The sequence below is a fragment of the Aythya ferina genome (assembly GCF_964211825.1).
Source record: "Aythya ferina genome assembly, chromosome: 2".
In the NCBI taxonomy this organism is placed as follows: Eukaryota; Metazoa; Chordata; class Aves; order Anseriformes; family Anatidae; genus Aythya; species Aythya ferina.
In genome coordinates, this window is record NC_140297.1 from 30,932,597 (window position 1) to 31,050,305 (window position 117,709).

The 117,709-nt window shown below is 36.1% G+C and overlaps 1 protein-coding gene across 1 annotated transcript; it reads right to left on the minus strand.

The window, feature by feature from the left end:
• Positions 1 to 10,938: 10,938 nt before the first annotated feature.
• MEOX2 (mesenchyme homeobox 2) lies at positions 10,939 to 66,682 on the minus strand. The gene is made up of 3 exons (XM_084510975.1): positions 65,877 to 66,682; positions 24,331 to 24,503; positions 10,939 to 11,650 (listed from the first exon to the last, which is right to left on the minus strand). The coding sequence occupies exons 1-3, from the start codon at positions 66,385 to 66,387 to the stop codon at positions 11,426 to 11,428; spliced, it is 909 nt and encodes a 302-aa protein (XP_084367101.1). The 5' UTR covers positions 66,388 to 66,682; the 3' UTR covers positions 10,939 to 11,425.
• Between the last annotated feature and the right edge of the window lie 51,027 nt (positions 66,683 to 117,709).

Below are 117,709 nucleotides of genomic sequence, written 5' to 3' on the forward strand. Positions count from 1 at the left end.
TAGTTTTTAAGAGACTGATGAGCTACCTGGGGAATGCATGCTCATTCTTAAAAGATTACAAAATCTAGCACAATCTGCATAGATCATCTGAATACAGGAATATAAGTTATAAAATGCATCATTTTGTATTTATCAATTTAAAAAAAAAATGCACTGACTTCACAGCTCTCTGTATTGAGTTGTAAATTAGTGAAGTTTTTAGACCATGATTCTCAATCAGTAAAACTGCTGTTGACTTGTTTGAGCCATTTCTGTGACTAGCCTTTTGTTATGGACCAGAGAGAGGCAAAACTTTGGATTTGGAAAACAGTGACAGGAAGAGATGGGATGGGAAGTGGGTAAACCAAGAATAAACACCAACTTTCCTCTACCAACTTTTCAGAATTTAGAGAAGAATGTTAATATTAAAACCAGAATCTCTATTTCACAGAATATTGTACATCTTTGGAGTCCAGGTGTTGTCACAAAGCTGAAGGAATATGCAGTGTGTTGCTCTGTGTCTCAGTTCAGATCTCAGTATTTTTTAAGCTTTTTTACCTTTCAAACTGAGCAAACACAGACTCTTACCATAAAGTAGTGAGGAAGGAAAATTGGAAAATTGTAAATGAAATGCTTCTTAGAGGATTCAGATTCTTTCTTTTTTTTTTTTTTTTTTTTCCTCTGCTAGAAACTAGGTGTAGTGATTGCATACAGATCTGTATTTACTTCAGTGCTACATTACTGTAACTGAAATTAGAATCTGGACTGAGATATTTGGTCTGTAGTTCTGAACTAGTAGGTGTGCAAATAGGGTGTAAAATGTTGATATCTGTCATATCCAATAGTTCTGCTCCAGTGAAGCAAATTCCTACATTAATTCCCTCCACAGACATCTTGTGGTGCTGACATTATCCTACTAAAAATGTCTTGGACCTTATGCCAACTGGCATTAGAGAAGCTAACATTTTGTTTTCCCAGATGAAGAGGGGAGCACTCACTACATTATTTTCCTTGGCTATTTTGGGCAACAATTCTCTGAATTGTTCCATTGCTCATGTAAGTAATTGACCTAGTTTTGTTTTTCTGAATCACACCTATGTGAGATACCAAAGCTACTGCAACAGAGTGAAAGCAACACCAAATTTTATCAATTTCTTCATTTAAATAAGAAACAAAATGTGAAAGTGGCATCCTAATTTCAAACACTCTTAATATTGGTTCATACATTTCAATTTTGCTTATGTATGTCATAGTTGAAATAGATATGAGCTATGAAGAGTTTTGGTAAATCCGATTCATTAAATTCAGAAGAACAATTCGATTTATCTCAGATATATCACTAAGCCTTCACCTGATCTTTGTAACTCACAAACACACACACAAAATAATCTGTAATTTCCTTAAAAACAAGAATGCCATATTGTCTTGAGCATCGCAACCTCACTTGTAAAATGAAATATCATGTTTTATGCCAGATTAGGACTTGTACATGAACTGGAGAAGATCAAGGTGGCAACTGAGGTGATTTTTTTTTTTTCATTGTCATCCTTTCTTTTAATTCAAGATAGTTATAATACACAAGCATGATTTTATTGATGATACTCTGGTTAGTTTGCCATTGCTCTGTTGATATATGAAAAATAATGTTTAAAATATATCACATAATATTTATTGTTAACAAAAATTACACAAGTATTTCATACAAGTAATTAATGCAATCATATTTGGCTTTCCCAAATATTTTGACTTTTAAAAAGAGGTCTACAACATAGATTTCTTTCAATATAGAAGAAACTAAAAAACTGGAGTGAAATCCAGTATCCTGATTAAAATTCTGTTTGTGTAACTGCAGTAATAAAAGCGGTAAGAAAATTATAGTTGTGCCTAGATTCATCATTATTCATGTCCACTTCTTCTCTTCTTCTGTTGTCATTCTCTGAATTGTTAAACAGCTGTAAATTTTCACCTCAGAGAGAGCAGCACAGCAGTGATAGGGAAAAAGTAGAGACAATGGGTTTTTATGGGTTGTGTAAAGCTGCTTATAATTTTCAGCATGATTAAGAAGCTGAATTAAATGTCTAGATGATACCATAACCTTTACACATCAAAATTTGTGAAAAAACTACTTCCACCTTGGCCCTCAGAACTCTGTCAGACTCATCAAAACATTCCCAAAGGACTGTTCAATGTGCAAAATTTTTGTTATACTGGTGGTGCTTGGAAGGTGCTTGTATGTCTTTGTTAGGAGACAATAGTCTCCAGATAGAATGGAAAGAAATCTCAGTATATCTCAATATCTGCATAGTATGTTGAGATAATAATCTCAATAGTATATTGAATGCTGTTTTCACAAAGTCATTCAAAAGACCAGTGTAGGATGGACTCAACCATAAACTCATAATAAACTCATGGCTTCATCCTCATTTAATCCATTATGTGGACAGGTATTGAATGGATTTTAGCCATTAACATGTTAAAATGGAGGAGAAATTTCAGTGTAGTTTTCAGCTTTGTTTTCCCTTTATTTATTTTTTTCCCTAACCAAAATGTGTTTAGTTAAGCCTCTGTTCTACAAATTTGGTGAAGAATTTATTCTAATGTGTAAATTCTGGGATTCTGATGGTATGCAACATGGGCCAAGTAGAGATCTATTTATTTATTTAGTTAGTTAGTTAGTTATTTTCCTCCTTTGGTTTGTTGTTTAATGAAATGTCATTGGTATATTTCAATAAATGTATTTGTACGAAATCTGCTTTTAGTTTCAGGAGATCCTAACTCCAGCTTCATCAGTCTTATCTTCGTGCTATTGCTGGATCTTTAATTCTTCTTTTGTTAGTCTCTTAAGAGTCTGTATAACTTTTAACAGGAATCTGGCTGAGCCAAAAAGGAAATCATCTCAATAATGCTGCATGCCAGTGCTTTGTGTACATCTCATTATCACAATATGCTAAGTCAGTCAGAGGCTATGCATGATATTGAAAACACAAGAGGAAGTCCTTATGAAAGTAAAACTGTTCTTCGTAGTAGAAGACTGGTAGTTCAAAATCCTCCAGATGTCTGAGGGTTGATCAAAAATACTACAGCACTAGATATGCAGTTACTTATGGGACTGCTCTTTATCTCAATGTAATATTGATTTATTCTAAATATTTTATCAAAAGTTCTGCATAAAATTGGGGAAAAAGTGGGATTGGGATTACTTTCATCACTGTTAGAGCAAACAATTCAAAGCCTTACTGTCAAAAAGAGTACATATACTTGTGTTTTCCTCATCTTCATTTTTTAAACTGCTAACACCGTCATTCATTCTGAACACGCAGATTAGAAAGAGTAAAAATACCATTTATTCAAAAGACCTTCTGAAAACTTCATAGAAAAAGAGGAAGCCTTGCATTTATACTCGTAATCCCTTACCTCCTAACAACACTCATCTGCTGGAGAGAGAGAAGTGTTATAACATCTGGTTCAGTGTGGTAAGTTTTCATCTTCTGTTGGGAGGGCTGATGTCATGTAAGGAAGTCAGGGGAGCAGACTAACTATTGTAAATGAGAGGCAGCAGCGGTACTTATCCTGGGAGCTGGGACTTGTGGATCAGTTGAATGACTGCCTGCAGCCCCCATGTGTTGATTCTGGCCCATTAACCATCCTATTAGTCTTCAAAAATCTTTAAAGTGTGAGTATTTGGGAGAGTGAATATAGGTGAGAATTTGCGGGTGTCATTCACATAGTACAGTCATCTTCCCCTGTATTTTCAAAAAACAGTTCTCTCGGTCTATTAAAAAACAGAAGGAAACTTTCTACCACCATTTACCCTGTCTGAAATTTCTGAGAGTATCAGGCTTTTTAATATTTTTCAAGACTGCAGTATAGGAACTGTTAAGGAACAGAAAATAAACTTATAAGAATCAGAAGAATATTTGTTTTGGAAAATTTATATGCTTCATTCAACCCACATCCTTTAAGTTTTTGAGTGTCACCACAATATATACTGCTGCATGAGTCATCTCAGTCCTGTATCAACCAACATTTCAATTCTCTGCAATATTCTATTCTTTTGGGAAAGAACAGAGCATGACAACTGGGCAATTTTAGGCAATTCAAAGGTTATACTATGCTTGACACCTGACTTCACTTTAGTAACACCTGCCTGAAGAATAATTAGCAGGCCACTTTTAAAGAAAGAACTTCCATACAGCACAGATGGCATTTTTCATACCAGACAGGCAACGATGTATGTTGGAAGTAAGCCAAACTGTCTGCAAAAACTGTGAGAAATTCAAGACAGACATCTGAGTGAAAGGAAAGTTTTACCTTCCTCAACACCCCTACACACACACCCCCCTCCAACATTCAAGAACATCTGTTCAAACCTACCTCCGTATAATGTGCTTTATTTTTCTTATCTACTAATGCTACAAATTATAGCAGAAGGAAAGCAGCATGGCAAGTTTCTTCTATATTGGTTATGAAACCGATGATTTAATAACATAATGTGATGACTTGCCAGCTATAGAAATCCAGCATTATATGACTCTTGTCAGAATCAAGAACAAAATTTTCTTAACTGGCTAGTAATATGGGGTCCTCAACTCACATTTCCATAAAGTGGTCCTAATTTCCAATGTGTACTCAAAACTTCATTGAAATCCGGATACTGTGTGTCATAACGGAGGCACAAAGTCAACAGTCACTTTGGAAATTATTGGCTAATGTCTTAATCCTGGACTGCCCACTGATTTGTATGAACTTTTGTGTATACTTTGGGTTAAATCCAAATTCCTGTGAAATCCATCGTAATCTTTCCATTGCCATCTATAGGCTTTAGATGAGGTCCTTTGCTTTATTGGAAGAGTTTTTACTTCTTTCTTGCAAAAATATTCTATATAAAAAGAATCCCGAGAACTCTTCATAATATTCAGTCTTCAGAATCAAATACCTTATACTAGTCTTAGAAAAGTAACAAATCTATGCTGCATTTATTATCAGTTATAAATTTAAAACCTGTGAATTTCTCTGCAATTCCAAATAGGTATATGCATGAGAATCATAGAAATACATATTCAAAATTATTTACAATAGGTCTTAATTACATTTTTTTTCTCTCCTGTTAGTTTTTACTCTCTTAAATGCATTTCTGTGATGGTTGCATAAAAATTTTCTAAGGTCACTTTTCAAGACAATTTTTTAATTTGAGAAAATGCCCATTTCAGTATTTTTTCAGCTGTGCATGTGACTTTCTTGCCAAATAATGCAGTAAGCATTCAGAATAAGCATATTTCTAAAAAAACTTCAGTCCATAAGCAAAAATAAGTAGCATATACAATGTCTCTATATTCAATATAGTGATACTACAGATAAGAATATGTCTCTAAATACTAAACCGCTTTCATTGATATTGGCAATGTTTGTTGCTTCATATGGTTTTGCAGTTGAGATAGGTCAAACACGCACACTCTTACAACATGAAAGATATAATATTTTCATGTGATTATAAGACAAGAAAATTCCTAATGAAATCAGTTGTTGTGAAGTTTACTTGATGGATGGGTGTATCTGAAATTTGTTGCTCATGAATGTAAAATAACTTTTTCCAAGGTTCCTCATAATGGATGTTAAATTTGCAAAATCTATAAACACAATACAAACAGCAGAAAGTATTTATGGTCACATTTTGTCTCTCTCTTGAGTGTAGACTAAAAATTACATTTTGTTAGACATCACAACTTAATATTTAAATTCAAGTACATAACCTTAATAGATTTAAACTTAGTAGGTAAAAAATGTGTATAGTAATGATATTTCTGCACAAAAAAAAAAAAAACATACAAAACCATTTATAGAAAGAACAGGGGTGTGCTTTACTTCAGGCAACAAGTCTTCTGAACAGAACTAATTCTGTCTTTATTATTATTTAATGTCCTGGATCATGTTTTTCTATCTTATTTCAACTATATTTTTCATGTGTGGTTTGAAGAACTGCGTATTTGCTCTTTTGTGTGAATTGTCTGTCAACAAAAGGATTCATGGTCTCAGGAGTCATCACAGAAATCCGTCAAGGACCAAATAAGCCAGGCAAAAAAAGAGAGAGACAGAGACAGACAGAGAGAGAAGAATTATGAAGTTCTCAGAGCACAATTTGTAGGACACTGAAACTAATCCCAAAAGGCTTGTTGAGACATAAGGTGACCAGTACAAATCATTTAAGTCTCTTATAATTTTCCCAGTAAAAATATTTTGAAATTTACCCTTCTTCTGTAGACAGACTCCTTGGAGACGCTCTCTTTGGAGAGTCTGTCTACAGAAAAGCACTGAAAACTAAAGGAACTATTATTACTTCCAACTATGACTATTATTTAATGAGTTCTTCATTTCCAACACTTCGCAGGGTCTTCTATAGTTGTTGATACTAACCAAGTTTAATGCCCAGATGATTTTTTTCCAACTGAATGGAAGCAATGTTTCATTAGATTTCCACAGATAGGACTAGTGACAGTTCAGATGCCAGGAAAACGACAATGTCTAACATGCATTGGACATGTCTTGCATGCAAAGTTTGGGCAGAAATAACGAATAACTGTGAATTCAGAAACTTCTAATACATTTGGAGTTTGTACAGATGACTGCGATAATGCATATAATGTGTCTGTGATAATATGTCAGATTATACCGTATGGAGGCCCTGACTAACTGCCAGAGGCCTTAAATTACATTGAAATTGACTCCTATACCGAAGCTTTCAGCTGTAACGTACATAAAAATCTATGGGTTTTAAATAAAAATTGATAGAAATACATAAAAGCAAATGAGCTCTAGTAAATTCTTATTAATCTGAGGCAATCATGTTCATCAGCCCTATGCCACCAGTTATTACAGGCTATCAGGTACATTATCTTTTTTGAGTCAATATAAACATCAGTTTGTGTACAGAATTCTTCCTTTCAATCCAAAAATGTTGCATAATAATATTAAATTACAGTACACCATTGATTAAATATTAATCTTTCAAATTTCTCGAGTCTTGCAGCTGATCCTAAATACTGCATGTAAGCTATTAAATACAAGTGACATAGACTTGAATACAAGAGACATAAACTGACTAAAGCCAGAAAATTCTAAGCGAAGGCTTAAGATGACTTTTTGTCCCTACCTTATATAACTGTTTCCTCATAGCTATTAAGAGTGCATGTCCTAACCTTGTTTCTTTCTTTATTTGTATAAATAATATTATTGCAACAGTCAGAGTCTTCATTTAAGAAAGCCAGATAAATAAACTACCTTGAAATGTGGTCTGTGGTGGAAGGACATAAGTATAGATTCACTCTTTAAGCTTTTGACTATTTTGGATCTGATGAAAATAAATAAATAAATAAATAAAGGTTTAGGAAAAGTATTTAATGAAAAAGTATTTAATTAAAATTTAATTAAGTATTTAACGGAAATCCCAAACTACTTCCATTATGTGATTAAATAAATCATACTAGCTCACAATGGTGTTATTTTAACCACACCTCTTGAAGAGCTATTGCCAAAATAAACCTGAGAACAATGAAGCCATAGTAAACAATAAGACAAAATGAAAAGTCAACAGACATAAAGGAAGAGAAGGAAACCCTACAAATACTGTATAGACTTGTATCTCCAAGGCGGGAGAAAAAAAAAAAAAAAAAAAAAAAAAGAATTCCAATCATCTAACATGTTGAAAATTAAACTGTTAAACATTACTCTCTTTTTGCAGTCAGATTTTCTGTGTTTGTATATAGTCTATCTCTGGCTTGGTGATATGCTGACAATAAAACATCAAAGAGCAGTGGGCTCCGGTAGACAAAATAATGAAGTTCATGAAGGATAAGACACAAATGTGATTAGCCACTCTGTACTATCAGAAACATGTATATTATCAGGAATATATATATATATATCTGTATTATCAGAAAAATATATAAATATATATCTATATCTATGTTATCAGGAAAAGATATAAAACAAATTAGGTTTCATACCACTTAGTTCTGCCACCAAGTGCCTGCACAACCTTGGGGAAATCACAATCTTAGTGTTTGACTGTGTCCATCTGTTAAATGGTATACTCTTAGCCATACTGTATGACTAGATTGGTAGAAGAACCCTCAGTTAGTCCGTAGGCAGACAAAAAACATTAAATATAAAACAAAACTTCAAGTTTTGTCTTTATCCATAATTTTTCTCAACAATAAAATTATGCTAAAATTTTGATACAAAATCATATGTTGCAACATCTGGTTGATCCCAGAGGCTTCCATAAGCTAGTTTTTGAGTAATTGGAGTGTTCAGAACAAGCCCGATCATCTGCACTGATGAGTCCTGAGCAGACCTGCTACCCACAAACCAGTGTTAAAGAGCAGAGGGTTCATTGCTGCTCTGTGTGGCTTGAACATGAGCTAGCTGAAATCTGGAAGAAGCATGTCTGGACTTCTGTGAGGCTGTGCTTGTAAGTAAATTCCTCCAAAACCATGGTAGAAAGCTCACTGTGCTTAGATTTTATAGCTTCAAGCTCTGTCAGTGTGCAATCTCTACACCATATTGCACTTTGCAATGGTGTGCCCACAAAACAGTTGTTTAAAGCCACAGTTGTTTTAAAGCCACTTTAAATAATCTACATCCAGTTAGCGCCTTACAGCCACATTCAAAGTCTTAACTGCTTTTAGAACATGGAACATGATCAGTTTTGTTAGTCTCCTTTTCCCCCCACTCCCTCCACCCCAAAATATAATGTCACATAATATTAGTGTTCTGTTTGAGATTTATCTAAAAAAAAATCTAATCAAAAATTCTCCTCACACTTTAAATTCATTTGCATATTTCTTTCCCTTCTCTTAGTTTTTTAAATCCTAACATATTCATCTAATCTAAGAAAATGGGGGGAAAAAAAAAATCCATACTTCTCAAATGGAAAAACTTCTTCCTGGTAATGAGATTATTATATTTCATGTTTGCCCTCATCACACATATTGGCTGCCTACCCATTGTGAGTATCCTGATCAAATCATGATGCCACTCACACCTTAGGCTAGGAAGACATTTTAGGTAATGTAAATAAAGCACGTCCATTTGTTCTGTGAAACGTCACCTCAAACTTGCCCAAACACTTTTCAAGTTCAGTCTTAAACTGCATATGAAAGACAACTGCAATTGATTCTGTAAGCCTGAAAAGGTACTTTTGGCAACTACAGTATATGAAAGCTAATAATATTCTTTTACCTCTTTACTAGCTAAATGAGTCACATAGAATTTGACTAAGTCTCTGTTGTCAAAATGGGTAGTATTTCAAAATTCAAGATGATTTTTTTTAACTTTTTGTTATATATATATATTTTTTTTTCATTTTGAAATTTAGCCATGTTTCACTTAGCAGTGAGAAAAACTAGTCAAGAATAAAAACTTTTAGTGTGGATCACTTTTTTTTTTTTTTCAACTTTGATAATCACCAGCACCACTCAAAAAAACTTTCCCATCCAGCCATCAAATTAAAAATACCAAATATTCACAAGCAATTGGCTTATTTCTCTATCCTGCTCACATTCTAAGCAATTTTGTATGAGAAAGACATTTGAAAAAGAACGGAAAAACAAAAGCAAAATTCTGTAACTGCTGGATTCAATAAAATGCTCTGAAGTCTTTAAAGAAATGAATTACCCATTGCTTGGATATTTTAAACTAAAATGATCATGACAACAGCTAATGTGCAAGAAAGATCAAGCCTACAGTAGAAAGGATTTGGAGAACAGACTCAGAGCTCCTGATCATGTTTAACTTTTATGATGTCCTATTGCTCCTCATTGCAGATCTTCAGTGAATGCTCACAATGACATGCACATTTCTTTCTTGCTCTTTCAACCTGCTCCTTCTACCACACAACCCAGTCCAATTCACCTCCTACTTTTAGTGTGTTTTTTTTGTTTTGTTTTGTTTTGTTTTATTTCAAACAACTTTACTAAACAAAGGTGTGATAATGTAAGTATGTAAGTTTCCTTATATTTATTCCTTTTTAATCAATTTCAACAAGATCCAACAAGTTAACCCTTTACATTTGTTTTAGATCTGGAAAAATATTTGAACAGAGTCTTATTGGTTTTGGCTGAAGATGTCATTAACTGCATAGATGCCTTTTTCCTGCTAAATGAAAGAGTTTTGCAAATGGATCATGGTGGAAGGTTTATACAAGATTAAAAACTTAAATTTGGAAATGTAACTTTGTGTTGTCCACAGATGAAACTCCAAAAGACCCAAGAAAGGCAGAACTCTGTAGGACTTTTGCAAAAACTGTTTTAAGTTTCCTATGAAATCATTGTAGAGAGTCAAGAATTATTTAAAAAGGATTATTTATTAAACATTTTTCTTTACAAAGTACAATCAATGGTTTGCATTAAATTTTGGGTTTTGGTGTTTGCCTGTATGTACACAAAAGCTTATAACAGAAAATATGTCTTGATTTAACATGTGGGACACAATGCTGAGTTACTTTCATATTTTGATTCCTACCAACATGAGCAGTTGATAATAACTTTCAGCTTATTTGCTTTTTTTTTTTTTTTTTTTTTTTTTTTTTTTTTTAACTGAAGATGAAGCAACAACATTTCTGCAGTGTCAGTACTTATCAATGTACTCAGTGATGACAAAGTAGAAATGAACAATCTTTTAGGGGTGTTCCACTGAGCATGAGTGGAACTTAAAAATTTTCTGGCAGGTTACTGGACTATTCTTATGATCCTAAAAGTCATTTTTGCAGTTATAAGATAAGAAGAATTGAGGAGCTAGGTAAGTTTAATAATACCCTATTAGCAGCAGTTGATAGTAAATGCAACATAACGTTTGTTTTGTCTGTCATACAAGGACGTGTACTAGCAGACACTATTGTATTGTTCTCTACTTGAACAAAAGTATCTGCATATGTTGTATGTCTTTGGAGAAACAAAACAAAAATAAAGAGACAAAAAGCCATTTATTGTCATGAGTGACTATTGCCATCAGCTAACATGAATGCATTGCTAAAATTAGTGAAGACAGGAAAATGCTGTAAGGTAAATATATACAGAGTTAAAATACATTTCTTATCCACTAGATAGTGATTTTGTGGCACTGTGGTTTTCAGAATATAACGTCTGTTGAGAGCAATGTAATTTTCAGTGCAAGCTAAAGCAAAAATACCTGCCCGCTGTCATGAACATGACAAACAAATCTGGAATGTTCAAAGTTCTTCTTCCACTTCTCCATACGTGAGGCACCTTTAAGACACGGCACTTACTGTAAACCATCTAAAAATTAAGAAAAGCAGACACAATAAGCCTGAATCTTCCATAACAACTCTAAAAATCACTGCCAGAGTCACTTGCATACGTAAACGATGCCTGTGTAAGGCTTGCCAGCAAAGCATCTTTCCTGAGAACGGAGCTGGGACACTCTCTGTATATCATAAGTGTGCATGCTCAGAGCTGTGATCGCTGTCGTGGCTGTCGTCGTTCGCTAGTGAGTCCCCTGTGTGCTGGAGACCAGCTGCCCCAATGCCAGAGAGCTCGGAGGGGAGCAGTGTGCCCTTTTTCACATTCACCAGTTCCTTTTCCCGGGCTGCTGCCCCTTGCTGGCCCCCTTTTACCCGCTTCCACTTCATCCGTCTGTTCTGGAACCAAACTTTTACCTTTGTGGAAGAAAAACAAAACAAGAAAATAGAAATGGGGTCACTGGTTGATAATGATCTTCCTAGATATAGTACAACACTGTCTGTTCGGTAAAAAACACAGCAAGAGCTCCTTGACGAGTGAAAGATCAAGTTTGGGATGTGATGTGAGTGCTAGGGATGTGAGGGTAATGACCACAGTGGATGGAAAAGGCTGCAGGACCAGCTGCAATATGCATCACTGCTGTTTTGCACTCCACAGAAAGACCTCAGAACCCTTTAGAAAACATTGGAGAGTTAACACGCTCTTGAAGAATGCATTAATTCTGCAGGTAGAGATGTGGAATAAATTCAGATGAGATTGGAAAAGAAATTATGAAAGATTAAAAATATATCTGCACATTTGAAGTCATATCATTTAACCCTGAGATTTTACTCCAGCTGAAACTCATTTGCCCTCCTCTCCTTCTCTGTATAGAAATATATGGGAAAATAATAATAATAATAAAAATTTGCACAGTTCCAAAGTACCAAAAGTACCAGCACTGCAAACCACAAGGACTTTTTGTCAATAGCCAAAAGAAAAAGAAAAAAAAAAAAAAAAGGATGTGCATAGCATCTGTCAAATATATTAGACCATATTAGATCAGACTAGATGCTGATTTCAAATCAGCTTAAAATGCTGTCACTGAAAGCACTATTTGTGAATGAGAAGAAAGTTGGGGGTTGATCCATTTAGAATTAATGTTAAAAAAAATAATGCATGTATGTCTGCAGCTCTTAAAAGGAAGGTTCCACAATAAAAAATAAACAATATCTGCAACTTTTCCCTTGGAAGGAAAGCAAGTAAGCTTGCAGTGTCGGTGTATCCTCTGCTGTGTATAGCAGAATGTGTTTCAGAGTTTTAAAAGAAACAGCAAGGATCAGTCACAGCAGGACATATTGTACAACATGAGTAATAGAGCCACAAAAATGCTGTTTTGCTGAATCTGTCTTATACATCCCGGAAACATCCCAGTGTTTAACCTTTAACATCACTTTGAATTTTACATTAAAACTTTATTACAATTGAATTGATAGTTGACTTCACTATTTATATGTACACATGTGGAAAGGAAGAGAGGTGATAGATAGATAGACTATATTTATTTATAGTCTATGTTCCTGTTAAAGCCAATGCAAGCTGTTAAAGCCAATCACTTGGGAACAGAGCAAAATGATTCCAGGTTAGTTAAGAGCCTTAATGCCTATCACATCATTTCCGTTAGTCATCTCAGTAGTACCAAAGCATCTGGTTTGTACAGTGAAATGAGTGTAAAGGGGAAGGTATTTGGTACTGGCTGCTGTGATGTTGGCAATTTTGGGTCTCTTGGGTCACATATCAGAGATGTCTGTTGAAACTGTTTTCAAAAGGGTGCAACATTAGTACAGAATTGGCAGCTCTCTGGGGGAATTTAAGATGTCAATTTGTTTATTTATTTATTAAGACAATGAAGTTTCTCTCGTAAAAGCCAAAACTACACTGTTGCAAGAAAAGGTAGTAAATGCAACTGCAGGCACAATGCAAACACAAAAAATCAATAGACTTTGAATTCAGCCTGGTACCACAGAATACTATCACTCTTCTTCTGACAAAAGGGCCTATAAACTTGTGTTCAATAAAAAGAAATTACAGGGTTGGAGAGATGTTTTAAAGATTTAAGCAATTCTCAGAATGTTTTTATGTCCTTAAACAAAAACAAAATGATGATACATACAAGGAATGTATCATTAAAAACAAACAAACAAACAAACAAAAACTTTCAATGCATAACCTGAATTCCACCCATTTTAACTTTAACTGCAATATCCACTATAAATAAGAGAGACCTGGGCATGCCACCATCCATATGCGTCTATTTCTTTTTTGGCTACTTAAGAAACTGAAGCTTATAATTTTAATAAATTATTTTTTTTTTCCTGTTATATATATATATATTTATAATGTGGACCACTTTACAAAATTGCAGCACAGAGAAGTCTCTCTCCTTCAACATTAAAATCAGGAGAACTGAGTGGCACCAGCTTCCAGGCAATGAGACAGGCAGGGGAGTACCTCTTATCACCTACCTAACTGGTGAAAAATTAAAAAAAAAAAAAAAAAAAAAAAGGCTTTAATTCTTTTTTGTTGTTAGTGACTTCAAATAATTTGCAACTGATTTACTTAAAGAATATCAAACAAACAAACAAAAAATCATTAATTGATATGCCAAAGATTATTTTCAAAGGATAGAAATTAATTATATTTAAGTTTCCTATTAATAATGTTGTGAGTTTATTTTTATGTAACTGAAGGGAATACTTTAGGTATTCTTTATATATATATATATTCCTTATGTCCTCCATTTTAAAATACTGAAATCCACTTTTGACCAGATCCAAAGTACATTAATGTCAGTGGGAGTTTTCCCATTGAGTTCAATGAACTCTAGATGAGGCCCTTAATGCCCAAGTGTTAATAATATGAGACAAGTCCTTCACTTGTTATTTCCTCTGAAGATCGAATTCAGATATAGGAATTCTGAACTTCCTTTGGAGCTGAAGAGTCAATTATGGTGGGTAGAGTAGTTACTGATATGTGATCCATCTATATTTTTGTAATGGAAAGGAAGTGAAGCAAATTGTGTGAATGAAGTGATAATTTATTTGAAGTAATGGAAAACTGTGTTTTTCAATTGCCCAGATCATTTGAAACTTACAGGTGTTGCACAAAACATGCATCAGAACAAAAAATCCTCAGAAAGAAAGGTTGTTGGGGGAGGGAGAAGGAAGAGAGAGAGAGAAAGAGAGGAGTGTTTGTGGGGAGAATGTGAATGAAAGAAAAATAATGAAATTCATATATGAGTGAGAAAGGAAAAGACTGGATAATGAAGTGAACTTCAAAAATTCTTGAACACTTTTTTCAGTGAAAAAAATAGTTTGTCCCATTTACAACTTTTGAGAAAAAAAAAAAAAAGTCCTTTTAAAGCAACTTATATATCTACTGTGACAAACATCACACTGTAGGAGCTGTTTTATTCTGTTTTAGTTAGCTCCAGCAGGAGCCCAAGGTGTCAGGATCTGATTGCCTATTATTTATTAAAATGCACTCCCTCTTCTCTACCCTCTTAGCACAGCTTAACTGTATAGAGCAAGCATATGTATAGATGTATACATGGAAAACAAAGGAAGTGAAGGGAAATGAATAAAGATGATGGTAGCATTAACAGCTGTTTCTAAATCAGCACTTATGAGCCAGTCTATTGAGCACATCTGCTTACTGGCACGAAAACACAGCTTTTTTTCCCTTAGTCAACAAGTTGTTTAGCATCTGCATCTCCACATCTGATGATTAGACTGTTATTTAAGATACAAGTAAAATTTCACATTATGGGTCTCCTGATGAACAAAAGAAATGTTTTTGCTGTGAACAATTTTTTTAAGGAATTTTTTAAGGTCTGAAGGAATCATGGTCCAAGATTCAAAAGAAGAGATCTGATATTGTTGATGTCTACATTACTAAAATTATCAATATATACTTAGGATATACAGGTCTTTAGTAGGCTTAAGAGCCACACTATATGCTGTCTTGCCCATGTACCTTCAATATAACTTCATGACATGGATGGACATCAGTATATCAATTTGGTTCCAAATGAGCATATCACCTCAAATTCTGATTTAATACTCCTTCTTTAGTGGAGCCCTTTAGTCACATTAAAATTAAGAATAGTTACCGTGCTCTTTAGAATATTTCCTCTTGATGTGGGATTTTAGCATTCTACACTTATAGAGAAAAGCTAAACAGATATTTTCTACCATTAAAGGTTATTTCTTAATAAAGACATTCTTGTCTGACAAATGAAAGAATGACTGAATTCAAACAACATAACTACCACAGTTGCAATATGTTTTCTTTTTTTCTTTCAATAAATATAAATTGCTCTTTCAAAATGCTCTTTTCTAAAATCTTATCTAAAATTAAGTTTTCTATTCCAGATTTTAGTGGTGTGAGTCCCAAACAGGATTAAAATTTAAGGCATTGATACCTCATAAACCTGAAAAATTAGAAACAAGAGGACTGCACCACTCAAGACTGTTATTTTGCTATAAGGGTTACATATTTCTAAGCATGAGCCTTTGAAGTCAGTATTACAAATTCCATCTGTTTTATTACACTTAAATGATGTTTCAAGAGGACCAAATCACTAAATCTTTTAAGTGTCCTGCCCCATGTCAGCCATTGTCCTTTTTCTTTTATTGTTATTTTTTTAATCTACCAATTGACTTTCTTCTAATACAGGTAAACATAACAAAAAATAATTCTGATTTTTAATAAATGAAAAGTTTACTTCTGAACTTCCTTTGGCTTTGAAAATGTTCCTTTTATTTTTAGATAGTACATTTATGCTGCCAAGTTTTAAAGAAAGTAAAATTCCTGAACTTTACAGAAATCACTGGTGCTATACAGCTGAAAATTACCTTCTTCATACATAGAGAGACAGCATTTTCATAACAATTTACTCAATACACTTATAAAATCAAGTAGGAATAGAAAAAAAAAAAAGGCAAGATTCTTTTCCCTATTTAGTCTATGAATAAAAAGAAGAGCATCACAGAATGACACAACAGTTTGAGTTTGAAGGGATACCTTCCACTAGATCAGTTGCAATTACCAAATCTATTCATTTAAAATTATTTTAAAAATTTAAGTTATTCATTTAAAATATTTCTAGAAACAGTAGCAAGAGTTATCAGTTTAATAACTAAAGATAACGTAAGATTTTAAATAGTTTGATACATGGGAGAGTAAGTTAAGGTAGTTAGTCTTAACAATTTTAAATATATTTTAAGTCTTAAAAAACTTAAATATATTCTAAGTTTCAAACCAGTTTAAATATATGTCTGAGTATTAAATGTCTTCTTATTTATTATAAAATAGTACAAAATATATAAATCGGAGAAAATTAACCTTTCTAAATTACTGAGTGGCACCAGAACCTTATGATTAAAATTGATTTAGTCACCTTCTCACTGCTACGTGTTATGTTACAGGACTTTGCACTGAATGCACACAAGTGCTTTGCAGCAGCTGCTGAGAAAAAGGGGGGTTTTGGCAGGTGCACAAAGGACAGCTGGAACTTTTGGCACCCAGGAAGGTGTAGGAGGGAGTTCTGGTTTTTTGTTACATAGAAGTCAGTTGAGGTTTGGGTACTGCTTAGGTGATACATTCTCCTTTTTACCTCCCACATTTAGACAGGGATGGAATAGACATTATATTTCAGAGGACAGCAGTGATGAAAGTATTTCATTCTATTTTCAGAAGTCTTTGACATCACTCAGTTTATTTTCCTCAATTCCATTCAAAGTAGTGTCGGCTTCTCTACCATTGATCTTCAAAATTCATTTCATGATCAGAGCTAACAGCTAACCTTCTTTATCAAAAAGGAAGGCACTACATTTCAGGGTTTTAAGGTTCTTTTAAGGTTCTACTGACTTGTTTTGCATAATCTAAGGGAGTATTTTTGACAAAATTAGTCTCTCTGCTTTATCCAGAGTCAAAGAGGCAATCTGTGGGGCTACTCCCTGTGCCTTATTCTCCTAAAACATGTCTTTTGGGGGTCTACTATTCCAATTCTTTGGAATATATATATATCTATTCCAATTCTTTGAATATACATTTAAATCTACAAAAGAAACACATGGTAGAAATCTAATTTGTGGGGAACATCATCTTGAGCTAAAGTTTGCCTTTTCTTTGCATAGACACTCGCATGAATTACTCAGATGAGTAAAATGCAGAGCATTTTATTTCATGAGATAAAAAAAAATCTAACTTTCATTATTCTGCACCCATCTTGCACAAGTAAACTGAGTGTGAAAGTTAAAAGGCAGTGTGTAATCAAGACTGGCTTTTAGCTGAGTATGCTGATGTTTTTCTCTGCTACCACTTTAGGATGAAGAAAGTCAAATGAAAAGTAAAGTTAAGAAGCTGACTCAGCACAAAACAATCTACTAGCCCATGACAGTTCTTTGCGACTTTCTGACTTTGGAAACCATCTCCCTGCCCAAGAGAGAAGCAGCCTCACTTGTATTTGTTTAAACACAGTTCATTACTTGAATTCTGGAGGTTGTTTGTTTGTTTGTTTGTTTGTTTTTTCTTTCCAAAACAACCCAATCCTGAGTCTTTTGATGATAAACTAAACCAAAATCAACAACCAGATTTAAAGCTATTAAACCTCAAGAAGCTGCAACAATTTCAGCAGGACATCCCTGAGGGGAAGGAACTAGTGAAACTAGAAAGAGATTCTACAGTTTTTCAATTTCCTGCATTAAAAATAAATAAATAAATAAATAAATAAATAAATAAATAAATAAAACAAATAAAAGCAACAAACCAAAACCAAAAAAAAAACCCTCCTGACTTCTTTTTCTTTTTCTTTCTTTTTTTTTTTTTTTTTGAAGTGACCATAAATGACAAACCTATCTCCATCTTGAATGGGTGAAAAAACAAGCTACATCTTCCTTAGACTTGTGTTTAAGAAAAGGTTGGCTTAGGGGACAGAAGTCTTACTTTGTAAAAATACCCAGATGAGCTGCTGATATTTCTGTCTATATCACATAGATATATTTTTTGGCAGAAACAGAGGTTTCTCCCCACCCAGAACCTCATGGGGTTTCTCTGCAGGTGTAGGATCCATTCACAAGTAACAGCTTGAGGCTCTTGGAACTTTGCACATGGAATTGCTTGTTTGAATTCGATCAATACTGTAAAAGTAAGTGTGTTGTTTGAAGTTTAGCCATGTACTTTTTTTTTTTTTTTTTTTTTAAGAATTACCATACAAATCAAAATTATGCACAAGATATAATTATGTTTGCTAGTAGCATTCTTTCCTAAGAAAGAACAAACTGAGTTAGCACAGTATCTTTTACTGCTGGTTTTTATATTGCTCAATTACTGAGTTTTATTTTATTAAGTGTTACTCTTAACAAAAAGTGTTATTCTTTGTTTAAACAAATGATCTTGAGGATTTCAAGCTATGCAGGCTCATTATTATAGTGTATATTGAGAGTGCTTAACAAGTGGAAGCTTGGAATGAGCAGCTGCCTTTCAGAGAGGATCACAGAATCACAGAATCATCTAGGTTGGAAGAGACCTCCAAGATCACCGAGTCCAACTTCTGACTTAACACTAACAAGTCCTCCCCTAAACCATATCACTAAGTTCAACATCTAAACGTCTTTTAAAGACCTCCAGGGATGGTGACTCCACCACTTCTCTGTGCAGCCTATTCCAATGCCTAACAACCCTTTCAGTAAAGATTTGACAGCACAATCAATCAGACAGATATAGTCAACTATGTTATATCAACCTACACTTTCATTTTGTTTGAAAATACACAGGGAATAATTTCACCACCTAACCTTAGAAATCCAACTTCCTAAATTGGGAAGTTAGGCATGCCATGGAGAGACATGTACTCCTCCAGAGGTGGTTCAGAACAAATGGCCAATTGAGGGGCAATGAACTCTCTGGTGGAGCCTATCTCACCCCAGTAACTATTATCTTACCACCCAAATTCAGTGCCTAAAAAATGCTATGATTGACCTCATCTCAGCTCTGCGATGCTGAAAAGGATTTCAATCAAGTCACTTGTGATCCAAGATAACCTTTGTATGGGAAAAGCCTTTCTAATGGAAAATTTCTCTTATTTTTATAATTGTAACTATTTAATGTTCCAATGTGTCTTATGGCTCCACTGCCCCAGGTAATCTATCAACATTGTCCAAAAGCATATAAATGATAATGATACTTGCTTCTTGTTCTCATAGAAAGGGACATTAAAAAGATTCTTCCTTTGTCACTCTATCCATGTTGGTATGACATATGTGGAAACCAAAAACAGATGCAAAACACTCTTCATTTTGACAAAATGTGTTCCTTGTCAATGCAAAATCAAAGGTTTCAGGAATTTTATGTATTATTTGTGTCTTTGGGGTGGATACTGGAAGTTAAAGCTAAGAAGAAACAAACCTTCTCATTGCCATCAGCAAAATTTAATCTGACTAGGTGGGATTTTCCATTTATGTTGGCAAACAGAAACGTTACGTATTTGGACTGTTTATTCCGGTAACCTGAGCTAGCCTGCAGAACTGCAACGTAGCTCTTTTGATTAGCTCCTTGCAAAAAGATCCTGTGAGGTGGAAAGATCTCCTACTCTTTCTATATTTGGCAGGATCAACTCCATAAAAATGTCCATTTTGCCACGCCTCTGATACCCCACAGCAGCTGCTTCCTCTCTTCATCCCACAGTGAGATATTAAAAAGTTTGGATGGAACCTTCTCCAAGTTTATCTGGATGTACAAAAAGCCAAGAATGCACTTGTCAAGGTTACAAATATCTAGGGAGCTAGCATAGTTTTTAGTCTAACTGTCTTTTCAAAATATAATTGAGGTCAGCTGAAAATTATTAACTGCTGGTTGAGCAGGGATTATGAGTGCATTCTATAGAAGATGGAGCAGGAATTAAAAGTACCTGTGCTGCTGGAATTCTTACAGTACCTTAGTAGAGCCATCCTTCCACCAGATGTGCTTATAATGCTCTCAAAGTGCACTCTATATCTAGGCATTTGAGGCACTTATTTCATTTCATTTCATTTCATTTCATTTCATTTCATTTCATTTCATTTCATTTCATTTCATTTCATTTTCCTGTCTTGTAACTCAGGTTTCCTTTTTAGGGAGTGACAGGATTAATTCCTTTTCTTGATCCATATGCTTTTTTGTTTGTTTGTTTGTTTGTTTTGTTTTGTTTTGTTTTTATTATTATTATTTTTGTGAGATGGCCTTCCATGAGTAATTTATGTTTGAATTGATCTTCTAAGTTGTTTCAAGAGTCAAATGGAGCCTTACTTTGGCTCCATACTTTGGCACTGTAGAAAACTTTAATACCCTTATATAGCTTTTAATATGGTCAAACATATGTTTTTTCTACAGCTTGTTTAAAAGCCAGAAAGGTAATTATGAAGTGTTAGTTGGTTGGTGCCTCTTTTAAGCTGCAACATATGGTTGAAATTAGCACTATAGTTGAGAAGAAGATAGAGCTTTTTTTGAGATAATATGCTCCATGATTTCTCTCTCATCTTGGCAAATAACTGAAAGTTGTAACTTTAGGATGACCCAACAATACTGGTGACAGGACGAGGGGGAATGGGCTTAAGTTGAGCCAGGGGAGTTTTAGGTTAGATGTTAGGAAGAACTTCTTTACAGATAGGGTTGTGAGGCATTGGAACAGGCTGCCCAGGGAAGTGGTGGAGTCCCCATCCCTGGAAGTCTTCAAAAGACGCTTAGATGTAGAGCTTAGGGATATGGTTTAGTGGAGGGCTGTTAGCGTTAGGTTGGAGGTTGGACTCGATGACCTTGAGGTCTCTTCCAACCTAGAAAATTCTGTGAAATTCTGTGAAATTCTGTGAAATTTTTGCTCCTCTGCCCTCTTAATAATATGATGGTTGTCATTAAATAAGAATTAAAATAAGAATAAGAACTAAACAATAATGAAAAGTGTAAAAAAAAAAATAAAATCATAGAATATCCTGAGTTGGAAGGGACCAATAAGGATCATCCACAAGTCCAACTCCTGAATATGGTAGAATATGCATTTTGGTCTCAAACCTAATTTCTGAGGGGATATGTTAGTTTGCATGATGATCACTGCTATTTTATATCATTGTATGATCTGCCACAAGTTTCAGTTCTCTTTGTGCAAACTCACTGTTTCATGAGAAATCAAGAAAGCTTGCAACTTAAATAGGTATAACAGCCTGCAATGAGACAGATATTATAACTACTCACAAGTTCAAAATTTCTGAAGAAAGGAACTACTGCCTATCATTTACCATTTTCTGCGATGCAGCCTTTGAGGTAAAAATAGGCTAGGGAAACTATTTCAGAAATGGTAATTCTCTAAAAAAGCTATGTCACTGAAGAGAGTGATTTGGGAAACCCCATCAACATATTTTAATTTAGTCATAATTATTTTTAGAGAATAGACTGTTTTCTTATATATATATATAAAAGATTGGTATCAAATCTAATCTCCTCAACTGGAACAGCTAGTAAAAGAAAGTAATAACAGTAGTATGTAAACAAATAGGTACAGTTATCCCATTCAAGAATAATCATTAATTCTGCAAATGATGAAAGGACAGGTCCTGCATATGAGTTCAAGTTCACTGAAAAAGAAAGAAATATTAGTCTCACAGCTGCTTTATACTAGAGGGGTGTTTTGGTTTGGTTATTTTATAAGTCACTGAAGTATTTCTATAAAACAAGTATGCAAAAAGGTGCAAGCCTTTTGATTTACTGCATTAAGCTTTTGAAGACTGCCATATACCATGCAAACCCATGCCCAGTTCCACGCCTATTCACACTATTAAAGCAAAGTATTTGATTTCAAAAAGAGACATTTCAAACTTGATGACATTGGGAGTGACAACATGACTTGGCTCAGAGTGATTCAGAAACCAAAAACTATGCCCAGATTTTTCTCTCGATTTTCTTTTTGTTTTGTATTAACAATATAGTTTTTATGCTAGCCTCTATTTTTTTTTTCCCCTCTCAGAAATTTTATTGTTGCAAGATATGGAACTGGATAGATATTTTTCCTTTCATAAGTAAGGGTGACTTTAAGCAGGAAGACAGGAAGGAAGGCAAGAAAGGAGGAAGGAAGGGAGCTATCTCTAGCAGTTCAGTTGTCATTCAGATAATCTGGGAAAGCAGAGAAGAATTAGATTAGATAATTAGATATACTAATTATAATTCCATAGAAATTATAACAATTATCAACATAATGCATTATGTGACAGCCAGAAAACAGCAAATGCTCACATAACTTAAACGAATTATCCACACTTGTGTTGCATAGGTTGTCTTTTTTCCTCCAGAGACAATATTCAAATGCTTTTAATTTATCTGCTTCCTTTAAAATAGTCTCTTCATTTAGTTATACTACTCAACCTGACCAAAGAAAAGAATAAAGAATTTATCAGGAAGAATAATTAAATTCCAGGCCAAATTCACCCTTGCTAAAAATGAAGGTATGCTGAAGTCAGCTGACTGATTCCCATAAAATTGCACAGCAGATAGTTTTAATTCTGTTGTTTCTCAGTTCTACAAAACCTTTATCCTTTTCACTGAGATTAAAATTAATTCCTCCTCCCCTTAGCTGTCAAAATGAGGTGTGGAAGTTAATCTAATTGTCTAGGCTAAACTTACTCAGGTGTAATGAAAAAGAAAAAGGCAAAATTTGATCAGCTGATAAAAAATCATGTGCTCTATAAACATAAATATATCTAAGTAGATTAAAATGACCTGGCGAAACCTTGTAACATCTTCACATCAAAAAAGAAACTGCTGGCTTCTGCTTGAAAACCTAGAAGGGAAAGGATTTCTCTAGAAATCTTCAGAGAAACTGTTGTTTCATTCACTTTTGTGACTGAATGAGAGTTCATGTATAGAAAAAGATGGATTCTAACTGAGATGTCTATTTATGATGTTAATGAAACTCAAGACAATTGATTTAAAAACTTCTTATATCTAGAGTTTACAGATCATGGTGTTATCAAACATGGTCAGCATAAGTATCTGCATATATAGTTCTCCAGATATTCACCAAATATTACTATCACAATAGGGTGATCTGATGATTATACACAAATATATACATTGACATCTCTACTCAGTGTCATCTTAACATTTTCCCTTGAATACATCATCAACTTACTCACTATCTTAAGCAATTCCTCAATCTATCATGGATTCTTGAAGACAGGAGGACTGTCTATCTGTGGGCAAAATTCTTTAAACTTCAGTGATAAAACAGTACATAACATTTCATCAGATTTTATGTACTTGGGTCCAGTATTCTAAATGCTTTTAATAAAACACATTTTAAAGTGCTTATATTGGTGTAATTACTATTTGAGATGTGACTTAACACTTAGTGTGTTGGGATGATGTCCTGAAAACTCCGGTACATACTTAACATGAATATTTCCATTAGAAATCAATGTGACAACATGCATGATGAAACTTGAGCATGTGCAGAAGTGTTTCCCGGACTAGGGTTTGGTGAGCAGGAAACCAATAACAGTGATAAGAAATTCCATCATCTCCTCTGCTTTCACAGCACAGGGTAAGATAAAGTGGTTAAAAATGCTTGTATTCCAGTTTTGCTGGTGTTCCCATTCTTGCTGCCATCTGGAAACAGGATGTTCAGAAACTCTGGACAAATGGCAACTGCATATATTTAATAGACTAAAACAAGATGCTCATATTTGTTGCATGCAGGCAAAATGACTGCTTGCACATGCTGTACTTGGTCCTACAACTTTTTCAGCCACATTTGTGTGGACAGACTAGAAAAGATGTGCACCAGTTTAACAGATATATTACTTGTGCCTTTGTCTTCCATCTCTTTCTCCAAGATGAAACGAGTCTGTAGCTAGTAAATGTAAAAATAAAAAACACTTGCATAGCAGATAATAGACGTATCTTTTTGGTATAAACATTCAATCTGATATATTGATATATTTATAATTAGCATGAGAGCTCTGCTTTGAAAAGCTACTAACCATAATAAATATTGAGCAAGTATTTGAAGTTCATTATTTTGCATCAGTACCTGTCTTTCAGTGAGGTCAAGGTTTACTGCTATCTCATACCGCCTCAGCCTGGTCAAATAGTTATGATGAGCAAATTCTGCTTCTAGCTCTCTGATTTGTTCCTTGGTGAAAGCTGTCCTTTCCTTCCTGGGTTTACTGTTGACCTCTGACTTGTAGTTTCCTTCCTGGGAATCTGAAAAGGAAAAAAAAAAAAAAAGAAAAAAAAAAAGATGACATTGAAATATTGAGAAATGCATAGCTAAATAAGAAACAACCTCAAAGTTAACATGCCTGCCTTCCACATAAGTTAAATTCCTAAAACTTTCTTCTCAGAAACACACCTTTGCCTTTATACCTATGGATGCTTCCCTGTAAATCAGGAAAGCAGCAGTAATTGTGACAGACATGAACTGTTGCTTCTATTCATGCACATCAAACATTAGCTCTAAAACCTTGCAGTGTTTCATTTCCGTAATGGTTCTCTGTAGAAATTCTGCAAAGCTTCAACTCTTTCCCATTTCTGGCAACTCTCAGTGCATCCAGCCATTACAGGATATGCATCTTTTGAGTATCATTTTAATGAGTAATACTTCAAGAATTGCTAACTTCTATCATTTCACTGATACCTTAAGCCACAGCTCTATTTTAAAGAATACACTTTAAGGTTTAGTCCTATCACCCTTCAGTGAAAGAAAACAGACAAACCATAGGAAATTTGACAAGCATCAAAAAGAAAATAGTGAGTACACCCCATGTGATAATGGGGGCCCATCTTATCCATGCCAAGGTGCAGGTAAGGAAGTTATGCCATAGCCAGTGTCAGTATAAGAAATTTCTTACTGTTACAGCTGATGACCAAAAAATACTTTTGGCCACAATCAAAGGAGCTTTTCTCAAAGTTTCATAACCATCCTCCTGGTTCCTCAGAAAGAGGTGCATTCAGTCCTAAGCCAAACTACTGAACTCAGTGACAGTCATTCAGTGGGTATCAATGAAGTCTGTTTAAATAAAACAGATCAAACTGGAAAGAAAGAAAGGAAGGAAGGAAGGAAGGAAGGAAGGAAGGAAGGAAGGAAGGAAGGAAGGAAGGAAGGAAGGAAGGAAGGAAGGAAGGAAGGAAGGAAGGAAGGAAGGAAGGAAGGAAGGAAGGAAGGAAGGAAAAGAGAGGGAGGGAGAGTGAGAATTGTAGGAGAAACAGACATTTATAAGTTTGGGAATGATACAATACCTATAAATCCAAAATTAACAAGAGATCAGTAGGAGTATCGTTAGTCAAATTCTGGCTTCAAAAACTATCTTAAAAATGTCACAGATAAATTCACACTTCAGCTGCTGACTTAAATAGAAGCCTGCATCAACATCCAAAAGAACAGGCCCATAAGAAATCATTCCCTGGGACTCTGATGAATCATCAACATGACTGAGACTGTCCAACTGGCCAGTGAATCTAGTTTCAAAATTACAGTCAACTGTCAACATTTTATAAAAGTGTAAAAAATGTTTTCACTTTTTACCTTTTTATCAGTTACTCTGTTGTTTGGATGGAAACTTTTTTTTTTTTTTTCCTTTTGGTCAGGAGAATTGTTGATGTTTAACTCAGTGCTAAAGTCACTAATTTATGACATTTTAAAGCTCATTTTAAGGCTCAAATCACCAAGACTCTTCTGCTGACATGACACAGAACTCTGCTTTGAACGTGTGATGTAATTCTGGTTTGTATACTGAGGATATCCTCAAAAGTGGCTGTATGGGTACGGGATATGTTTGGCCCCAGCCACAGTCAGACTTCTCTTGGAAGGACCCGGTTAGACAGCACACACACCAGCAGTGTGGAGACAAGGTCTGTTATCCAGACTCAAGATAGAGAATCTGATAGTTCAAAATCACCTTAAACCTAGTTCTTTTATACTAGTTTGGCAACTAGTATAAAAAAACTATGCAGACAGAAAAAAAAAAATGCAGACAGAAGTTACAGTTCTTTAGTTCTTTTATACTAGTTTGGCAACTAGTATAAAAGAACTGTAACTTCTGTCTGCATTTTTCAGTTGCAGGAAGATACACGTACCTTTTCTTCCCCCAAATTTCCCATTCTACAACCTCATCATATGCCTGTGCAGGTCCAAATTCTATATAGATGACCCGAACTTAAATTCTTATGCCTCTATTTCAGCTGTCCAATGAATCACTGAAAAGAGATACCTAAACCATTTTTTTTTTTTTTTTAGTATTCTGATTTACTGTTCCTTATACCACCAGAGTTGTGTTTCATACATGTTTGAAAGAAGGTGGGTGTGCAAGCTGATTACCTACAATACAACACAAAAATGTATTTCATGTAAGTCATTGCTGAAGACCTCTTTGCACCCTTGATAAACCTGGGCCCATGTGAGGCCATGAGCCAAGCAGTCTTCCCATATCCATAACTGCAAGAAAGATCCATGACAGTTTTCCATGCTGGAGGTTGTGACCTTAAATAAAAGTAATGCACTTACAGATGACACTGACACCATAACAAAATTTCAGTATTACAAATAAAGACATAAATCAGGAAATGAAATAGAAAGTGGGGTTAGGTGTTTAAAAGCTTGGTAGCCAATGCTGTAATGACTAGTCAAAGTCAAAATCTTTGGGAGTACCCATACAAAAATCTCTCAGGAGGATCTCAATTTCTGTAAGTGTCTGAGACTTGTAATGCAATCACTTTTTCTGAAAGCAGATGACTGTACAGCCAGTAAAGCCATAATGAGCCATGTAATCTTTCAGGCTAACGTCCAAAAGGTCAGACTCATGTTTCTGACTTCCCAGCTTATAAATGCCATCAGAATCTAAATTCCATGTTCCTGGGCTAAGGAGAAAGAAATGTAACTGCTATAGTAGCAGTTGTCCTTCATGTTTGCCAGCACAGAGGATTCAGCACTGCTAGAAGTGTTAGCCCACACAGATCCTGTGTGAATATAAGCATGCTTGGACAACTGGTTATTAAGACATTCCTGCCATTGCTGCATGTTACCTTTAAGAAAATATCAGATTGTTAATGCCTGGCAGCCACAGTTCTGTCAGCAGTATGATTTCATCAGCAAACTGACACAGTGGTAAAGTTTCAGGATTTTTGTGTGTGGGTGTTTGTTTGTTTGGTTGGTTTTTTGGTGCATGACATTGAATGCATTTGCCACACTGCTTGCTGTTTGCAGACATATTCCTGCAGAGGCAGACCCCAGCCAGTGTGACTGCACACAAATCCCTAAATGATTCTTCCCTTTGTCACATATACCTGCCTGGGCTGTCATGGCCTGCTTCACATTTCCTTCATCATAGAGCAGGTTAACCAACCTGGGAACTTGGGGAACTTGGGGAACTATGGGGAACTTGACAAGAGCCTACACTTGCTCACCTCTCCAAACAGCAAAATACTAATATTTATATTACTTTAGATGTGTTTGGTCTTCAGTAGCATTGAACTCAGACAAATTCAGTGCCAGGGCCACTACAGCTACTGATAGCCTTCGTGACTTAGTGTGTTCCATTGTCTTTAGGTGATGGAACTGCAAGTTTAGCTCTTAAAGCTCATTGCTGTAGTCACACTGAGTCATCATACAATATATGGAAGAGCTCAGTCATGAATTGGTCTTTTTTCATTGTTCAATGTTCACTTTTACTCTCTTTGAGTCACTATAAATGATAAGAATTTAGGACATTTTTACTCTGAAAAAATCATGTTATACTCAAAAATAGCTGAAAGTGATATTGGAGAGGTAAGCAGAAACCTGACTCAAGGAAGACTCTCCCTCACAGTACTGAGGTTCACACAACAGAACAAATGGAATCCTTGGCAATCTGTTTCAGAAAAGGCCTGACCACCAAGACAATGGTATTTTGCTTAATGCACTTGAGATATTGAAAATGTATCTGAAAAGACACTTAGCTGTTTTCAGTTAGGTGAATGCCAGTTAGGAACTCCTGCTCTCATCTGATTTTCTCTGTTGCAGTGTTACTGTGGTTCATGTGCAGATTTCCTTTTATTTCCCATTGACAACATGCTACTCAGCAATTTCTAGAAATGTTCACAGAATCACAGAATTTTCTAGGTTGGAAGAGACCTCAAGGTCATCGAGTCCAACCTCCAACCTAACGCTAACAGCCCTCCACTAAACCATATCCCTAAGCTGTACATCTAAGCGTCTTTTGAAGACTTCCAGGGATGGTGACTCCACCACTTCCCTGGGCAGCCTGTTCCAATGCCTCACAACCCTTTCTGTAAAGAAGTTCTTCCTAAATTACTGCCCTAAATTTCGGTTGTTCTGCCCTAAATTTCGGTTGTTCTAACTCTGAAACTAGTAAATTGAGTTATTTTGCTTGCTTATTTTTAATAGTCTCTGTAGAACTAGGACTGGGAGCTCCCATCTCTTTCTGACCTTCAGGTCTCTGTTCACGTCACCTGACTAGTTTCTCTTTGGTGGAAAATGGGTGGGAAACTTGGAAGAGAATTTTGGCAGAACTAATGTCAGCTCACATCTGTTTTGCAGCTGTTGCAACTAGGGAAAGAAAAAGGTCCCAAAAACCTTCATTTTCTTCTACTGGCTACATTTTATGCCAAATGGTAGGTGTAGAGGCAGAGAACAAAGCCTGTATGGATCTAAGTTACACTCCTTGCCTCTCAAAAGGCACATATAAAATATATACAGATGGTACAAACCACTTGATGATAAATACAGCAATCTATATTATCTGTCTTCTGCTTTATCCCAGATGAATTCTGGCACACTCTCACAATACATAGCTTACATGCAGGTATTAGTACCTTATCAGTCTCTTTTTGCAAACCTTTGTTCTTTGGATGTCAAGTAATGTAGGCAGTTAAACATGGCTTTGAGGTGTTCAGGTCATACCACTTTCCCATAACTGTTCATATTAGTTTTCAAAAACTCTTTAATATCCCCCATTGGACAAAAATGCCTGTTGATAACTAGCATAGAATGTCATTCATTTAGAAAGTCATTCAAAGTTTAAAATGACTGTTAAAAGGCATAATGATTTTGGAAGCTTAGATTTTTTACTAAGCTTAGCAGCAGCTCAGAAATTATTACAAATATCTCTATATACGTATGTATATCATTACTAATTGTGCTAGTCCACACCCTCAAAAGTTGCTTCACCTTTACTCAAGGGAACAGATTGCTGTTTATCCCAACATTTGTACTGTCCAATCAGAGTTCCTGTTTCCTTCATTCTACATCACTGGGAGATGAAGCATACCAAGCAAACAGAGCATCTGAGTGTGGAACAGAAAAAGCAGACCTTTTCGCATTTTCACTTTTGATACATGCCTAGGGAAAAAAAGGAGTGCTCACAGAATAAGGAAAAATACTGATTAGAACATCAGTGATACAAAGAACTGCTGCTGAGTAGGGTCAGAATCAGGTGTAGAATTTGCAAGAAGCACCTGCTATTTTTTTCCTTTATCAGTTCAACAGTTGACATACCTTCATTTCTCAGACAGAAATTCTCTCAGTTAATACCTGCAATGTAAGATTCCAGACAAAAATAATAAATAAATAAATAAATCAAAGAATAAGGTTGCTAGTGTTCCATTAGCTGTTGCTGATGGTTTCCAGATACTGATATTTGTACTGAGAGTGAGTGGTGACAGCAAACACTAATAATTTCTGACAAAAAGGCCATCAGAATTTCACCCCTAGAATTGTTATTCAATATCCAGTCACCCAACTTTCATTCACATTTTCCAACACTTATTCTCAGAAAGTCCGTAACATGAACTACCTATTTCTATATTTATATCACTATGAAGTTATAGCAAAAATGGATAAATTATATGTTCTTAAACACACACCTTCCTATAAACAATGCTCAAGTGTTTGCATAAACTACTGCAAACTTTAAATTATTACTTTTTTTTTTTTTTTTTTTTTTATTTCTTTACTTCAAAATGAAGGAATTTGTTCAAATAAATCAAGGTGAAAAGCTTCTGCTTCTGGGTATCTTAGTACTTCTGAGTGCATTTCTTTCAAACTTAATTTCTCTACATTTGTTTAAATCAGTAACATGTAAACAAAGGTTTAGAGCTTCTAAACATCAATAAGAGACAACAGTGGTATGTGACAAAATGCCAAAGGCTTTTTTTTTTCTTCCTTCAACATATTTGAAATGTGAACTTAGGGAAAAATACTTCAGTATCTGGGCAATAATCTAGCAAAATATCATTAACTTGAAACACACTTATGAACAAAATAAGCAACTTTGTGTTGCTACATTTGCAAAGGGATATTAAAGAGAGGAAAAAAATACTTTTTAATGGTAGGAAGTACTTATATACAACTAAATTACCTGATCTGATTGTTTCTGATACTTTATAGTCAACTATATGACAAAATGAAATAGTTCAGTGAGATACAAGCAAGGGGTTGGCATAAAGGTCCCCATATGGTTCCTATTATTTTGCCCACAACTACATGTGAGAACAAGATTTACCCAGAAATGGTCAGTTTCAAACATTTCTTGACATTTAATAGATAATGTTAAGCAGTTTTTTCATTACAGCTTTTTTTTCTAAATTTTCTATTCAAAATTGCTCAGACTTATGTAAACTTACTCTGTGTTTAAAACACTGCCAATTGCTTTCCAGAATCCTTGGAACGTTTCGCTCGGTTCAAAGTGTAGTTCCAAATTGCTGCACATAGTCAATTAGAGTGTCTCTTGAGAATTTCTGGAGGTGAATCTCACAAAACATATTTAGAGAATCTCTTCTGAATATTGGTATGAACACCATCTTCATTTCCATAATTCACAACCCTGCATGTGCCAATGGCACAGTAGCACTAGTATGATGTCAAAATTACATGAAGATTTCTTTCCATTCTAATGAAAGCAAACTTTTATTTGCTTATTGAGTTAATGCTTTCTTAACCCAGTCTGTGACAATTTACAACTTAAAATAGCCTTATATTCACTCCCCCCCCAAAAAATATGAACTACCATAGCAAAACCTGTCAGTATTCTAAAACACTCTATATACTATCCTGAAACATTACCTACTAGTTGTTGCTGCCAACCTTTTTTGTTGTTACTGCTTCCTGAAACTACAATTCCAGGAATTATGCTACAGTATTGGAAACAGTGATTCACAGTGTTATGGTAGCTAATGCTATAGATTCTTGAAGATACCTATGGTGGAAATGATGTACTTATGACAGGTCATATGATCCATCTAACTATATAGCATATTTATATATCTACATCTTGAAAACATGGAAGCCAAAATATGAATTCTCCCATATAGCTACACCTTAGTAGATCTTCATGTGGAAAACGGTCCATACCAAATATTTGTATAATTACAGCTTAGTTTTACTTAGATTAGTAAAAGAGACTTGAAAGATATTTTAAGAAAAAGCAAAACCTAAAAATTTGTCTAAAAAGTCGATACAGAATTTCCCTTACAGAAACCTTACAGGATGCATTTCAATAGGACTTTTTCCAGTGGGACTTCAAACTCCTGTTTGGAGTTCTGGAGATATATCTCTTACATGCAGCATCAGATACACAAGAAGATTGTTTACCTATTTTCAGGATCATTTTTTTAATTAGCTTTCATGCTGCAGACTTTCATTAAATGAAGTTGGGACTTATCACCACCATTTACCCACCAAGCAGTGAGTCCTCCTGAGAAAGAGTAGCTTACAGATATAAAACAAGAAATTTTCCACAGAGAATCCTCTAAGAAAGAAAATAAAGGGAGAAAATGGTATTTGAGATAGGAGCTCATGTAATCTTCTTTCCCTTGTGTCTCACCTACTAGACTTCTCCCACAGAGGCTCTTTCCTATCCGAAGGAAGAAAAATAAAAATGAAGAGCAGTCACCCCTCCTCCCCATCCCCCAAACACTGTATGTGCCTCAGTCATCAGCACTGGTCTGTTGAAAGCCCTGCTTGGCAGCAGCTGTACCTTTTCTAAAGGACGCATTAAAATACTCCTCTGGTCCCTACTTTATTGTATAAAAGATACTTAGGAAAACCAGTTTTTCCTGTGAAAATGGTACATGAAAGATCTAAAGCACTACAAACTTTAGGGAAGTGTCTGCTTAAGAAGAGAAAAGAGCATATAGAGCACAGAGAACTTATATAATCCTATATAATCACGTCTCAACAAGTCTTATCTCCCTAAAACACTGAGTTGCTGTTTTCATTTTAGCTTTGTGAAGCAGGGAAAACACTGTGTTGCCAAAAGTACTGGAGCTGCTACCAGAATTTTGAAACAAAGGCCATTTTTAATTCCCGTATGAAATAAAAATATGATAATAAAATAAAATAAAATAAAATAAAATAAAATAAAATAAAATAAAATAAAATAAAATAAAATAAAATAAAATAAAATAAAATAAAATAATTAATGCACTCAATGTTTTAATCATTTTGACCAGTAAGCTTTTGGCACAGATTCCTTAAAACAAGTACAAGTACAAGTACATCTGCCTCTTTGTCGCAGTTGAAATACATCTGAGGTTACTCCATGTAGAATGAATTTCATTGTCATAAAATACCAAATATTTAGCTTAAGATACTGTCAGTAGCAACAGTCTAGGTGAGGCTAGGGAGTGGAAAAATATGTTGCAGTGACCTGCTGCTAAGAAATATACACAAATATTATAGTAGTATGTATCTTTTATGTGCCATCTGGAATTTAAATATCATGAAAATAGTTTTTGTTTTGTTTTGTTTTGTGTGTGTGTGTTTGTTTGTTTGTTTTCTCTGCAAAGTTAGACTGACAGTCTTATTATTAAGAATCCAAAGTGCAGTTTGGAAGAGAACATATGTTGAGCAATGCATATTAGAGACCTTGATTCAAAATTATCTTCATTATATAAATGCCCATTAGTTTTATATATTTTCAAATGTAACTTGAAAGTCACTTGCATTTAAAGCAGCACTAGAGTCCACTGCCAGACTAGGAATGTCTGCATAGCAGTCAGCCATTCACTGTGAATTTCTAAGTATCATTCTAATTAAAAATTCATTGTTGTATTTCATCCATAGGCAATTAGACTTTTTTTTTTTTTTTTTTTTTTTTTTAATATGCAGTGACTATAGTAACCTTATCCAAGGTTTGCTGAAATCAAGTTGTATTTTCCAGACTTCACCGAGTGTAAACTCTGTTGTTCTTTCCTCCTTAGCTATATAGGTGTTATATATAGGTAATACCATTGCCCACACTCCTCACATACAAGACATTAAAGAAAAGTAAAGGTAATATCTATAGTAATATTGGTAGGTCTTGTAACAGTCCATGTTACAAGTTGTGGCACAATGGAGCAAATGGCCTAGAAATGAGTGTGCCATCTGGGCCAATTTCTAAGTCTAGGCCAAGTTCTTCCCCAAATTACAATGGGTCAAGACTGGTGCAAACTCAAAAATACCAGTGCAATTCTCCATTACCAGAGTGTCAGAGCTGCTTTTGATCCCATTGTACATCCCAGTTTACTTTGTGTATGATCATGATAGGTTTTGAGTTGATTAAAGAAAGGTATTTTCTTACGATCCTATGATCCTATTCTCAAAATATATATGCAGATCTCAGAGTTGAAATCTTGCTGACTTCTAAGTTTGCTTTAAAAAAAAAAAAAAAAAGTTTGTACATAAGCCAAAGAATCCAGTCTTTTAGTTTTCCATACTTAGCAATAAAAGTTGAAACACTTACAAAACTTTAACATAGTTGGAGTTTCTTTAGAGCTCTGTATTACCTTACTTACCCATCTTTCCAAAGCAGGTCTTCAGGATACAGTTACACAAAGGAAAATATAAATGGGTACCAACAATTCTACTTTAACTCTTTCTAAGTATTATTTTATTCCTATGCTAATAAGAGTTATTCCTATGCTACAGGAAACAAGAAGCCATTTCACAGTGGTATTTTTGAGTGCAGTTCTTCCACGTATGCTACACTTGCTTTTTTTTTTTTTTTTTTTTTTTTTTTTTTTTTTTCCCATTCATCATGGAACAGATTTCTCTGGGACTCCTTAATGATGCAGTGAAAATTTTATATATGTTGAGCATGTGACAGAAAGAAACAGTGTCTGGAGCAAATCTAACATCCAATATTTCTATTTAATCCTATGTTAGAATGCCCTTTCTCTTTTCTTTTTATTTTTTAATCAGTCTGCCTGAAGTGTTTTATCTCTTTTTTTAAAACTGTCCTTTTAAAAAAAACATATCTGGCCTCTGCAAAGTCTGCAGCACCTTACAGAATCACAGGATCATAAATCACTATCCGTCTCAGCCTTAACGTGTGTCCCAGTCCTCAGAAGGAATAGCATGTGGTTCTTCTCTGCCTTACTTGCTGCTCTTGATGGACATGGCTCAACTCATGTGGCATAACAACATCCACTGTAAGTCACAAATGTAATCCTCACATGGTTCTTTAAGAAATACCAAAGATTTCTGTGCAAACACATATGCCTGCATACGTTTTAATGACATGTTTTGTAAATCTTATTATGCTTGAGAAAGCATTAAAATGAAGCCAACTGCCCCAACTGTGCTCATAACATACCTTAGTAAATATTCAGACTTTTTTTTTTTTTTTTAACAGAAAAACACACATACTCTTATACTAACAAAGGTTTCTGTTATGGCTGTATGCTACTATTTCATTCATGGTTTACTTTACAACATTGTGCTGAAGTATAACTCTAACTATATAAATGGATAAACAGTGGAAAGTACTTTCCCACATGCTATTAAATGAAATTACCTGTCTTTCAGGGGAAACCAAAATAAGAGGGGTTATAAAATAAATTTTTTCAGATGTTTAAATTATTTATACTTTTGGCTTTCAGAACAGCCAAGAAAGTTTTTGTTTTTTACTTAAAAGCATTACTATCTGTTAATGTTAGATAGAAAATCTCCTAATGACTGCTTTAGAAGTCCTTACTATCAGCATTTTTTAACTTAAAAGATCTCCTAGTTAGCTGCAGGCTGTGTTTTCCTTTCTTTGTGTCTTAAATGATTATTGTAAAAGGCAGAATCCACTAAAAATAATTATAAAAAAGATTTGTCATGTTTGAAGTTAATACAACTTCCTTTTTAGAACTGTAGCATAATTGTTAAAAAATGGAAAAACAATCACATAACTAAACAACAATAACAAAAATTATCTAAGGAATATATTGGGTAAATGAAATAAAATTTTAAAAAAAATAAAATTAATAATAGAGCAGGTTCTGCTAAATCTATTTTACTATTAATTTTACAGCCTAGGGGAGATGCTTTTTTGTTTTTGTTTTGTTATTTGTTTGTTTGTTTGTTTTGATGAATAAATGTCCTTAATTACTAAGAATTAAACTGGATGTACAGTTAAAGTTTATGACTCACAATGGAAACCTTTGGCAGGGTGCAAACAAAACAACAAAAAACACCTTTAACTTTGATGTGAGCAACAGTTGCAATATAATTGTCTGGAGTACTTCCTATGATTTTCAGGTTACAGTGCAAGAATATATTTGCTAAGAGGGGAGGTTGCTTTAACTAAGGGTTCAAGTATAACTTTTGAGATTGCAAATTTTAGGACGTACTTGTACTGTCCCCTTTTAAAGGTATGATTCTCATAGGCCATAGTTAAAGTAACTAAGAGGTCTATGTTTTCTTTAAACATCTGAAATGGACGGTCATTTCCAAAGTAGTTGATATTCCTTATATAGTCTTAATTTTTCATTTGGAAAGAGAAATCATGGTAATAAGGGTCTGATTTTGCAAACTTTTCAGTGTGTACATGAAGTTTCTGCAGAATCAGGTCTCAAGTGAGTACTCTGAGAACAGCTATATATAGGAAAAAAAGAAAAGAAAAGAAAAAAAGAAAAGAAAAGAAAAGAAAAGAAAAGAAAAGAAAAGAAAAGAAAAGAAAAGAAAAGAAAAGAAAAGAAAAGAAAAGAAAAGAAAAGAAAAGAAAAGAAAAGAAAAGAAAAGAAAAGAAAAGAAAAGAAAAGAAAAGAAAAGAAAAGAAAAGAAAAGAATCCTCCAAAACCCAAGGGTGTCCAATAATTAGACCACAAGTCTACAGTACATAAGTCAAATCAAAAGGTCATTTTGTCCCCAGCTTCATTTCCAACTACTTTTCAGTAATGGAAAGTCTTTCTGTGGTCACTATGCTAATACAAAAGTAGAAACTTTTATTTTCCCAAATTAGAGAGGCCATTTGGCACACAAATGTTAAATAGTATGTCCTGACTCTTCCATCATTCATCTCATGCAACTTACTACATCTAAGCTGGAGAAGAAAGGCCTTCCTGGCAATGTGCTAGTGAAAGAGTCTGACAGTGCATGTCAAAGCATAGTAAATCCTGTATATGTTTTACAATTCTGGAGAGTGTTTGTTTTACACTTTTAAACAAAGTTCCTTGGAAATACCTATCTCTACTGGGATATGAAAGCTAAGAAACATTTATTGCAATTGAAGATACAGGTTGGGTAGCTATAACTTTTTTCTTGGTCCTGAAAGTTGCAAAACTGGAAACAAATACAAAGGTTATTTAATTCTTCTGTAAAATAACCCACATCAGTCCCCACATACTGAGATTTTGACAGCCTAGCATATATACCATACCACCAAACCAATGTGTGGCCTTTGTAAAACAGTGGACATTTTATTTGCTAATAGGGTGAGGTAGGAGAGAGAGAAAAATTACCCCTTTGAGCCTCAAAAGAATGCTTCCTGAACTCTGGCAGCTTGGGCAAAGAGTATGTAGAAGCTCTGAAATTGCAAAAATTCAATGGGAAGTGGAATAAAGGCCTGTAGCTTTCCAACAAAATGAGGTATAGCAATTCAGCCTGAGATCTGGGGTGATACTCTACTCAACATAAAACTTCATCCAATCTAATGTTAAAGTATTCCAGTCACTAAGTTTCAGCCCAATTAATATAATTGCATATTATATATATATATATATACACACACACACACATATATATATAAATTTGGGTTATCTTATTTTAAAATTGCACAGCTTTTACAATCTTTAGTGCCAAAAAAGAAGCTTTTCCAGTCTTTTTTATCCATTGATAACCACCGGAACATAGGCCTCTCATGCTCCTGCTCAGGATCTTGAGGCAAAGGGGAAGCCTATGGCTGAGGGACTGTTTGCTTAGCACAGCCATCCATTGTGTGAGAAAGGTGTCATAAGGAGGATGGAAAGGTAAGCGTTGAACAACCTTACTTTCTCCCCTACACACTCTTCAGCAACACATCACTTTTAGGATTTGTCTGCTTGCTGTCTGGTTATTTAAAATGTGCAACTAGCATGTATTGCATCTCCCTTCCTTACTCCTGTCCCTAGTGACTCCAGTAAGTAGAATAAATGTCACTAGGGCTTGAATTTTAGATGTTAGACTGAGCATGCTCTGCTACAGCACAGTCCTATCAAAATGTTACTTATTGAATAACTGCACTGGTTTGTTTTACATGTTGCAATGTTTTCAGGGGATTTATAAGCCTCTAGGGCACTGAAAGCATGGAGCAACAGCTTCTTTTGCAGATGTAAACATGGGCTTGAGTAAATAGTTAATTTATACTGCTGTTACAGAATTTGGCTGGTGTTTCTGGTCATAAACAAGCTTTCTCTATCTTTCTAAACAAAAACAAAAACTGGATATTGACTTTCTCTATCATCCAAAATCTCTGCTTTCTTCTTAAGCAAAATAGGACACAGTTCATTTCACAAATCTGAGACAACATTCAAAGGGAAAGAGGTTAAAATGCTGGTCTTTTAGGGTTATGACTATACTGCACTAATATAAAAGATTAAAAAACATAACATTTTGATTGATATATATGATGTTTTTATGCAAGACTGCCAGGTTTCCACTAAAGAGCAAAAAGACAGCTACTGTTTAACTGAAGAAACTGATGGAAAATCCTCATTACTATATAAACAGTGGTTTAGGCATAAAAACTGTTTAGTTTATGCATCTGTGCATTTAACTGAACACTAAGATTTGTCTAAACACAATTTGGTGCCTTCCTATTCTCACATATTTTCATTTTCTTTTTGAAAGCAGGAAATCTGTGTCTTCTCATGCCTCAAAATATAAAACAACAACAACAACAACATTATTTTTGTATCATGTGCTTTACCTAACCCACCAGAGAATCTCAGTACATTGCTTCCAGTGTTGTGGTTTCTCTCTAAAGTCTTTTTTTTTTTTTCTTAACCTTTCCAAGAGAGACTTTGGTCTACCACCATCGTAAAAGACCTCATTGGTTACATCACCTAATTATTCTACTTTGGGATTAGACAATTTGCTTATTTGATGTTCTGTCACTCAGCTGCTTATCCAGACCTAAAGCTGAAGAAAAAATCTCAAAGTCATGTAATTATAACAGAAAGTTCTCATTTTAGTTCCCTTAGCTTTTAAGTCACACCAATAAAAATGTATACACAAATCAGTTTTTGACTGATGGTTTCCACTTCTGGTTCCACAAATATCAACTCTTTCAAGTTGGCCTAGTCCCTGTTAAAAATATCAGTATCAGCCCCTTCCCTCTTCCTTCACTTTTGTTACATAAGACCTTCAAATACATCAAAGAATAAAAGTTGTCTTGCAATAACTCTTATGCAAACCAACCTTCAGTTTTGTGGACAAAATGAGATGTTGATAAGACAAAGCTGAAGACATAAAAAAATCACTGGTTATTCCTTCTTGGACTGCTCCAACGGTGATCTGATAGAAGTTGAGACTATGCATATTCAACTTCAACATATTAATGAGCATTAATTCACCTGTATGTTTGTCTTCACATACAAGACAAACGGGATTAGTTGTGTGGATGGTGCCCTGTTCCTAAACAGGACCTGCCTCCAAAAGCCACTGAAGAGAGCCACACTTGCTTTTGTGTATCTGAATAAGTTTAAAATGTCTTTTAATCGGATAAAAACTAATTCTGATCTGTTTTTATTTGTTTTGTTTTAACTTACACTGAGAGCCAATAGGAGCCTATTTCTGATTGTTTGTTACTGATTTAAATTATTCATCATTAATTCTGAGAGAAGAGACACTATCAGGACTGTAATGCATGATTTTATTAAACCTTCAAAGGAAATAAACAAATACATAAATAATTTTAAATAATATTATTTGGAAAAGGCTAAACTTTAATCAACAGAAAAATAACTCACTCATCTAGGTAGGCTAATTTCCTAGCTAAAAGAACATTTATTTGGTTCATAAAATGCAGAGAGACCAGAAGCTCTTTCCTTGAATAAAGATGCATACATAAATAGAATATGACAGAGAGCTTCCAAGCACATTATTCTTCAACATTGCTGTAACAGTGCTGCTTAAAGGGCCCTTCTCAGTGTATGAGACATTGGCTCCATTCACCACGACTCTTCACCAAAGAGTCGTGGTGAATGGAGCCAAGTCCAGTTGGAGGCCAGTCGCTAGTGGCGTCCCCCAGGGCTCGGTGCTGGGGCCGGTCCTCTTTAATATCTTCATCGATGATCTGGACGAGGGCATCGAGTGCACCCTCAGTAAGTTCGCAGATGACACCAAGTTAGGTGCGTGTGTCGATCTGCTTAAGGGTAGGAAAGCTCTGCAGGAGGATCTGGATAGGCTGGACCGATGGGCTGAGGTCAACTGCATGAAGTTCAACAAGGCCAAGTGCCGGGTCCTGCACCTGGGGCACAATAACCCCAAGCAGAGCTACAGACTGGGAGAGGAATGGATGGAGAGCTGCCAGGCAGAGAAGGACCTGGGAGTGATGGTTTATAGTTGGCTGAATATGAGCCAGCAGTGTGCTCAGGTGGCCAAGAAGGCCAACGGCATCCTGGCTTGTATCAGAAACAGTGTGACCAGCAGGGCTAGGGAGGTGATCGTCCCCCTGTACTCAGCTCTGGTGAGGCCGCACCTCGAGTACTGTGTTCAGTTTTGGGCCCCTCGCTACAAGAAGGACATCGAGGTGCTTGAGCGGGTCCAGAGAAGGGCGACGAAGCTGGTGAGGGCCCTGGAGAACAAGTCCTACAAGGAGCAGCTGAGGGAGCTGGGCTTGTTCAGCCTGGAGAAGAGGAGGCTCAGGGGCGACCTTATCGCTCTCTATGGGTACCTCAAGGGAGGCTGTAGCGAGGTGGAGGTTGGCCTGTTCTCCCACGTGCCTGGTGACAGGACGAGGGGGAATGGGCTTAAGTTGAGCCAGGGGAGTTTTAGGTTAGATGTTAGGAAGAACTTCTTCACTGAAAGGGTTGTGAGGCATTGGAACAGGCTGCCCAGGGAAGTGGTGGAGTCACCATCCCTGGAAGTCTTCAAAAGATGTTTAGATGTAGAGCTTAGGGAAATGGTTTAGTGGGGACTGTTAGCGTTAGGTCAGAGGTTGGACTTGATGATCTTGAGGTCTCTTCCAACCTAGAAATTCTGTGATTCTGTGATTCTGTGATACTAACAAATGAAAGTCCATGCTCCCAAGGGCTGACAACGTATCAAATATGTTGCAGTCCCCTTCTTTGTGAGATTAAAAAACAAGTGTACATGCTGCTCACTGCATGCCAGCTATCACCACCATGGGTACTATAACCACAGCAGGTTTTAAGGAAAGGCTGCAGGAAAACCTCATTGTTGCTACATCCTTCAACTTAACCTCCCAGTTCATCTAACTGTAAACAGCAGTTCTTACCTTGAACAAGACTTCAATCCTTATTTAAATAATGTGTGATAGGAACTGGCCAAATTTACATACGTTGCTTACTGGTTTACATATAAATAGTATGGAATTTCACTTTTTAAACAACAGATCTGGGCAAAAATGAAGATAAAGAGGAGTCATACTCCTGTGCATCCTCCATAATCAATGCTATGTAGACATGGTGTTAGGACAATGTTCAGGTCTCTTTTTACTGATGTACAACTGTAGAGGAAATGAAAATGCATACTATTTTTCTGAGTCAAAACTGTCTTCTTAAGTGGTGCTATTCTGAAATTCCTTAGAGTATGCTTACAAAAAAAAAAATAATAAAAATAAAAAATTATGATTTATCTCAAAGGTTGCAGTAATTGAAATAATCATAGTAAAAGGTCAAAATATGCAGTGTCCTCAGACTTCTTTGCAGCAAACAGCTAAGGATAAGAAACATGCCAGGGTCTAAAGCAAGAAGGAAAGGACAATTGCAACATGAAAATATATATACTGTTCTCAGAAAAGCATTGTAAACCTTCATGAGAAGGTGAGCAAACCCCTCATGAGAGTTGTCAAGAGATACTCAGGTCCACTGATACCTATTAACGGTATTTACATAGTAAATACTTCAGATACCAAATAAATAATTTTCATATGCTTTAATATCTGAAAACATGAGTCTCTGTGGGTATAAATGAGCATATCTTTTACATGATGAATTGCAATGTGGCTATGCACTATTCAATTTATAACTGAAAAAGTTAAGCATATTACGACATCCTTATACATAGACATCTGACCTGAAAATCCAGAAATATATTTGGGAAGCACGCATACAAGCCACAATTACACAAAAATGGTTTCAGAGTGGAAGCAATTTCTGAAATTAAAGAAGCATCATTGTAAATGTAACATAACAATTTATCAGTAAGAGAACTATAAAGAATAGACATTCATTTTTAGCAAACTCATACGTCAAGTTGCCCAGGGGTAAAATCATTTATCAGCATTTAGACTTTCATTTTCCTAAGCATATTTAGAAAGCAGCCATTTTGAAACTCCCTCTGCACACATGAGATATTTAGGGGAACCAGAACAATTATTTAAACCTGGTAGAAGAACACAGAGTGCAGAAAAGTCATTAGCTCAAATCCAGTTCTGAAAGCCTATTTACAAATAACAATCCCACCAAGTACGCGTACAAGATATAAACAATAAGTTGTTTCACAACTCTAAGAAAAGAGTGTGTGTGAAAAGAAAGAATTGGTCAAAAGAGCGCCTGTCTTTTGTACACATTTTTCTAAGGAAAATGATCTTCAGTGACCCACAATGCTGTTCTGGGGTCATTTCTCTATAGCTTTTACAGCTATTGATCATCAGATTTATCTATGCTATTTGAAGCAGTCATTACACACAGACTTTCTTCTCAGATCCAGAACCTGTGAATCATTATGAATATAATGTCCTGGAGTATCTATACCACTCTTTTCTCAAAGCATTCCATATTTCTAAAAAAGTAGTTTAAGAACCAGTAAGGCAATAATGTTGAGATGCCAAAAATGATGTTCAGCTCCTCATTTACTCTAAATCAATATTAAGAAAAATGTAGGAGATGGCAATGTTATATCCGGTACAAATCATCACTTGGACAAAGCATAGCTGACTGTAGACAGGACCAAAGTACTTGTCTGAAATGCTTCCTTCTTTCTAAATGCCTTCCGCTACACCCCCCACCCCCCACCCTTCCAACTCCTGATGTTAAGACGTGAAGGCAGATGCCCTTGTCACTGACTAGCCTCTATGTATTTGCTTGGCTTGATTCTCACTGTGTTTAACTCCCACTCCAGATGATGAAGATTATGCCCTGTCCTACCCGAAACAAAGCAGGCATCAATGAGCAAAATTTGCTAACTGATGTAATGCATATGCACATATTAAGTCACGCATACTGAAGAAAGTTGAACTCATACATAAACACACAAGGAGTCTGCTTAGCATGAAGATTCACATGACATAGTACTTTCCTTCTCTGCTCTGTGCACTGGCTTCCCCTTGAGGGAAAGAGTCCACCTCAAGGTCTCTGTAGCTGTTTCCAGCCCTCCACAGAAATAGCTTTAGCAACCTGGCAGCTTTTTCTTTCCAAAATACTACTTTTCTAACACAACCATGTTCCACTGAAACAATTACAAAATTTAAGAGTGTGAGAGGTTGACAAATGCAGAGCCAGAATCTTTATTTTCTTTTTTTTTCCCACCAAGGCAAAATATTCATTCTCGTAAGAAATGTGTGGCTCCAGCATTCATGGCTTACAGTGGCAGATAATAAGCACTTTAATTGACTAAATATTTTTTTTTTTTTTTCAGATAAACACAACATAAAAAAGCTGTGCAGTGCATACAGAAAGAAATTAATTCTTTTGTGCATATACATGAATAGAAAATTTGTGAATAATACGTCTTCAGGGTCTTGTAAGGCAACTTAAAAATAATAACAAATATTGCTTACTATTTTAGTTCAACAAGCACTAAAAGTAATCAACCAGTGTAAGTGAAAATAGTGAAGCAGCCTTGAAAAAGTGGTTGTAGCCTTTGCTCTGAACAACCCCTGAAATTTTATGATGCTGACCTGGAATTTGTCCAGTCATTCTAATCTTGGATTCAAGTGACTGGATTACTTCTCAGAAAAGAAGTACCTTGCTGATTGGATTTATACTGTCTGCATGATATTTCTTTTGGGGTCAGTTTTTTGTTGGAAAACAAAGCAAACAAAACAGAAAGCTCCCAAGCATTTGACTTTTACTAAACTAGCTACCAAGTCAGAAGTGTCAATGTTTTGAGTTCCAAGATTAAGTAAATCAGCTTGAATATTTAATTTTAACACTAAATTATCCTATTAATTTTGATCTCGAATAAATTCTCCACTGCATTCTTTACAACTTCAGAATCTTCATCTAAATGAATCAACAGGGAAAGGAATCCCATACATACTCAGTAAAACATAAAAATGTCCTCTACAGTTATCAGATAACTGATATTCCTTGAAGTACATGTAATGCATAGCTAAGTGTTTAGTAGTCCTCCAATTTTCCTTCTTCCTGTAACAAGGTACTTTAGCAGTTACATAAATAAACCATCTAAGGACAAAACCCAAGAAACTTTAGGATTTTTTTTTCACACCTCCTTTAAGGTGTACCTGTGCTTATTTAATCTTTTCTTTTTTTCCCTCTATTTTTTTTTTTGTTTGTTTTTACAGATGAGCCTGAAAGTGGCAAAAACAGGATTTCCAGCTATGCAGAAGGCTGCATAAGACCTGATACAGATGTACAGATGTTTTTTCATGTGGATGTAACTAACTGAACAACCATCATTCTTTATTGTTAATGTGTGGTAGGCCTCTGGGAAACAAGAAAAATAGACGACAACTGGGAGAAAAAAAAAAAGAAAAAAAGATAAGGCATGACCAGATTTTCTATCTTCTACATCATAGTTCTTATATTCCCACCAGCTAGACTTGGAATATTGTGTTTTCAGCCTTTATAATCCCTTCTGAAGTCTCTGATTCTTCCCACCATTTCATTATTTATTCCTAATGATAGGAGACATTATATCTGTGATACATCACGATTTAAACAGTTGTGTAGTTTCAGCAAATGTTCCTTTTAAGGACTTGAAGCTACCCAAATCATATTTGAAAAATCATCTCTAAGCACTTTTTGAGAGTGTGTATGGATTCATTTCAGGATATTTTGGCAAATGTAATCTGGAAACTAATCCCAGTTTTATAAACAAGTAGTGTATTTTGTAGGAATTGAACTGTCATATATATTTCAGGCAGATTTTCCCCCCCCCCCCTCATTCTGTTATTGACAGAAACACCATTTATGCAGGATTCAGTGCAAGCCAGGAAATATATACTGTCAACTGGAGTCCCAAGTTATTCCAGAAGTTTTCCAAATTAAATCTGGCATCTGGTACCATAGCAAGTGCCATACTCCTTCTGGTTTAGTTTTATACCATCTCACCTTAGGAACATTTATACCTCACCATCACTAGCACAGTAAGTTATAAATGCAGAGAATAAGAAATGAAGGGCATTCCCATTTCACCCTCACATGAAATCATATTCTGGTAAGCTTCCAGCTCAAGACTGGATGTAGTGGAACACATTGCTCTGACTCCAAATAGCATTGTCGTTCTGTCAATATCAATCTGTCGTTCCCTCCAGCCCTCCTTCCTTCCCACTAAGGAAGACAAAGACACTATGGCACTGTGCTGGGAGTGTACAAATGCCAAGTCCACAGCAGGAAAGAGACAGGTATAGAAATGTCCCTTTAAGTTACTACTGGTAAAAACATGCTGGATTTTTTTTTCTTTTTTCTATTTTTTTTTTTAAAGTCCGTATTAACTTATAAAACATTACATACACAAAAAATCAGACAACAATCTGAACACAGGGGTTAGAATAACCATTTGGAAAGGATACAACCGAAGCCTGTGTTTATGTTTGCAGTAATTACAAGAATAGTTTCTACCTTATCATGAGTTACAAATGTAAAGTATTGAATTTGCTACCAATAAAAATACAGTGGAATGTCAGCACAAGTCTGAAAATAAGTCACTTCAAAGGATGTGGATATGAACAAGTTAAAAAAAATATTTATAGGACTAAAGACAAAAATATTACTTGCTGAGGATGCAAATTCAAGATAGAATTTTTACTAAAATTGTAATAACACTGTTTTCCAAAGAAGAAAAAACTACTGATATTAAAACTCCTAACAAGCTTCAAATGAGTTAGGAACACACATAATGGAATGGATAAAGAGCCATGAAAGGTTTTTCAACACTATTTATAAATGATGTAAGACTGTCCCATTTAAAAATTCTTATTAGTTTTTGCTGGGACAGGGTTCCAACTCCAATGAAGAATCATTAGATTTTCCTAAAAAAAAAAAAAAAAAAGTTTTTCTTCTGTTATTGATTGTTCCTGTCATGAGTTCAGATGTCATTAGCAGTTTCTAGTATTTTTCATATGCACAGATATTTGTATAAGCCAAAAGTCAGATTTTATTAGGAAGAAAGCTTAATGTTATTTTGCTGAAAATAACTATAATTTTTAACATGAATATTTTCTTTCACTTTAATGAAGAACTAAACTATCCTAGTCAATTTAACCCAAAAATAACTCATAACCTAACATAAGCAAGGAGGGTTTTTTTTCTCCCTTCATGACACTAAGCTAGCTGTCAGAAGCTTAATATCCAAAAACCTTTTCAGCAGTTGAAGTAGTTCAGCAGAGAACAACCAGAATGAATTAAGAAATTCCTAGCTCATCAAGACTAATTTTTCATTGAAGAAGAGGTAAAAGAGAAGATTGCAGTGAAATATATCCCAGCTCAAGAATAAAGAAAAAGCAAATGCAAAGTTACATGTGAAAACTCTTGGTGTTAAAGGAAGTTAATACAGAGAGTAGTCCATGGCATGAAAGACCAGTAGCAGCAACCAAAGGAGTATCTGGTTTTAAATGGGAGTCAGAGAAGTGTGGAAGTCAGAAACGTGGTACAAGGCATACACCAGATGATTCCGTGGAAGTCACAGACCTAGAAGGACTTTCTGGACTCTTTCTTTTTTCAAATTTCCTATGTCCCTGTGAAACTGTCTTTCTTTAAGTAGTTTTCAAGGGTCTGCAATTCATTTCTTGGCTAGGCAACCTCACTTTCACTGAACACAGTGATCTGAAGTTTGTTTGAATTCCTGCTGTGTGGAAATCTACTGTACTTTCTAGCAGGTGTGAGAACACTGAGGCTCCTTCAGTTGCAGCTCATTTCCACTTACTAACTACTTTATCTCCGTGGATGAAGCAAAAGTGACTTTTGTGTTTCCTGGCAGTCTGCTGCTTCAAAGAACCTAATAGTGATTTGTTTATTTCAGAGGAAATGGAGACCAGTCAGTGATGACAGATTTATTGGTTAAATGGACATCACAAAAAAATTTTCATGCAGTACAGGCTGGCTCTAACCACACTATGAGAACTCATAGTAAAGGGGTGATGTGCATTCCAGAAATCCAGTCCTATTTAATTCACTCCACTCTAATCTGTACATTTATATAGCACCCTTCACACAATTTCCTAGAGCTCTGTGCAGAAATGTAATAACCACTGTACAGAAAAATATCCAGGTATATTAATGGCTTACATTTAGACTTGAAAATACAGCAAAAGAAGCCAGACTTGAATACCTCTTGGCAATGAGTCAGTCAGTGACAGGCAAGAAAAAACTTGGGTGCCCAATCTCTTCCAGTTCAGTCTCAGGGTAGAAGACAAGTTCCTAGTTCTTGAGACAATTCACAATATGGCAATTTGTAATAGCTCCTAGTGCTATGGAATGAGACAATGGAGAATTTTATACTGGAGCAATATACTATGAAAACCAATATGAAACTGTAGTGGGAGCCAAGACAAATTGTACAATATGTCTAATCAAACACAGTCCAACAAGAGAAGGCACGGGGTTTTCAGCAGATGGTAGGTTTGCAAGTCATGAAGAGCTACTCAGGGAAATGCACAGTCTTAACATGAAAAATAAATAAATAAAATGTCCTAGAGCAAGATGCTGCTAAAATTATGTTGCTATAGTCTTTAAATGTTAACTGGATGTGGTATTTGCATCGGTCAGGGGTAAAACAGATTTATGTATAGTGTATATGAACCTATGTTGAAAATCCCAGATAACTTGACAACTACCCATTTTCTGTAAGGGTGGGGAACATCAATCAAGGCAAGCACTGAGATCCAATCAGTCAGCAAGCAATTCCATTTGATCTGGATTCAATTTCAGAAAAAATGTCTGGCTGAGGTCGTGCATCAGCCAAACAAACACACCATTTGGAAAGAAGCTGGAATATTTGTTGAGGCAGAGAAATATATCTGTACATCACCTCTATACATATGGTTGGATAAAGCACATTTGCCAATAAATGGCTCAAAAACTCAACAAAATGATAAAAGTGCCCCTACTTAAGATGATAAAATAAAAAGTCTTATCTTTTCTTTGGAGCTCCCTACCTGCTCAAAATACCTTGATTGGTATTTCACCCAACAATTAGTATTTGGAATTATGATTGCGTTTTGATTCCACCAGCCAGATTCTCAGTTTGGCTTAGCATCCTAAATGGTTTTCCTCTGCTTATACATAAGAAACCTTAAGGCAGTTACACCCATTTTACAGACCACAGATCTGTAGTGTGGACTAACTACAGCAGTGTGTAAAGACTAATGAAATTACTCTGAAGGGAATGAAATGAGTGGAGCTACACAGGAACACCTTTAAGGAGTATAGTCAAGGTGATTTGCCCAAAATAATATATTTGCTTCTTACTAGGGACAGTTTGCCTGACAAGAACACCATGCTGAACCATATGTGCTATCTTCCAGCTATGGGGACTGCTTTGATTGTTCTACACAATGTTGCCTATGACAAATTCATATACAAAGTCTATGGCAGAGTTTCAAGCTCAGTGTCAAGCTCAAGCTCCCCCATTTCTTTCCAATGTCTTATTTCAAAGCAACCTTTCTTCTGTGTATTTGGGGTACAGGGTAACATGATTGATTGTTTATTAAAAATTTGTCTTTGAAGCCTACTCATGGTCTCCTCATTTTAACAACTGTTTCTAAAATAATAATAATAATAACAATACAAGAATGAAGTCCAAAGGAGCTTTTGAATCAAGTACACTATCTGATACAACCCATAGTACAAATGGTAATTTTACTGTGTGCATATGTGCATACAGAACTTATTTAAAATTAAGACCAAATTTTTACTTTTTTTTTTTACCTATAAAAAGATACGCTAAATGCTTTGTTTGATATTGATTTAACCCACTCTTGCAATTAAGTATATTATGATAAACTGTACATTATGAATTTTAAAGTGTAAGCATAATGACTTGCAAGCATCCCATATACTAGCCTCACTCAAGAAACTTTCCATGAATGGGAGCTTATTATAAGAAGGAAGTGCATTGCCCTTATTTCTTTAAAAAGTTATATTTTATACAGCTTTAATGCTAAAGCAAAAAAAGAATATGTGACCATGTTGCATTTTTAAGAACACACACCCTGCCTTAACTCCTTGAAAATGTATTACCAAAGCGTTAGGTGCAGAGCAGTACGTAAGCAGCTCAAAACAATGTGAAGATATATTTTTAAAACTAGGGACAAGCTAAAGGGGTCACAGTCCTGCAACAGTAACAATAGATCTCTTAACTATAAGCAAATACTTGAAGGATACAGATGAGGGACAATTCTGAAATAAAATGTTTACAGTTAAATTCTACAGCCAGGAAGAGATAGGCTAAAGACTAAAAGCTGCCACAACACAAAAGGATCAGTTTTCAAGAAAGCTGCACATCCGACTGTTACCATTTAGGCACCTAAATGAAGAACAATGGGGGCTGCTGGGTTCTGAGCTCTTTCAAGCATCTGGTCCAAATTCTTTCCTTCCATATGAATCAAAACAAATGTTTAGGCTACCAACTTTCCATTGCCCTTTCAGTTTAATGCCAGCTTTTCTAGCTTTTAAATTCCTTAGTGTAATAAAATGAATAAAACACTAACTTAGCAAAATGCCCAGTTAGGGACTATTTGCAATATTTTCTTTTTTATTAGTAGCAGACATAAAGTTTTTATAAAGTCATTGTAAAAATATATCTTTCAAAACAATATCTTTTGGATCAAGATTTTTTGTTTAATACATTTTAAAAAATATGAATCTATCTTATTTGGCTATCAAAAAGTGGTCATAGTTTAGCTCATAGATTTTAAAATAGAACAGACTGAAAATCAGCATAAAACAAAATACAGTAGCAGAAATGGTCAGAATATTACCAGCTAAATATTATTAGAAAAAAGGGGAGATCACTTTATCATGTCGCAGTAGAACATAAGGTAATGTTAGAATTCCACACTAAGTAAAATTTTAAGGTGACACAATTCCTACAACTCAGGACAACAGTGTCCATCCTATAGTGGTGCAGTGGCTAATCCTGGACCTGCAATTCTTTGCAAGAGCTTAGGATACATCATTGTGCCTGGATACATCCTAGGAAAGATGTGCTAGGCAGTCATAAAACTTTGTATTTAAATGTTAGAGGGCAACTCTAACAGATAGACAGGCAAATACAACTAAGTGGCTGTGACTTGGGTCTGCAACCAAAACAAATTATATGGGAAATGCATGGTGTTACCTGATAATATTAAACCTGGGAGGGGAATGTGCCAGTCCCCTTCCCACCATGAGAAAATGTGTTCTACAAACATGAGCAAATTCAAACATTTTAGGAAAAGACTCTATTTAAAAATCAACTAACCAAATTTTACAGGCTCATCACACGAAATACTGAAACCTCCAGTGCTTTCAAAGACCTTCATGAACAGACAGACTTAACTGGACAAAAGTAAAGAGCAACTGGATGTCTCATTTCAGTTTTACAACACACATAGAAGCACGGAAACAACAACCAGTGAAAATATCAAGCCATGGATGGAAATTTGTCTTTTTTTTTTTTTTTTTTTTTTTTTTTTTTCTGACTAGAATGAAAGAAAGCTGCTTCAAGAAGCATGTAAACAGAAAGATTTTTGACTAATATACATGAACTAATTTAATAAAATATGGAGAAAAGAAAGAAGCATAAAGTCAGTTTTCAGCTTTTCCTGTACCTAATGAACAGTTTCCTCATCACTTGCTCTTTTCCAAGCTATATTTAGGTTTAATGCTTCTACCGCTTTCTGATTCTTACATAAGTTATTTTCTATAAGTGATACTGTGCCAAACAGCTATTATGCCAAAGTTCCTTCTTACCCCTGTTTGTAGAAAGACTGTTCATTAAGAAAAGAAACCAAATAGATGAAAATTAATGACCTGAGGAATGAAGACTCACCCCTCAAAACTAACTTATCTTGTGAATAAGGATGTGTGAGAATTGCCTCTTAGTTCTGGAGGATGAAGAGCAAGGAGTAATATTTAGGACTGTAGTAGAGCAGGAGACAGGGCTAAGGAAAATAAAATTTGGAGCATTTTAAGATGACTATCAGGCCAAAATTCCTGCAAGTGAGATTTATTATACAATGGAGTCTGTTTCCTGAGACTGCTAATGAAGGCAAGCTATTTTTTAAAGTCCAAACGAACATTTAATAAATTAGTACCACACTCACGAACCATATACATTACCCACTTTGTCATACTGAATTGAAAGAAATCAACCCACACTCAACCCTTTTAGTCTCCACTACTTCACTCCATCTGTCACTCATCAATAAAGGAATATAAATATGTATTTCTGTTTGGGGGACTGGGAGTACCCCTTTCCCTACAAATAGGATTGCTCTGGGTAAATTATGTACAATTTTTTTCAAGATATTATTTCCTTCTTTTTCTACTTTTTATACCCATACTGTGGTTTCTGTCCTTCCAACCATCCTTAGGTCCACATAGCTAGACATATAAGTTCTAGTAATTAATTATCTGGGGGGTTGTTCAGCAACTATCCACTGTACCATCTGACCATCTGCCACTTTCTTTATACTGGAAATAAGGGCATCCTGAACGGACACTGCAGAGTCCAAAGTTCCTTTCCTTTTTGGACCAGAGAAAGCTTAGCCTGGCATAGAGAACCTGGCATAGAGGGAGAGAAAGAGAGTGAGAGGAGGGTTGTTTACTCCCCTCTGTGAAAGCTGGAAGTGAGATGAGAAAGGTAGTGATGAAAGTCAGTGTGATTATGAAAAAAAAAAAAAACAAAAAAAAACACTTTCAGCTATGACAGTTTTGCAGCATTTCCTGAAGGGGGGCAGCCTCTTGATCCTTTTTAATATCCTTATTAGTCTCCAGTTCAAGAAGCGTGTGTGAGGACATGTTTAACTTCCATTGAAGTCAATGGTTCCTGAGCATATGCTCAAATTTTTTCGCAAATCAGGACTTTAATCTGTTCCTTATGTACATTTAGGATTACAGAGAAGTCTTCTGTTTTTGAAGTTGCTGGAAACATCAGCTTGCTGATGGGAGGTGGGGGAAGGGAGCAGGACTCCATCACTTTTAGAAGTCTGCAACTTTCTTGTTTAAATTTTTTCTAATTTTGACCAGACAAATATCTGTTTACCAGTTTTGGAAATATTCACACGTACTGTCTATCAGATTCTAATGTATGCTGCAGAAATGTGAGTTGCTGACACAACAGCCTTCTAGGATTGTATGAAAGTCACAAATACTAAGGTTACTGTTTTATTTCTCCCCCCTTAATACAGTTGATAGAATTCTTACCAAAAATCAAAGAGATTTATCCCTAACAAGGGGAAAGAAAAGTTGAGACAAAAGCTGTAAAACTGTCTCTGCACTAAACTGTAAATGCACCTCAATTCTGGGATTTAGTTCTTTTGGCTATTTCAGTTCTGGAACTGAATTCTCTTCGCTGAGCTGAATGGTTATGCCAAACTGTATGGTGATTTTTGCGATATGGAAAAAAGCCCACTGGATACTAGCCGGAAAGCAGCCAATCTTGTGATCTGATCCTCATGTGAATTTATGCCTCCAGAGTTCAGATTTAATATCTACTGTAATTTTTCCATGCACTCCGCACTCTATTCACTGATATTACACTGCAATATATATATATATATATATATATATATATATATATATATATATAACATCTATATATTGAAAATAACTGCAGATTGCCAAGCCCGGACATTCAAAAGGTATCAGCAAGACTCCTGGCCCTTCTCTTTTCTCTCCCTGCCTGTAGATCTCTCATCCTCCTCAAAGTGTTTTAAAAACACATTTAGGAATAAACTAGTACACTATAACCAAATGTTAGTCCAGCCAAATCAAGAGGACCATTTCACATCTCTAGCTGCTGTTATTTTAGATATGATACAAACACATGTGCATACACACACTAGAAATGTATATATGTCTATTATACCAATTAAATTAAAAATATATTTTATTACTTTCAAAATTAGTCTTACAGGAAACTAGAGTGAAAAGACAAATCGCCAACTATATTTAAAGAGTTTACAGACCACTTCAAAAAGTGACTTCGCGTTTTTTGAAGCATGTTCCTTCTGGCACAATCCGTTATTACCTACAATCTTAGAATTAAAAATGACATTTTAAAGTGGTTAAACTCATTTTTTTTTTCACCCAGTTGGGTTAGTATTCCCTATTTATATAAAGCTCTGCTGACACTGACTGCATCACTAGTATAAAAAATCAACCATTGCCATCATCGTGCCTGGGTCATGCTTGATTTCTGCTACCACCATTTGCAGAATCTGCTCTATGGTGTGCAAACTTATGAAGTAAAAACCTCAAGAAGAGAAGAGAACACATGAAGCATCTTTTTATGTATGTATGTATGTATTTATTTATTTTTAACTTTCAGCCTTTTAAAGTTTTTCTTATACACCATAAATGCACAGAAAAGCTATGATTGACCAGCAGTTAACCAGAATATGTTTCCAGTAAAACAATTATGATTTGGGGCCAATGAGTTAATGGCACAAAATTGTTTCTGAATGTTTATTTCATTAATGTGAACTGTACCACAGAAAGAGTGTAAATGGACAGAGGATGAACACACTTAAAAAAGAGAACATTTAAGAAGACAATCTTGAATGGGATAAGAGAACAGAAGTATCATGTGAGCAGCAGTTAGGGAAAGCATTGCAGAGAAATTGCTTGTACTAAGAGAGTACAAGCTGGCACCAGAAGAATGATTCTAGGAAGAGAATTTCAGAAGGGTATGATTAAAATGTAGGATCATTTGATCAGTTTTGGTTTTGGCAGGGGTAAAGGAGGAGTCCAGAACACCAGGGCAGAAGAGGAGGATTCAATTCCTGCTTTATGGTGTAAGAATCATCTGCAAAACAATCTGAAAACACATTGGAGAGATTTATAAAAATAATTTGCAAGCTTAAGTGGCAAAATGATCTCCAAAACCCTAGGTCTCACTCAGTTCTGAACAAGAAGTAGCCCGTGGCTCCCCACCCCATTTTGAGAAAACCAAGCCCAATGTCGTCTTGCTCCTGTAAAAAAGAAGTACCTTGTGACTGCCCCAGGTCTGGTCTGTGAGCATTTTTCCCTATGTACATTCTTGCCCTGGAGGGAAAGGAAACACTGTCCTCTTTTACAAAGAAATCAGCTTTAACTTCATAAAGCTAATTTTTATGGTTTATGGAGACCATAAAATAGGAGACATTAAATGAAATGACAATGAAGGTAAAAAGGCAAATTCATGAAACCTCCTTCATCTGCTTGTCGTGCAATACACTACACATTCCCTGAAACTGCTTTATCCCAGCCTTTCTTAAACTTGCAGAAATGCTATTCCAGAAGTATTTAGAGACTATGTATGTGTCCCGTCTCCATCCCCCCTCCCCCCAGTAACTTCTGAACAAGTAAGTCTCCATGCACATGGACACCTCACGTAAAAGCAGTGTTTTTTACATTTCTAGTTCAGTGTGGATTTCACCTCTGCCTTTTGAAGTAAGACTGCTGATGTATTAACATGGTCCTTTTACTTAATAAACCAGCAATAACATGTGGCCAGACTACAGTGTACGGGTAGCATCAAGCTTTCCACTTATCTGCATAATCAAGTCAACCATGTGTTTCAAGGTTAACATGGATGCAGCTTTTAGTTTGTATGTGTGTGAATTAAGACTACCAATTAGTTGTGGAAACACACTTGAAAAACACAAAGCAAGCCAGAGCCTCCATAAATAATATTTTTATGGTATCTACCCATATGTTGTGTAACTACAAACATGTCTTAGCTGCACATCATCAAGCCGAAGGAATCAATGACAGAGTAGCAACGGACATGCCTTGTGCTTAAATTTTTGAATATTATACTGTTAATTGCAACAGAGGTAACTTAGTTAAGTAAGCTAAGTAACATAAGCTTTGACAGGGTTAGAGTATCATTACACATTTATATACATGTATTATAAAGGACTCTGTCTGATAAAGAGTGAGGGACTTGTGCAGGAGGAAGGAAACAGCATTCCTAAGATCTTTGAAAGACTCGATCTTTCTGTAAGTTATAGTTCATAAAACATACTTCAAAATGGCTGGACACATTTAGCCTCTGTACTTAAAACACACAATTTCTATAAAAAAAAAAAAAACTAAAACTAAAACTAAAAATAAATAAAAATAAAAATAAAAATAAAAATAAAAATAAAAATAAATAAAAATAAAAATAAAAATAAAAATAAAAATAAAAATAAAAATAAAAATAAAAATAAAAATAAAAATAAAAATAAATAAAAATAGAAATAAAAGTGTTTGTTTGGGTGTCATGTCCAGTAAAGCTTTCCTGATATGTTTGCAAATATAAAAATGTTAAATCCATGATATTTCTCATGCCAGCCCATCTAAATTTCAGTTTTGAAACAGTGAAATAAAGATAAATTTACAAGGTTCAAATACTGTTAGATTTCTGTATTAAAGCAATAAAACAGTTTGCCTCATAAAGTTGTAGCAATGTATGGAAGTGTAAAAAGAGAAGGATTCAGAAAAAGTGAAAGAAAAAAATTAAAACACAAAGCTAAGCCAAATCTACAAGAAAGTTTGGCTGAATATTTCTTCAGAATTTAAACCAACCTAAAATATTTACACCCTTTTTCTCCTGTGATTTTTTCACATTTTTTTTCTTTTAATTTATAATTGAAATAGTTCCATTTACTACTTTTAATAATAATGCATTATTTCATAAAAGCAAACACTACGGATAGAATAGTCACTCCCTTTATTGGCCCAATAATAGGACTGATTAGAAAATCATGTAAATAAATGTGGTAATAATACAATAAAATGTAATGCTGCAGATTTGCATCACCTTATGGACCTCTTATTTTCATCTGACACTGCTCCACTGATCCATAACTGGCTTATTTTACCTTGCCTAACAAACTAACATTACCTAAGAGTACAGTTTTATTTAGCAGATCACTGTGGTTTGTAAATTACTGTATCTTACTAGATGTAAGTACATCTTATTAGCGCATCTTACAGTACATTTAATTGGATGTACTGTAAATTACTTCTAATGGAAATCTGGAAAAAAGTGACATTTTTTATTTTGCAATAAAGTGAGCATTCTTTCCGCAAGCATAAATGGATATTGAAAAGATATACAGGCATACACTCCTTCAGAAATATACATCTTTTTTTTTAAAAAAAAAAAAAAAAGAAAGAGAGAGAGACATAGAGAGATGGGGGGGGGGGGGGGGAGGGGAGAGACCTGGGGGTGAGACCATCAGTATGTATTGTTCGAATGTCCTCAGGAACACAGAGAACTTAGTACACAGCTGGTGCTTGAGGTCATTGTGGTACTCCCAAAACAAGAATACAGGGGAAAAAAATAAAAAGGAAAAAAATAAAAATAAACTTATACTACTACGTCACTTAAGTGAATCACACAGTTAGTAACACCAAAGCGCAAAGGGCTGGCAACTTTCTCAGTGCTCCCTAAGCCCTATGCAAGGCAAATGTGCTAATCACTTCATGGACTGCTATTATATTTTAAAGTCTAGTTCGAAAAATATCAGTCTGAAATGAGTGAACATGCCTTAACCCACATTAGACTGCTGTTTTCTTCTGACAGAAAGTGTTGTTTGGCACTGTAAGCACAAGGCTTTATACCGTGTCTTTAAGTGGTCTACATATCTACAGCCACACAGTCTTCCATTCACACCGTTTTTATCAGCTCAGCATACCAGACTCACAAAATATGTCATTATATAGTTTACCAAAGCATCTGACTTCAGTTCTTTTTTCTTCATTAAACAAGTTGAAATTTTTGTGAATTTGGGAGATATTTAGTCACTGTCCCTATCATTCTTTTTACAGTAAAAAGCACATTTTAACAAGTAGGTTTCACTTATTCACAAACAAAAGGATGGAGCCTATAGCATTCCAGTATTCTACACCAGCTGGAAGAAAATTAAAGGCTTGAAAAGCAACTGAGACCCACACGCCAGACAAGCTTCACTCACCCTGCAGAACCCCCTTCCTTCTAAAGAAGCTCCTGTGCACGTTATCCATACACTGCACTCCTCTAGGATATGCCATTTTTTGTTTGGCAGGTAGAAAACCCTACTGTTCACTCCACTCGCTTCACAGCTATACTGTCAGTCCACATATGTCCAACAGATTTTTAGTATCTATATTTAGAAGGGCCAAAGTAGGAAACCATTTTTTTTATTATTATTTATTTTTTATCCTGCTTGGTAAATTTAAGTGACCAATGCCCCCAGTTCAATGAAACATGTAAACACCCACCTAACTTCAAGTGTGTTTGTATCAATGTAATGCAGGTACACCTGATATGAAGCCCTGGCTCCTATCAAGAGTTTCAATGTCAGTACACACAGACTTTTCTTCACCTCCCAACATCCAAAATTAAATGTGTATTGTCATTGCGGTCAAAGAATTAAAATTCATAATAGTGGCAAAGGATTCTGAAATGCATCTAACACAATTTATGTACAGCAGTATTTGTTTGGGCTCACTTGTTAAAAATAAAATATATATATATATATAGTTATTATAGATCTAAGAGAATGCAGAAGGAAGAAGTACTTTTAAAAGCTTGCTGTAATCTGTTTCAGTTTTAGTTTTTCATATCCTATTTGCTATAAAATAATGTTCAATAAACCAATTTTTCTCTAGTCCAAGAAACAGCATTATAAAAAAAAGGAGAGGAGAGGAGAGGAGAGGAGAGGAGAGGAGAGGAGAGGAGAGGAGAGGAGAGGAGAGGAGAGGAGAGGAGAGGAGAGGAGAGGAGAGGAGAGGAGAGGAGAGGAGAGGAGAGGAGAGGAGAGGAGAGGAGAGGAGAGGAGAGGAGAGGAGAGGAGAGGAGAGGAGAGGAGAGGAGAGGAGAGGAGAGGAGAGGAGAGGAAGGAAGGAAGGAAGGAAGGAAGGAAGGAAGGAAGGAAGGAAGGAAGGAAGGAAGGAAGGAAGGAAGGAAGGAAGGAAGGAAGGAAGGAAGGAAGGAAGGAAGGAAGAAAAAAAGAAAGAGAGAGAGAGAGAGAAAGAAAGAAAGAAAGAAAGAAAGAAAGAAAGAAAGAAAGAAAGAAAGAAAGAAAGAAAGAAAGAAAGAAAGAAAGAAAGAAAGAAAGAAAGAAAGAAAGAAAGAAAGAAAGAGAAAGAAAGGAAAGATTACTTGGCTTCCAGTTAGTGTTTCACAATCCACTGGATTTTATAGGTTTAGTAAAACTGTGCTCTTCCATTATAAATGAAAGATTTGCCTCATTCCTTTCAGATTTGTTTCTTCTGCTGTTTAGTCAATTATTATATTTCATTTGTTGAAATGAAAGATAAAAGGAAACATAGGTTCAAATACAAAATTTTCAATGCAAAGTTTAGACTGTTGCTTTTTTCTATGTGATTAGCAAATGTGTCCAGTGATTTCAGATAATGTAGTATTGGATAATTTCATTCACCATTAAACAACAAAATACTGAGTAACCAGTTGCCAAATGTGATTTCTGATTTTTCTTGTGATGTACAATCACATTTTTATTTAATATGCATGGTAATATGCATGACTTCCAGTCAAGTAACTGTCCCCAAAAAGTATTTGTAAAATTCAGGATTCTGTATGAAAAGTAAGCCCATGTTCCAAATAGGAGGTATGTTACGGTCTTCTATATGTACAAGATTTCAAAATGAAGGACATATTCTGTAATCAACAATGAATGTTGCACCTTTAATATCACTTATTTTAACATTAGTAGATTTTTGACAGCCTAAGATGTATATTAGAACATTTAAAACAGCTCCTCATGTAAGGCAACATTGTCTACTATTTTGTTTCTTTACGTAAATGATTTTTTTTCTTCTCTACATCACTCAATGAATGCTAGGATATAACAACATAACTCTGTACAAGTGATGTTACATATATATATCTAATAGCAAAGATTGAACATCACCTTGATTTATTTATTATTTTTTTTTTTATCAAAGTATTATTGGAAATGGATATAGACTAGGTAAACTTCTCCAATACCACATATTTTGTAATATATTAATAAGAACAGCAAATGTATTTCCACCCCACTAACAAAAACCTAAGACCCATAGCAGCAGTCTCTTTGTCTCTCTCTCTCTCTCTTTTTTTTTTTTTTTTTTTTAATTAACATTCCATTCCTTTGTTCTGTTTCCCTCTGTCCTTGGAAGCACATACCACACAGCTGATCACAAAAAGCATAAGCACAAGCACACCTAACTGGTCTACTTCCTTCACCCAAGCTAAATTACATTTATAGTAAGAACACACATCTTAAACTGTGGCCCTACAAAAATCAGCAGGAGTTTTGTCATTAGTCTCTTCCAGGGGGAAATTTTGCTTAGCATAAATAACTTATTTCAGTAACTTTGTTTGTTTGTTTGTTTCATATACTTCAGATACATACAGGAATGGACTGTGTACATCCACCCATCAGGCTATTTTTGAATTCATAGAATACAGTAGAAAAGTAGCCATCTAGCCAACAGATACCCCAGATACAGACCCCAGAAGTAAAATGATGTCTTAACAAAAGCTTGCAGTTCTTAACAAATGGAAGGAAAGCACTGGCATTGACATTGTATAGACCGGCGAAATAGATATAAAAGGATAGGGCACAGGATCGAGACAGGTCCGAAGGCTAGGTTCAGTGCCTAGCTGTGGACTGATGTAATGAAGTAGTTTCAAGCACCATTTATCAAACTTCTTTAACACCACACTATTTTAGTTGAAAACCTTATTAGTGACATTTGTAAGCATTTATATATTTAAAATATGACTTTCCTTTCATGCCCTTTCAAATGGCATTCTTAAGTGTATTAGAGCAAGGACAGAATAGGAAAAAAATAATAAGAAGAAAAGGATTGAACCCAACTCCAGCAAAACTGCATTTAACTGATGGATTTAAACTTCATTCATTTAGTGGATGAAACCAGATATATTTTGCTTCCTTTCCAGAGACCAGCAAAACTTCCTGAGTAGAATACATTTCACTACTGAAAGAAACATGCTACAGTGACCATTCATGCTGTCACATAGCATCACATTTGCTGAAAGCAATAATCCTGTAAGCAATATCAGTTTATTACCGGACAGCAGCAAAAATAATGTTGCCACCTTCCCTTAAATTTCTAGACACAGAAACTAGTCCTACTCTTAAGAACTTCAAAGGTACAGCATGTTGAGTCGTCACATCACTAAAGAATGAATGTTTACAAATGGCAAACGATATGCAGATTAACAATCTCAGTTAAAAACAATTTATTAGATAATTAGTACATCTGAAAAGGGAAACAAGTCTGAGAACAAAAAAATGACAACAAAAAAAAAATCCAGAATTACTGTGCAAAATACTAGAGAAGCAACGCTAAACATGTTAGGTTAAATTTTGCCCTAGGGTGCTAAAATGAATGAAATTAAAATTCACTTTATGTATATATAATGCTGAACTGGCAATGATCAAACTATCAGACAATCCTAATATTTTATCAGTAAATATTTGCAAGAATTATAAAACATTGTACTTTCCCTACTATAAAACAATAGAATAAAAATGTTAAAAAGTAACTACAGTCATGATTTCTTGAATAAGATTTAGTGAAATTTTCAGTTCTCCAAATATTGCCATACCAACTGGATCTTTAATAGACATGTGCGTATCTCTTTCTGTGTTTGGTTCTAGCACCGCATTTCTTACTCATTCAGAGCCCTCAGTGACTTTGCTTTGAAGACTGGGATGCTTGACAGTGCTTAATACCAAATAATAAAACAATAACATGAAGTTATATTTTTGTGCCAAAGATTCAAACCAGAGTAGCAGCATTAAGCTCCAATGGCTTAAAAATTCTTCAGCACTGAAGTAGTTGCACTAGAGTCAATAGAACGTCTCACAAAAAAAATATTTGTGCTCCAGTGAACCACTAGATTGTGATCCTGGTGTTTCTAAAGGTGAGGAGGGAGTGTAAATCCTACTGAATAATATATATAAACAGACAAAAATACGTAATTAGAGGCCATACTTATTTCTGTCCACAAAGAATTACTCTTTGGCTATGGGAAAGGGTTTCTGTGAATATGCCACTAAAATAGGGATTTACATTTTTACAGTTCTAGAAAAATTATTGATTATATTTATTGAGAGCAATATGAATATATTGCAAATTTTCACCAGTTACATGATCCAGCAAGTACCCCCACTATTGTAGCCCAGTGTTTGCTAAGCAATCAGCCTTATTAGTTTTCTCCTAGAAAAATCACTAGGATAGCTGATTACTATTCACCAAATTGGAATTTGCTTCATTTATGAAATCTATAGGTTGGAGTTTGTTGTTTTTATGTTTTGTTTCAGTTTGTTTTCCTTTATTATGGCAAGGGATGCTTTGATACTGGATACCAAACAAATTAACTCTTTCCAGAAAAACTGTGCTTTATTATGTATTTTTTTCCTGCTTCCGTTTACAACCATGCTGAAAAGTACAGACACATTGATGAATCAGTTACACAGTTCTTTTTGACTACAAGTGTGCAGCTCATTTTTCTTATCAATGTGTTTCAGAAACTAATCAAAAGTCCTCAAAACCAATGATTTCACAATATTTATAATCATTTATCAAAATGACCGGCTTTTCAGAGACTCTTTCAAACAACTATATATGATTTATGATATTTAGATGTGTTTAAAATAAATTCTCTGGAGATGTAACTTTTACTGCTTCCTTGCTGAAAATAGGAAGGTTATAAAAGATGTTAAAACACTGGAGAAAAGAGTATTGTTTACTTTTCATGTGATTTGTCAATGAAAAAAAAAACAAAACAGCAGAACAGCTATTGAAACACTGGAATCGTGAAATGTTTTTGTACATTTAACAGCAGTGTTTCTACATGATATTATTATGTAAATACAGCAGTCAAAAATATGAATAGATATTATTACCTACTAGCCTTTCATTGGAAAACTATGCCATATAGAAATATTTTTCTATGTCAAACTGACTAAATAAATAAATACAATTGTGCATGGGGGTGTGTTCAATTACATTATACTTACTGGAATCAATTTTATTTTTATCATATACTTATCTATCACAATATACATGTTTGGATAGCTGTAGTTCTTAGAAGAACTCTTTCCGTGGTACTCACCCACTCCCTAATCTTTTCAGCTTAGTACTATTTTTTTTTTCCATAGCATTTTAGGCTTCCTTAAGACTACCACATTCACTTTCTTTTCATATTTCTCCATAAACTTAGATTACATTTCTATATGGACTTTTCTGCTGAGTGGAGTTTTAAGGAAACTAGGACTGAAGTAAGCCAACTGAGACCATTGTAGTATTAATTTTGCATCTGATGTGTTCTGTATCTTCTGAGAATCAAAACCTAGCCAAAATAAAATAATAAAATAAATAAAAAAGAATGTCCTCAAAAGTCATGGGCAACTAATACGAAGGGGAGAAATTAAAAAAATCAAAAATATTCTGTAAAAAACAACGCATACCACAAAGTAACAATGCGCTCCAAGTATGTTTTTTATGTACTCAACATGGTTTTCATCCGCACCTCATTAGCGCACAGATAATCCTGACCATTAGTGCATTTTAAAATAAGCGTATTTATTTGCAACCTATCCTCAGATTTGCTATCGCCTCTTTCCTCCTACATCCTTGCCATAATGAGAGCTGAATTAGGAAGGCAAGGTTGCAGACGACATTATTCACTGCAAAATACAAACGTCTACAGATCTGAGTGCATCCCTCCGCAGCTCGCCTGCATGTTTACTAACCCACTGCTGGGCCTACGCAGGTTGAAAGGAATGTCCTCAAGATAATGAGAGAGTGACTACAAAACACAGAGACACTGACAGCTGTAGTGCACAGAGTTGATGGCTAAGTAAGCAGCATTTCCCAGTCCTTCGTAACAAGAACAGTTGGCAATTTCACCCTGTTCTGTGCAGCCTACTCAATATCTTCAACGGGTAGTTCCCAAACTGATTAAAACCTGGGTTAGAGCAAAAGAAAACTGTAAGTCAGACAGCTTATATAGAATTACTACAAAAACACATTTCACCTTGCTTCCTTGATCCCAAACAAAAAGTATAACAAAGTGCAGCACAAACAGTGTCTCTAACTCTATTCCCTGCAATATGAGAATTTCAGGGAAAAAGAGCAAACACGGAAACAAACACACAGCCCATCATCCAAAATCTTTTTCATTGTTAAAAAGATTACATTTCTGCCATCCTAACAAAAAAGCAAAAATGGGCACCTCTTAACATAAATATCCACAGTATCTATATAGCTAACCAACAATTATTAATTTGGGAGATAAAAGATACGAGTATTATTTGTGTTTCACTCTTTCTTTAAACTACCCATAAACTCAGTTTTATGAATCAACATTCCTGATCAACATTCAGGAGTGAAAGCAAAGTACTGCAAGAAAGGGGTAGCCTAAGGTTAATTCATTTCTGAAATATGGAAGAGATTCAGTGCTCAGGAAGTCACTGGACATTCTGTGGCTCTATGTGACTATGCTTGAGAAGAGGAAATATATCTGTAAATAAGCAGAAGCATTAATAATTGTCTCAGAATGTTAGCACTGAACCTTACACAGTCTCTCTTTGCTTCTTAGTTATTTACTTTAAGGATTTTATACAAATGTCTATTGAAGTAGTTCCAAGTGGGGTGAATCTGTCTCCAAAATATGAGGAGGGAGTCGATGAAATTCTTTAAAATATGACAATTTGTTTAAAAAGCAGATTAGTGAGAAATAAAGGGTTTGATTTTATGACAAACGAGGGGCAATTATTGACTACAAATACAGAACCGCAGTGACATAAAATTAGTTCTTGCTGCTATGCATTAAGAAGACATTAAATATCTAGCATGAGAGTTCAGGATTAGTAAAGGGGTGGGGTTAAATGTTCAGTCCAAAATTCAGTCTTTTCCTGAAGAAAAAACAAAGATCCTACAGCTACCCTGTTGTTGTCAAAAGATGCCTATTTTCAGTTCAAGGAATTCCTAACTGTGTGAATAGACATAATATACTTTTTCTTACTGGAAGGGAGGAAGCAATAGTTACCTGCCTTGATCTTCAGAAAGTCTTAGAAAGTGAGGTTCATAGTACAGTGCAATGTAAGCATAATCACGACTAGAGGCTCCAGCTCTTGTCCACTAAATCCAATGGAAGGCTCCAGTTACTTCAGGGTAAGGTCTGTGACATTCCCTACTGTTTTTTTGGTTTGCATTGCAAAACAAAATAAACAGAAACCCGTACAGATACTTCCCTGATGTTGAAAGGGAACCATTTCCTTCTTTTTCCTTCAGCTTTAAATACACTGATAAATACAATAAATCCTTACACTAACCGGCATCCAGTTCTTTTCAGTAGCACTGGGGATGCAAGTTTTAGTATTCCTTATATGCCTCACAAAATCCAAGAGTTCATTTTATTTCAGACAATGTAATGAAGATGCAACGATAGAGCTCGCCACCAGTGTTCGACAAAATACGGCTTTTAATCTTGTAAGTTTTCAGCCCAGCTACATAAGATAAAACCCAGTTAAGCTCATCTTGAATTACTGTAAATATTTATAAATGTAATGGACAGTGATCAAAGCAATAGCATCCTCCAGAGTTAATTTTTAAAATAATTTCTATTGCTTACCACTTTACCAAACTCACAACATTTCAAGTGAAAAAGGTCACAGTTTTGTGTGAACTTGGTAACTCTCTGGAGCAGCCTTTCACTTTCTCTTCCTTGATAACAAATGTTTCACTATGCCCGCTCTTGAGTTTTCAAACTGTTGTGTCCTCTCTTTTTCAAGTGCCTACTGCCTGTCTCGGTGTATTTTTGATGACCCTTCAGCTTATGTGTGCTCTGACGGAAGTGCCATCAATCGCATCGCCTTCACCGAGTGTCTTTTGTCAGAGCGGGACTTTGACAGGCTTTGCTGTTTTAGAAGCGGGGATTATATCAAGGTTTTTGCATGCTTAGAAAGGTTTTTGCATGCTTAGAGATGCCGATACCCTCCACCCTGCCACCCCCCACCCCACCCCCGTAATTAAGGGTCTACACGGCTTCTGCTCATCTTTAAGTAAGAATTGCAGTGTTTTATTTAAAAGTCAAACAGTTCCTTCCTTCCCTCCGCCCCCGGCACCAGAAACTTGAAGTGAAGTAGCTTTCTGCAACTCCAACTCCCCTCTTTGCTTTACAGACCCCAGCGTTTGCCCCTTCCACGCCGAGCACTTTATTGCGCGCACAGCCAACTCCTACAGGACAGCGAGGCACGAACTCTTGTCAGGGAGCCTCGCTTCCCAGAGAGTTCCCAACCGTTGTGCAATCTCCTCGGAGCTGCCGGCAGCTCGGCGGGGAAGGGGCGGAGGGGAAGGAGAGCACTAGGCTCCGAAGTTTGCAGCAGAGGTGGCGTATCAGACAGGAGGAGGGGGGCGCGGAACCAGATGCTCAAATGCTCACCAAAATTACAACCGCTTCTCTCCTTGACTGTAGGAAAACCTCCCTACCACCGCCACCTTCGTTTCATGCTCTATCACGTGCTGGATTTTTCCTTTTTATTCCCCCCCCCCACCCCCCCCCGCACCTCCCTAGCCCTAAGAAAGCTCGCTTTCATGATGGACATCCCGAGAGCGCGGTTGAGGGAAGGAGCGAGCCAACAGCCCGGTGGCACCGGTCGGCGAGAGCACCACCGGGACCGTGCCGAGCCGAGACGGGCCGAGCGGAGCCGGGACACCCGGGGCCCGGCAGCGCAGCTCCCCCCGACACCCGCCGCCCACCCCGCAGGGGAAAGCGTAAGCCGTTACCTGAGCTGTCGCTTTTCCTTTTGCCGGCCCTCTTCTCTGTTTCCACCGGGGACAGAGCCTGCCTGCCATAGTCCCCTGGCGCACACGCTGCCCCCGTGGGGGTGTTAGTGCCCAGGCTGGAAGAGTTTGAACACAGGACGGGGGGGCTGCTGCCCAGCTCCGGGGGTCCTCCTGAGTCGGGCTGAAGGCAGAGGCTGTGCCTGGCTGCGGCGGGAGGAGACGACATCTGAGGAATGTGCCAGTTCGTCTGCAAAGCCTGGTGCTGCTGTTGCTGGTGGTGGTGGTGGTGGTGATGGTGGTGGTGGTGGTGCCCCCTATGATGCTGGCTGGCAAACATGCCCTCCTCATTGGGGTATCCCGCTATTATGCAAGAGGAAGAAGAAGAAGACAGATCAGGGTAGGACATGTGGTCAGATCTTCCATGCAGGGCAAGAGAAGACTGCGAGAAAGGGTGCAAGCTCTGCGCAGTGGCATGGGGGCTGCGCAGGCAGCCAAAGAGTGTGTGATCCATGGCATGCAAGTCTCAGGTTCCAGGCAGGAGAGTTTAGGAAGGATCCAACTTCACCACCCTTTGTCAACTTTCACTGTAAACAGATCGGGGTTGGGATTTTTTTTTCCAAAACGGCAACGACAGACTTTGCAGCAGGCAGCTGAGCTCAGATAATCCAGGTCTTTAGCCCTAGCGGCCAGTCTCCGCTGCATAAACACTCGGACCTAGATGAGCCTTTCTGAGAGCTGCTCAGATGTCAAGAAGTGGGAGAGGTTGAAGCCAATAGAAGGTGGTCCCAGAGAACTGCTCGAAGGGGGAAACGGCTCCGAGAGGTTATAAATACAGTAGTGTGTAATGTGAGCTGGGGGCTGGCTTAGCAACACAGCACTGACCACATGCAAACTCCCTCCAAAACGCCAGCGCCGTCCCCGCGCCGAGCCGCTCCGTCAGCGGGCGGCAGCGCTGCGCACCCGCGCCCGGGGCGCCCGCGGCAGCGGCGGGGGGGCCGGGGACCGGCTCTATGGGGGCTCCGCGGGGGCGCAGCCCGCCTCTCCCTCCCTGCCCGCGGGGAGCACGCCCCCCGCCCGCCGCCCCCACGGGCCGCCCCGGGGCCGCCCGCGCCCCCCACGGGGCGTGGAGGGATGGAGGGGCCACCGGGCCACCGCCCGGGGGTGCCACTGTGTGTCCCCCCCCACACACACACACCCGGGAAGGGGGGAGCGACAAAGAATTGAGGTGCCTCCCTCGGGGAGAAGTGCGGGGCTCGCGCGGCCCCTTCTCCCCGGGGGTTCAGGCAGGGCACCTGGCTGCTGCCTCACCTGTGCGCCCGGCGAGCCTGGGCGCAGCGCGGCCGGTTCCGTGCGCTGCCCCCGTGCTGCCCCCGCGCTGCCCCCGGGCCCAGCAGCGCGGCCCCGGCCGCACGCACGCCCCCCGCACCCGGCCATAGGGGCCGCAGGCCGCCGACCCCTGCGGCTGGGGCCGCAAGAAAGTCGCCGGCGCTCAACGTGCCGCCAAAAGTGGTCGGAGAAAGACAAGGCTCCTTTCTTGCCCCCTGCCCGTCCAAAAACGCAGCCCGCCTAACTTCCCGTCGCTGTGTCTTCATTTGCTTTGTTGCGGGCTTTAGTGTCTCAGGAGGGACAACCTAGAGAGCCTGGATTTGGTTTATCTTTCTTTTCTTAACATGTTTGTATTGGAATTAACAGTAGCCACGAAGAAGGCTGTAAACTGGTTTAAATTAGGATAACGTGTTTCTTGATCGCTGACCAAAGAGGTGCCCACTGCCGAAACGCTGTGATACTTGGCCCTTCCTCCTCACTCTACCTTCCTCCTCCTCCCTGAAAACCATACTTAGGAGGAAATAAAAGAAAAGAAAAGAAAAGAAAAGAAAAAAAAAAGAAAAGAAAAGAAACAAAAAGAAAGAAAGGAAAAAAAAAAAGGCCATTGCGCTCAAATTCTTGGGTCCATGTGCGAAAGATAAAATGAATTTGAATTGCTATTGGAAAAAATCAGGAATTGTATGAGATTTGCAAGAGCTAGTTTCTTAAACGGAAATTGAGTCCTATTTTGTGGGAAATTAGTTTTGCAGACTTTCTAAAAAAAAAAAATCTAAAACTTTTGTTCAGCAGCTGCTCCACTTTTCCCTGCAGTTTCAGACTGAGCTGGAACCTGCAGCAGTCTTTCGACGGTAAGATTTTCCCCCATTTTCTGACATCTAATGCTTTTTAAGAATTGTCTTTAGTTTTAACAGTAACAACGCGGTCTTTAAAAAGAGAGTGGCGTCCAAAGCAGAAGTTGCTGCCTCTGTGTACTGTTCAAAACTTGATATTTCTTCAGAATAAAGGAAATATACAGTTACAACACTGATGAAATATTTTGTGCTTTTCATTGTGTTTATCGTTTCAATATGTGCTCTAATATTAAAAGCAAGGAGTACAAAGAAAACTCAATGGCTGAACTACCCTTGCTTTTGCGAACGCGCCGGGATGCGAGCGCAGGGGTGACGGTGCCCCGGCCAGCCGGCAGTGCCTCGCGACGACCGGCGCACGGCCACCGACGCACCGCCCGCAGCGGCTCTGCCGGCCCTGGCCCGTCTCCGCGCCGGTGGCGGCATAAGGGCAGCCGCCGGCGGGGGTGGCCCCAGGTGGGCGCGGGAGCGTCGGGCGCGGCCCCCCGGGCAGCCGCTGCGCTCCTGTCCGCTCCCCTCCGCGGGGACCGGCGTGCGTGGCGCGCCCCGGCGCGGCTCTCCAACCTGCTGCTCTCGGCCCGCCCGCCCCGGACACGGGGGCCAGACGCCGTCAGGGGGGCTGGGGACCGGCCGGGGCCGGGGGGGCAGGAATGCAAGGACTCCTCCTGCAAGGGTAGCCGTTGCTCAAGCCCTGACTGCCACAGCTGCGAAGGGGCCGGGGAAGTCCCAAACCCAAGGCAGAATAAACGTGCCCCCCTTTTTTTTTTCTCTCTCTCTCTCTCTTTTTTTTTTTTTTTTTTTTTTTTTTTTTCCCTCTCTCTCTCGTTGTTTTTTTTTATTTTTTTTTTATTTTTTTATTTTTTTTATTTTCTTTTTTAATTCTAGGGGATGGCCGCACAGGATTTCTCGCGCAGGATAAAAAAGTGAAATAAGTGAAGCACAATGAAGAAAGCGAGAGGGTGCGAGGGGGAGGGAGAAAGATTAGGTTTCCAAGAGAAATAAGATACGGAGCCAAATAGAACTTTTTAGGGAGAGGTAGGAGAGGCTCCAAAAGGTGAAGAAATAAAATAAAAATAAAAAAAGAACACAATAACGAAATTACAATGGCACGACTAAGTCTTTGCCATCAGCTTCATAATTAGATCTGAATATGCGGGACTGTATTTCCTTTGGCTCTTGAGTCCCCTAATAAGTACACAAGTTCCGCATCAAGTGTTCTTATTACTTCTTCAATAAGTGCTTTTAAGCATGCAAGAACTGGAAATACAAATCTCGACAGAGCTTTATGCTTTCATTTTAAACAATATAGGCGACTAATGTTGAGGCAAATAAACAACTTCAGACGTTAACTGGAATAATCCAAAAAAATTCTGTATGGAGCTATCGAATAACTATGGTTACATGATACCATCCTTTGTAAAAATGTATGATTTTTCAGTCAATGAAAGCTTCTGTGAGAAGCTTCTCAGTGCAATAATTACTGAATAAAGTGTAAGCAGCTATTACCTCCCAATATAAATGATCAGATTTTTGCTCATATTGTATCTTTTTAGAATGTGTGTTTGACCTACATATGGTACAAAAGCGTAACTTAAATCAATGCCAGCAAGTTTGCCCAAAGCTTATAACATCAAGTGAAAAAATAGAATGTTTTAAATATGAAAACAGTAAACCGTTTAACTCATAAAAACATCTGGAGCCAACACAGTTTGGAACATCATTTATATTTTCATATATGGGCTAATAATTGCATTCGCTTTGTGTTTTTTTTTTTTTTTTTTTTTTTTTTTTTTTTAACTACGATTTATGGCAAAAGAAATCATATAAAATTGACCTGAGTGAACCAGCGCACAATTTCTCCGCTTCAGGACTTTTGTAGTCGGTATTTCACTTTGGAGGCTAAAAGCACCATCTCCCTGACTATTTATCAGAATGTAAGTAAGATTCTTGAACATTTCTTTCTAGTGTGCAGTTCGCATATTTGCAATATGCATAGTACAATAAAATCAAACAGTCATATTTGAGGACCACTGTTATGGTGGTGTAAACCACTAACTTTGGTTAAAGTCAGCAAACTTTGTTAAAGTCAGCAAAAAGATGCCAGTTTGCACCATTTGAGAATATTCTCCTTACTGTCAAAGAGGAAGCTTACAAATATGAATTCAGTTTATTTTAGCCAAAGATTTTATTGTACTCAAGAGCATACCAAAGCAAGAAGACGAGATTTTATTGTACTGCAATTATGATCAGTTCGTATTTTTCTATGGCAATTTGATGAAGGCAGGCATCATTATTTAACCTGAGTCAATCCAGATTCACAACAGATGTATGTTTATTTTCCATCTTTTATTTTTTCTCCCTAAAATTTCTCTGTTCTACTCCGATGGAAACAGTATGATTTGTTTCTTTTGATACCTGTGCTGTAATGGAAATCTACATATATAAGCAATAATAAAGCCAAGGGATTAAGCATCATTTCAAAGATGCTTGGATGCCTTAACTGAAAGTCTTTGCACAGAAAATGAATAATTTTTTGACTGACTCATCAAGAATACAATATCCCTGCCTAGTTAAAATAGTCAATAATCACATTTACTTTTCATATACCTATGGTATGGCAGTATCTTCCCTATGCTTCACCATAAAAAGTTTTTGTGAGAAATTACACTACCACAAAGTGTACCACATAACTTTAACATTGCATTTCTGTGGTGTACTTCCATTTCGTTCTTTTTAACGTTTACATGTGCATTGGTTTAACACTTATCAGACACAATTTTTGGTTTAAAGACTACAACATATCTATAAAAACTTTAAGCCTGAATCCATATTTTCAGCTACTTCTCCTGTATACATATGGATTCTGTTCTAATTTTCATGATCTCCAAGTATTACAAATTTTAAAGCTATGCCAGCAATGTAGTATATTACATAAAAGTTGTTCTGAACTAGGCCCTCACTGAAAATGATTTATAAGTTTGCATTACATCATTAAAAGCTATTTCAGTTGCCAACCCACTCGAACCAGTAAAATATCTTATGCTTTCTATTTAGTTTAAGTAAACCGATGAAATATTAAAATGGTTAATGTACTTGAGGCTTCACACCTGAACTATGATGTTTCAGGAATGGTTTTAGAGTTTAAACTACAGGAAACTTGTATTTCACATTAGATACTCAAAAGCCCCAGAACAAGTTATCTTCAAAACCTTGGTGTGTGTTTCCATCTTTTAAATAGATAATTTATTTGCAAACTGAACTCTCTTGTATAATACCATTTGTTTCCCAATCTGCACGTTATATTGCATTTTACCAACTGTTTCATTTTTTTCTAGTATTATCTCCACTGAAGATCTCCAAACTTAAATAAATAAATAAATAAATAAATAAATCATTGTAGGGTACAAGGTACTTTAATTATACATATCTCTCATTTGTATTTAAAAATGAATTCAAAGTGCATGTACAAGCAAGTCAATGATGCCTGAAAAAATATGTTTTCCGTTTTGTTTTCTTCAGATCTTGACAATTAGACACAATACTCAGTCAATTCTCCTATTAAAATTACTAATTGTAGAGGGAAAAGGGCTTGTATTTTTTGTGTTTTATTCATTATATTATTTGATACAAATTGCATTGTGGATTTTGATAACGATTCAGAAGATATTTTACTAGAGCCCCCATCAAAAATATGGATACAGATGGAAGAATGGCTAAGTATATTTTGAGCACCTTGTATATGCTTTGTAATGCTTACTTCTCATTGTACAGTTAATATTTTGCTGATTATACTTGGTCATCCAGAATAAAAAAAAATCTAGCTCACTCAAATGTTTGCATATCAAATCTTTCACACTAAGACTTATAGCTGTTTACTGGGTAGATATACAGCATGATTACTTTACCAAGACCAAAACAGAGAAAAAGAAAATCCTACCATTACCTGAAATACTTATCATATCCTGACTGACATTACCAGACCCTTACAGGACCAGCAGCAGGGGGCATATTTCATAATTCTGCTTCCATCAGAGGATGTAAACAGAATGATAAGTCACTAATCTTCATCACCTCTTTTGCACGTTAATGAGGAAAATATTACTCGGTGTGTGTATTTCTAATTTTCTCTGCTCTGGAATGAGAAAAAGACACATATGCATAGATGAATGCACCAAAAACAAATAACTACAAAATATCTAGATTTTAATAGCTGCTGGGATGATGTCTTCTACTCTGCAGGTATGTTTCCTTATGATTTATAGTGTGATGAGCTCTAGACTTGGAGAACAAACATAGAACTAGCGAGTAATGAGAAGAGAAAGATATTCACTGCCCCAAAAAGTTCAGGCTCTATTTGTTCCACTAGCTTCATGTAGGAGTACTCCTGTGTTTTCACAGAGTTCTGTTTGTATTCATGGTGATTTGCTTTACTAGATGCATTTGCAGGATTGGAATCTTAATTAATATTAGTTGTAGGAAACAGCCAAAAATTGCATGTACTTTTTTTAGTCATAGCTGCAACATACTGCTCAATGTCTAATGCCAGATCACTCTAATTATAGATACTGAATAGGAGAAATCAAATATGAAGTAAAAACTGTTTGAAATGACCATTTTATTTTATGCTGATTCTTTTAGACGTTAGTATTACAGATTGTAGGGGAAAAATAAAAAATAAAAAATAAATCTGACACCCCCACTCCCCTTCCCCCCCAAAAAAGATAGATTTCCCTTTCCCTTAAAAATACATGCCAAGATGAGCTGAATTTGCAGAGGGATCACTGAAAGATAAAATCATATTTGTTTCAAAGATATGAAGACATGCAGGAAATTATTTTAAGTTTGGTGGAGCCAATGACACTAGTGATGTTTAAAAATTAGATAACATCTTCAGTATCTTTAAAGAAGGTCCAAGCAGAATACCTTAAGGAAACTGACACACTTACATATATATATATATAATTAAAAAATAGCTTTATCAATATGTTGTGAATATATTATTTCTTACAATTAACCTTTCCAATATATTTGTATTCATTATGCTTTATTAGGCATCACATTATGTGGCCTTTGATGCAATACAGATAGGTCTCAGGGTGGGTTCAATAAGCTGTTCCACTGAGGGACTGTCTTTGAGATGCTTTTGCATCACCTAAGTATATGTATTGGACACTGAATCACATTGAATCACTCTCAGGAGCCACCTTTCTCTCTTCATTGGTGCCTGTCTCATGCATTTCATCTAAAATAGATGCCCATAATAAAAGTGTGAAACCCCTTTATTCCTTATCCCATTTTCCAAAACTGTGTCTAGTGCCTAGCACTGTGGGCTTGGCAAAGCTCAGCTGTATAGCAAGTAAGAGGTATATTATTCGACAAACATTGCAGCTGACTGAGACACACATGCAAAATACAACATGTGGGGACACTCTCTGGAATTCTGCAGTTCCCTTGCAGGCATATTGTCCATGTTACATATTTGTGCATTTCAGCCATAGACCATATCACTTAGGGATTTAGATTTTATTTAATAATGCAAGCATATTTCAATACAAGATGGAAAACTAAAAATATTTTCCATTTAACTGTTTCAAAACACCATGTGCAAGAGAACACAACAAAATGGAATTAACTCATAACATATGCAACTCTTATTTGTGCAAGAGCAGTATATGCCCCTAAATCCAGACTCCAGCATCTGGAGGCATAGCATGTCTCTACTGGAAGAGAGAAGTATGAGACATGTCAGCTTCTTGGATACGTTACATTGAAAGCCGTGCCTTTTCATTCATGATACCCAATACAATGCCAATTAAAACTAATAAAGCAGACAATGTCCAGGTAAACTGCCTTGGAAGTATTTTGGATTTTTCATCTCATTAGTCATAGGCAGTAGGATTACCCTGAGAAAAGTATTTACAATATTAAAAAGTAAAGTAAAGTAAAGTAAAGTAAAGTAAAGTAAAGTAAATGAAATAAAATAAAATAAAATAAAATAAAATAAAATAAAATAAAATAAAATAAAATAAAATAAAATAAAAATCTCATCTAAAGCTCTTCATTTGAAACAATCAAGTTTGAATGAAACCTAATAACCCACGGTATAAATCATTTATTCATAGTGCATCCAAATGTACTGATCCCATTTGTAGAAACAAGTTTTGATGTCACCAAGGTTTTTCTTGTCTCTTTCTCTTTACTACTTTTTACCTCTAGCACCGTCATGGAATAATGTATTCTTTCTACACTTTCAATATTGTGATCATCTTGGTAGAGTCTCTGAAAACATCGTAAAGAAACAATTCATCGTTTAAGTGTTTTATAACATGAATTGTCTTCAGGCTTGACCTTGAGTCTTATTTTTTCCCCATCATCCTCACGGGAGATACTTTAGAGGATCAGCTTCATTGTTAGACTGCAATAGCAATTTTAAAAAGTGCAGCTAAACATAAATATTCTTTCTCGTGGTAAAAATAAACAAACAACAACAACAACAAAAGAAAATTGCATTTTGAAACAAAAGTGTGAAAGAGTTTTGGTGGATAAGATATTGTTTTCTTAATGCATTTGCAAATTTTTATTGCACTAAAATTTTTAGATAATCTGTAATAGAAGTTGAGACCTCTAACTTTTCTTTCATTCATTTCTATCAATTAATCTTTTTTATATTCAGAGCAATCAAAGGAGAAAGTATTGCAGCTATTCTTATTTTCAGAAAATACAAGTCGAAACTGAGAAACTGCTTTGCTACAAAAATTTGTTTATTAAGCTTTGAAAATCCTCTGCTGAACAGCATAGTGGTTGTATATACACACACATGCATACAGTGTAAGAGGGTGTTCAGCCATGCAAAAATGCAAACATACCTCCAGGCTCACATCTTTAATGTACGGTTAAAACAAGTTACGTTAGTGACTATTTTCTTTTTAATAATGGGGATAGTTCTTAGATGCATTACACAAAACCAGAATACCTCACAATGAGGTAAACGAAGGAACAGAAAAATCTCTTTGCACAGATTACCAGACAAAGTTCTGATTTCACTTCCTAGCTGAGAAAAATGTTTGGGAATGTATCTAATCTAACACACCCTATAAAACCGTACAGTAGTCCCTGGTATAACAGGGAGCAGTGTGGATGTAAAGGTCACATCCCATAGCAAAATTCCAAGATTTCAGCCTGAAATCCAATACTGCCTAATGAATTTTCAAATTGTGAAGCTGTGTGCCCATTTTGGAAAGTAGGTAGGTTGTCTTTCTGTATAGATGTTCATTAATTTCATCATGTATGAAGTACATAATACATGTGAACCCCTGCAGCTGTGGTAAGAAGTCTTTTTTAAAATATACCTTGGCTTGATGATGAGAATATTTTGCTCTAAAAATAAGTCATGCATTTAAATATTTAAATATGACAGGCGTGTATCCAGGGGTGCATGCAGCAAGATTACCCTGTACAATTTGTAGTCCTTCAGACTTCCCCAAATGAAGTCCCATAAATATGAACATACACTGCTTGTTGTTTTCTTTTTTTTTTAAGTTTCCTTTATTGGTATCATAATAGTATGGCCCAAATATAAGGAAATAACCATATCATATTAAACACAGGAATATGCTTTCACAGTCATTTATTGTGCATAGCTAGTAAACATTTCCTGGCAAACAATTTAGAGAGTCCATAAATTCCATCCTAACGCTACTTCCGTAGCTACACGCACTGCACCATACACGAGGGTATTAGCTCAGTCTCTCTCATCCGGAATGGGTGGATTGGAATTGAAAAATCCCCACCCCCACCCCCCATTATAGCACCATATGTCTCGAAAGTCTATCCTCTCTCAGGGCAAACGGCTCCTCTCAGATCCGCCTGATGGATCATGACTAAAATTCTGCTGTCCCTTGCTATTTAATCTAACAGCATTGCTGAAGTATCTATCAAGAGAGCACAACAAGCCAAGCATCCCTTTGGCGTGAGCGGCAGTTCCCCACACAGAGAGTATCAGGAATATGGAATATCAGAGGGAAAGTCGACCACACCATGCCAATTTGTATGGAAAAAATGATTCTGAAGCTAAGGGTAGGGAAAAGAATAAAACCTCTGGATTAAAAAAAAAAAAAAAAAAAAAAAAAAAAAAAAAAAAGCAGTCCTCATAATTCCCTGTTGCCTCATACAATCAGTTAACCATTGTTAGTAGACCAACTTTGTAGAACCTTCAAAGGTACTGAGTCTGTCAGAATTTCAGACAGTTTTCTCTACGTATCTTATTCAGGTGTTTATATAATGAGGGATTATTAGGGAAACAGTTTACTCATAAAGATTTTTGGAGGGTTAGATTTCTGCTCAGTCTTTTTCAGTCCTTTTGTTGTGTGTGTCTGCTGAATTACACTGGGAAAAAAATACTTTAAACAGCCCTCAAACCATTTTGCATTTGAAAAAAAAGAAAAAAAAATCATATGAAATGATCACGTTAAGGTAACGTTCATACCACTAGTACCAGAGACTAAACTGACATATTTCAGCCAGTTTGGATCCTTATTACAGGTATACATTATTATCATTCCTGTTACAGCTATTATTTCCAGATTATTTTGGATTGGAAACAAAGAGTTAGCAAAAATCTGGACTCCTTCCAAAGTTCCAAAGACCAGCTCGAAAGCTCAAAGGGGTTCAGTCACCATGTCAGTGTTCTGCTTTACAATCTTTAATTTTACAAGGTATAATACTAAAACCTCTCTTTTGTACCCCTTGAATCAGTTTTAAGGAAGGGTTATATGATAACAAAGATGACTAAGAGCAGAAAGATTTTATTTCCCTGGCTGTGGAAGTCTTTATTTCTAACTCCCTGTTTTTAAAATCCTCTTTCAGTTATTTATAATGAATGGAGCCATTATTAAACAAATAGTCCTGTTCTTAGTTACTGGCTGCACTATATTTGAAAATCCACATATCTCAATCTTCAGTCACATGTGTGTCAAAAACTCCCCTTTGGAAGATTATTAGGTGAACAACAAAGACTTTGGAGTAACAGTATGATGATGGATTACACATTTGAAGCTAATTAAAATATTTAAAAAGATTAAAAGATATTAAAGCTTTAGAAATTTTTCTAGATTGCCCTCTATAGATTTTTTCTATATTGTCCTTTGCCCACTGCTCAACAGCAGACCTTTCATAAGCATCCCTCATTTTCTGACTACTCATCTTTACGACTTCCCTGTACTTCCTCCTAGTACCTCTAAGGCACCGAGTTCAGCCATGAGTCCTTCAGCAGTATGCCGAAGAGAAGTAGTTTGTGGTCTGCAATTTGCTCAACTTATTGTCTGATGATAAAGGCCCTAATCCTTTTCCTGGATCAGGACCTCCGCCAGCTTCCTTTCATTGTGCACATGGGCAAACAGAGCAAGAAGAAAGATAACGCTCCGCTTGTTCAGCATAACTCCAGCAATCATTTTCTCTTTTATGTTTCCAGTGAATCTGATTGCTGGCAAAAGCTTCCAGAAAAAGACAAGTCTGATCAGAAAGAGCATGAGCAGAGAAAGTCCAGTTTCTCAAACATATTGCCTGGAAGACTATTTTGTACTGGTGACGGGGCATATTAGTCACTGGGCCTAGTCAGCCTTGGCCTCTCACAAATCAAACAAGTGTTCCTGCTTGGGTGAATGTCCTCTAATAAGGATTTTATTGTGAATACTTGTCCAACAACTACAAGACACTATAGTCTTTTATTTAACATTATGCTTATGAATGGTAGTATGGATTTTTTTCCTTACTATCTTCATGGTACAGAGTACCAATAACAAATTCAATTCAGGTGTTTTATATATATTAAATAGTAGGAAATACATCTGTTTAAAAAATGTAGCTCATTCCTGTGCTTTCAGAGTCTCTCTGGATTTATTATATTAAAGCCAAATCTATTGTTAATCCATTTAACACTGATTGTATTCCTCAAATATGTTTGGTGTTTCCTTTCAGAACAGTCATATACAGGTCAGTATTACACCTTAATACTGGTACTGGCATAGAAGTGCTAGAAACAGGTAATACATTGACACAATACAATATCAACAGTTCTTGCTGATAAAATACCTACAACCTTAATAATTACACGGTGACCAGTTGAATCATTAGCAACTATTTAATGAGATCTCTGTTGAAATCTTTGCCCTTCTGTGTCAGGTGTTGTGCACGGAACAGGAGAACTGATTATCTAAATAGGCAAGATAAACTGTAAAAGAAATGAAACCGGATAAATGTTAGGCAACTATACTTAAAATTAGAAACATATATCATAAACATTCAGTTCAGGTCTGTCATTAAGAATAGTTTGCTGGCTACACAAACAGAAATGTCGTATTCCTCTTTAAAATGTTTCTAGTAAATTATGTAGCAAGAATTAGGAGATGCATTCCCTGAAAGCATTCTAATAGCACTTTTGAATAGGTTTCACTCTCATAACGAATAGAATTATATCAGAGAGAGTTAATTAGGAGTTATGGTCCAGTTAGAAAACTTCACCATGAAGCTAGTGGCAAGTTAAATTGTTATAATATGGAACAGAGCTTTGTGAAGAAAACTGCTGGAAGTCTAACAGTTTGAGTGCTACTGACTTCAAAGAGGCTAGAATTTCAGCCCCCATTTCCAGAATTCTATAATTCGTTATAATTGTAGCTGCATTTTTGGTCTGTAATGTATTTCTGCCCAAAGCATTAAAGTGAGCAATCTGCATATGATGTTATAAATAAACAGTCTACGACAGGACACTGTGAATCTAGGTTACGATTTCACTCTAACATGCAAAAAAAAAGAAGAAAAAAAAAGGGGGGGGGGGCAACAAAAACCTGCCTTTGTACTCTAAGTCTTTCACACATCTCAGTGTCAATAATTTTAAAAATACACTCTGTTATGAAGTAATAATTCAAAATGTAGTTATATCAGACTGACATTTTAGATCTCATATTTTATGTCTCATTTGAAAGATTCTCATTGCTGTAATGTTTAAATAATAATTTTAAAAGTCTGCATTTCATGTCATGAAATATCTTAACATTGAAAAAATGCTTATGGACTATGGAATAATCTCAACATGAGCTGGAAACCTCAGAGCATTCATAATAAAACTTAAGCTACATTAAATAAATAAAAAATGACAACTTTCCCAAGTGCATCCAACACAGAGAAATTTGCTACCAGATTTCAGTGCGATAAAGAAGAATCAGAGAATTATACATTAATTACTAGAACCTGATTAAATTTGGTAAATTTTGGCAAATGAATTAAAATTCAATGTTTGTTTTTGGTGATATAAGGCAGTTACCTTTTACAAAATGGATGATGAGTGTGCACCAGTTATTTAGAGAAAATATCAAAGGTAAAATGTGAATGACACCTTCAGTCTCCTAAAGAATACTTTAATGGCCATCTCAAAAAAAAAAAAAAAAAAAAAAAAAAAAAAAGTAACAAGCAAGGAGTAACCTCCTAATTTTTTGTTGCAATAATTAAATGACTTAGAAAGTACGTGAAGGCAGCTTCTAAAGAAAAAATACCTCTGTATTTTTTCCATGCTCCGTAAGCAAGGGAAAATGTAGCAATTAATGTAAATTAGAAGCTGGGAATTAAAAAGTATTGATAAAGAAAGCCAAAGGTCACAAAGAGAAAACAAGATAAGTACAGTATGAATACATTTTGAAATTATATTTTAAACAAAAAATCCTAACAATTGCCTTGCTCCCTTATTAAATGGATTACTAGGATTTTTGTAATAATTTTTTATTATATGTTTTTTTTTTAAAGGCATTCTCAAATACTTTTTTTTTCTGTATTTTGGAAAAATGTCAAATGATGTATTCATATCAGATAATTATGATGAATTTGTATTTCAGTAGTAGTACAGGAGAACATTAAATAACAGCTAATAAAACTAGACATTTTTAAAATTAGTAGACCTGAATAATTTGCATGGAGGTATTTTAATACATTTGGCAGAGAACCTGTCTGCACAGTTAGTGAGGATTTTTAATGCCTCTTGGAGAACTAGGGAGGTTTTAGAGAACTAAGCAAAAATTTTTGTCAATATTTAAAGAGAATAAATGTGATGACTTAAATGTCTATAGGCATTTCAACTTCACATTGATCTCAAGCAAAATAAGGAAGGATTTCTAGCAATATCAGCTCATTTTAATCAAAGCAGTGAGAACAGAAAATTATGGAAAATTACCATGCCAAAGCTAACTCAATATCATTTAATAAAAGCATATGTTTGGTAGGATAAACATAATTTCAGTAGTATTAAATATGCAGAGGAATATTGGAAAGTCTTCTACTTGTTAATCATACTATTTTATTGAAAAAAAAAAAAAAACATTTAAGTCAATATTGTACTTACTAAATTGACTCAAATCTGAGTCTCATTCGCATAGTAAGTAGGGAATAATAGTCAGCGGTGCTTATTGTAATGGTGACCAACAAGTGTGTGTCCCCATGAAATTTTTTATCTATCTGTGAGTCTTGTATGAATAATAAGTGAAAATATTTAGGAAGTTTTCAGTTAAAGTGATTGGAAGATCAGTAAATATAGAGTCAAGTCACTGTGGAACCTGGATTGCTCAGGAAACTGTCTGTAGCCAGTAGCAGTTAAGCTGCAAACTTCAGACAAGACAAACACACTCTCTAATAGGAAAGTCTGCATGTCACTGCTACAAGGTAGAGACTCTGCCCACAACCTGAAGCCAGTCTGAAAAAGACGGCAGAGCAGATAGTCAGCTGGGAAGAGTACAAGAAAATAGACACGGGTCTGATACAACCCATGGGCACTGAACTAGAGAAACATGGAGGAGAAACATAGAGGTAACAGGGTTGTGTTACCTCTGTCCTTGGCAGGGATGCAACCAGTTCTGGAATAGTGCATCCACAACTCAAGAAAAAATTATTGAAACATTGGAAAAGGTTCAGAGAAAAGCAATAGGACTGATGAAAGGATTGGAAAATATTCCTTGTACTGACTCAAATAGTTTGATCTATTTAGGTTATCAGAGAGAAGTTTAAAAGGCTTATAAATAACTAAGTGAGAAATTTGATAACACTAGACTTTACAGTTCAGTGACAAAGGTATAACAGAAGATGTTGGAGAAACACACTGGAAGGTTTAAATCAAGAGCGAAGGTTTTTTTCTTCCATTCAAATCTACGCTATAGTTCTAAAAAAAAAAAAAAAAAAAAAAGGAAATTAAGGAAAGTTGTGGTGCCCCTCTCACAGAGGGGCAGACTGAACAGATGACCTTAATAGCCTCTTAGCTTTATAGGCCATGAATCGACAGCTTCAATTGCGGGCTTCTCTGCTCCATATTTTCTGAAGCCACCACTGGGCAGATCCAACTAGTGCGATGTTAATCGGAACCAGGTGGAGCCTGTTTTTGCCACACAAGGGAGCTTCCCCTGAAGCTACATTGGATAAGACCAAGATTTGACTGGAGTGAAAAAAATCATACAGTATGAAAAGCTTGTGTCTATCACATTGACACACATCATTTCTAATTATTGCAAAATTTATCGATATTTCAGTGAATATAAAACACTGTCTTGAGGAGTAAATGGTGTGGTAAATTTAATGGCAAAGTGGATTTAAACTCCCCTACATACAGACACGCCTTATCGGCTCCAGAGAAATAGAAGGAAATGGAAAATTATGCACAAACACATACAGCTCTGTTTAAGTAAGGTAGAGTACAGGAGAGAGCAAACTCCTTTTGCCTGTTTTTTATGCTCTTGAGAATAGCATAGGTCCAAAATCTTTTCTTCAACCACAGCCATTTCTCAATTACTGTTCTAGATAGGAGAGAGCTGGATCAACAAAGGAAAGAGAAATGCTAACAGGATAAAAAATAAAAGACATATAAACAATATACCATATGTAGGACACGCACCATGTGCCAGCCTCATTTTTTTTCCTCTCTCTCTTATGTGGTCCAATAAGTCCAGTCGTTTGGAGGGTCTGTCTACTGCAGTGTCTACTTCAGGCATTTGATGTAGGTGCTTTGACTTGCAGCTGCCCCCCGCCCCCCGGCTCAGTTCCCAGAACCTCTGTCTCTCTGGCATCTATGCAGGGAAGGAAAAACGCCTAGTCTTTAAAACTATGCCTAAGTTAGATATCTAGATTAGCCTGAAGCTGTTGTATAAATATCAATCTTTTCTATTTTCTTTTTTATTATTATTATAATTATTTTTTTATTATTATTATTTTTCTTTTTTCTTTCTTTCTTTTCTTTTTTCTTTTTTTTTTTTTTTTTTTTTCCCAATTATTACTGCTATGGAAAAAATAATAATTGTTTCAATTACAATGTTATAAATTGCAGGAAAGTTTACAAATTCAAGGCCAAGTCCTAGCTGGTACAGTTCATATATTGGTATTCAAATAAACAGACCGATTCCCATTTGCCCCAGCAGAAGTGCAGCCTTTGAGCTGGTTTTACAAACCAAGTCAGCCACCTGATCCTGTTGGGTAAAGCAAATACATTTTCATAAAATACAGAAAAGAACATTTTACAATGTAAGTCCATTAAGAAAAACCTCAGAGCAGGAAAAAAAAAAAAAAAAGAAAGAAAAGAAAGAAAAGAAAGACAAGGAAGGAAGGAAGGAAGGAAGGAAGGAAGAGAGAAAGAAAGAGAGAAAGAGAAAAAGAAAGAGAGAAAGAGAAAAAGAAAGAGAGAGAGAGAGAGAGAGAGAGAAAGAAAGAAAGAAAGAAAGAAAGAAAGAAAGAAAGAAAGAAAGAAAGAAAGAAAGAAAGAAAGAAAGAAAAGAAAGAGAGAGAGAGAGAAAGAAAATAATAAGAAAGTAAAAAATTATGTCATAAATGACAGCTACTACAGTCTGCAGAAAACACTTCTCTTGTAAAAGCAGAGAAAAAGTGGTGAGAGATCAGCATCAGGTTCAATAACATTTGAAAATAATCTATTTTTCTGAGGAAGTTTCTTACTTCCCTTCCAAAATTAATTGTCATTTTCTTTTAAAGAAGGAAAAAAAAAAAAAAAAAAGGAAGAAGAAAAAAGAGAAAAACACTCTTTAAACACTTTGCAGCTTCACATCAACTAAAAGCTTTGCATTATACTTCACTTGTACTGGGTGGTACTGCAGCACTCCAAGCAAAGCAGAGCGTACAGATCGCAGCACACTGTAAAGCTAGTCATTTCACAACAGCAGTAAGGCAACTTTGCATAAATATTCTTGAAAGACAGTGAAGAAAGAAGAGGAAACTGCATTTTTAATGCAAGGTCTCTAATGCTAAGAAATGCTCTGTATACTCCTGGAACCCTTCTGTTAAAATGTCTCTAACTCTAGGGACACATTGTATAAGGCAGTTATGCACCATTTAAATGTGAAAAATGCACACTTTACTTGGAAAAGGATGTGTGATGTGAAGTGTTTTTAAGAATAATTGAATGATTTTGTGATTCATTAAATGTATTTTCCTCAGCGAGCAAGTAATGGCTTTTCCACTAAGCACCCAAAGGGTGAAAAGTCAAACAGTTAGGAGTAAAGCATCCTTAGGAAAAGGGTCATTTTCAGAGCTTTTTGTTTTATTCCTTATCTCTTTTTTGTTCTAAGAGGAACATAACAATGAGGAAGCAAAATAAATAAATAAATAAACAAATAAATAAATAAAAAGGTGAATAACTCAGTGTAGGAAATTAAACAGATTTGAATGCTGGCGACAAAAGGATATGTGGCAGTTGTCTGTGCTTGCTTTAAGAGGATATATAGAAAAATTGTGGCACTTAAGGTTTACTGAATATGGCTTCATGTGCATATGCCTGCTGAGACCATGGGTTCAGTTCTTTTATGGGAGGAAAAAGAAAGCTGTTTTCATATACCCAATATTCTTTAAGCCAAAGTGTAAATCTTCAGTTTCTTTCCTTTTTTTTTTTTTTTTTTTTTTTTTTTTTTTGCGGGTGTTGGAGGGTCACTGGGACTAGGAAAACAATACACACCTTGACTCCTGCAAAAAAGATCTTTGGCAAAATCACAAGACGCCTGCTTAAGTAATACCCAAAAGGTAGGTCCGTGCATTCCACTGGCCAGAAATAATTCACAGCACGATGAATCCACAAGAAAGTCAATAGGATATTATAATGCTCTTAGGGGAGCTGTAGCCATAAGAGCAATGTGAGGCAATGCGTTACCATGAGCTATCACTTTATATATGTGCTGTATACATGAGCATGAATTATATTACAACATTTGACATGCTGTGGCTTTTGATCTACTGTGACTTATGACCTCTCTCCTATTGTGACCTTTATGCCTAAACCTGTAGAGAATAGTTCAAACAATAGAACATCCATGATAGATGGCATCTAGATAAGATAAAAATGTATAAAGAATATAAACACTCATGCTCATAGCTAGCCGAAAACTGCCAGATATTAGGAAGATACTTCCCCTGGGATATGATATTATGAATTTTCTTGCACCTTCCTCTGAGTCATCTGGAACCAGGATGCTAGTCTAGATGGACCATTGGTCTGATTAGATATGGCAGTTCTAAAATTTCTGTGAACATATGCTAGTGTGGAAAAATATAGCTTATACAGTTAATAGAAAGTTCTGCATAAGACAGAAAGGACTCCAACCGGTGATAAAATCCTTTTGAGCTTTCAGCTGAAAAGCCAGTTGAACTTTGTATAGATTCTGCTTCCACCCAGATCAACAGTGATTTCCAGATGATATGAAGGCAATCTTTTACAGCTCATCTTTATCTGCCTCTGCTGCTGCTCTATTTTTCAACAGATCCTATTTGTTTAACCTGTTCCAGCAGCTTCCAGCTGAAATCTTGGAGTCTGAAGATTGGCTTCCTAATCATCAGCTACCTGGCTCCACAGAACAGTCCAGGGAATTCAAATGCAATTAAACTGCTCTCCAAAAAAAAAAAAAAAAAAAAAATGCTGGAAATGCTGGAGAGCAAAAGAGCAAGAGGTACTGTTGGCACACACTGCAGAACGGCAGGAAGACAAAGAATTAACTGACAGTCTATATAGCAAAAGACTGCAGTCTTTGGCTAAAATGTGGAATTATATTGCATCTTGGAAAAAAAGTGTGGACAAAAAAGAAGCCGTGGAATGAAGGTATCCATAACACCTCAGCTGGAAAAGTTTTCAGCATTTTTCACCAGATGGGTATAGATACATTAGTAAAACTTTGTTCGTAAATCATATTTTCAAGATTATTGTCACAGCCTTAATAGCTGAAACTTACCATCTTTTTACTAAACTGAGAAGGTATGGCTCATCTGCACCAAGTATAAATGTATATGTAATTAATTGATTTAAAAACAAACAAAAAATGGTTTCTTGGATAGATTTTGAGTTTTGCTAAAACTGAATTTATTTCAGTATATTCCTCATTGATTAGTTAAAATGAAACAAGCTACTGAAACTGCAGCAATGTATTGTACAACAGGATTTTTATTTGTTTAAAATAAATCTGTTTAAAAAAACAAGGAAATTTATGCTGATCTATACAGATCAGATCTATTCCAGGTTCTACCACCCTAGTTAGTCCAGTTCTCAGTCCTGTGAGAACTCTGTTCTTGCCCACTAGACTTATGTGGGCAACTACCATTAGTTTTGTAGTAGTTGTGTAGAAGTACAAGGAGTTTACTTAGAGAAAAAGGTAGTGTAGGACAGCATGATATTGTACTAAGCAAGCCCTAGAGATGGCAAACTGCCCTTTCTGATGGCATATTTATGCATAAGCAAGCTATTAGTAGCATCTCTTTCATATAACAAAATAAATGATTCCCAACTCAATCAAGCCCCTGCATCTACTCTTGTCCTCATACACAGATATTCCTTATATGCTTCTGGGATCGACGTATGAAGTGGTGTTGGGAAGTCAGATGTTGCAAATGACAAGTTGGATAGCTTTTGCTGTCCTCTTCTCATGATAACTGCTGTTATGGGGGATAGATACAAAGTTTGCTAACTTTATCTGTCTAAAAATCAGCCAAAGCATTACTACAGAAAGTAGACAAACTGTAAATAAAGCCCATTTGGGATTTATTTATTTTTTTGAAGTACTTCTGTTCTCAGAAGTAAAAGTAGATACTCTTGCATACTCTTGCACTAGTTAAATAATACAGAGGTTAAAAACAGGGTAAGTGGTGAAAAGATTAGGCATCCTGAACTGAGATTCACCTCATGTAATTTAAGCCATTTGTGGCATAGATGACAATAAGCAAACTTGCAGTTGGAAGAAGCAGGCATTTCCAAACACAGCTCATCTGACTCATATTGCAAATACTTACTTTATAGAAGATCGAGCTGTTCCCTTGCCCATGCTTACTAAATCCCAAAGAGCTCTTGGTAGCAGGAGAAGCCCATGAAGAGGCCAGCTCTCCCCACTCCACTGTGACAATACTGCTGTCCCCAAAGTCTCCAGAAAAGACTCTCTCACTGTTATACTTCCAGAAAACAAATCTATAAATATGTGGATTGTCATTATGTCCTGTCAATAACCAAGCTAAGGGGTTGAACTGAACAATTATCTAAGTATGTAAGAAAGCACATGGATTGTAAAATAATAGTCTGTCAGCAGTATGTGCCAATCTATTTAGCATGAATTGAGACAGAGAGGCATTACAGAGAGAAAGCTGACACCAGTGGAGTTTCTATTCCCTCTATGACACTGAGCATGAACCTTGCCTCCAGACCTTTTGTCTTCACACTTTTTTGACATTGTTCCTTTCCCTGTGTTTTTTCTGCCTCTCTGCTTTTCAAACTGTTCCTCGGACACCTGGGCTTTTTTGAGAGATTTCCTAAGCAGTGCAGAACTATGCATTTTTGATCTTAGAGATAGATGAACTGAGATATCATATTTAGTTTAAACAAAAAAAAAAAAAAGTAAAAACTCAGTATATACATAGAGTAGAATTAAATGATATAATTTGTTTCCTGAAAAATAGTTACAATTTGCAAATAACAGGGGGTTTATTTTTTCAAATTAAATTAGGAGAAAAAAAAAAAAAAAAAAAAAAAAGAAAGAAAAAGAAAAAAGAAAAAAAAGAAAGAAAAAAAAGAAACCTGAAAAATATGATGAATTCTAGTCAGTCCAAAACATATTTACATATTTTTATTTTCTCTTGCCCAAAATGACACAATATACACAGCATTCCATTGGTGGAAGAATAGATTATTGCCATGCATCTGTGAAAAAAAAAAAAAAAGAAAAGAAAAAAAAATAAAAGATGAAACAAGGCATATGATTCACAAAACTGAAGGAAGATCCATACTTTTATTTTTACTTAGAATCAGGGCTGACATTCATGCCTAGGAAGAAGTATGTTTGGTTCCCTTTTTATCATATAAGCAGGAGTTTAATGTGTATTAGCCCTGTGCAGTGTACCCTCTTAAAAATGCCTTTGTACTGGAGGACAAGAAGGTAGCAAATATGATATAAGATATCTAAGATTAAGATACCTGTGGAAGCACAGGTCAATAAACTGATTCTATAGCAGGAAAATGAATGAAAGCTATAACAACCAGAAAAAGTGGCAGAGAAGTAAATTGAAATTACTTAGGGGGGTCCCTAAACAAAGTTCCTCTAACTTAGGAACTAGTGGGAATTAAATGAATTCAGTAAGTAGCAGCTCCGAACTTATTAGAGTGAAGTAGTTTTTAATATAAATGGAACAGAAGTTGTGGAAAGTTTGCAGGGATTCAAAAAGTCACCAGCTAAACTCACACAATCAACGAGTGAGACCTGAGATAACATTTTGGATGAAAAAGTTCCTGAGCCACAAACTGTTGGAGACTGAGTGTTTGGGAAAATACCAAATATGTACTTGCTTTTTCATTTGTTTGTTTTCCTTCACTCTTCCATTAACATCTGTCTGCTATTGTCCGTTTTCAGTGATATGTTACTGGCCTGGAGAATGTCTGACAGGAGCCAGTACCTTTGCTCCTAGGGCAGTGCATCAGGAGTTTTCTTACACTCCCTGGCTGACTCTGCTGCACTTGGTACAGAACACAAAATGTGCAGGAAACTTAACTGAGGATGTAACACCAAGGTTGAGAGCTAGAGAGAGAGAGAGAGAGAGAGAGTAGTAGAGTTAATTCTATTACTTTCTATTTGATATTCTCTATTATTTGATTTTCCTCTTCTCTGTATAAGATTATGAGTGGAAGGTTCCTGAGTTGACTTCTCATATGTGTCCGAAGTGTCCATTCACTGTCATAAAAGTACAGTGTTATCTGCTGGCTATTATTGTCTTTATCATGGATGCAGACCAGGTTAGGCACATTTGGATCCAGAGGAGTGATTAGCTTAGGCATATCACAGGTGAACACTGATATATTACTTGTGTGGCCACTTCAAATCCAGAAGCTGTAATGCTGAATCCTCAGAGCAACTCAGAACAAAATGAGATGTCTCAGAGCCATACTTCTGTTATGGAGAGTTTTTTTAGCCACAGCAAAAAATTGTTTACTGAGTCTAGCTCACATCCAGTATAGCTGACACTGAAGTGGAGATGACAGTGTTATAAGACTGAAGGCCTCTAAAGGCTCATCTTCTGTGTACCCTTACAATGTACAGAGTAAATAATAGAGCAGGGCTGGTGGTGCATCCCAATGCCATGAGCCTCGTTGCAATGCAGTGAGCTGCAGAGCACAGTGTGTGCACAGAACTGCTCTGCTGGAGGCACCTCATTCACAATCTTTATTGCTCTATCTGGGAACTGGTCAAGCTGGGCTTGGGCTATCTTCACAGCTATCCACTTTATCTTGGCTGTAACATGATCCCCAATGCCTAATTGTTCAGGTTTGTAAATAATTATGAATATCCCACCCATTTTAATTCCAGATTATAGGAAGTTGTTGATTTAGACTTAGAATCATAGAATCATGGAATCATAGAATATCCCGAGTTGGAAGGGACCCATAAGGATCATCAAATCCAACTCCTGGCACCGCACACATCTACCCAAAAGTTTAGACCACGTGACTAAGTGCACAGTCCAATCGTTTTTTAAATTTAGACAGGCTTGGTGCAGTGACTACATCCCTGGGAAGCCTGTTCCAGTGTGCAACCACCCTCTCGGTGAAGAACCTCTTCCTGATGTCCAGCCTAAACTTTCCCTGCCTCAGCTTAACACTATTTCCGTGGGTCCTATCACTGGTGTTTACAGAGAATAGGTCACCTGCCTCTCCACTCCCCCTTGCGAGGAAGTTGTAGACCGCAATGAGGTCCCCCCTCAGCCTCCTCTTCTCCAGGCTGAACAGGCCCAGTGCCCTCAGCCACTCCTCATACATCTTACCCTCTAGGCCCTTCACCATCTTCGTCACCCTCTTCTGGACACTCTCCAACAGTTTAATGTCCTTGTACTGTGGTGCCCAGAACTGCACACAGTACTGTAAGGTGAGGCCAGACCAGCGCAGAGTAGAGTGGGACAATCACCTCCCTCGACCGACTAGCGATGCTGTGCTTGATGCATCCCAGGATACGGCTGGCCCTCCTGGCTGCCAGGGCACACTGCTGGCTCATATTCAACTTGCTGTCAACCACAACCCCCAGATCGCTCTCTGCGGGACTGCTCTCTAGCATCTCATCACCCAGTCTATATGTAGCACCAGGGTTGCCCCATCCCAGGTGCAGGACCCAGCACTTGCCTTTGTTAAACTTCATGTGGTTGGTGATCACCCAGCTCTCCAGTCTGTCCAGATCTCTCTGCAAGGCCTTTCCACCCTCATTTTACATCTCAGTTTATACCCTCAGAGTCCATCAGACTTCTCATTTTTCCACTCTCATTTTACATCTGTTTGCTAATAATCCAGAAATGTTACAACGCCTCCAAGGCAATTTTATATATGGAAGAGAGGGAAAAATTCATTTCCAAATAGCTAATTATAAGAACAGTAGAGAAAGAATTTTATTTTTATTTTTTTTAATAGCAATTCTAATTGATAGATCAGCATAGTTGATCCCAAACTCCGACATGGGCAAAGAGCAGAGTGCCATCAGCACTGCATTTTATGCTACATAAATGCTCACAAAATGGAGGAAGTGGAAGTGATGAATGAAGTGAGAAGTCTTTGCTATGACTTTTAGGTTTTAAAGGCAAAAAAATGAGGATGGATCCTTGGAAAGGAGAATGGCACATCTAAAGGAAGCAATTTATCATCCTGAACATCAGTGACATCTCTGTAGGCAGCTGAAGAGTAAATATGTTTTTGTTTTGTTTTGTTTTGTTTTCATCTTGTGATAGTAGAAGAAAGAATATTCATAATAAAGTTGGCTTAATTTTGTACACAAACTATGAGTGAAGTTGTAGTTAGCATACTTAGTTTCATAACATTTTCCTGTGTGGATATTTTGGGAGGAAAAAGAATTGTATTTTTTTGTGTGCATTTTTTATGTTTTTCATTTAAGATGCCTGTGATGTGTTAGAAAGCATCATGTGCACAGAGGAACTGCAGCCCTTCCTGTAAATTCAACAAAATGGTATTTGCTGAAAGCAACCTCTGAATGATTTACCTTTCTCACAAAGAGAGGTGAAGAGTAGGAGAAGGGTGGGAAAACAACAGATTTTTTAAATTATATTAACACTCACTACCTGCAAAAGCATTTGTAGAGAGTTACCTAAATCTCTTGTGAGCATTTCAGCATGAGTCCAATACAGAAATACACCAGAAAGGAATGACTAGTTGATTGGGCTACAGGCCAATCTCAGCTACAACTGTATGGTATCATAAAACACCTTGGCCCCTTCCACGAGAAGAAATAATCAAGTCTCCATGATATTGTATTCCAGAGGAATGCATTTTATTTCCAGATAATTCTCATTTTCTGAGTCACTGTTAATTTTCTTTAAGCCTATGTACAGTTCACATCGGTGTTACTAAGGGCAACCCCTTAAGAAAGAACTGAGATGGTCAGAAAGCAATAGGAAAAAATGTTAGAAGCAATTACCTCTCCTAACCAGGAGTCACTCGGGTGTTTAAAAAATATGATAGGTTAGATTCAACCAGAAGGCTCAGGGAGCCAATCAACACTCTCCTCTTGGTTTCCTCCCCAGTGTGGAGCCAGAAGATCCCTGGACAAGCCTTGCCAGCAGCTTGCACCACTGCTCCATTCAAGCAGTCTCTGTCCTCCTCAAGACTCTGTCCAACTGGGAATGAATATAGTGTTTTGTTACTAAAGTTATTGCTTTAAGACTCACCATCATTGACAAGTCAGTAAAATTCCCTGCCTATGACTTATTCTAACCACACAAGTCCATCAGGAAAAAAAAATAAATAAAAATAAAAGTAAAAATAAAAATAAAAATAAAAATAAAAATAAAAATAAAAATAAAAATAAAAATAAAAATAAAAATAAAAATAAAAGGTACTATATAGCTATATAAAGTTGTTCCAACAATTTTTTTAATTAAGTAATTAAGAATGGGCACAGTATTATCTTCCATATGTTGTTAGAATACAGAGTAGTAGCCCAATGCTTGCAGAGATTTACATTCGTGTTGGAATAATATTCATGAATTGGGAATTAAAAATCTCACTCAAACGTGCCTTCACACAGTGGGCCAAATAAAGCAAAGTTGTTCAACAAGGGACTTCTGTGTTAGAGACCTTGAAAATAATGACTTAACAGTATGCTAACTTGTTGAAAAGAATCTCATCAGAGGTCTATCCAGCTATGACATGTTATGGATTTACTTTGGACTGAGCCAATGGGCTGAGGTATGCCATCACGATGAAGGAATACAACTTGAAAGATATATATGTCTGTTTTAAGTAGGAATGTTCATTCATTAGCTCACTGCTTCATTCACTAAGCTTTGCACAAGCTGCTACACAAATGAATGATTCAATACAGATGCCTTTAACACAGCACACAGCAGTAAGTAAAGAGCAAGGTACTTGCCATCATGACTCTCCTGGTGAGACAGGGAAGCAATTTCTTCATGGCTATGTTGTGAGGCAGTGGCCTAAAATGGAAGAATACAGACCATACTGGGCAAAGTATTCTTTAATCAAAAATGAGCTACACATTAATGTGCTGACAATCCTCCCTCACATGTCTTGAATGTTATGAATTTATTCTGGGGGAGCAGGGGATAGAGATGAGTCATTTCAAGGTCCAGACTGAGCAAAACTGTCCAAAACAGCAGCTCCAGGGGCCACTGAAATAATATACAAGCTTTCATGGTGCAAAGTATGCTAAAGTGGGTCATGCAGTTTATTTCCAGATGTTCCCACCCTCAGAGTGTTTTCTAACTGATACAGACTAAATACTTAAAGACTTTCTGTATGAGGCCAAATCTGTTCAGAAATGGTCAAAAACTGTGCTTGTAAAACTGTGGACATAAAATAATGTGCTACGATGTAAAATCAGAAGAAAAAAAAAATCACATTTAGAACTGAATTTTCATTGTTAATAAAATAGTTTGTCAAATCTTGCAGAAGGCACTTAAGTTTTTTTTTTTTGTTTTTTGTTTTTTTCCTGGAAAGTTTCCAAGCTCAAGAAGTATTCTAAATAGAGGAGAAAGCTTAACAAATGCCAAATATTGGCAGAAGAAGCTATGAGGAAGCAGAGAAAAGACCAAGTGATGTAAATGATAAAAGCTTTTTGGAAAAGAATGTTGAAGTGGCTGCCTACTTGAAGAAACATTTGATTTTAACACTATCCTTTTTTTCTGAAGTCATAAAATGTCATAAAAGTCATAAAAAGTAAGACTTTTAAGAAGTCATTTTGGTAACCAGTCCTAGAAGGTGTTTTAATAAGAGGATTTGGAATATAAACTAGGGCAAAATCACCAAAAGAAAACAGTGCCATATTTTTATATATATATATATATTTTATGACTAAAAAGACATCTGCCTGTTACAGTAAAAAAAAAAAAAAAAAAAAAAAAAGTGCATTAGATAACATTATATGTGGTTGTGAGCCAATGGAATTGCATTTTAGCTCATATCTATACAAAACATAATTCACATTTGAATCTGTGGGCCTTCCCAAGGACTGCTATATAGCAGTAGAGGACTTACGTTTTGTAAATGAGTGCATGTGCCATGGCAGTTTTTTCATCACAGACCTTAATGCTTTGACTTAGGAAAAACAAACAAACAAACAAGCCCCAAACTCTCAATGCTTTTAGCATCTTTTGCCATTACAAAATATTGTAGCTGCTAATACTCGCAAACTCCCATTGAACAATGAAGTAGAATGAAGTGCCAAAGGAGGGCCTGATTTAAGAAGGACAGAAGATCATAAACACACATGTGATATATTTGTAAACTTTTTTCAGTCAGACCCATCTGCACTCCAGCTCTTTTTAGAATAGCTAAAGAAAAACTCTGCACCTCCTTGGCACATACAACCACTGTACATCAAATGCAGTATTTTTTGCAGTCATCACTGTGTTTGATTTTCATGCTTTAAACTTAATTCAGACTCACCAGTCAAAGTTTCAAAGCAAACTAGACACAACTATACTGAGTAAAAATGACTTGAATTGGACAAAATAAGGAAGTCAGAGGCAGACTCAGTAGCAGAAACATGATATTTTGTAGGCTATGCATTAAAAACAGTCCTCCTTTCTTCAGTCATTTAACATCATTTTCCTTTCCACTGTATTTTTATCGTGATAGTGGCATTTGGAGTACATATTTGCTGTCTTTTTTACTCCAGTGTACCTTGGTTACTTTTTCCTTGGTGATATTATAGCCCAAAGGTATCTTTTCATCCTGCTGTATAAATTAGGGAACAGGACCTGATGATTTCTGCATCAGCCATAATATCTGTTCTAGACTGGCTGTCTTTCTGACAAATATGTCACAGCTCAGTTTAAGAATTGCAGCAGATGTAAAATCCAGCACATTGGTATATCAGAATTTATTCAAAAAATTAATTACTATCACTTGATATTTCAAGCTGTTTCAAGCTCAGAATTGTCAAACTTAAATTTCTGGTAGTTCCATCTTTATTATTAATTAGCTAGTGATCAAGTAACAAGAATAATTGATAATTAGCAATTAATTTTAAATATTTTATTAAACTAAAGGAAACTGGTCAAGAACATCTTTCCATGAAAGTTCTTACAGATGGTGATAAAGCCTATAAAGTTTTTTTCCAACCTTGAGTAAATGCATTGAATTTCTTAGGTGGCTTATATAAGGCACATTTCCCAGGCCTCATTTTTTTTCTTGCAGCTTTCTTCTGAGCCCATTCCAGTTTGTCAATGTCCTTCTCAAAGTATAACTGTCAGAACTGGACAGTGTATTCCAGGAATGCTCTCTCTACATACACAGAAGGAATATCACCTTTTCCATCTGTATTCCCTTGCTCAGACATGAAAATACTGCATCTGACATTTTAATCATAGTATCATTCTGGTAGCTCAGTTTCAAATTATTAAGTCTTTTCTAGAGTACCTGCTCTAAAGGATTCAGTATTACATAAATTCTTTGTCTTTTGGCCTCAGGTTTAACCATATGCAAATATATCTTGTGTTAATGATATTTAATGAGCACTCCATGAGCACACCTAATGAGCACTCCAGATTAGCTCATTCCCCTTTTGTCACCATTAATTTTTTGTCAAATGATTACATCACCCATAAGTTTTGCTATTAACATTTTCACTTTTCCAGACTTTGCTGAAGATACTGCATAGTATTGGACAAATAATAAATTCTTACAGGACTATACTAGAAATATTTCCTTGCTTGACTATTCCACACCTATACTTATTTCTTTAGTTCCTACATTTTAGTCAGTCTTTTAACTTTTTAACTTTTTGAATACAATTTTAATTGCAAATATCAGCATTAATCAAGTCTTTTGCCATTTTTCCAGCATTCTGTAAATTTATTAAAAAATAATAATAATAAGTACAATGAAACAAACTACCTTAGGTTGCATCAATGCTATTACCTGATCATTCCAATATAAACAAAAGACAATAATATTTGTTCAGTATTGCTTCTAGCTACTGATAAGAGGGAAAATACTTACCACTGGCTTCAAGATAGAAATAGATCTTCTTGTCTTATTCTAGAAAAAAAGATGTGTATGAGTACAAATGTCTTTTGCACATCATGATCCATGTTTTTACTATCCTTGCTGAATGCTGGATTTGCACCATTACTGGGATATCACTTTTTCCTTATATACTTAATGTATTGTTTCTTATTTTCCTCAATCCTCTACAGAGTTTTTCAAAGATACTTTCAGCTTCCTGTATCAATTGTTCATATTTCCCTAGAGTCCATTTTAAACTCACTGCTATTACTCTTGCTTTTACATTTGCGATTTTCTACCATTGCCTTCATTTTTCTTCTCAATCAATAGCATATTTTTAGGCTGGAGATATCTTTTAAGTACTGCAAAGTAGAGTGTCTTTTGACACTGAATTTATCAAATCTGAATTGTATTTCATATTTTCCTGTTTAAATATTTCCTGCCACATAATTTTGCTCACAGTTTTTCTCAATCCTGGGAGACCATTTTCATAAAAGTTCCAATATATACATTGCAAGTAAAGTGTTGCCAAGGCAGATATTGGCAAACTACATAGGTTTTTCTGATGGGAAAAAAAAAAAACAACATTTTCCCTCTTCCTTTTCCCAAAACACACATCAAAATAAGGATAACTATGCATATAACCTGCATTTGTCTTTTAATTTGTTTGGTTTGGTTTTACTCACCAAATTATATTAGTAATATTTTGTTTTCTAAGCATTTAGCAGTTTAATTCATCATCTTGAACTGGTATAAAGATAGATAGATAGCAACTGAGAAGTTAATCCTCAGTGAAAAATCATTTAACTTGCTCTGACTGATCTTCATCCACCACGATATGGAAAAGATCATGTGCCTTTGTGCCTCATTTTCCCATCAGCTAAATGGAAATAGCTGTTTTCTGATGTGGAAAGATATTATGAGTTTATGCCCAAAATTATGAGATTACCAGGAAAATATACTGAGGAAAGTATTTAAGTATCTCTGATTAAAAATAATAAAAATAATAATTACCAAACTGATCTGTATCCATCACAAGGCAGAAACAGCCTAAAACTGGCTCTAGTGGTCGTTTCATTACTTGCATTTTGGAAAGTACAATTTGGAAAGGGGAACATAGAAATGTTTCTATTCAACCTTTGAAGTTCTAACCTCCTTAATTTCAAAATTAATATTTCATGCACATGTATAAAGCCAATAGTACAAGAAATATATATATATATTTATTTCTTTTCCTTATGTACAAAGAGTTAAAAACATTATGAAAAACTGTATTAATATATACTACTGACTTTTTAAGGATTGTATTAGTAACACTGTAATTCACTTATAAATCTGTGTATTCTTTGACTTTTCAGAGAGTGTCACAAAAAGCAAGTTTAGACCTTACTGTCTGGATCTTAAATTTGACTGAGTTGTGTTAAAAGTTTATATAGCTAGACATGTGACAAACTTAATTAATAGGCTGAAGACCATTATTCTTTCCAAAATCAACAGTAAACTGGCATTAGTTTCTCTTTTTTCCAATTAATGGTCCAGAAATAATTTATGTGCTTCAAAAAAAAAAAAAAAAAAAAAAAAAAAAAAAAAAAAGAGAGAGAGAGAGAGAAAAAAAAAAAAGAAATATAAAAGAAAAAAAAAAGAGAGAGAGAAAAAAAAGACCTAATCACCTGGGGCCAAAACCACACTGTCTCTTAGAGATTCACCAGTGGAACAGGTGAGAAAATAGAGATATAATCTTCACAGAATCACAGAAAAATGTTGAATGTGAATGTGAAATACTGTCTGACATTAATCTTCAAATTCTCAATTTATATTAGCAGATCTGACATGCAAATTTATCTTTGCACATTTCATTAAAGTGTACATGAGAAGAGCATAACTGTTTTACCTAGGCCACCAAAGATGCTTATGGTCCCATAGCTTCAGAAGTAACTTACTCAGATTTAGCTCTTATGTCAAGATCTCTCTCTCTCTCTCTCTCTCTCTCTTTCCTTTAGAAATTGAGAACATATCTGATACACAATCATTTCAGTTTTGACAGGACCAATTTTGCCTTAGATGAGGGTATGTAACATCTACATCTAAAGTACACAAGGTTCAAACTCCAAATCATCTTAAACCTTAACATTTGATCCAGAATTTGAATGCTGAAATGCTGGCATTTCAGTCCTGGCTTGAGGTTCCATGCAATAAAAAATTGGGAACTTCAGAGTTCACAGGTGTTTTTGCATGTGTGTACACCTAACCAATTTTCACGGTGTTAAAATGAGCTTATATAATCAGGAACTTGGTTAAAAATATCTACATCTACGAACTTGCCTGTTTGGCTGAAAATACCCTATTAATTTTAGTTCACTAAAACATAACCCAGCTGTAACTTGACCCATTTTGAGTAGCTATACTTAAACCGGTGTTATGTTTTCAGTACTAAAGACTGATAACTTGATAGCTCCCCAGGGTTTGTTGGTTACAGTTTAAGTACAGAGCTGACATTACATGCTATTTTTCTGAAAATCCCAGCAGTAATACTACAGATGAGGTACTGATATACTGAGATATATTCAATGATTAAGTTGGAGTGTGGATATCTTCAAACACACAGCATCATTCACTATCCTACAATTTCATTCATTTTTAGGTTCCTTTAATCCTATGAAAATGGAACTATAAAGCAAAAGTTAACAGTAAATTATTCTGTAAATACTTCTCATTATTTCAATATGAATAAAGGTCATATAATTTGGTGCTTTGGGATTACATAATAATTTTTCATCTGCATTTCTCAACATGTTTAGCATGCATAACTCATTCACTCCTGCTTCTCAATTGGGAAGCTGATGTAAAATTAGATCAAATGAGATATCCTATGTTACTCAACAAGACAAAGAGAGCCAAGAACCTCATTTCTTTTTCTGAACAGATTTCAATAGAACAAGGTAACATTCTATTAACTTAGCCTATCAATGGATGCAAGGAATAATGCTGCCTGATAATGACACTTAGTCCAAATGTAGAAGAAAAAAAAATATTACCATAAGTATCAAATCTATGAATCTGAATGATTTAAGGCTTTCATGCAGATTAATGGAGGGGTTTATTCTTTTTCCCAGAATTTATGTGTTTGTTTTCTCATAATAAAGGAAGTTTCTAGCTTCTGGTTGTGAAGATAGCCTTGACAATGTAAACCAACATACTTTCATCTTGTTGAGACCTCATCCTTACCAGCTAAAACAATAGCATCAAGCAAAGTTAACTTCCCCCATTCATCTTACCGGAGTGTCAGCCTTGAAGCATAAACATGCACATTTAAGTACCAATACTGTTAACCAATTCACTGCTTATAATCAGATGAGAAATAACTAGTCAGCACAGTTAGATATTGGTTGGATGTTTGCAATGCTCTTGCCACGCCATCACTTGGAAATGTTGAATATGTTAATATATTCAACATGAATATATTGAAATGTTAATATAAACAGCTTCCTCTGCCATGACAGGGATGTCACTGCACATACATGTTTAACTACCTTGAGAGAAGTATTCAAAATTGGCCTGAAAGTACCATGGGTATTCATTTATCCTTTAGCGACTGAAACAGCCAAGCAGAAATTATAAAAAACACACAAACACAGTATTTCAAGGATGACAGAGGAGACATTGGGACCACAAGAAACCAGAACTCTCTTCTAAAATATTCCAGAAAAAAATAAATGGTGTCCAGTTATTATACATCAGATTTTCTCTTGAGAAAGCAAAGCACTTTACTTATTGCTTTATTAATGTGACCATTTTACAGTTGAAGGAACTGAGACATTAGGCTGAAAAGATCATTCAGCAAGAGAGCAACAGCACAGACAGGGAAGGATGCAAACTCCCAAGACAGCTCACACTTTACTAAATCACTCTACCTCTGCTCAGGTGTAGTCTTGAGTACTCATAGCAAATTCTGTTGTCATCTACTAGGAAAGAGGCTAAACTATTCTCTGTCCCCCTTACCTTGAATCTCTGAATTATAACATGAAACCACAGCATAAAAAACAAAGGCCAAATCCGACCTTGATACCAGAATGCAAGCAATGCTGCTATCCATGCTGCCAGCCTGCCAGAGAACAAGGCTGGAGGAGGAAACCTGCTACAAAAACACTTCATAATGTCCCTGAACAATGGAAATGAACCTTTACAGGAACCAAAAGTGTAACCCCAATTCCTCTCTCTGTATTGCTCATTGTATGTAGGTTTTGACCAAGAACAAATTATTTTAATTAATACATATTGCATGTGCCTGATTCCTGGAAGTCTGTCTGTGTTTCCCACTAGGAATTTTCCCTTTCTTCTTTCACCTGCACTCACTATTTCTGGGGTATTTTTCAGAAAGAACATGTATTTTTAATGTAGTTCTGAGAAAATACCTATACTATTTTTTTATTGAGTAATACTTGATATACATTCATTCAACAGCCATCATGATAGCATTTAATTAAAGTCCATCTGCCTTTACTTGATGGGAAGCTTTAAAAACAGATTTCAAAAACTATATTTACTTTTCATGTAATCATTCAACTATTGCACAAGGAAGTTTGCTATCTTGTTTTTATTTAGAAGATGCTTTTCACTTTCAACACAATTCACAAAGATTCAGCTAAGTATTACACAAATTGCATGATTATTTTGTTACTGCATTTCTATTTAGGTATGCAGAGCAGCATGCAGAAGCCACAGTTTGCACAAAGAGCACGAACGAATGCAGGAGAAGAAGATAACAGACTGGCAGTGATCCCAAGCTCCTCACACACTGATGTTCAGGACAGCACATGTGGGTGCCACATGAGCAGGTGAAACTGTGATCCTACATGTGTGGAAGGGAGGATAGTAATTAAACAATCAGATGTGCTAAGTGTATCATGCTGGGACATCGCTACATTTCAGATGGGTTGCTAGGTTTGAAACCTAAGGGGATAACTCAGGAAGCAGCCAAGTTAAAACTGTAACTGTAATTTTTTCCACAAAGTCTCTGGAGTGCCACAGCACCAGTCCTGTCCTGATACACTCCCCAGTGGCGTTTCAGATGTTTCACAGCCTAAGGCAACCATTAGTCATCCTTCAGCAATTAAGACAGTAAGATTTTTGTTCTGGATAATCTACTGAATGGCTTTACAGGCTGTGGCCCTTCCCCGAGAGATTCCCTGCCACCGCCTGTTCCTGGGGTTGGTGACATGCCCCTTGCAACAAGGTGAGCCTGGTAGGCCAGGGCCTGGGCACGGGCCCAGGCCAAGTGGGCTTCGCACTCTGCCCTCTGCTGACTGCATGCCAAGCTGGCCCTGTGGTGCTGCAACTCTCAACAGCATTGGCTGTAGGGGATAGGGGCAATAAAAGGGCACAAGGCAAGGAGTTATTTCCTTCTGATTTTAATTGTGGCTACTAAACTCCAAACTATAATGAACAGAGGTGTAATAAATCACGAGGAGTTAAAACTTGTCCTTGCTTTACAAGCAGTTGAAAGGTTTTTTCCACTCCAATATGGCCTTCTACATCCTGATTTGTCCTTCTATTTTGACTGATAATATTTACCTAGAAGGTTTTTTAAATGTCATGCAATTACATTAAAAAACAATCGTTAGTAGTATTTCTTTTGAGGTAGAAGCTATACTATCAGGAGAACATAGGTTTAGACTTTGCACTGCAACTGAACTATTAACCTGAACTTCATGGACATGCTACACCAAATAGCTATACATTTGTTCAGCTGGTTCTGGCCTTTTTTAAAGCAAAACCCAGGGAAATTTCTCAAGAAGCGATACAGAAGAGGGTCACAGAGGGCACCTGTCCCTCTGCTCCCAGCCCTGACCTGAGGAGCACCATGGGGCCCCATTGTTTCTCCTGTCCAACATGACATGCTTGCAGGGTATTTAGCACTACTGCCCTGATCTCTTACATTGCCTCTCAGAAGTGCAGTCTCACAAGCAATAAATGCCCATTAGTGAATATTTCACTCCACTGTCTCCTGCTGAATACAAAGCAGCTTTTAGCTTTGTCTCTCATGATAGAAACCCTGCATTGCAGGAGCCCAAGCTATTTCACAGACCACCTGCCTTTTCTTAACCATGTGATGCCTACCAGGAATCGTGATGTGTTTTGTATGTTATTAATAAAGTTAATATTTTTATTAAATACTGCTCTCTTCTGGGATTCTCACCCAACCTTAAGCATAATAATCAAGAAAAAAATACTTTCTGTCACATTATTAAATGTTCAATTGTTACGGTATAGAAAACTTTGGTAGCCTAATGCCACACTGGCATCTTTCCAGTGCGGGAAATTTTTTTCCACAGATTTTTTTTTTTCAAGTCAATTTATTGCAAAACAGTTGCTTTCTGTAATATCACAGATTTATCCAGAGTTTACAATGCAATCATTGCTCCTTGCTATTGGAAATGATTTATTTAGCCAGTTTTGGCCTTCATTCCAAAAGGCTGAATGCCAAATCATTACAGTGTATCTGGTGTTCTGTTGTCAGAAAATATGATCTAGCATTAAGATACTACTCAGAGACTCTAAAAGCCAGAGAAAATAATTGTGGTAAATCAAAACCTCATAAATACTTTATATAGTTGTTTTTAATGTCTGTCCTTATGTGTGACAAAAAAGTACCAGTTTACATGCAATGAGAATACATGCATTTGGAGGCTTCATTTCCTATATTGTCTAAGTTTTTAAACAGCTTTAAAGTCTATCCCATATAAGCGCAAAAGTCAGGCAGTTGTTGTCACATTATATTTTCTGGTACTACCACATTTTAATAAGCCAGAAGTCAGCAAACTGCTTTTCTAGACTTAACGCTAAACAACATTTTTATTTTTATTTTTTATTTTTCTTTTTCTTTTTTAAAGAAGTTACCGAGAGGTTAAGAACCATATATATAGCTCTGAAGCTGAGGCCACAGCAGTGAAATCACATACACACAGGCAATGTTCAATGGAGTTAAAGAAAAGCACATGCCAAAGACTTAGGAGCAGCTGGCCCCAAATTTTGGCCTCAACACATCATGTGAAATTGAACATATGTGTGGACTAGGTTTGACTCCCTTCAGATGCCTCGGGAACACAATAATATCTCACTGGGTAAGAAATCTGGTCTGTCTTCTGAACTACCTATGCCAATAATTTATTATTTCTTCACCAAAAAAAAATCCAGAAAAAAAAAATCATGTATAGTACATTAGTGTGACAAATAACAGTGATAGCCAGAAGCTTCGAGATGGCAGTATATCTGGGACGGATATTAAATTGAGTCTGTCTAGAGGTATGGGAAGCATGGGGAAGCAACAGGCAGAATAATAAACTCAAGCAAAGATCATGTCCAGATCTTGCTCTGTAAATATTCCACATACTTATTTTTGGAGCACCAGAAATCTATCATTTACCTTTTAAGGTTATAAAATTACATTACCCACAAGAGAAGTGAGGGCCAGGGAATCTGCTACCTCGCATCATATTGCATACAAATTCAGAAGCAACTAAGCAATGCAATATGAAGAGGTGCTCTCTGCAGAAAGGAAACCACAGAGTCCAGGAGGGAACATTGGGTCGAGAAAGGGGGCTGAGCTGGAGGTAGCACGTCGCCTGATCTGACTCAGTAGACACTGAACAGTTTAAACCATGGCCATATTCCAAAGAAGTTCAGAACTTATTTAATCACACTCATGCGTCACTGGTAGAAGAAACTGAAGGCAGCAAAAACTCATCAAGCACTGATGTTCATGATAAGCTATAGAAGCAATAGCAATTTCACCCAGCTGATTTATTTATTTATTTATTTATTTTCCTTGTTGGGGAAGGAAAGACTGATCTGTATGTTCCAAGTTGACCAATAATATTATGGGCTTTGCTCAAAGGAAACAGGTTTTCATAAGAGAGTTGTTGAGCACTTTCTGCATGCTAGACAACTTCAAGGTTTCCTGCTCAACACTCAGAACCTGACATATTCAGAATCTTTAATTGATTTTGAAAATTCTGGCCATCTTATCGACATGTTTCTGGTGAGAATACTGAGGGCATATTACAAAGAAAACAAAATAAAGGAAGAGAGAATCTGAAAGCCACCATATACAGTATGTCTGCTTACACCCTCCCATCAGAGCTTTTAGTCCATCCCAATTTCCTTTTATATCAATGTGTTTTTGGAATAAGCCAGCTCCTCTGCTGACTTTGCAATGACAGTCTCATTTCAAAAAATTTCCCAAATGTCATTAGCTTTGACAAATGTGGAATCAAAATCCAGCATTTTAGATAAGCTTGTATTTGAGCCAGATATGTCTTAAAGTAATAACTTTGCACAGTGTATTCCAGTTTAGGAGACTGCAAGTATGGATTACTCCCAGTTTATTATGATTGTGGAATAAGAATTATTCAATTGGAGACTTCCTTCAACAGTCCTTAAATACCCTCATAGTTTGATGATGAACATAAAAAGAAAAACTAGCATTGAAATGAGGAAAATGTGCACAAGACACAACATTTATTCCAGTTGCATTCAGCTTCTAAGAGATATAAATAAAGCATTGCATGAACCAAAACTATTTTAATGAAACATCCTATTCAACATACTATACAAATGCAATCATGCACTTGAATACATCCTTACAGTTAAAACACACTGAAGTCTCACAGTATTGAAAATACATCTAATATTGCTGCCTGAGCAATATTAATTCAGTCCCCTTAATTATATAAATGACAAATATTCTCTTTTACTAGGTGGTCCCTAGTATTTGACCCAATACAGTCTAGTATAGGCTGTATTTTCTTAGGGTTTTATCTATGTAATTCATGGTGTGATTTCATGTCACATTTTTGGAACACAACTTAGGTTTATTCTGAATAAGAAATCTATGTTGATTCTCTCAGAATTCATAATAACAGTAATTTGTTAATATTTCAATCAGGCACAAATTACAATAATATCCATATAAGTTAAAGGGAAATCATAATCCACATTCCTGTTCAGAAGTAACAATTGCAAACATCAGCTAGAACTGGCAGACAAATTTCAGCCACGTTGGCATGATTTTTTATTATTTTTAATTTTATCACAGCAACTATGCTATTGCATTTAAAGTGACTGTTCCCCATTCCGTTTAGGTGCAATTTTGGGTGTCAAGTAGGCAACTTGGTCCTCCATAGCCTCTGCCATCAAACACACAGAAAGTAAATGATGCAAAATTTCTGACTGCCTCTGAGAAGCCAGTTTTAATAGAGTCACCTGGCACCACCTGCAGGAAGCAGAGGTACAAAGAGAACCTAGATCAGGGCATCACGGAGCTGCTGTACATGCAAGATCATTTTTCCACTTTCTGCAGTTCCTGAGCACATCCTCCAGGCTCTGCAAGAAGTGAGAAGGATTCCCATTGTTACAAAATTCTGATTCAACACTTAATGAGTTCACATTTCATAGAGATGTCAAAAAGATTCAGGTTATCTCTGTGCATTCCACAGGAAATTCTGCAGTTAAGAAATGTTGAACAAACCCCACAAATCTGTTAAAAAATAAGCTTTCTGAAGCTAATCTGGTTTTGTGATTTCAACTGTTTGTAGTTTTTAATATAGTATTTAATATTATTTATTATTTTTATTTTTTATTTTATTTATTTCAAAATAAGAAACAAGAATACAAGAAATATCAAAGCATTGTATTCTGAAAAGGAAGGAAAAAAAAAGTAGACATCATCATCAAAGGACCTTTTCTTCCCCTACTGCCAAAGGTAATCTTTGAAATTGCTAGGTATTACCATAAATTGTCTGCAGACACAGTTCTGGCATAACTAAAATTTAAAAAATTTCAAGACCACATTAATATTCTCCTAAATTGCTTGTGTATATATGCAAGCTAGAAAATGAGAAGAAAAATGAAAGTCTAACAGTAGTTATTAGATTAATATGCACATAATTAACACCAGGGTTGGAACATTGAGATGCTTTGTAGACTCCAGACATTGGTACTTAATGGAGGAGCTAATAGCCACAAGAGTTTTTTGTGTTAGGGTTTCATTTGCTGTTGAAGAACTTATGACAACCAGGAATTCAAGACCCTGGAAGAAAACATCCTCTGAAAAACAAATACTTCTTCCCTTAATGCTCCATTCCTTCATCTAAGCCCTTTTCCTGGGCTACTCTGTATCCTCAGATACTCTGACGTATCTCTGGCGTCCTATAAAGTTGTTGTGGAAAATAAACAGTAGTCTTATTTCTTATAGTCTTAACAGTGGCTGTGACCACTGTTAGTGATGGTGAGCAGAAACCCAGTATTATTCCTAAATACACTCTATTATCTCCACCAAAAGCAAACCTTGTGTCAAGCCTAGGCCAGTACTTTCCCTGATACATTTTCAGAGGGCATACAATGAATATAGAGGTACATTTATTTGTCTAATGCTGTAAATAGTGTTTACACTATTCAACAGATTTACAATATTCAAACAAGAATATTCCTAACATCTGTGTAAACATTGCTACTAAAAGTGAAGCATCAGAAATATAAATAAGATTTCTGATTTTGCTTTCTATGAACCCACATTAGTTTTGAACATGAATTCTTGGAAACCTGAAGATGACACCATCCCTCAGTTCAAACAGCAAAGTTTTCATAACACCTGCAGGAAGATGAAAATATATTTTCTGAATTTCTACCTCTAACTTTTGGAAACTATGATCAAAAGTCATTAAAGTAATTATTCTCCTTTTCCTCCTCTCTCCTCTCCACCAGTCTATGAGAAATCCTAAGATGAGTAGAGATTTTTGCATTACTGTTTTTCACAGTTATCCCATACTTTGTCCTGATTTCTTGTTTGTACCTTCAGGCCATGTAATTTGTTTGTGACTTTCCTTAAAATATTATTTGAATTAAGAGCTGTTTTGTGCTTATGAAGATAACCTCATGAAGTTCAACAAGGTTAAGTCTTACACCTAGGTCAGGGCAATGCCTACATAATAGAGGCTGGTCAGAGAATGGATTGAGAATAGCCCTGAGGAGAAGGACTTGAGGGTGTTGGTTGATAAGAGACTCAACATAAGCCAGCAGTGTGTGCTTACAGACAACTGTACCCTGGGCTGTATCAAAGGAAGCATGGCCAGACAGATCAGGGAGGCAATTGTCTCCCTCCCATGGGTACTGGAGTACTCATACCTGGAGTACTGCATTCAGCTCTGAGGACTCCAGCATAAGAAGGCATGGACCTGTTGGAGCAAGTCCGTAGGAGTGCCACAACAATGATCAGAGGGCTGGAGCACCTCTCCTATGAAGACAGGCTGAGAGAGTTGAGGTTGTTCAGCCTGGAGAGCAGGCTCCAGGGAGACCTCATTTCAGCCTTCCAGCACTGTAAAGGGGGCTACAAGAAAGATGAAGGACTTTTTACAAGGGCATGTAGTAATATGGAAAGGAGTAATGGCTTTAATCTGAAAGAGGGTAGATTAGATTAGAAATAGGAAAAAATTATTTACGAATGTGGAGAGACACAGGAACAGGTTGCCCAGAGAAATTGTGGCTGCCTCATCTCTGTAAGCATTCAGCACCAGGTTGGATGGGCCTTTAGGAAACCTGGACTTGTGGAAGGTGTCCCTGCCTATGGCAGGCAGATTGGACACAGAAAATCTTCAATGTCCCTTCTAACCTAAACCATTCTATGATTTTATTAATTAAGATCAAGTTCAATGAACCCACCATAGATTGTATATTTGAAATAGTATGTGAGATTTTACTCCAGTGTACAGTCTCTGACACAGAACATTGGCAGCAACTGGTGTCCATGACTAAAAGGCACACCCTGTCCTTCCCATACTCAGTGAAAAACAAACAAACAAACAAACAAACAAAAACAACCAAACAATCAAAAACAACAACAAAAAAAACACCTTTATTTATAGATGCCATGCATGAAATTATATAATTCACTTATATGAGCAATATATGTATTGATATATTACAGTGATTTAACAAAGCTTACTTGTAAATAAGGCAACAGCTTAACAAGGTTCAAGATGACATGGTACACTTGATTATTTACTGCATAGAGGACAGCATAAGTCAGATGTGTTGGGGAGACCTTCCCATTGAGTCACGAGGTTTGGAGTGGACCCCCTTGTTTTCTAAACTCCTTGAACCAAAGAGGTAAGAAGACTAGGTATGGCTGAGTCCTAGTCCCAGACTTGGTCAATGGCTTAAGTCTAAAGGTTTGAGGATCATATGTGCACAGTCAATATAATATATAATCTTAGTGAAGCTTACAAAGTTTAGCAAGCTGAGGATCTTAGTGAAGATCTGTTGTGGCAAGAAAACTGTCACAGGGAGTAAGGGATCTCTGCAGCAGGCTTGACCTTGGGAGGCATCCCTGCTCAAGGGAAGATACTGTTGTGCAGCCAACTGCTATGCAGTGGAGCTGAAAGAGCTCTTGGCCCGCTCACTGTTTATGGGGTAAGATGATGGACTAATACTCATACTGTTTTGTGTTTGTTTTTAGTGCATGCTTCATTGGTCCTCAGCTTCTAAGATGTTTTTCTCAGTTTCTCCAGCATCCAGTTTGAGCTGATACTGTGGTCACTTTATATGTGTGAAGAAGGCTTTGCATGTAGCCAGGACACTGGCTCTATCTTCAGGAGCAAGACTTCAGGCATAGCAGGCAGTATTTGAGCAAGACAATGGCCAGACCAAAGGGGGGAGCATGCTGTCACAAAATGAGTAAATTGGTCAGTTGTTAATGCCAAGGAGATTTGTTTCTAAAACTGAAAGCTTCTAGGTATTGAAAGTAGTTCTAATCTTCTGAATCTGCATACAAACTTCACAATGATATCATTCAGAATTTAGCTGTGAGGAAGTCTAGATTTATATTTGCATACACATCCCCTTTCTTATTCTTAAATTGCAGTCCTGTCTAGGGTGAAAGGCAACATTCAACAAACATGCTGTACAAAATTTTCTGTATTTGCTGCCCTGAACTTGTCTAATGAGAAGTTTCTTTTGGCAGAACGGTATCAGAACTGTTTGCATTTTATTTCTACTTTAACTGCTTTTTATCCAATCTTTGGGGTCAAATTCTTCTTGATTTTCATGAATTCTTGATTTGTGAAAAATGTCTTTGTTCTGTTCTAGTGATTTAGCCTGGCAGGCAGCTAAGCACTACACAGCCATTCACTGATACTGGGAACTGGGAGAGAATAGGAAAATAAATAAAACTAGTGGGTTGAGATCAGAATGGTTTAATAAGAAAGCAAAGTAAGTAAATGAATGAATGAATGAATGCATGAAAGAAAGAAAAAAGTGCATACACATTCTGATGCACATTGTAATTGTTCATCACCAGCCAAACAATGCCCATCCTGTCTCCAGGAAACAGCAGTCCCCATGGAAAAGTACCCCTGGTTTTATTGTTCAGCATTATGCCATATGGTATGGGACATACCTTTAGTCAGTTTAGGTCCGTTGTCCTGGCTGTGTCCCCTCCTAGCTTCTTGTGCATCCCCAGCCTATAAGCTGGCAGGGCAGTATGAGAAGCCAAAAAGTCCTTGATTCAGTGCACGCACTGCTCAGTAAAAACTAAAACAGTGTGTTATCAACACTATTTTCATCCTAAACATGTCACCATGGCAGCTACAGTGAAGAAAATTATCCCAGCTGAAACCAGGCCATCAGCAAATGATTTTGTTTTTACCAAGAATTTTTAAGGGGGGAAAAAAATGCCATGCTTCATTGTAATAGTAATTTACCACCTCAAGAGGCAGTAAAGACACTACTGAGATGTCAGACAACAAATAATGCTTTACTTGCCACAGTGCACCTGGCCCAAAGTTTTCAGGTAGCACTGCATGATGACTGCACCTATCTCTGATCCACCAAAGAACTATGTGTAACCAGGTATTTTATCCCGCAGAGAAGAATAGAGACACAAGACATGCTGACATTTTTCAATGAAATAATGCATAACAGATTTTATTTTAACATTTTATCCATACTATGCTGTAAAAGGGAATAATTAGATAAGGACCAATTTACAAATTCCCAGCTGTCTGTTGCAACCATGTGCTTTTTTAATTTAGAGATTTTTTACAAAACTTTAGGGAAAATACCAGATAAAAATAAGCACAGAATGAGAAAATAGTGGAGAAAAAAAAAAAAAAAAAAAAAAAAGACATTTTCAGTGAACTCAATAGTTTTCTGATTTCAGGTGGCAATATTTGAAACAATTCTATACTTTTATGTAAGGTGTGGTTGTATTAGTATTTGAAATACTTTTTCTTGGTAAGGTTCTTAATTTTTAACCTCAGAAAAAAAAAAAAAAATGCCAGCAACATTCTTCCAAACACAATGCTCTCAATCCAAAAGAAAAATGAGTACTAGCACAGTAGGTGGTCGTCTTTCCGCTGAATCATTATCAATGCCTGCACCATCTGGGTTTTCCTTGGAGACCTCCTATCCAAGAACTGACAAGACCCAACCTTGCTTATTTATGAGACAAGATCATAGCCAATGATGAAATGAATGCAAATACATAAAGGAACATTTTTTAGGTTTAAAAATATTGTATGAAGCAACTGGTGTATAAGTACACTTTTAAAGACATTATAACACCTTTAAGGAATTTTGTGTTAGTGAACTTTCATGAACTATGCAGGTTACAAACTCTTTGCCTAGGAAAAGTATCCAGTAAAGAAATAAGATATCTTCTTTGTTGGGAAAAAAAAAAAATACTATACATGGACTATGTTTTGAAACTACAATATGTGTTCTTTTTTTTTTTCTTCTGCCAAACATCCAAGAGCAGTAGCATAGTTACCTACAGAAACTGAGCTAAAGACTAAAACAGAGCTTATACTTTGAAATTAAACAAATATTTTGTGTCCAAAATTTTTATTAAATTGTTTGACTTTTTAACTGCAGCTTAATTTTATCCTGTTTAGAATTTGAGAAAAATGTCTAATCCTATTAAAGGATTTTCATAAGAAAATTATATTTTTAAAACCCCTAAACAATATGTATATATCCTAGAGGAACCTAAATTACAAACAGAAGTCTATAAATATAAAGAACTATGAATGATAACGGAGAACAGCAAGCTTTTCAAGTCTCTGAACAATAAAGCTGAGTTTAAACCAATATCCCATATAACTCGGAAGGAAAGTGATATTTCATGATGAATAGTTCCTTACTACTATCCAAAACTAGAAAGGTAGTGGAAAATCAAGTTCAGGAGTTCATATCTAGGTTTAATACAAACTGGTCAGAATTACAAGTCACTGTAGTTCTGACCTCCTACTCACTCATGACTTTTTCATGGTACTGAAAGTTTTTCTTCCCACCTTTTTATAGTTAGTAATTTGGCTGCTTTCCCAAAGTATTTTTCCATTAATCTAAATATTACCCACCAGCTTCTCTCATCTCTTTTTATTATTTGTTATTTTCTCATAATTATTTTGATTTTTCCCTCTTTAAAAAAAAATATATATATACATATGTATTCAGCATGCAGACTTTGGTAGTTTCCTATAATATTCAATTAAGAGATAAAAGAGAAAACTAGAACATAACAGAACAGAATAGAATAGAATAGATCAGTTGGAAGAAATCTTCAAAGATCATCTAGCCCAACTACCTGACATCTTCAGGACCAACCAAAAGCCAAAAGTTAAAGAGTATTATTGAGGGCATTATCCAAAAACAGCTAATGTTCAGCAACAATGCACAAGTTTTCACTTAATTTACTTTAGAAATTAGAAGTGCGTCTGGCTTGTCCAGCCATACACAAGATAAAAGCTTTAGGTACACAACCTAGGAGCACCAACTCTGCACAAAGATAGAATAAGGGTTCCTCAACTGCAATATCCAGGCCATCTAAATTAGAAAGATGTCTCTACAGATCTTAAAAGAACAAATTAAGTATCTACAATTCCATGGTGGGAAGACTTTCCTATAGTTGAACCATACCTCAAGCTGTGAGAAAAAGGTTTAATCCCTACTAGTTCAGTAGGGCTAGAAATTAAGGTGAAGACTGGAGCTGAGAAACATGAATCACCATGAGCCACACTGCCAGGTGCTCTTAGGTAGCTACTCTCGAATATGTGTTCTTTATATTTCAAGCTGGCCTCTGACTCCTGAAGCAGATCTTATTACACTGTTGAAAAGACTCTCAATTTAGCTCAGGTGTTGAACTCCGTAGTGAAAGTTCGAGTCTTATCTGCCTAAAGTATACAGAGACATTTCTGATGACTGAAATATAAACAACAATTTCCATACTACACTTGTACAGTACTTGGGAATAGCCATCCAAGATTGTTGATGACTGTTGCCTTCTCTCCTCTGTGACAAGAAAAACACAGAAAAACTAATGATGTCTTTCTGCCAGCAATTCATTCGCTATAGATGAAACCCTGCAGAACAGAACAGATGTCTACAAGAAGATGTCAACCTGAGCCGTGGACTCATCACTCATGGTGGGTTCAACTCAGCCACAGATACCTACTCAACATATCTGACATTTTGCAGGGACTGCACTATGTGTCTATAGCTTAGTCTTATAGACATGCTTAAATTTGAGCTTTCACACATGAATTTCTGCCCAGGTCTAAATTTCTGCCCATTATTCCCTATTACTACCTCTCCTATTAAATGCTCATACTTACCTCTCCTATTAAATGCTCAGTTATTTACAAAACCATTTTCAACTGTTTGAATTGTCCAGTTTTAAATCCTACAGTCTATAACAAATACTCTGCAACCTTTTTTTTTTTAATTCTTAAGAGGCTAATAAGAATTTAGATGCTTAGCATTTTAGTTAAGGGAGCAAAAAACTGCATACAGAATACCAATCAAGCAAAAGTCAGTGTGCTCACTACTAGTTTCTCACTGATAGCTGCTGCACAAAATTCAACTTAAGAATAAAGTTAAGGATAATGAAGTAGGCCAAATAATATGTAAAATGAATAATTTAAGCACTGTTAGTGCTGGAACACAATGTATTTTAAACTAATTGGACTTAATAGAAATAAAAATCATACTTAAAATATATTTTCTCTCTGTATTCATAAAAGAAAGCAGATAAGAACTCAACTGTCTTCTTACAAAAGTACCATGACCTGTGTTATTTAAAAGTCATTGGGATAGAAAGCAGAGCTCTGCTTCTCTCAAATACTTTCTTTTGCTAAGAATTAATAATCAAAAGTGAAATGTCTAGACATTTGAAGTCAATGAGATTTGCAATCATACAGATCATACAGATTTAATTATACATTTTCAGGAACATGTCTGAACAGGAAGGATGTTCTGTTTTCAGAGAGAAAAGCAAAAGATAAATGCGGTATTCACATTTTCATATGCAGGTACACAGTCAGGTAAGGAAAGAACATTTTGAAAAACACATGGTTGCATTAACGTGAAAATTCCTGTTTCCACTACTGAAAATATATCTGTGTATTATGTGTATCATATCTAAGTTGCAGAGACAGTTGCAGTATGCAAATGCATATTCCTTCCTTTTGCTGAGTGTCAGACTGACTCAGACATATGGTTTGCAGAATGCTTGCAACTGTCTCATTTTTGGCACTTCAAATACAGGAAGCAATACATTATTTGTATATTCTGTTAGGGACTAATACAATACAAAGCCCAGTGAAACAGCTCAACTTTGGATCATACCCTTCAAGTCTCTCCTGACTAGTCTACATTGTTTCCTGAAAAGTAATCACTTAAGAGTTTTTGTAAAGGTAGGTTGACAGCTGCTCTACTGGTCATCACTAGCCTTAAGGCCTTTCTTGAATTGTTCTGTGTTTACCCTCCAACTTTTTTTTTTTTTCCATTGCCTCTGTGTTAGTCTTCAGACCTGATCTCAGTGAAGACAACAGGATTCTTTCCATTACTTTATGACAAATGATTTAGACTGGAAACCAAGTCTGCTCTTTGGGAGGATAAGTGAATTCCATGACTTCCAACAAGAAACGCTACAGTCTGCACTAGCACACTTGACTGTCCCATCTACTTTCTGTGTATTTGTAGGAAGGCTATAGATTTATTGTGTCAACATATTAGACAACGATGCTTGTAAAAACAAGATATAAAATATGTTTCTCTGATTTGGTGTCAACAATACTTATATGTCATTTCCAGTTACATTTTTTTTTTAATATGGCTTAAATTGGAGTAATTTAATTAGAATTTTATTTATCCTGTACTTGTTTCAGTCCAAGTGAAGATGCTTTTTTAAAGATCTGGCTGATCACAGACAGCACAATACAAAATATTGGACATCTTAGTCTTTTTAAGAAGTGCACATGCACATTGGTCATTAATTTGCGCTTGGTAAAAAACAAAACAAAACAAAACAAAACATTTTTTTTCACTTCTGTCTCCCAAGATCTACAGTAAGGTCTTTTCTTCTAGGAAGAAAACAGGTTAATAAATAATCCAAATTCTGAGGTTTATTGGCCTTTTTTGTCATTCACCTCCAGTGGGAATTATTGCAAGGAACAGTTGCCCTTGTTAACCTGCAAACATTTTTCACTCAGTTAGGTCATTGCCTCTGGCTCAAGGGTCCAATTTTCCTTTCATTCATTAAGCACATTGGGAAGCGGAGTTCCTAACCCTTTCCAGTCTAAATGTGGAACAATCACATCCCCTCACAATCAAGTGCCAATGTGCTGGGACCTTTACGTTTCACTGTGATCTCTCAGTGACGCAAGTTTTTAACAATTGAAGGATATTAAGTCAAAAAGTTGTTTTCTAATTGGAGGAGCTCAGGGGATTTCAAATAATGAACTCTTATAAACTGGAAGCTGGTACATGTGCCTTTCCAATTATTATTATAATTATTATTTTTAAATCAGGGGAGAGGGCAATGCTAATCTCAGAAAGCAGATTCCAGAAGTTCTGCCTAGGAATTAAGGCCACAAAGCATAACAGTTGAGCAGGCATAAACCATTATTGCTTTGGGGATTTGAAATTACATGGTCTCATATGTCATTTTACCGGATGGTGTAATTGCTAAAGAACAATGTCATTCCAATTTTTAAAAGTGTGTGTGTGATATAGCTAATTCACATATTCCTTTCAGGGTATTCAAAAAAAAAAAAAAAAAAAAAGAAAGAATGGAGAAAGACTTTTGGTTATTGGTAAAAATGTTTGCTACAGAGAGTCTCTGTTGGATGCAGAGAGGGATGCAGCTTGGTAACTGAGAATTAAACAATGGAGTTCTATATAAACACAGCTCTCTATGGATATTATTGGATATGCCAAAGTATAATAAAAATTTTATCTCTGCAAGAATTTAGCAGCACTGTTGAAACAGACCAATGATATAAGATAAGCAGAAAAATCACTAAATACTTTACAGCAGTATACTTGGATATTTTGTGATTAAAAGACTTTAAAATGTGAATGAAATATCTAAAAGGGCAACCTCTGTAAAATTGCTTAGAAGGGATTTTGGGGTATGGTAAAGAGAAAGATAGCTGAATGAGAAAAATGTGGAATATGGGAAAAAAAAGAGCTTGAATTTCACATCTTCATACTGATTTCTGCTCCTCTTGAGTGGTCAGAAGAAGTATAGGAAGGATTTCTCATGACTGTATATAATGATTTCATGGCTTAGTGTGGAGGGGTAAACAGTTAGGATATAAGATAAGCACGGTATGAACCTGAATCTTGGCAGTGGGGCCTGAAGGAAAAGGGATGCAGGCTGAAGACTGAGCAGAGAGAAACAATACACAGGGATCTGGATGTGTGGGATGCATGTAAATAAAAACTCAGCTGCAGACTGAGAAAGAGGAAGGTTGGCTAACATTGGTGTTAAGCAGAAAGAAAAAAAAAAAAAGAGCTGAGGATCACAGACTGGTAGATGAAAGGCTACTACTGATCTTCAACTCAAAAATACTGAGATTATTATAGTCTGTACACAGATTCCCAGAAAAGATAGCAGACATGTCAGGGGGAGTAGAATATGGCTCAGTGGGGAGAAAGGGAAGGGGAAATTTGGGAATTATGTTTTGGCCAATTGTTGAAGAAATTGGAACTAAGTCAAATTTTCAGGGAGGTTCCCAAAGAGAGGGAAAAGCAAAACTGGTGCTTTTCAAAAACACACACATTCAACTTCCTTGTAACTAGTACAACTTCTGTGTCAAATGTCAACATTTTGTTATTACTAAAAAAGGAGGGAAAAAACTTGTTTTTTTTGAACCATGTGACTGCATGCTTGCAGAGAGCAGAAGTGAATAGTTCATCTAGAAGAGTGTAGACTGGTAAAACATACACATTTTACAGTCTTTCTGGCATAAGTTACCAATGCAAGCAGGCTATTTAGCATTTCTTACACTCTATTTCAAACTAAGTTAGGCAGAAGACTGGTTAGCTGCAAAGTGGCTGGATGTGTGGGATGCATGTAAATAAAAATTCTTCAGAATAAATTTTTTTTTCTTCAGTTGGGATTTGTCAAAATTGAACAGTTAACTGATATATATATATATATATACACACATATATATATATATGTATGCATGTATGCGTACAGACAGAGAGCTCTATATCAATGTAGTTATAATTCTCCATCTGTTAATATCGTGCCAGATACCATGCAGATTCTGGAGCAGGCCCTGGTCTCCTGTTCAACTGTTTTTACATACAACCCGGCAGATGCATCCCCAGCCAAATCAGGGAGCCAAAAAACAAAGCTGGAAGATCCTTGTTCCCTCTCTGCTAGGGTGCTAGGGTTCAGGGCAGTCAGCATTACCTAGGAGATGAGGCTTCCTAAGTCTTCCAGACCTTCCAGACTCCTAATGATTTCAGACCGACTTCATTATTTTATATTTTTTTTATTTTATTTTATTTGTAATTAAACATGAAAGCCTTTTCCATATTGGAATGAAAACAATACTTGTAAAAATTGTGTGAATGTTGCAGATTTATGCTGGGAGAATCCAACTATTTCTCACTTGGTGATTGTTACAAAGCCTTGGGCATCAGAGGTTCAAATTCCTGTTTTGACATAAATAGTTCCTCTTCCATATGGAAAAACAAATAAACAAATAAAGAAAACCAACCTGAGTTGGAACCATCTCTCCTTCCCAACCCGGACCACATATATTTTTCTTTCTTCTGTTCTACCAAAAAATAACCAAGCAAATCTTACCCATTTCTGAAAGCTTTCATTTTGACTAAACACTGTTTTTTTGGAAACTCGAGTGCAGTGAAGCTTTTTGACTACTCTGCCCAAAGCTCTTCTAAGTTTTTGAATAACACCATGATACCAGCACCATTTTTCAGAGTGCTTCCTCTGAGTATAGACTTAAGTAAAATTGAAGACCAGCACATCTAGTTCCAAGGGGATGTTTAAATTTAGTTTTGTGTGAATAAAAATAAATTCAGAAATCTCAAAATACTCTGTGAAATGGGATTGCTGCTTTCTGCCCAATTGTGGTCGTAAACACAGGTGTTACTGGAAGATCAGAGGTCTTGGCTAGAGGATAAAATGAATTATAGAGAAAGAATGATGCTGCTGTCAGCTCTCATCCCCAAATCAGTAACACTGTTGCTGCAGATTACACACTTTTGATGTCAGAAGTTATTATAACTCTACTTCAAGTCCAATGCTGTTTGAGGGTGTTCATAAGAGCCCACCTTCTGGAATCTTGCAGAGACACATGAATTTAAAAGCAACTTTCCTCTTTAAAATAGGTTTGTATTGGCTGCAGAGATAAGTTTTAAATTTTGACTCAAAATGCTCAACCATCACAGAGAACATGAAAATACTTTTCAATATATTTTTTAAAAGTTTATGAATTTTAAGGCAGTTCCCCAAAATTCTGGAGCCCATTCACAGTCTTTGAGCGCTCAGGTTTGGCAACACATGACTTTTAATTTGCCCCCACACAAGTTGATGCAAGCAAGCCATGAAAAAGGGCTGTCTACATCTTGTTCTAAGGGTCTGCCAAACCTTTGTTTGCTGACAAGAGAAGCATTTTGGAAAGGCCTGAGAAGCACTGCAAATTTCTTTGCCAGCTTTAAAAAAAATCCAAGTTGCACTTCTGTATTCCAGGCCACACAGACTGAAATCATTTCTGAAATGGAGATTACTCAGGAAAGAACGTCCTCATATACATTTGTTAAAGCACTGAAATCCAAATGCAATACTGATTCTTTACATTATAAGCCAATGTTACAAGAAAAAGTAATTCTATGAGTGTGCCTGTTAATAACAACAGATTGTACTAGTCTGTTCAGGAAGAAACACTTGTAGGTTAACTTCTTGATCACATTGAGAAATTATTTACGAAACACTGTAAAAGCTGTTTACGCTTTCCATGTATTATACATAAATATTTGTTTATGGAGCAACTGTGTGGTGCTTTGCCTTTGTCAGCAACTGGAAATTGTTACTAATAAATACATTCAGGGTTATAAATGCTATAACCCCTAACTGACTCCATGTAGTACTTTCCAAGAAATTGCAAAGTGAGAACTCTGGCGTGGGTTTCAAGGAAAAATTATGCTGATACAAAAAAGTATTCTGTGAGAAACTTGTTAAGTGCTTTCCATAGTCCATATTACCCTCTGTGTCCACAGCCATGCAGAGAAGAATCTATGTTTTAACAAAGGTGTGGTTACAGTGTCAGCCAGAAGTT

Excerpts from the sequence above, each read along its gene's own strand:
- MEOX2 (XM_084510975.1), bottom strand. The coding sequence starts at position 66,387 with ATGGATCACACACTCTTTGGCTGCCTGCGCAGCCCCCATGCCACTGCG. Across the intron at positions 24,504-65,876 it reads AAGGAAAAGCGACAGCTCAG|ATTCCCAGGAAGGAAACTAC; the intron begins GTAACGGCTTAC and ends TTTCCTTTTCAG. Across the intron at positions 11,651-24,330 it reads TTGACCTCACTGAAAGACAG|GTAAAAGTTTGGTTCCAGAA; the intron begins GTACTGATGCAA and ends TCTTCCACAAAG.